Source organism: Melanotaenia boesemani, chromosome 21, assembly GCF_017639745.1.
Source record: "Melanotaenia boesemani isolate fMelBoe1 chromosome 21, fMelBoe1.pri, whole genome shotgun sequence".
Taxonomy (NCBI): Eukaryota; Metazoa; Chordata; class Actinopteri; order Atheriniformes; family Melanotaeniidae; genus Melanotaenia; species Melanotaenia boesemani.
In genome coordinates, this window is record NC_055702.1 from 15,248,030 (window position 1) to 15,353,914 (window position 105,885).

General features: G+C 38.5%; 9 protein-coding genes across 19 annotated transcripts; 3 read left to right on the forward strand and 6 right to left on the reverse strand.

Annotated features, from left to right (window-relative positions):
- Positions 1–8,702: 8,702 nt before the first annotated feature.
- Positions 8,703–31,371, reverse strand: erbb2 (erb-b2 receptor tyrosine kinase 2). Of its 3 annotated transcripts, XM_041973252.1 has the most exons (28): positions 31,101–31,371; positions 21,930–22,081; positions 21,588–21,768; positions 21,245–21,385; positions 20,793–20,858; positions 20,580–20,695; positions 20,363–20,504; positions 20,050–20,178; positions 19,609–19,750; positions 18,171–18,244; positions 17,952–18,042; positions 17,053–17,255; positions 16,793–16,922; positions 16,278–16,368; positions 15,505–15,659; positions 15,374–15,421; positions 15,106–15,244; positions 14,870–14,992; positions 14,691–14,789; positions 14,414–14,599; positions 14,066–14,221; positions 13,906–13,981; positions 13,563–13,709; positions 13,264–13,361; positions 12,971–13,159; positions 12,328–12,715; positions 11,598–12,007; positions 8,703–11,567 (listed from the first exon to the last, which is right to left on the reverse strand). In XM_041973252.1, exons 1-27 carry the CDS (start codon positions 31,171–31,173, stop codon positions 11,646–11,648), a joined length of 3,897 nt encoding a protein of 1,298 aa, XP_041829186.1. In that variant the 5' UTR covers positions 31,174–31,371; the 3' UTR covers positions 8,703–11,567; positions 11,598–11,645. The 3 variants fall into 3 exon arrangements, with proteins under 3 accessions (XP_041829186.1, XP_041829187.1, XP_041829185.1); XM_041973253.1 differs by having other exon boundaries at positions 8,703–12,007; positions 12,328–12,712; XM_041973251.1 differs by having other exon boundaries at positions 8,703–12,007.
- Positions 31,372–37,417: 6,046 nt separating this feature from the next.
- pgap3 (post-GPI attachment to proteins phospholipase 3) lies at positions 37,418–43,300 on the reverse strand. Its single transcript, XM_041974640.1, has 8 exons — positions 42,890–43,300; positions 42,041–42,138; positions 41,722–41,874; positions 41,550–41,612; positions 40,972–41,033; positions 40,527–40,663; positions 39,751–39,955; positions 37,418–39,643 (listed from the first exon to the last, which is right to left on the reverse strand). Exons 1-8 carry the CDS (start codon positions 43,176–43,178, stop codon positions 39,580–39,582), a joined length of 1,071 nt encoding a protein of 356 aa, XP_041830574.1. The 5' UTR covers positions 43,179–43,300; the 3' UTR covers positions 37,418–39,579.
- A 3,137-nt stretch (positions 43,301–46,437) lies between these two features.
- Positions 46,438–66,752, reverse strand: mylpfb (myosin light chain, phosphorylatable, fast skeletal muscle b). 3 transcript variants are annotated; one of them, XM_041973020.1, is made up of 6 exons: positions 66,660–66,752; positions 49,045–49,143; positions 47,910–48,090; positions 47,635–47,713; positions 47,499–47,547; positions 46,438–47,406 (listed from the first exon to the last, which is right to left on the reverse strand). In XM_041973020.1, the coding sequence occupies exons 1-6, from the start codon at positions 66,660–66,662 to the stop codon at positions 47,305–47,307; spliced, it is 513 nt and encodes a 170-aa protein (XP_041828954.1). In that variant the 5' UTR covers positions 66,663–66,752; the 3' UTR covers positions 46,438–47,304. The 3 variants fall into 3 exon arrangements, with proteins under 3 accessions (XP_041828954.1, XP_041828952.1, XP_041828953.1); XM_041973018.1 differs by lacking the exon at positions 66,660–66,752 and adding an exon at positions 49,701–50,539; XM_041973019.1 differs by lacking the exon at positions 66,660–66,752 and adding an exon at positions 49,409–49,691.
- Positions 51,259–55,111, reverse strand: LOC121631929 (sesquipedalian-1-like). Its single transcript, XM_041973017.1, has 4 exons — positions 54,616–55,111; positions 54,084–54,194; positions 53,456–53,759; positions 51,259–52,502 (listed from the first exon to the last, which is right to left on the reverse strand). The coding sequence occupies exons 2-4, from the start codon at positions 54,162–54,164 to the stop codon at positions 52,069–52,071; spliced, it is 819 nt and encodes a 272-aa protein (XP_041828951.1). The 5' UTR covers positions 54,165–54,194; positions 54,616–55,111; the 3' UTR covers positions 51,259–52,068.
- LOC121631927 (zinc finger and SCAN domain-containing protein 20-like) lies at positions 55,301–59,411 on the reverse strand. 3 transcript variants are annotated; one of them, XM_041973016.1, is made up of 3 exons: positions 59,244–59,411; positions 57,503–57,693; positions 55,301–57,407 (listed from the first exon to the last, which is right to left on the reverse strand). In XM_041973016.1, the coding sequence occupies exons 2-3, from the start codon at positions 57,690–57,692 to the stop codon at positions 56,503–56,505; spliced, it is 1,095 nt and encodes a 364-aa protein (XP_041828950.1). In that variant the 5' UTR covers position 57,693; positions 59,244–59,411; the 3' UTR covers positions 55,301–56,502. The 3 variants fall into 3 exon arrangements, with proteins under 3 accessions (XP_041828950.1, XP_041828948.1, XP_041828949.1); XM_041973014.1 differs by having other exon boundaries at positions 59,022–59,410; XM_041973015.1 differs by lacking the exon at positions 59,244–59,411 and adding an exon at positions 58,164–58,465.
- On the reverse strand, positions 62,083–67,302 carry pkmyt1 (protein kinase, membrane associated tyrosine/threonine 1). 3 transcript variants are annotated; one of them, XM_041973009.1, is made up of 8 exons: positions 67,205–67,302; positions 65,001–65,411; positions 64,164–64,401; positions 63,790–64,069; positions 63,584–63,690; positions 63,325–63,497; positions 62,970–63,187; positions 62,083–62,787 (listed from the first exon to the last, which is right to left on the reverse strand). In XM_041973009.1, exons 2-8 carry the CDS (start codon positions 65,373–65,375, stop codon positions 62,457–62,459), a joined length of 1,722 nt encoding a protein of 573 aa, XP_041828943.1. In that variant the 5' UTR covers positions 65,376–65,411; positions 67,205–67,302; the 3' UTR covers positions 62,083–62,456. The 3 variants fall into 3 exon arrangements, with proteins under 3 accessions (XP_041828943.1, XP_041828942.1, XP_041828944.1); XM_041973008.1 differs by lacking the exon at positions 67,205–67,302 and adding an exon at positions 66,656–66,673; XM_041973010.1 differs by lacking the exon at positions 67,205–67,302 and adding an exon at positions 65,638–66,124.
- LOC121631931 (elongin-B-like) lies at positions 66,807–73,408 on the forward strand. The gene is made up of 4 exons (XM_041973021.1): positions 66,807–66,898; positions 69,885–70,019; positions 70,222–70,330; positions 72,546–73,408. The coding sequence occupies exons 1-4, from the start codon at positions 66,896–66,898 to the stop codon at positions 72,656–72,658; spliced, it is 360 nt and encodes a 119-aa protein (XP_041828955.1). The 5' UTR covers positions 66,807–66,895; the 3' UTR covers positions 72,659–73,408.
- Positions 73,409–73,543: 135 nt separating this feature from the next.
- LOC121631926 (transforming growth factor beta-1-induced transcript 1 protein-like) lies at positions 73,544–89,132 on the forward strand. Of its 3 annotated transcripts, XM_041973011.1 has the most exons (12): positions 73,544–74,920; positions 80,157–80,207; positions 80,488–80,636; positions 80,756–80,811; positions 82,406–82,542; positions 82,625–82,706; positions 84,459–84,543; positions 85,374–85,574; positions 85,681–85,854; positions 85,951–86,032; positions 86,493–86,641; positions 88,338–89,132. In XM_041973011.1, the coding sequence occupies exons 1-12, from the start codon at positions 74,908–74,910 to the stop codon at positions 88,602–88,604; spliced, it is 1,446 nt and encodes a 481-aa protein (XP_041828945.1). In that variant the 5' UTR covers positions 73,544–74,907; the 3' UTR covers positions 88,605–89,132. The 3 variants fall into 3 exon arrangements, with proteins under 3 accessions (XP_041828945.1, XP_041828946.1, XP_041828947.1); XM_041973012.1 differs by lacking the exon at positions 80,157–80,207; XM_041973013.1 differs by lacking the exon at positions 73,544–74,920 and having other exon boundaries at positions 79,101–80,207.
- Positions 89,133–90,116: 984 nt separating this feature from the next.
- Positions 90,117–97,726, forward strand: patl2 (PAT1 homolog 2). The gene is made up of 19 exons (XM_041973096.1): positions 90,117–90,312; positions 90,559–90,712; positions 91,553–91,815; positions 91,910–91,972; positions 92,047–92,100; positions 92,187–92,348; positions 93,841–93,912; positions 93,995–94,143; positions 94,410–94,484; positions 94,566–94,689; positions 94,815–94,932; positions 95,198–95,304; positions 95,394–95,447; positions 95,526–95,668; positions 95,795–95,951; positions 96,346–96,492; positions 96,559–96,656; positions 96,725–96,865; positions 96,996–97,726. The coding sequence occupies exons 1-19, from the start codon at positions 90,289–90,291 to the stop codon at positions 97,027–97,029; spliced, it is 2,139 nt and encodes a 712-aa protein (XP_041829030.1). The 5' UTR covers positions 90,117–90,288; the 3' UTR covers positions 97,030–97,726.
- Positions 97,727–105,885: the final 8,159 nt, after the last annotated feature.

The window sequence follows — 105,885 nt, forward strand, 5'->3', positions numbered from 1 at the left end:
AGTATGTGTAATTAAATAATACACAGTTTTAACCTATTATAGGTAAATCTATACTGTGTATTCTATAGTGTATTATTTCAATGACAAAATGAATGAATGCAGCCATGAATAAAATCAGTGCTGAAGACAGAGAAATCTTAATAATTTTCAATTAATATTAGTAAATAATATTAAATTGCTACACAGACAAGCATTACAACAAAAATGTTTTTCATTTTTGTTTAAATAAAATATACAAATTAAAAATTGAACCAACATTCAGCCAACATTTACAACTAAACTGCACCAGAAAAATGAAAACTAGAAAATAAGTAGAAAAAGTGATGTATTTTTACGTCCATGTATTAAAACAAGTATGTAACCAATTAACTTATTTATCAACCTAATACCAGCTTGAAGGTTATTAATCTCAGTTTAATGTCTGCAGATGACAACAGATGTAATACTTTTGTGATTATTTATAACTCCGGATGCAACTGTTTTAGGTACTTAATACTTTTTCACTGCAGGAGACAGAATCTAGATTGAGAAAGTTCCTGCATGAGACATGTTACTTTCTAAAAGTTCAGGAACTTTGGGATTGGAGTTCCCAGTACTTCGAATGTCTGGTTGAAGTAGTTGCATTAGTTTACTTAGCACGTTCAAATTCAAGAAATGGTCATTCTTCAAAACAGTTCATAAAATCTGTTTGGTTAAGCCTGAAATGACCTTCAATAAAAGCACAACTGGAATCCCAACACAACACTGTCATCTACAGGACTGGGGAGGAGCAGTTTGTTGTACTGTTGTGCGATCAATAGCACACATCCCATATCTTTCTGGGCTTAAAGATTCACGTAGCTGTGGAAATGCAGACAACCCAATGGTCTGAAAGATTCTTAATTTTCAAGTTGTTTATTTGTCACATGCACATGCAAGAAAGCAGTAAAATGCAGTCGTACATGCATACGAGGCTGTGCACACCCATTTACCACTAGGAAAACACAACAACAACACTGTAATAAACTAAAAAGACAATAAATATAAATATAATAAGCCACAGTGCAATGATTGTGCAGTGATGTGCATGCTGTACAGACTAACAATATATATATATATATATTCATTCATCATTTTTTCACATATATTCACTCCCCCAGATGTGACAAGGGGGAGTGTGGTGACCAAGCAGTTCCATTGACACGGGCTTTGTGATTGTTGAGTTTGGCCACTGATGTACACACACATGTCCCTGCACCCACCCGCTCGACTGAAAGACATGTTATACACCTGAGAGCAGACAGTGAACAGCTTGGGTATTTTATATAAGAATTAATGTCTGTAAGTACCACATAATTAAACACAAGGATTGAGAACATTTACCTCTTTGTCATGAGAAATAAGTTACATCTTGACGTGACCAGAAACTACATTTACCCGGCCCAGCACCTGTCCTGTCGGCCATTGCCACCATTTAAGCCAAACGCACCATCCAGTTTGTGAACCAGTGTCCCACTGGTTTTAAGGTTGGCATAAACTACCAGCCACCCAGTGTAGTATCTGGTGGGGACCTGGCCAAGGTCCAGAGGGCTGTGTGCATACTGAGCAACACCACAGCTTTTGCAGAGGCATGGACTGTTTGTGTATTCAAACAAGTTTGATCTGATGTATGCCAAGCATGCCAAGGTGAGCGTCTGGACGAGGGAGAGGCCTGGGAAGATGGAGGCTCTAGAGAAATATTATGAAGAGATTGGCACTGATAGCATGAGGGATGGAGATGAAGGAGAGGAGTATTAAATAGGCAGTTTCATATAAACAATATGCGTTTTAAGTTGATTGTTCAGTTGAAAGTTATTTCATGTAAACACTCTATTCCTTATGTTTTTTTTTTTATAACCAAGGCAGTTATTTCATGTTCACAACCTGTTCCTTATTAAACAGGCGGTTATTTGTGCCTTGTTAGTAAATTAAATTAAGTGTTCTTTGTCTGCACTACTGTGTCTTATCTTCTTAATGTAGATGTAGCTTGCAAAGTTGAAGAGATCAGTGCGTTTTGGTAGACACCATAGGATGGTCACAAGGATTTAAAAAAAATGTAATGAGCTTGTCAGATGCTCGCATTGAAATCAATGGGAAATTTCATGTCTTGGCTGCTTCATGTGACCATTGTTGGAGCCTGAACAGGTATAGTAGATTACACATTGCTTCTTTCCAATGCCACCAGCAGACACACAAAAACAAAAATGACTTAGCTCCATGATGCAATTGTAAAGTGTTATGTAAGAATGCACACATGTATACATGTGCATGTTTTATTTTTCAGTTTTTCGGGTCAATGCCTTTCTGTAGTCCAATCAGCTTTTTTGCATTTGAATCTAAATAATGATCCTTGACTGCTTACTTCAGAATTTATGCAGCGGATTCAGTAAATGCTGATGATGATGATGATCTGTCCAAATAAGGTTGTTTTTTCAATTTTATTCAACTTTGCAACTTGTGGCAGACTTGTAACTTCTGAAGTTCTTCTGAATTGTAGAGGGAGAGAACATACCTGTACTAGAGCTCTATGAAATGCACAATAAAGAGCTGCTTTTGTCTTTAAAGAAATGTTGAATCTTACACAGTAGGAAACGTAAAGCTATAGGCTTGTAAATAATGACCAAACCATCCATATTTTGAATATACATTGGTAAAGGGTGATGTGCAGGCAAAGCACATTGCTTTGCATGTGACCACTCATTTAAAACAGACCTCTGAGGAATCTCAGCAATCCTTATTTTTCAGCAATGACAATCCATTTGTATTCCACCAGCTGTTACCTAAAACATTTCTTTGTCAAATCATCACACTAGGTTTTATTAAAGTCTCCTGTGACACAGTAAGAATTAAAAGTTTGCATAAAAAAAGAAAAAAAAGAAAGAAATTTCAGTATCATTTTTTATATATAAGACTTTATGGGAGATTTATAGAAGACCTGCAGTCTTGATTTTGGCTCTCATGCTGCAGTTATTGCTGAATATGACACATTTGCTTTTGGAGACCACTGACTCTGGTGTGTCCATGTATAAAATATGTAGAACATTAATATGTGTCTCATAATGTACACAATCTTTTAATTCAGCATACTGTTCATGGTTACCAGACTATTTTTTCATAGACTAGATAAATGTCTTGTGGTTAAAAGCTCAAAGACCCAAAGAAATGAAAAGACATGTGCAGAATACCCAAATGTTACAAAATCACTATTAAAGAGACAAATAGCCTCAAAGAGTTGGAAAAATATTCAAAGCAAGACATAAAATATCACAAACGGGATTGAAAAGTAATGCAAAACATCCAAAATGAAGTGCAAAACTAGCTAAATATGAATATTTTCTAAAAGATACAAACAAAGCTACAAAGCAACCAAAATGTGACAATAAAAAAGATGAAAAACAAGCTGGACTAAATGAGACAAAACACAAGGAAAAGCACAAGGAAATGAGCAATGGCCACAACTAAATGTAAAATTATACTAATCATTAATAACTAAAATAATCACAAGAGACACAAAACAATGGCTAAAAAAATAGGCTACTGTGGGACATAAAACAAAAGTTTCTCTAAGTAAAGGGTACCTTTTTGGTAGGTGGGTTTCTATGATAATGTGTCTTTCTTAGGAAAGACCTGTAGCATGCATTCAGAAAAATATAATGGAACAGTCCTACAAGTAGGCATGACAACGGTCCATCTGTCAACAACATCCTATACAAACCGGTCAAATTTGGGAACATTTTCCCATTGGATTTAATGGGAAAGTGTTCCCAAACAGCTGAGAAACTGACATGGCTGTTAAATAACTGATGGCTGACCAACAGTTGTTCATACTTTGATGGAACGTATTACAATTCTAACAAATTCATGGAAACAACATATATGTTGAAACTAACCAGGCATTTAAATACAAATTGCACCAATCTCGATCCATCTTCTGCATACATGGTCAATGTTTGATTGTGAGGATTGTGAGAACTTTGAGAACGTGGAAGATACAGAACGCTCTTCAAAGCTGATATTGGGAAAGTCCTTATAGTCCAGGCGAGACAAAAAGGGACTTAAATAAACAACAAAGCAAACAAAATTAGCCACAAAATGAATGTTTAACAAAGCAGCCATAATAAGATGTGAATAGCCTACAAAACTGGATTTCCATTTATTTTGGCACTTACAATGATTGGCCCTGTTTTTATGTGGAGCCATGAGCAATGCAGCTTTTTTTAATTAGTCTGTTACTTTAAAAGCCTATAGATATACCTTGTATTTAGTGCTCATTAGCAAATGGATTAGCACATGGATTAAAAAGTTTGTAGACTCAAAGAGAGCAGGGAAAAAGCCATTACACCTTCAACATTATTCCATATATGACTTGTGGCTTTTCATTTAATTGTTCTTTCGTTATAAAAAAAAAAGCTTGTCTGCGATCTGGTTACACCACTGATCAGCTGACCTGTTGGCTATAAGCTGCTGATCTCATGTGCTTTGTGGGTTTACTCTTTTCCGTAAATAATGTGATTTGCAAAGCTGACTTTGATAGATGTATGAACACAAATACCTGCAGCAACTCGCTTAGATGCTTGGCACTTATGTTAAGTAAATATATACAGAGGGATCTCCGGACAGGCACTTCCACAAACAGGTACCTTATGTTAATGTTTTAATCTATGAGTGAATTTCCAATTGACGGATGAAATAAGAACACAAAATTTTGTGCACATTGCACAGAAATCTCTTGATGTCTTTTCTAACCTGCTGTTTTTGTATGAGAGTTTCTGTTTTATGATTCACAGCATTAACTTTTGTCTGTGTCTTTCAGGTCTTTTTTTTACTGCCCTGTTCAACACCTTTGCTTGAAATGCATCCTCATTATAAACGTCTGGCCAATGACTCAATCTCTGGACTTAACTGGGAAGAATTTGATTTCGATGTTTGCAAAAACTACGAAGTAGGCAGATATATCTGGGCTTTTTTTTTACTCCTGTGCTTTGTTTTTGGTTTTCCTGCCTCTGTTGCCATCCTCTGGGAGATGTTTCAGAAACACAAGAGAGGCACTCCGCTCACACCAAATGATTTTTTTATCCTGAACCTCTCCATCATGGATGTTATATTCTTGGCCTTCCTTCCACCCGGATTATTAAATCTTTTTTTCTTGAAGAATTGGACATTTGAAGCATTTTGGAGCTCTGTTTATTCTTTGAACACATGTGGAAGACCTCTAATGATGGCTTATGCTTGTCTCGACTGCTACCTGGCTGTGGTTCATCCAATCATTTATCTTAAGAGGAAAAGTCTGGCTCCCAGGGTTTGGCTTGCTGGCATTGTTTGGACTGTCACAGCTGCCAATGGCATTGTCTACTTTATTTTCACCAGGTTATACTTCAGCTTCCTCCCTGTTGGTACACTTGTGATTGCTATTATAATAATTGTCACCAGTGATAGTTTAGTTGTCTGGACACTAGTAAAGTCAGACCCTGGCAGAAAAAACATCCACCCCCATAAGCAAAGAGCTATTCAGACCCTCTTCTACAGCCTTGCCATGACCATCTTCTCTTACCTCCCTCCAGTAATTCTCTTTTTAATTGGGAAAGCGCTAATTAGCAGTTTTAGTGAGTTTGTATGCACAATTGGTCTTCCAATTACTATTACTTCCCATGTTGGATCTGCCCTTATGCCTTTACTTTACCTATATAATTCTGGGAAATTAAATTATTTCAGGCCTGGATGCTGCAAGTTCTAATGTCTATCTCCCTTTTCCCAAAATCAGTCCTGAAGATGTGATAAAAAATCTTTCAGCACTGATATGTTGGAGACATTGTAGAAACTGAGTTAAGAAAGTAGCAATTGTCTTATAGAGCAAAACGTATGCATAATTGTTGCAATTTCCTTCAGGGATTAATAAAGTATTTTTCATTTTTTTTATTTAATTTTGTGTATGCTTTGAGAAAGTTAAAGTTGAAATCTACAGCAGCAAAACATATAGTAACTGTTTTGCAAACATAATGTTCACAATAAAGTTGTTAAACTCAGTTGTTTTTATGTCTCGTCACTGATCACAGATTCAGGAAGTTCCTAACTGGCCAGAAAAATAGCAAAGCCAAAAGAAATTAACTTTGTAGTTCTAATGGTAAACTTTGTTTGTGTTGCACTTTTAAAAAATAAATGTACAAAGAAAAGAAAGCACAATTTTAGAAAATCTGCAAGGCGGCTTGTCTGGTTTTTAGTGGAAGGTTGTTCTATAGTTGTGCAGCCTTTATAACAAAAACTGATTTAGCCACTACTTTAACTTCTTACGATGCAGACGTACTGGTCCCGGTACATGACTACTAATCAACAACATTGCAGCCATGTGCGCAAGCCCCTCCGTCATGAATGCCCACAATAAACACATCAAATGAAAGCTCAAAGTCTCGTCCTTCCAATGATATAAGTCATTTTGACACACAACCACCACAGTGCTAACACTAAAGCCTTTTTTACAGAAAAGCAGAAGTTTAAATGTTGACTTTCTTTACCTTTGAGGGCTCTCTATAGGTCAAACATCAATATTTCCCATCAAGATTGGTCTCAAAATTTTAGGTGTGGACAAAAAAAAATATTTATTTCTGTGTGTTCTAAAGTGTATAACTTTTTATCAGTAATACTTACAGTAATTCTGATTGCTGTGGGTGAAACTAGAGAGAGTTACCTTTACAAAGAGCCCAAGCCTGTACTTACAATCCAGAGGGTTCAATAACTGCAGTAATTCTAATTTGGAGAGGTCATAATACAGGCGTTTTTGCCAAAATGACCCCGCTTGATAAGGGGTTAATGGCTCATTCATTCATATTAATAAAATTCTTAGACCATTTTAAATCTAAAATCACATCCAGATTTCTATTCTAAGGCTGTACTACGGGCTTTGAGAGACTAAAGTCTTTTTTCAGAATATCTGTGTATTTTGGGTCCAAACAATTTTATTCCTCATTAGTGATTATTTAGCATTTTGAAGTTACAATACCGCCACGATCCAATGTCAGCTCAACAGACTTGAGGATAAATTGATTTCTGCATCCTTATCAGAAACATGGAAAGAAATATCCAAGTCAACTGATGGCAACATATGGAGTAAAAAGACAAGGATTCTAAATAAATAAATGCATTATATTGACTCAATGTTCTGTCACTTAAGTAAGGCTTAATCCAGCCCAAGGCAGCCCTAGTCACATCGACTCATTTTAAAGTTGGTCCACTAAAATGCATCAACTTCATCAAATGCAGAATGATGATGTAACGTTTTTGAAAACCAAACAACATAACATAAGAGTTAAAGGTGAAATGTTTTTGTTTTGTTTTTTATCTGAAGTTCTATGATAAAACCACCCTGATAGATTAACACGATGTCCCACACGTATGACGGTCAAGTTACAAATGTAAATGTTTCATGACATCTTTCCTGACAGTGGCTTTCACACAGGTGTGCATAAATAAACATGGTATCAAATATGGTTGAACAAACAAGGTTGTCCATCCATCCATCTTCTGAACCCACTTAACCAAATTTAATGTCATGAGGGAGCTGAAGTCTAACCCAGCTGCTATCAGATGGGTGGAGAGATGCAGCTTGGACAGGTCACCAGTCACAGGGCCAACAAAGAAAAACTCAGGGTCAATTTAAACTAACCAGTTAACGTCTCATTGACACAATGTTTAGCCATTTAAGTAAGACTTGATCTAGGTCAAGGCAGTCCTAGATACATCTACTTAGTTTGGTTGTTTTTGAATTGTGGGAGGAAGAGTACCCGAACAGAATCTGGGCAAACATGGATAGAACATGCTAACTCCACTCAGAAAGGTCCCAGCTGTAGCAAACAAGGCTGTGAGGTGGAAAATCATGGTTTCTCAACATGACTTAATCAGTTCTAACAAAACAGAAAATGGTGTTTTTTTCTAGTCCGTGCTTGTTCGTGTTTGATTTATAAGATAGTGAAGGCATCTAGGACCTGAACACTTTCAGTTATGCTTTTCAGCCTCATCTTTTGTGTGAAGAAATTTCTGCTGAAAATCTTATGAAATTTGGCAAAAATGGTCATCTTCCTCTTTAAAGTGACTTCTCTCAATACATGCTCAATATTAAGGATTAATAACATAATATTGCATGTGCAAATAATTAATCAGAGATGACAACTTAGAATAACTATCATATAACATCATCTTGCATTGCATTAAAGAGTTTTTTAGCCATGCTCAGATAATAGCAAAGTAATGCCACTTGATCAACACTATGCAAAGATAAAATGTTTACAAGTTTCTCTAACTTTTATATTTCTTTCACATGAAGTTTTCCCTATTTTTGTTTGTCTAAGAGTAAATATAAACACAGTTCAACTGTCACTGCATGACTCTATGGCAGGATCATTCTTTTGGAGGTCAAACACACACACATTTACAAAGTTTATCCAATCAGTGGAAAGCTAAATGAATAGTGGAAGGCAGAATTGTATCCTTTACGAAGGAAAGACAGTAATCAAAGGCTAAAGCATGTGTGATTCCAAGGCTGTAAACACATGCAGTTCCTGTTCACTATCACTGGGGGGCAGGAACAGCTTATGGCTTCTATGCATTTAAAAAAAAAAACAAGAGTTTATCACACTGTATATACCTACAAATTAATGTACACAATGTGTCCAAACAGACACATACTAACTATGTCATTATTAAGCATTTATTTACTCTCCCCTCCCTCAACCCCAACAGTAGAGCAACTAGTCACAATGTATTCAATGAAATTAGCTACCACATTGATTGCATTTACATGATGGGACTTACTGACCAACAAAGAAGAAAAACATGAAAGTACAAATTCCCAAGAGCCTGGCAGTTATTTATACCCTGTCACAATCACAAAACTGTCAAAGGTTAAACATATATATAAACATGAAAAGTACAAAAGGATATAATTTCTTCAAAATGTAAATGACAAATATTTAGTGTTATGAAACCTTCAGCACGGGCTTGTTAGCTGCTTTTACTTTTCTCTCTGGTTAGCTTACAGGTGACAATATACTTCCTTGTTTTAACCACGTTCGAGACGTATCCACACTTTTAAGGAGCACATACATAAAAACTTGACTTTTTTTTTTTTACTTGTTTTATGTTTCCTCTACTGAGCTGGATCAGAGGTTCACAAGTACATCAAATGAGTTGCTTTGTCACAATTTCAGCTCCTGACTGGTTTTAGTGAAATTAATTAGTTTTATATTAAAGCTAAAGGTATGGAACATGAGCATCTACAAAAAGGGGGGGAAACAGACCATTTTGGGGGTGAAGTTCAAAGTCATTCCTCAGTATAGCAGATGTTACACCTTGGGCAAATACAAATTTCACAAAATCAAACAGCAGTGTAAACACAAGTCCATGATTTATGATTGCATATCAGATTTATAAAGTGATTTAAAAATGAGGAGAAAATGTCATTCAAATGCAACATCTGTGAGTTGTGCTTGAACAATGTCACAGTCTGGTCTTAAAAGAAAAAAGTCTCTGCAACAGATGTTCACATTTTCTTTTTCCCTTTATATGTGGAATGACCAAAAACATCCCAAATGCACTCCGAACATCTGAAAGCAGATATATAGGAAAGCAAAATCCGAAAACTAAAGGTGTTCATTGGTGCTTTAGGTGGATGTAGAGAGCATTTTAAAACATTAAAAACACATTATCAATGCAAAATTAGGTTTTTTTTTCTTTTTCTTTTTTCTTTCTTTTGGTCAGTCTGACCATTGTGGAGATGTAATGTCTTCAGCTGACTGCAGCTATTTTCATGAAGGATTTTACTCCAAAACAGTATATTCACATTATAATACAAAATATTACATATGAATCTGAACACTAACAACTTCATAATAATGTTAGCATTTAATAGCTGAATGTATTAAATAAAGTCCTCACATTGTTATTCAAAAAACAGGTTTGGATAAGAAATTTGACATTTTTTGTAAAGATCTCATTTTAAAACAAAACCCGTATAAAAAGATCAAGACACTTGCAGGGGAAAACTCGTGAATGAGGCGGTTGTACACATTCACCAAACATCTCAGCCCTCCCAGTGATGACACCAGTCATCGTGTGGACAATCTAAACATCTCAGAGGTTTAAATATGCTAACTGTTGAAGCAGTGTGATGTAAGAGGTGGTTTGTTTACTACAAATGATCCCCTCCAGGACTACAAGCCTCAGAAGGGCACACTGCCACAGAGCCTCGGACTTTTGCAGACAGCTTTCTTATCAAACCTCTGAAACGATCGTCGTTCGGGATGTGCAACTTAGGACAGCACTGACGGGGGCATTGGGGTTAGACAATGGCTCCATTGAATGGGTTTTGACCTCCCCCAGCCTAACAACATTTAACATGAAGAAAGAAAAAAAAATCCTTCAAAAAAATGCTGTTGATTATTAACTGAGATGCCAGTAAGTCCTCGCAGAGTGGAATTTGAGCCATGCATTGATTATCCAAATGGAGCAGAGCCATGTTTTTGTCTGCTCTGAATCACATTCAGCAGCAGTCTGCAGCGGACTACTGCTTTTTGCCTTATAAAGGGCAATGCACATATACAAGCAAATTCTTCAAGTCTTGTGGAATATTTACTGCTAGCTGGAAGAGCGTTGTTGCTCTGTGAAACGCCACCAAACCCAAACAACTCATTGTCTGACACGGGCTCGGGAGGCATACACAGTATCCTAGTGTGTAGTGCATTTTGCATACTTTTAATGCAAGATAATCTCCCTACGTTTGTCAAAAACTGACCTTCTTTGAAAGGTTAGCTTTAACCTCCTTTTTCACTATGTCTTAATGACAAAAACATAATTCATGCAGCTTAAAAGGTCTACTAGTACCTCACAACTGATTTCTTGTACTAGGAAGTGGCTGCAGCCATATCCACTAACAAGCAAATACATCAGCGAGCACAATGCCGCTGTCTTCTCCATACAGGATGCCTTTCTTTCAGGGAGAATGTGTAAAGGCCAGATGGGTTGCAGGGCTTTCTCCGTCCAAAACAAAATGGCTTTGAGTGGTGGAGACCCCAATCAGGTCTGGGAGAAAGTGACCAGAATACTAAACATTATCTTCAATGCTTATCATGGTTGGCTTTGTCAAAGTGTGCATGTTGTGATCTGGAGGAGCAGAGGAAAATACAACTAATTCACATGTAATCCACATGTGGCAGAAACAACCACAGAAACCAGACATTAAAAGAATATCATTATTAGAAAAATAATAAATCTGCATTCTTTATATCTTTCAACTGATTCTGTGATCACATCCTCAATGTACCATCAAGTGTTTTTCACAAAAGTGTTTTTATATTTACAACTTTTTGGCACTGAACTGTCACAGATTGTTGAGGGAGTGACAACGAAGCCACATACATCATTAATGCTACATTGTTGTAAGTCAGTGGTGACTTTTGATGGAAAGCTTCCAATGTTTTCAACTCTGGTGCTTCTGTTTGACACTGATGTGTCCATATTGGGCCCTGTTTCAAACACACTCCCCACTCATACCTATGACACAAATATTCATCTTCCCTTTCTCTCCTTTCCAAAACAGAACCAAGTCTGTGATTCCTCTTCACTTCCCAGTCTCTTTCTCCTCATGTATGCCCACTCCAGGTGTCTGCTAGTCCAAGATACTCTGGATTTTCTGCAGTGGGCGTCACAAACCCATTCACAAGCCTGACGCCTCCTCCGTCACTCTCCAGAGCTGCAGGGCCGTCTACCTCTACAACCCCAGGAGCACTGGCTATGGCTTTGGCCACAAGGTCCAGGTAGTATGGGTTGTCGAAGGCAGGTGAGGTGGAGCTACCAGGGACCAGGTAACCTGGGTTTTCCACACTGTGACCTGAGCCCAGACCGTTGGGGAGATGTCTGTCTATTTTGGATCCTTTACGGGGAAGAGTGGTGGGGCGTTCTGGGATCACTGGCCTGAGATCCTGAACCTCCTGGTTGACGTACTCTAAGAGGGTGGACAAAAGTATCATAATCAGTTCACAAGTTCATTAACATAGCCATACACCGTTCTTATTCATCAGCCTGCTAATTATAATCTGAAAATTACAACTGTGTATTTGCAATCCCATAAAGATGAATGTTTGGTTCTACCACCATATAAGTGTTAAAACCTATAAAATACAAATTAAGTTGTTAATTCTCTAAAACACTTGGGTGTACCTTTATGATTTTAAAGAAACCTACTCCATAAGGAGCATGCAGGAACAACAAAAGGGAGCAGAAAGGGACCTGCAGACACTTTTGTCAAATAAATCAGTCACTCACCTGGCAAGACATGATTATGATTGTAGCCATGACTCCGTCTGGGCAGTGAGTGATGAAGATGGTGACTCTGATGAAAGCCATTAGGCCCATCAGTCTCCAGGCCATCCTGGCTCCCATTGGGATAGGTGGGATCTTTGCAGTAGCGTCCAGGGCTGGCTGGGGGCAACGACTGGCCATCTGGCACATCCAGGAAGACCGAGTCAGACTGCCCTCCTGCTGACGGGCTACGAACCAGTACTGGGTACTGTGCCCATGCGCCGTTAGCAGTGCTGGCTCCTCTCGGTAATGTGGGGTACTGGCTGTGGCCAAGAGTGCTCAGGGAGGAGTACATGCTCCGAGAGCCACCGGCTGCAGAGGGCTCAACATCTAAGCCTTGATCTCTACTCTGCTGGAGGGAAAATGCACAAAGAAACTATTTTCAGAGACTGAAAATGAAAGTGAGGATTTTTATTTTCATTCATGTCCTGCCCAATTCAATAGACAGTCTCACACAGAAAACAACTTGTAGAAACATGTAGAAACACATGAGAGGAAAAAAAACAAAAAAAAAACTACAGGCATAGTCTAGACCTGATTCACACAGACTGTAAGTCAGAGTAAATAAAATTCATCAAAGACAAAAGCTATATCCTTCAGCACTGACCCTGTATGACTGGTGCCTGGATGGACCGTTGGCCTGAGGCTCGTCTCCTTTAATCCTGGGGAAGAGGTTTGGTTGGGGAACCAGATACTCCTCAGCATCCATCATTTCTCCCATGTTGTCCCCCTCTTCCAGAAGCATCCGATAAAACTGACTGTCCACTGGGCTGTTCATGCTCATCTGCTCATCATTCTGCAGGTCAGTAAAAGAATAACAGATTAACAATTACAGTAAGAATAAAAATATTTTTTATCAAGCCTCTACAGTGTTAATAACATAGCAAGAATCAGACATACCTTGATGACTAAATAGCGAGATGGATCTCTGGCCATGGCACTAAAGTCACTAACAAGGTCTTTAAACTTCGGCCTGCTGTCTGGGTCAATCATCCAACCTGCCATGCAAACCAAAATATGAACAATAAAAACTCTTACTATCATAATCCAAATAACAAAAGGACAATAAAATGTGAAATCTGGCCTTACAGACTGAAGTTGTTCCTGTTCAGTTTACATATTTAAAAACCAGTATATCAATGACTTGATTCATATTGAACATGAGAGACCAAAGGCAAAATTAATGCTGCAGTACTGACATTTCACCATGATCATGTAGACGTCGATGGTGCAGATGGGGGGCTGGGGAAGCCGCTCTCCCCCCTCTAATACATCTGGGATTTCTCTCGCTGGGATTGTGTCGTAGGGCTTAGAGCCAAATGTCATCAACTCCCAAACCGTCACCCCTGAGAGGAGAGCAACAGTATGGTTAACGATCTACTAATTCAGCACCTTGAAAACGAATCTCGTTAGGCACATTAGGATTAGACATAAATCTAAGCTATTTTTGTTTAGAATCAGCGACTCAGTATGAAAGAATTAAATTAAGTCCACATTTTCTTATCATTAGTCCATGGTAAAAACTTGCTAACGAACACTAACCGTAACTCCAGACATCACTCTGATGAGTGAACTTTCTGTGCATAATAGACTCCAAAGCCATCCATTTTATCGGCACCTAAAAACACAGAAGCATACGCTTTAAGAATAAATAAATTAATAAGTAGAGAAGACACTCTTAACAGCAACAACCCCATCTTACCTTCCCTCCATCAGCGTGATACTCGGTCTCATCTATATCAAGCAAACGCGCCAAACCGAAGTCCGTGATCTTCACGTGGTTTGGGTTCTTCACCAGGACATTGCGGGCTGCCAGATCTCTGTGGACCAACCGGATGTCCTCCAGATAACTCATCCCCTACACCAACATACACACAAATCCATCACCCACAAATCCATGTGTCCACAACTATACAAACTGGTGCCACATCAAATGTGAAAGGACAAAAAGACAGAACAACATTAAGATAGTGCTGTAACACAGCAATACAGCTGTAGTTTGATTTGTGTATAGAATCCTGCATAATTATGGTGTATGGTGTTTTAGTACCTTGGCAATCTGGACACACCAGTTGAGGAGGACCTGCGAACCAATACGGTCCTTGTTCTCCCTGACATAGTCGAGGAGGCAGCCAAATGGCATCAGCTGAGTAACCAGCTGCACAGTGGAGGTCAAACAAATCCCGAGGAGACGACAGACATAAGGGCTGGTGACCCCCGCCATCACATAGGCCTCCTGGGAAGGGGCAGAGGAAAGATTTTAAGGGACTATAAAATGTATTTCAGTGCTGGAATTGTGTAGGTTTGTGTAAATGGGTTGTACTAACATCAAGGATTTCTTTATTAGCCTTTGGTGAGGTGTTCTCCCGCAACACCTTAATGGCCACAGGAATCTTCACACTTTCCCCTTCAGGAGCCCACATCCCCTGAAATAGTGACCGAAACCATCATCATCAACACAGCAGTCAAAACACAAACATTCTTGTTATGCGTCTTCTTCACATACCTTGTAAACAGTACCAAAGGCCCCTGCGCCCAGAATCCTGAGTTTTTTCAACTCAGTCTCTTTCAGGATACGCATCTGAGCTTGATTTGGAGATGCACCACTTGGTGTTAAAGGCTCCACCAGCTGTGCACATGGAGGAGATAAATGGCAGATTGAGGAGGCAGGTACACCCCAGAACAACACATATTCCTAGCTGCAAACTGCATCCACTGTGATTCATAATTCCCAGTGCTCACCTCCTGCTCTTGCAGGTACCTTCTAACTGTCTCCTTCCTCTTTAACTTGTTCTGTCTCCTCAGATAAAAGACCAGGAGGGCCAGCAGGATGAAGAAGAGTACCACTCCACCCACTGCAGCAGCAACGGTTGTACCTGACCTAAACAGAGAAGAACACTTTTAGTGCAACTACCATGTCTTAAATATTGATTTTTTTTTAAAAAAAAGAAAGACTCCAGAAACCTGGAAGTACAAAAGTATTCTCCCACAAACAACAGAAGTTGCTCACCCAGTCCTGGTATCGATGGGGCAGCCTTTCTCATCCATCACGGTACACCTGAAATGTAGAAGCACTTAAAGTGAATTCATATCAATGTGTGCGCTGTGCCTGCTTGTGCTTGTGAGTTTGTGTTCACTCACAATAACGTGCAGTTAGTGTTGCAGGGCAGACAGTGTCCGGTAGAGTTGCTGTACTTCCATACAGTTAGCTGATCTTCCTTCACACCACTGGGACAGTGTTCCACACAGTGCTCTCCATCTTGAAAGTTTCGACACTCAGTGCAATGCTCTGGACCCTGGAAATACACAGAGAAACATAAAAAAATTGATGTTATGTTTGTTTAGTTCATTATTTTATCTGTGAGGGATCTAATAAATATATTTTTTGGTGTAATGAAATTACTCTGTCTACCAGCAAGATATTTTGCATGGTTCAGTTGCAGATTCTGCTTGAGAAAATAAGTCATTCAATTGAGGACATTAGGCTTAGTAACTCTTAAGCCCTTTTACATGCAAAGAAAACATAACTCAACTGGAGACTTTAGATTCATGCACTTTTGAACCGAAGCATTTGATGTAGATCTGAGTGACAGTAGTCCTCTAGCCTGAACATTTCAAACCTTCTCCATATTAGTTTAATAGTTGAAAATGGTCTGACTTGTGAAAGAAAAAAAATTATTTAAAAAAAGGAGTTAGGACAGACAAATAAAAAAAAAACTGTCAGATTCCTCTGCTGGCTAAGGGATAGCATGCAACTATGTACATCCAGGGTGTACCATTTGTCATATTTTATTTGATTTATAGAGTTAGTAAATACCTACTTCAGGTTTGAAAATTAAGCAATCCATTTTTCCCCATTACTTGAAACAAAGTCCTGATGCTCAGACACAATTTGATCTGCCTGCATGTCTTACCGGGCCGTGGCAGGAGGCAGAGCCATTGAGAGGTCGACACTCTGCATCACAGGGAAGGCACAAAGATCCATCAGTGTATTCACGCACAGACCTGCAACACAAGGACGCGCTGCATTTATCACAACATCTCGTAACTCAGTCAGGCATTTGTTGGATGCTTTCATCTCAAGCACCTGACATGTGATACAAGACACATTTATAGAAAAGAGGCCTCAGCTTCAAATAACCCAATGGCCAGTGCAGGACGACTTATTGTCTAAACAATGCAGGGCGGGAATACAATGTTATCAAAAACAAGAGAAGATAGTGTAGATATGATGTCACCATGACATGATTTTGTTAAGCTTCTGCTTTAAATTACTGCAGTAAGACCAATTTGATAGTAGCAGCCAATCTAATGTCACCCTCCCACTGCACACCCACCTGCTGATTTTTCACAGAATATTCCATGATAAAGAAGGCAGTAAGTTAGTGTTTTATTGATGTAGTGCAGACATATCCAAACATGTTCTTACCCTTGATAGATGTCACACTGTTCTACACACTCAGTGCCACGCTGGAAAGATTTGCAGGACACACATTGGCTGGGCCCTGGACCCCAACAGCCCCCCTCACACAGTGAGTGACACACATGCCCCTCACTCTCTGAAAACACACAAAATGACAGAGCATGATGACACCTGAATATACTCAGCAAGTACAACTCAGTCATTTTAGTGGACCTTGGAACAGCTCTGTTCCACTTTCTACATGCATCATGTATGTGTTCACCTACCACAAACTTGGGGGTTTTGGTTGTGGGGGACAATAAGGTGGGGTCCCTGGGTGGGATGGAGGAGATTCCCCCAATGCAGTGAACTGGTGTAGCACAACTGCGAATTGTTGTATACCAAGACCAATCCTCCACTGACGCTACGCAGAGAACGCAAGCCAAGAGACTGAATGTGGAGATTCTGGATGGCCAGTGAGAACACACCCCTAAAAAAAGGAGAGTCTCTGTGTTATTAGGTATTAATTGAGAAGCCATTATTCTAAAGGTTTTACATTTCTTACAGTGTTAATCAAGAACGTGTAAAAGAAGAAATTAGCTTTATAAAGACAAAAAATTGCACATGAAGGCAAATGAGCATAAATGAAAGCAAAACAGCAAGAGAGAATAAGTGGAGTCCATTGACCCTACAGACTCTGGCTGGCATGTGCTGCACACCAAAGCATCTGAAAGCTGGCTAATAATTACCATTTATTACCATGAAAGTGAGCAGAATGCTGCAACAATAGAAAAAAAGGAGCACAAACAAAGACACAGTGTGAGCAGATGGACATCAACACTGTGGCATGCAGTGACGCACAACACACAACATGACCCCATATATGGAATATTTTTTGGTGTTTTTCTACAGCTCTATATCATTTTCTCTGAGTAAAACTGTGCATACTTGCTCTATAAATTTCCCTGAGGACTCTCCAAAAGATTAATAAAGTATTTCTATTCTATTTTTCTTTAAACTTCCAGCTAGTTTGCAGGCTAACTGATGAGACTGATGATAAAGTATTAAAGCATGTAACAAAGACATTACAGATCAGCGTAGCGAGTCTGGTTCAGTTTAAAACTGCTGTTACAGAACAGGAGGTTCGGTGCGCAAACAGTACAAAGAGACAGTTTAAAAAACTTACATGTAGAGCATCCTGCCTCTGATCACTTTCAAATTCTCAAAAATGCTGAGGTCAGTCCACTCCTCTGGCCAGGCATCAATGTACAAATAACCTGCAGGTCAAAAATCAGACTTAGATACTACAACTTCTGTGTGGTCTCTTATACCGAAGTTTAGATGGAAGTGAGTAAATTACTCTGCTTTCTTGGTAAAAGCTTACAGAAGTTTTAACAGCTGATACCTGTTATCTCCTCTAGTTTCTTGAAGGCGCTCAGCTGCTCCAAAGTCAGGCCAGATGTGTTGGTCACAGGATCTCTGAACAATGACGCACGAGCACCAAGAATCAGTTTGATATTTTAGATGCCGAGTAGCTTCCAATAAATTATACACTTCTTCTAATAATAATAATTTATACTGTGATCTATAAACTTTTTTTTTTAAACAAGCCTGTCTGAACAAGTCGGATCTGTAAACAAAACAGATTTAAGTGTGTGGTAGCCTTACACCATTATCTTTACAAACTATTAACTGATAAAATCTCCAGCAATGAGGATTAGCCCACATTTATTTTTGGACATTTCACAGTACAGAGGAAATTGTACTTTACAGTAAGCAAAACTGTAGAAGGTAGTTTGTCAAGTATTTGACCCTTGGATTCACAAGATATCGCATAGCGAGCATCACCAACTTTATATCAGAAGTCCACAGACAACATTGTACAGTAATTTTACCCAAACTCTCGATCATTACTTTGTATGGAAACAGTATCTGTAAACATTTCTCTACACAATCTTATATTTATTTTACTAAAATGGCATTTTAGTAAGAAGACAAATGAAAACAGTTTCTGTCTGTTAAAAAAAAGAAAAAGAAGTTTTGGTTTTAAAGCATATTTGAGTCCATATACAGGGTTTGACTTGGGTGGCAGGTTTTTACTGGACTTCACTCACACAAAGGATCACAAACTTAAATATTTGAAGTACTATATGGGAGGGATGTGACTGCATAAGATTGAAATCCTGCCATCAAGCTGCTCCTTGTCATTTACTAAAGTGAATGTGATTGTTGGGTATAAATTGAGTTAGAATTTTTTTTTATTTATTTATTTTTTTTGCTATGGCTATAGAAAACAGAAGCTTCTTTGGGAGTAAAATAAGTAAAATAAGTGAGTAAAAAAAAACATTTTATCCTGAATATTTACGAAGATTGTTAAAATTAAGTTAACAGGAAAATAATAACCTGGTTGATACAGGGTGTGTGCCCTCCCCTGACATGCATCTTTCAACTTCTTCTGGAGCTGTACTGCAGACTAGACTGGTTCTTCCACAGCTGATGTTGTATTTTCAGAGGGTTTGGCCATTGTAGTGCACACATGGATGTATTTAAAGGGGTTTAATGCGGACTTATGAACAGTCAAGGCTTAATATCGTTTGTTGCAAGATATCCTCAACCAGAGACATTTCATGATCAGGCCCTTCAGTAGAACCACAGTTTGCACCTTTTATAACTTATTTAAAATGTGACTTTTACATTTGACTTAATGAAGAGTCAGCTGACTCTCTGTTGCATATCAGTGAAGAATAATAGAAGAAATAACCACTGAGGTTTCCTAACATTTCTTTCAGATGGCAAAAACCCAAGCATAAAAAAATAATAAAAAGACTATATTTGTGTCTTACCTTGTAAAGCTCTGACGGCGGAAAGCAAGACTTCCAAAAATCTTCTTACACTTGTTAAACTGCTCCACATTAGATGATGTGACCATGGTGACACCGTGGTTGTCCATGACACCTTGGCTGTCCATACCCAGACCGTAACACACTATGACAAAGGAAATCCGAGATTTGAATCATTTCTTTCTTAAATCTAGATACCGAGATGTGGTATTGATCGACGATTGATGTCATGAGCTAAAATGTGACATGAAATTAGGTGTAGTACATCTATTTCAATGATAAACTTTCTCATTGTGGGTGGGACACTTTTATTAACTTACCAGTGATCAGAAAACTGAACTAAATAAAGACCATGTGTTAAAATATCAGTCATGAACAGCCTTTCACCATTTTCTCTTCAACCTAAGACAGTCAGCCAAATTCAATACAATGCATGACCCCCACCTTTGGGACAGTCTCCTTCACACTTTTCACATTTCTGCGTCTCATTTCCGTCAGGTTGGGTGATGATAACTTCCTGGTTGGCTCGGGGGCAAACCAAAGTACAGGCCACTTCCATTGCCAGATAGTTATCTACGAAGTGGGAAACAGTGTTCAAAGGGCATCCAAGTGTCAGGAAAGAAAAAAAAAATGCTGAAATCTCTGTCCATTCACAGCAAAAAAAGAAACTTAACTAGTGAAACAGCACAATGGCCACCAGCAAAACACAACGTGGTAACTTTTTAAATGTGCTGGGTCTTTTTAGCTAAATTCTTACAAGGACAGGTCTTGACGCAGGTGGCTCCAAAGTTAAACTTTTTGTCTGGGTTGGGTTTGGTCTGAAAGGTGACAGGATCATAGATGGTCGGAGGGGGACAGTTCTCCTTACACACTCCACTGTCGTTGAAGTGACGGCACGCCTGGAGAGAAGAAAAAGGAGGAAAATGTAATGACAAAAGTCGATAACTGCATAGATAAAAGTGTGCGTTGTTTACCAGGCAGTCTGAGTCTTTGGGTCCTGTGCAACCAGCAGCACACTGCCTGTGACAGCAGTCATTGGATAGAGGACCTTTACATCGCTGACAGCCAGACGCACAGTTAATTCCGGTCACTTTGAAATAAAAATATGTCAAAAGTTGAGCTTTAGGAACACTATCTGATTCAGAATTCCCCCTATAAGATAAATACACTTCCTAATGAACACTCACATGTTTGACAGTCCTGTGCTGTTTCTCCCCAGCAGCGTCCCTTACATGTAGAGAAACAGTTTGGACCTGAGCAGAAAATACAAGCTTTTTTGACATGAAGTACTGAAGTACTGAATCAAACATTTCTAATTTTTAGTAGATATTAAGCATCTAAGACATGCATGTTTTTGGGAGGGTGTAACTGACTTCATATTTCTCAACTCACTGGTGAACTCAGACCTGGATACACGATTACAAGGTGGTGAATTCCCTCAAGTAAAACGTTGCTTGTTGGTATACATGCCTCAAAAATGTTTATAAAATTCCCCCGGGGGTGTCCCACATTTGCATGTATACAAGTCAGATGTATTTTAATACACATGGTGCAGTGCTTTCTCCATCTGTCTGACATTTCTTTTTTTGGACTACCCAGAGGGAGGTTTGGTGTCTCAATCACTCAGTCAGCTGCTCACATTCAGGGGCCCGAGCCTGCAGTTTCCGGATTTCCCTGAAGTGGTTGTCTTTGTCCAATGTGTCTTTCCAATCGATGCTCTCCTGGTTCGGGAAGCACAGCTGAGGATTCCCCCAAATATACACTCCACCTAACAGGATCTCTGCAGGAGAGACAATTCATAATAAAATATTTAAAAAATATTAACTTGCAATGTCAAATCTTCCAGTGAATGTAAACATATCAGACTATTAGCAGGTAACACTAAAGTGGACTGAAAACTAAAATATTCAGTTACAAGTCTGGGCCTGTACAGTCAGGTGGTACTGGGCTTGAACAAAGGCTCTGATAATCTATTAACCAACCTGAGAGGCTACGAAGCCTGAGGGTCCTCAGCCCCTGATTGCCCAGAGTGTTATTCACCACAACCAGTGAATAGTTGGAGTTGTACAGCTGACTGCCTCTTATGATCCGAAGGTTGTCCAAAGGCATGAGGCTCACCGAAACATGTGCAACAAGTACATAACCCTGCACCTCTACGATTCCCTGGTAAGGAAAGGGTGAAGAGACAGGAGGAGGGACTAAAAAAGCTGGAATATTCAAGCTAATATACTTAAAAAAAAAATTCAAAATAAACTTTAAAAATTGATTCCTATTTCATAATTATTATGCTCCTTTTGTACGAAGACCTCCAGTCAAAACTATACCTGTAGGAAGGAGAGGTCGGGGTTTCCGTGAAGGTGTGTAATCTCCAGGTTGCCATGGACAACCTGGCAGCCTGTGTAAAGCAGTCTCAGGGTCTCATAGTGATTTTCCAGGCTGGAGGGCAGGGCCAGCCTCATGTCCGTCCCCAGGCATACTGCAACACAGATGACATGACCCCGACTTCATCTAATGAGAATTTTTAATACATTTTTTCATTACATCTAATAAAAGGACACATAATAACTGACAGACCCACATGGACTTGATATATACAGCAAGTTTATATAAACATTACAAATAAAGAATCTTAAAAGCTGAAAGGCATCACAAGCTGAGAATGTGTATGACTGCTTAAGAGTGACATATCCACATGCGTGGCTCTCTCTCTATGTATCTTAACATATGCATTTTGCACCAGCTAGCACAGATTCCCTACAGTGCGTCACACACAGCATTACATTCAGGGTCGTGCAGCATTACAATTCACAAGGGCTTTTGCAGATACATAGCTCCCATGCCTTAGCAGGCAGTCACACAGTGGGCAGTCCCTCCTCTTTGGAGGTTATAAATGACTTCCTTTGGCTTTCTTCCAACAGCCCATCAATAGTCAACCCACTTTCCTTGATTGAGCCCCTCACCCAGCACTGCTCTGCTATCACTGTCTGTCCTTATGGAGAAGGCGGCCGGACGGACTCATATCTCTGTAGGAACAGGAAGTCCTGGCAGGCAATAGGAGGGGAATTGTCAGATGTACTTATCTAGTATAAACATCTGCAATGTGAAAAGTTTTACTGTGATGGCAGAATAATGAGAACATATTAAAGCTACGACAAATTAGCCAAGATGTAATGGGTATTAAGGCATAAATAAGACCTGCATTAAAATCTGGCAGCAAGCTACTGCAGCAAATGGTCTATGATTAACAGGGTGGCTGCCAAAAATACACACCCAGTAGTTGCAGCCTGTGTCAAATAACAAATTAAATAACTATTCACTGCCTCCTTCAGTGATGTCATCATGGAAAATAGTTTTTACATGTCCAGCCAAGAGGCGAGCTCTGCTTTATTCAATAGCCTTTTATCATTTCTAATAAAAAACTGACAAACAGAAGTGGATTACTGAGTGAACTACTGAGCACTGCCAAACATACACACAAATACGCACAAAGACAATAGCAGTTCCTGAGATTAGGTGAATGTGCCCTAACAGCACAACAGAGCAGATTTTCCATTTCCAAATAAAGCTCTTCCAATTTCAATTCTCTGCTTTCCCTCCTTTTATCCCTCATTGTTTGCACTCGAAAACTATCTCTGTAATGCCTGCATGTATGCATGGCCTTGTGAGGAGCTGCCCACCCCTCCATCCCTGCAGCCGAAAATACTCGTTCTTTTATCACTCACTCGGCCCCCATCCACCCGCTGTCATCACACAATCCCAGCCCTTCATCGGCGTTACTAAATATTTTGGGGTTGAAACTGAAGTTATTTAAAGTTTCCCCTGTCTTGTCCTCAGTTCGTTTCAGTCTATGAATCGCTGCCCAACTCTCATGTCATCTCATAGAAATGTGTGTCATTGCATATCTAAAAGATGACAGTTGTATTCACACTACTGGAGGGCTACTAACTGGGCTATGTGGGTCAGTATCCTGTACAAAGATATGTCTCTGATCTTTGACCTTCTAGTTTATGACACAACTGCCATGTCGGACAGATCAACCACAAAACATTAGGATCACCCGAGTGCATGCACACACACGGATACGTGTGTTAAGGTTTCTGCAGAAATGACAGCTTAGCTTGGAATCTTCCATTGCTCAGGTGCTTAACAAGAGCCTGTTCTTCATATTTTAAATCTTCTAAAGTTTGAGGTTTAAAATTTCTGATTATTTGTAATCAGTGTGAGCTTGATTGGTATGTTTTCATGCGCAGTTATACTGTAGCTAGACCAGAACCACTCTCTTTGTCCTAAAAGAACAAGAAGGGCATCAATTTACTAATATGCCTGCCTCCACTATGATAGCTGGTAATGTGGCCCCTTTCAGCTTGTTAGAACTGAGCATTTACCAGTTGATCCATTATGTCGCAGACCAAAAAAAAAAAAAAAAAGAATGACAGCAAAACAGTACATTAGGGCATTACACTTAAACAAATTATGCAACACTAACTGGTTTGGCCATTTTCTGTTGTTATCAGTTTTTTCTTTGTTAGTGTAATGGCTTTTCCTAAGAATTCCAGGTCAAAGGCTGCAGTGAGAACTGTGGCGCATGTGCAAACCACCAAGGCCAGTTTGAGTTGGACTGAATGTATACATGTAGGAGACATTGGACTTCCAACATATTATCTAGTATGTTAATCTGATTTCAGTCACACTAACAAGTTCATGTTCATTTTTCAGGCTTGTCTTAGTCAGACTAGCACAACAATTGGTGGTCACAGTGGATCGAACTATTGTTAAATAAATATAGAGGTAAAATAAACTGATCAAAGTCATGTTTGAGTAGGGCTGGGCAATATCAACCAAATCTTGTATCTTGATATTTTTTACCTGAATCACGATATACGATATATATCTCGATATATTTTTTTGGGGTCAAGTAACCAAAGAGACGGCTCTAATTTACAGCCAGTGCTAAATACACTTTTATTAAGGATTGGCAGCACATGTGCATTAAAACAGTTGACTGAAATTAAAGTAGCTTTATATTAAATTAAATGCTCCTAAAACAAAATGAAAAATACTTTTCAATGACTGTAACAAAAATACAGCTGTGCAAAATGCAAAAGAAAAGATGCTTTTAACTCAAAATAAGCTATTTCGATATAAACGATATTCCCTTCTTCTATATTGCGTCTGATAAAGTTTTGATATATTTGAAAACCTTGATATATTGCCCAGCCCTATGTTTGAATCGCAGCTGAAAAAAGTGCTTAACTGAACAGTGACATGGGCTTTGCTTTTTGGAAGTAATGAAGCTCTGATTTGTATCTTAAATTGTGTGTAACAGCAATACTGAACAAGAGAATAAGTCTTAAGCATCCATAATGCATCAGTATAGTCCAATCAAAGTACTCAAAACTGTCAGTAGACAGTGATGCATGCATGCAAAGTGTGCACAGGGTACATTGAAGACGTATGTCTGTACTACGCTAATGTATACAGCAAAAACTGATGAAAACAAGCATGCAAGAGAGAGCATTATTCAAATCCTGCTCACTTTGTCACCTTTGCACACCACAACGTAATGTGGGTGTGAGCCCTAGATTCTGCTGAAGCCACAAAACTGTCAAGCAAAGCACAAATAATTTGTCACAGACACTTTAATTAGAAAGGTGTGAGGATATCCAGCAAGACATAATCTGGTATTTGTTTCTACTTAAAAGGTGTTCAATGCTGGAAGGTGTTATAATTAGCTGAGCCTAAATATCTCTCACTCTTTTGGTGTGGGTATCAGAGGACCACTCTATCAATATCTCAGATGAAAGTTTATTTATTAATTTTAGCTGTTCTCTCATATAATTAAAGTTTTTTCCCCATCACTATTCAGCCTTACAAACTGACTGCATCTAGCCATTTGAGACTGTTTTACCTTTTGATTTAATATGAACAAGATAAGTTTTAACTTTAACAGATTAATTTAGTATAGCTCACATTTATTTATTTCTGTTGATTTACACTTAAATAAAACCCATTAAAATAGTTTGTATTATCAAATATACTCCAAACAATGCTAAAGAAATACTTATTTAACATTTCTGTCATTACAAAATACATAACACTTCCAAGTACCTGTTTTCATGGCACATTAAGTTTGCTCTATGCTTCCAATCAGCTGACATAAAGTAACAAAGAAGAGTCGACTGTCAGGTCTGGACTGGCATTAAAAAATGTAGCAAGATAATGTAAGAAGTAAGCAAATACCTTCCACATGAGCAGTTTAATGCCTCAAGCACCTTAAACTTGAACTGCAACTTATTTTTATTATAAATTAGTCTGTCATATCCAACTTCTTGAGCTCAGGAATCCTCTTAAAATTGTGTCTTTTACCAGACCAAGAGTCCAAAGATCAAAGATGTGGAAATACAAAACATAAGCAGGAGCAAATGAAGATTAATAAGTGGGGTTGTTCCAACAGGTAATCTGTTAATATATAATGCAAAGTACACTTCATGGTGTACTGCTTTTGCGTATCCCAGTTGCTTTTTTTTGTCAAAACATTGTGCTAAAGATGGGAGACTCTGTATAAATTCTTATCCTGGACAATAAAAAGATCCTCAATGGGGTTAAGATCTGGACTATGCTGGCCAATCCATGAGAGGGAAATTATGTCGTCTTTCAACCTCTTTGTTATCATTTAAGCCTGTTGTATTCTGACACTGTCATCTTGTCACCATGAAAGAAAAAAAATCGACTAATTGAAGAACCTGGTTATTCATTGTATTCAGTAGTCAGCTGATCTCAGTTTTTGGACTTATAACATTAGTACAACTCTTCATTGCCTGTCTTTCCTTTGCTGCTGCAGCCATCACATCAGAGCACTTCAATCACTCCAAACTGTAAGCTGTAAAATTTGCTGAGGGAGTTTTTAAATTAAGTTTTCCTAGTTATCTTCATGTTATGTATGCCGAGGGCTCTGTTGTTGATTTTCTTTCGTTTAATTTTACCAAACATTTACCTGATCTACAATCAAAGTAGTTCAAGATTTTCTTCTGACAACATTTATTCTTCTATGATGATGGTTCACCACTATATTTTCCAGGTTTTATCCTATTTTTAGTCATTTCATTCTTGATGCTAACCAATAATCTAACCCTTCTGAAACAGAGTAACATCTGACGTAGTTGTTTAATGACCAAGAAGCTCCTCACAGCACCGCTCAGGGTTAAATAACTTGCTGCCATCTAAAACATATTAATCCCAGCAGTACTTTTCCACTGACAGGCTCTTACCTATTTGCCAGACAGCATAAGTTACCAATTGATTCACAGAGTGAAAAAAAAAGTTTAATCTTAGTTGGACACAATCTAATCCTCTAATCATGTTTCTCATTATTTATTATTATTGTAAATAAGTCACTATTTTTTATAAAAGTGACTTGATTTGATGGGAAACTCGTTTCAAAAGGAGGATGTGACATCTGACTGTGCTAGCTGTGCTCAACTAATGAACCACCTGAGACTTAAGATTTAAAACTGAAAGCCAGCTTGAAGCCACACCTGTGCGTGGCAGACTTCCAGTTAGCACAGGGAGTGTGCGTTTATGTTTACCAGTGTGCACACGATAAGTGACACAAACACAATGCTACTGCAGGAGTTAGCATGGTGGCAAGATCGCTTTGCAACACACCAGAACAATCGAGCTGATTCTCTGGCTTCCACTCTCCTCTGGATGAGATCCCTTCAAAGCTCAACACAAACAGAACAACTGATCCAACAGCGATTTCTCTGTGAGTTTATAACCCCCCTAGTTTAACATCGCAGTCCTCATTCTGCTGTGGTCAGGATCCATGCAACGTGCCTTGCATAAACTACTCATTTCTCCTAAACTTCCCTGAACACATTCTTTCTTCCTCTTCACTCTACGGACGTGGAAGAAAAAACAGGTATTGCTCAACAGACAAGCAGAACAGGATCTGCACTGTACCTTCAAGTGAAACACAGATATGAGCTCCTCACTTGTTTACGATGTCATGCACAGACTACAATCACAACAAATTCAGACATCTACAACAATGAGAAAACCTCCTGCATTGTTTAATACACATTACCAGAGTTTGATGAATCTGCTGGATTCTCATGAGGACAAAAGGTGTCTTTTAGGTGGGAAAGCACAGTAAGAAAGAGAAAAAAAAAGCTTAGGATCAAACACAGATTGATCTATTCTATAATGGAAAGGTTTTCCACAAGACAAAGGATAGTCTGTTAAGCAGTGATGTTTCGTGATTCAGATAAAGAAACATAAGAGACAAATCAAAGGAAATATAACGTAAAATACTTCACTATAACTTCGGTGTTGTCTTGGTGTTGATTGTACAACTCTCTGAAAAGCCGTTTCACCAAACAACAGTACCTCACGAGGTGGTTTGGTGCTTTTCATAGCATAAACATAGTATTCATATTCAGCTGTAGTCTGAAGAAATTAGATAGGTGGCAAGTTTCGAAGTAGCATCCATGTGAATTACTAGATGCAGGCTTTCCCAGCAGAACATTAGATTTTAACACGATGAGCAGTGCGCTGACTTTACCAGGGAGTGGTATTATGACTGATATGATATGTGTTATGACTGAGTTTGCCTTGTATACTATGGATGTGAGCATTCTGACAACCTGGAAGAGACTGCTTTAACCAGGATAGAAGTGTTTCACAGGATAAAGGTAATCACTCATAAACTTTGTGCTGATTTTCATGTTTTAAATCTTCCACGAAGGATGAGAGGACTCAAATCATGTCAATAAAGAACCTCATCTACACAACAGTGTCACAAAAAATCCCAAAAGTACAGGAAACTTCACGTTATCATCTAATAATATTTAACAATCATCAAAATAGCGCATTTCTTATTATGAGAAAATAGCATTTCAGTTAAAAGTGTCACAGCTCTCATCTATGAATCACTTTAACTGTTTTCCAACTGCACCTTGCATGCTGCGATGCTGTAACATTAGTCTGCCGACAGTAGCTACTGGTACTTCTTATGTAACTTTATGTGCACCCAAGTCTGCTTTAACCCGTCAATAACTGCATTCAGAACAATCCTACAGATGTTAGTCACTGTTTTTATTGAAATATTAGTGAGCTGTGCAGTCAGAGTGACTGAAGCTGCTTCAGCCCACAAGTCAACAATGAATCCACCTTCAGAGACACATATCAAGACTTATAATTTACCTTAATGGGAGAATCTGCAATTATTTTGTTTTTCCAATCATTTTAATCTGTTTTTGCCACTGGTTGGCATTTAAATACTGGCCTTATTGCTTTGTCTGTGCCAGTGGTCTAAATGCCTTCTTGGTTTTAGACAGCTGCATGGACAAAACAAGACGTTTATCAACTGGGGATTTGTGAGAGGCACCATAATCATTTCACTTTATGACATCCTTCTCAGCTGAAACAGAATAATACTGAACTTTGGCTTCATTTTTTGTAATGATATTAAGGAGAGGGGTGGCAGAATATGAGGTTTGAAAAGACACGCAACAAAGATGAGACATTAGCATTACTTTGTCAGAACTTTAAAACCCATAAAAAACAGAATGGAGCTGAAATAATAATTTTATTTCAACTTAAGAATTATATGTAAATAAAATCACTATGTCCTTCCACTCAAGCACCGATCCTTAGTAGAGATTTAATTTCCTTGAAAGTAGATCAAGACCATGAACAAGATTTTTTTTTTTTTTAAATGCAGAAATAGTTTATTATTTGCAATCCATGTCTAGTTAATCATTTGCATTTCAGCACTGGAGAGATTTGTCCCAACACACTGTACATGCAGGCTGAACGTGTGCAGGTCAAGTCAAAGAAAAGCAAAGAGGAAAGTATTGAAAGTTTTCACTGAGGGTGTTAATCAGGTCTGCTGGTGGTCCCCCTCCTCAGCTCAGTGTGAGTTAGATCACTAACATGCAGTCTAGCCTGGTGAGTCAAGTCTGGAACTGGGGCCAGTTCAGTGGGACTTTAATCGGTGCTCAATGGGAGCGCTGAAGCATGGCAAGGACATGACCTCTGTGAAGACCATTAGCAGACACAGTTCATGTTGAGTGACTTAATCATATTTGAGGATTGAAACTAAAACTGTTCAGGTTCACTCACTTGATCGTGATGCACAGCTTAACTCTAGGAAACCAGTCAGAGCACTCGCACTGGTCTGATGCTTCACAGATTGACACTCTGGGCTAAAGTGCACCAACCTGTTCCCACCAACAATGCAGTCGTATTTAAAAATTAGTTCACCTTTGACTATTGCCTTTGTTTGTTTGTTTGTAGTAATGGCGGTGGTTGGAGCAGCTAATAAAACACGGACAACTGTTTGTGCTCTTATAAGTTGCACAAGTAGAGTTTTGCTATGAAAAGATTTAGTCAAAAGCTAAAACAATGTGCCGTTTTAATGTTATTCCTTCTTTTACAAAGCTGCATGCAGAACTACTTTTCCAGCTGGCTTTTAATGTTTTACCATGCACATCAATAAAAATTGACAACTACATGTCAATAAAGTTTAGATTGCAAAAGAAATTTTCGCTTATTGATATTAGTATTTTTGCTATAACCTTGTGTTCATACAAAGGCTTTTAAAAAAATCATTGGCATGAATTACAGTACACAATGGTTTGCTCTATCAATTCACTGAATATCTGACCTGTTTGACAAAACTAAAGATATACTTATAATGGTTCATCAAGCTTGTTTTTATTAAAATCAGCTAACCTGCCCTAAATTAAATGAACAGGGTGGAAGTATTGGTATCTTTTCTCATTTATAATTCTAACAAACATGCAGTGAAGACCTGTAAAAACGGGGGGAAAATGTTATTTGAATTTTGCAAATCTGTACTAGTTGGCACTGTTAGATAGCTCTTGTTTTGCTGGCATGCGCTCAAGCTCCAAGTGTGACAAGTGGCCCTCTATCAGACAATGTCCCCTTTAGAGGAAGAAGTGAATAATTGACATCGTCATGATCCTTTCCAAACAATGCACTGGCTGTTTGTGTTGTTTATTTGCTTTTTGTTTACGACGAAGATACAAACAAATAAAAAAAAAAGCTAGTGGAAAGTCCACCTCTGTTACACAACTTAGTTAACAGTCCTGAAAGTTTTTTTTTTTTTTTTTTTTTTTTTAACGTTGCTACAGTTTTTAGCAGAGCTTATTTGTGCAACTCAACGTGCTTCAGGTTTCTGGCTTGGGCTTTTCTTTCCAAACGGAAAGTCTCGTGCGAGGCTACAGTGTGACAGGTGTGATTTTTTTTTCTTTTTTTTCTATTCCTCATCAGCGTTTCATAAATCCCACGAGCCTCGGCAGCAGAGAGGACGCGGCTGCGGAGTCACGGAGGAATGTAGTCCCTGCCCAGAGAGAAACTCGAACATTTGCGAAACAGGACCGCCGGAATTTAATTTGGCATCATTTTAATAAGTGGTTTATATGCTCAGCCGAACCGTGAAGTCACTCAAGACGAGAAAAGTTACCCACCTTCTCTGCCCAAAGCGCCCGTAACGCCGAGCAGAACGGCCCCGACAAACAACAAACTTCTCGCCGCCTCCATCTGGTCAAACCCGGCGCCTTTAGTCCATATTCCAAACTAAATTGTTTTACTATTCCCAATGAGGAAAAGCGACGTATTGACTTATTCTCTTTCCCAGTTTGTTTTCTTCTTCTTCTTTTTCCCGGCACCGTGTGGAGTTGTCCGTTTCCCAATCTCAGTGACTTCCTCCCATGGACTCCCAGACTGTTGGTAGTAAACCGTGACAGCGCAGGAGTAGATGCGCGCTCCCGCGAAGGCCTGGCCGGGGAGTGGCAGGTTGACTCAGTCCGCCCTCACTTTTGGCCATCTGCAAGCAATGCTGCCTTAAAACATGAATGAAGTACCCCAACAATAAGCCTGGTTTTACCTGCATCTTAAAATCTCGCACCATCACAACGGGCAGCTCAATTAACAGTTATAAATCAAGACCCGTCCCTAAATGACAAATCTATAGAACCAGCTACCAGGATTGAAGAAGACATTACTTCACAATCCCTCTTTCAATTAATATGCATGGATGTCACAGAACTTTACATGATATTATGCATTCCCTACTTATAGTGTCAAATATTTGAGTCACCATCTGATTAAAAATGAAGAAGAGCTTATATCAACTTAAGTATTAGAACATGGTTTTATTTTATTTAATGCAAAAGCCATATTAAACACATATTAGAGTTATTGCAAAATACTTTCTGAAAATTCCACTATCTGTATAAGTGCATTCAAGGCTTCTTATTTCCACATCAGGTATGTGTACAAGCCTGATGTGGAAATATAAAACATGCAGAGAATTCCTGCATATGACTCATCCTAGGTAGTGAAGCTCACACCTCCATCAAAAGTAACAATGAGTGTGTTTTTATAACAATGACAAAAGCCTAATATTGGTTCTCCATACATGATCCAAAGTTACAGTTTTGTGTATGTATACTGTGACATGGATGGTGGTCCTGTTAAGGTTGAGCTACACTCAGTAGTCAATTTAGGGTACACCTTGCTGGTCCTGCGTTGGAACCCCTTTAACCATCAGAATTGCCTTAATTCTTCATGGTATAGATTCAACAAAGGGTTGGAAATACCCCTCAGAAATTTTGGTTTATATTGACATGAAAGTACAGCTGCTGCAGATTTGTTGTGTGTAGATCTATAATGCAAATCTCCCTTTACATCGCATCCCCAACATGTTCGGCTTGAGATCTGGTGACTGTGGAGACCATTGGAGTACAGTACTCATTGTCATTGTCATGTTAAAGAAACCAGTTTGAGATGACTTGAGCTTTGTGACGTGGTGCATTATCATGCTGGAAGTAGCCATCAGAATATGGGTATACTGGGTCATAAGGTGATGGTATGGTCAGCAACAATACTCAGGTACTAAGGGGCATAAAGGACAAAAGATCTCACCCACACTATTACACCACTAACAGCCTGATGCACTGATGTAAGGCAGAATCCATACTCTCATGTTGTTTATGCCAAATTCTGACCCTACTATCTGAATGTCACAGCTGAAACTGAAACTCATAAGCAGGCACTATTTTTTCCAATAATGAAAGTTATAGTCAGTCATCAGTTTCTAAATTACTTGAGGCTGCCCATCAAGCATGCATTTTTCAAAGTCATTTGAATCCCCGTCCATTCCCATGCTCGGTTTGAACTTCAGTAAGTTATCTTGACCATGTTTACATGACTTTATACATTGAATTGCTGCCTTGCGTTTGGCTGATCAACTATTTTTGTTAACAAGCAACCTAACAGTTGTATCTAATAAACTGGCTGGTAAGTATGGCTATAAACATTACTCTACTCAGCATATAACTGTGTATAACTCCATTTTACCAAATGGAAGAGGACTTCAAAAATGAGAAAACGTCAAAAGTTTGGTTTGGAAATTGGTAAAATTACAACATTATATAAAAAATGTATGGATTTTTGTAAGGCAATGAGTTTGAGGCATAGGGGAGCATGTGTCACCCCTAACATCTGACTAGTCCCCCTCACGTACCATACCAAGACATTCAAATTATAAGAAATATACAATCTAAAATGACCTATACCTGGGTAAACCTCAAGTGAATGCAGCATGTAATACACTTTTATTATATTTACACAAACACTACTATGTTCTTGGTCATAATGCAACATTCATACATCATCCTCTTTCCATCTGCATATGTGGATGATAGCTATTATCAGGCGAGAGGCGGGGTACACCCTGGACAGGTCACCAGTCTATCGTAGGGCTAATACATAGACAAACAACCACTCACACTCACTCCTAGGGAGAATTTCAAGTGAGCAGTTAACCTAACATGCATGTCTTTGGACTGTAGGAGGAAGCTGGAGATGATAACATTTTTATGTCCTGACAGTTTTTTAATGAAGATTGGGAACTCATAAAATCCCCAGATGTGATAAAGTGTAAAGTTTAATGATTGTTTTTTCCTATTATGAAAATCAAGTCTTTGTGCAACAGAGAAACAATGCCGTAAAATTCAAAGTAAGCAAACGTTAATGGAAAAATACCATTGACAATCTGCTATTACAGTTTTGCTTTGCTTTTTACATAAATGATCACTATTGTGGTAATAATTAGTTAATTATGCTCCTAGAATCTAGAGCTTTCTCTAAGATTTTACATACATATGCCATCCTTTTCCCAGTCTGTATCCCTGCCTGGCTCCTCATCAAAAAACTTTAAACCCATCCCTGAATATACCCCTAAAACTACCCTGCAAATCTTTGTGAAACTTGTTGGTAGGATGGAGCGTGACACATGAAGAACATCTTTTAGTTGTGGTGCAGACCAAGATAACCATACCTTAAAAAGGCATCCACTGATTTTGGTCAGTCAGTTTCCCTCTTGCAAAGTCAAGCTGCCTAAATATTCTTTAATTAAATGTTTTCACTTTCACATATCTCATTTAAATTTAATCACATTTAATTTAAGGTGAAGTGATGAAAATATAAAACATATTGACCCATATTCTCATTACTAAAGTTCATGTTTATTCAACTATAATTGAACAATATGTGCAAATCAACTTTTAGACCTTTGTTTGTCTTTCTGTGCCATTTAGATTATAATGGAGGAATTATTTGCAATATACTATCTTGGCACATCTTCCTATTTCCTTCACTTTTCTCATGCTCTTCAGTCAGTCAGAGATCAGGAGTTGAAGGAAGAAGAATAAGCTCTATTCATCCCAGTCTATCCACTCTCCCCACCCACAGCAGCCAGGGTCAGAGTCCAACCTCCTGCACAGAGCTTCCACAAAACAACAAAAAAGTCACTCACCCAGCCACAGAGATCACAAGTCACAGACTCAAGACAGGGTTAAGTGGTGCTGGTCGAGCTGAAATGTTCGGTTCCCACAAAAACTTTTAGCCACTTGCTGTTAACACAAGTAATATTTTCAGTTGTGAAATTTATAAATAAAGATTTCTTAGAAGTTCTCAAGCATCAAGTTTTGGGTAAAGTTAGCTTTCTGTGAATTTAGAAGCCAGCTGGGTCATTAGATTTTTCATTAAATTATGAAAAAAATTACACGAAAGCAGATAAAAACATCACAAATTTCATTCTTGATATGACTAAGCATTAAAGCAGAGCCACATGGATAATTGCCTTAGGTTAAAAAAAAAACAGGAAACAAGCAAAAGTAAAAAAATCAGTTGACCAGCAAATTAGGGAGAGATACTACGTACAAGAAAGAATGTTTAAAGACAACGATGCAGCAAAAAGAGCCTCATTCCTGTCAACAAAAATAGCTTTTGCAGATCATTTATATCCTCTAACAGAAGACCTGCTTACTTTGAGATTCAAGTATGAGAAGTTCTTTCCAAAAAAAGATCACAAACTCACTGAAGCTCATCTCACAGTTCCCTGTGTACCGGTTCACTACTCCCAGTGATTGGTGCTTACATGTGGTTTCGCCAGAGATTCGCAAGGACAAAGGACTAATGCTCCCTTTTTCATACATCCAAACACATGCCTAAAAGAATCTGTTTTGATTATATCAGAGACACAACGACAACCTGCAAGAATTTGTATTCATAGTGGCGATATAAACGGTGCAAGGTCAGCAGGGCCCTCATACTGCAGATGAAGAACGGAGGAATCAGCCACAAACATACATTTGGTTTTTGGTCAGGTTTTCTGACCTTGAATCAGATGCTTTAACTCTTGGTTCTGTAAAATACAAAATACTGAACCCAAAATCTTTTTTCTGAAATTAAGCAACTTTCAGCTCAAACATTTCTTCATAAGAAACACATGTATATGTATGTTTCTTCTTGTATAAGCCTTTGCAGTTTAATGTTGTCTATTTCAACTTTATAATCTCATTAGTTTGATTTAAGATTCCTTTTTTTCCTTCTCCTTGCTTCATATTTAATTTATTTTCTTCAGAAACAGTGCTCATGAATCAACACTGATGTAAAGGAAGCTGTTATCTTTCCAACTGTTGTCTCTTTGCCATTATGTAAAATCAGCCTTGTGCAAAACTCATTTCTATGCAGCTTTATGCTTTCAAGCATTTCAGAGAAGGTAATCAAAAGTTTTTTTTATCTCTGCATTTATTTGACTACAATGCTTATGAGTTAACCTAACATACATGTCTTTATGAGTTCTTTCACATTTTTGAGTCATTAGCAGTTTCATTAAAGACATTGGTCAGCTGATCTGAGATGATTTTAGTGTGAGATTTAGCCAAGCCAAGGGAGCTAAGATAACCAAGGAGAAGTACAGAGCGAAGCTGGACGGCTTCTACTCCACTGCTGATGGTGATAGGATGCATCACTGGTGGGGACGAAGCAGCCCACAGGAGGAAGGTGGCCTCTCTACTGACATGTTGTGAGGACATCAACCTCACCCTCAACACCAAGGAGATGATAGTGGACTTGAGGAAGGAGAGGAACCCTCACCAGCCACTGCTTATCTGCAGGCTGGAAGTGGTGAGGGTAAGCAGCTTTAAATATCTGGGGGTCCACATCAGCGAGGACCTCACCTGGACACTCAACACCACACAGCTGGTGAAGAGAGCTCAGCAGCAGCTGTACTTCCTGAGGAGGCTGACGAAGTTCAGCATGTCACCAAATATCCTCAGAAACCTCTACAGCTGCATCATTGAGTCCATCCTGACCAGCTGCATCACTGTGCGGTACGGCAGCTCTACTGTCACCCACTGCAAACGCCTGCAAAGAGCGGTGAGGACTGCATCCAAGATCACCAGGACTCTGCTGCCCTCTCTGCAGAGCATCTACCAGCTCAGAGTCCACAGGAGAACTGCCTCCATCATCAAAGACCCCTCCCACCCCCAGCATGGACTGTTCCCTCAGGCAGGAGATACAGGAGTCTGAAATGCAGGAAAACCAGACAGACTCACTTCTCCTCGGCCATCAGACTCCTTCACATCTGATAGGAGTCTGTAACAACGGCCTTTACCCTGCACACTGATTTTTTATATTGTCAACACCACAGTGACTGTAATATTGTTTACTGTTTTTATGTGTCTTATTTATAATAGATATTGCACATACATCTCACCGTCTCCCTCTTGAGTTTTTTGCAGTTAAATCATTCACTGTTGAATGTGGCACATTTTATGTAGCACATTTATGTACATAAATTACTTTACTTACTCAAAGTTTTTTTTATCTTATCTTTATCTTCTATCTAGATTTTTTTTTTTAAGCTTTTATGGCGTTCAGTGTGGGTGGCAAAGTAAGAATTTCATTGTTCAGGGAAACATGTTTCAATACTGAGCAAATGACACAAAAAGTGACACAACCAGCACCACCAACCACAATAGCATGCATAAGTACAGCTGAAGTAAAGAGGAAGAAGTGGGACTGAATTAATTAAATCAGTTTAGCAAAGAAGAATCTGACTTGATGGCAATTACCGCAACATTGTACAATCAAAGTTTAATCCTGAGGTTATTTCTACAGTAGGAACCTTGATGATTGTGAAATTAGGTGGATGTTTAAGATAGAAAATACAGGAATGCCAATCATTAGCTAAAACATTTGTTAGCAGGATTCCTGGAAGTAATAAAAACTGACATCTTATTTTCTTCTCCCTGGATAGAAGTAATCTATATACACGAGATGCATTTGGCCCCCTGGTGATTGACGGTTTGGTCAGGATTCATCTTGTCTTATTTCAATAGACAAATAAGAGAACCACACTCCCAAAAATAAATAAATAAAAATTGATAAGTTCAATTCCTTATAATCAAAGACAATTTTATTTTATTCAATTTCATAAGTTTTTTTTTCTTGTTCAAATATTAGATATGAGGTGGAGGGATGGGTTAGTGTGAGAAGTGATGGTGCATGGGGCAGCAGGCAGAGGGCAGCAGAGGAGGGATGTGTTGACTGTCATGGAAGAATGAAATGAATTAAAGAACAAACTGGAGTTTCTTAGTTCTAGAGGAAATCGTTAACTTATTACAGCATGTATGGATACCATTGGTTAATCTGTTGACAAAGGGTTGTTTCTAGTTGTCATGGTGATGTTCTTCTCTGTTATTGTTATACCCATTTTTTTTATTTGATCATTAAAATGCATTTATAGTCAAATTGTGACCTGGTACAACATTTCATGAACATCAGTGCTTTTACAACATTCCTAAAAGTGAGAATACAAGCATTTCTGGCTGATGACATTTCATACATCTAATATATATTGTTTATTGTTTTAAATCACAACATTGCAATATCTTCCATGATTAGTCTTTTATGCCACCCACACCCAGAAACCTCTCCATGGCTTTCATTGTCTCTGCTCCCCACCCCCATCCTAAGCTATGAGCAAAGCTAAATTTACCCATCATTTCACACATGGCTAGAAAACCTCATACATATATATATATATACAGTATATATATATGTATACATCCACACACACACCATCCCTCACACTACAGTACTTTTACAAAGGGATTTGGCACAGTCTAGATCTCTCTCACACGCACAGTGATTCAGTTTGTGATGACAAAAAAAAAAAAAGACAAAAAAAACACACAAAACAATGTCCAGAGAAGGCAACGTGTACACACATACTGGTCATTGTTCAGATTCCCAAATGGATGTACAAAAACCTGGGCAGAACTTTGAACAACAACGCATGTAAATATACACACACACACTCGTAAAGTGCACATGTGGAGGGAAAGCTAAAAAGTGGATGAAAATATATGTGGAATGAATTTAAAACTTTGGTGTCATTTCCAAGAAAAAATAAAAGATTTGAAAGGAGAAGAATCATGCTCATGGACAGGCAAGTTATAATACAGAGTGTAAGGCAGACATGGATGGAAGTGGATTTTTTTTTAAATTATACAGTAGATATCTGTGCAACAGCTGGTCTGTTATGTGTGTACCATTTTGAGAATACTGCAGCAAAAAAAGCAACAAAATAAAAATGATATGTATAAAACAAATGCCTGAGAACTCCAAAATATATAAGAAACTCTTGATGTGGAAAAAAAAATATTCCTGTAGAACTGCTTTTTCTCCCCTCACCCCTTACCTCAATTATTCCTCACACTAAAAGGCAATACAGGTGAATAAAAATATCTTCATGTTATGGTTGTCCCACCCAAAATTCAAACTCAAGTAACTAAAGTAAAGCAAAATAAAGCACAAAGTAATAAACAACAAATTTAACAATCAACTAAGGCAAATGGTTAAAGTAAAAATAAAACTGAGTGATGGTAAAGAATAAAGAACGACAAACAACAGCAGCAATGGAAACAAGAGGCACAAAAATAAAGGTGATAGTGAGAAAAGAAAAAGAAAAACACAGTCAGCTCAAACGGCCTCCAACATAAAGCCTCTTCTCCCTCTCTCTAGAACAATCAGCTGGCAGCCTCTTCATCACAAGGGGCACCTCTCTGGGTCTGCCTGTCCCACTTTTGGCACAAATGACACGTGTTGCAGAGCACAGGCGTGTCTGACCGCTCAGCTGGTGCCATCTATTGTCAGCTGCAGCAAACTGCTATTTGTGCACAGTGGAGCATGTGGTAGCTGGAGTCAGGTTCTTAACTCAGAGGATGAGTTTCACAAGTCCACACAAGCCACTATGAAACTGGATTCAAACTCAGCTGGAAGTTGAGTAGACTTTTCCTTCAACCTGTGTTACAGTTGTCATAAATAATGAAAGAAAAACAGCACACATGGCAGTACAAGGCAAAGTAGAGCAAGCTTCAATCATGACAACTGTTTTAAAGAGAGAACCAAAGAAATGCAATAGAAATAAAACATAAAAAAAGTAGAAAATGTAAACAAAGTCTACTTTGATGATAGTTAATAATGCCATGCACGTCATCTGGGAGGATGAGCTACATCAGTGTTCAGGTGTCTGGTTGCAATGACTGGAGAGTAGTGGAGGTGGAGATGTGATGAAGACGCGATGAACTCCTACTCGACTTTTACACCCATCTTCTCTGTGTTTAGTAAGTAGAGGCTGTCATCTATCAGGAAACTGGTAGGGGAAAAAAATGTTATTCATGGCATAACTAACAGTAACATATCTTAAATTTGAGTTTTGTTGGCCTTTTATTAAAGTTACAAAACAAAAGTGGGACAAACCTGTAGAAGAGGAAGTGCACTGGGATGGTGCTGAGGTGCCAAACAGCATGAGCATCTAAGACCCAGAGCAGTGGGGGGAAGTCCAGCAGCTCCAGCAGGGCCAGACCATGAAGCAGCACCACCACCAGGCCACACTTCCACCAGTATGGAAGAGTCCGACGGTTCTGCCAGCACCAACACAGCCACCACAGCAGGTTCACCATGCCTTCAAAGAAACAAAGGGGTGAGTAAACAAAGATATCAGAGGGAAGCTGTGTGCTGTCAAGGTGCAACATCAGAGTAATCCCAATGCTGTTATTAACTTACTAAACAAAGAAATGACGCAGCAACAATTGCAAGTTAATCATTAAAGATTTTTTAGTACATATAAACTGTGTTAAAATGTGCAGCGGTATCCTGGTTTTGTTTGTTATGTGTTTAAATGAAAATACAGGATATGAAGGTATAGAGGCAACACACTATCCAGGTTTCTAAATATTCTCTGCTAGTGAAGAACACAGCAGCTGAAATAATATAAAAAAAAATCAAACTGACTGTTGACATAAATTCAGACAGCATGACTATTTAATGTGTAATACTATATAAAATGCAGTTTTTAATGTAAATACGACTCTACTGACCAAAATCTAAATCAGACTGAATAATGCTATACTAGTGTGAACATAAACACAATACTTATGACTGCACTCAGTACAGTCACAAACTAAATGTCTCCTTTAAAACCCAACATTACTCCAAGTATCAAGCATCTGTGGGACTTCCAGTATTTACTGTACCGATGGTGGCATTGGCAGCCATGTTGTAGCCGTAGTCAAAGCTGACAAAGGTCAGGTAGGACACATGCGACGTAAAGGCCAAGATGAGCAGGACACCCACCATGCTGGACACCCCAGGTCGCCTCAGACCTAAAGTTCTGGGAAAAGAGAGAAAAGGACACTGGTATACGGTAAAGTGTTAACACAAAGAGTTTTATACTGACCAAAGGCTCAAACCCCGTGGATTTTTTCCACAGTATTTTCAGCCTGATAAACAGCGTTTCTGGCTTTTCTTATATATGCTATCATTTAGTTGTAAATATGCAAACTACCCAGGAAACTAAGCAGAATTTAGAGTCAAAATCAGTAATTGCCAAAACTGTTTTTGGTGAATTTAGATCCCTAGCTGCAGTGCCTCCAACTTAACTACAAATGAGAACAGCAGGAAACATGGAATCGAGCTTACCTGACACAACACAGGTAGATTGAATAAAGAATGACTGCTGTAGCACAGAAATAGTCCATTTTCTAGAAAAGAAAACCACAAAACTCATTTATTGTCTAAACAAACCAACATCAAGATAACAAAAAACAATCATCCCTGATGTAAGTTAAAGACAGCAAACACCAAAAAGCTTGAAGCTTTGTCGATAATGGCATTAGGATGCTACTGATTTGCTAAGCTCATTAGACAACAAAAGAACAGGTGGTGCAGGCTGTTGGAGTTGTTGCCACTCAGATTCTAATAACACTGCATTTTTATGCAAATATTTTCTCAAACACTTAATAACCTGAAAGACTGTAACCTAAAAAGGCTGAGTTTATCTATATTTAATTTGTTTTGGATTACTGCTTGTCTATTGCATTAAAACAAATCTCACCAATTCCACATACAAGTTATTCAAAACGAGTCTGTAAAGTTAGCAATTATTACGCTTTTGATAGAGCTAGCAATAAAAACTTAATAAGCCAGTAATTTTTGCTGTTATAGTCTAGATGTGGACAAAAATACCTTTTATCACATGCATCTAGAAACTTAATTACCTCAGTGAGATAGGTGTCCCTGGTGTGAAACACTGTAGACCAGAACCACGCATTCAGAGATACCTAAACAAACACACACAGACTGATGTATCTAGGTGATTTTTTTAAACATTTCAAAACTTTTTAAAGTCTTGTTATGAAAAAACTAAGCAGACAAGGCAGAACAACTTACCAGAGAGAAGGCGTTGATGGTGTGATACATGGGGCTCTGGCGTGGCACCGTGCTTCGATAGCGCAGCAGCATCAGAAGGCAAGCCAAGCCGTTGAGCAGAGACGCCAGCGCAGATGCCGGTTCCTCAAAACACAGGAAGCGTGCGAATGGCCACTGGGTGAGGTCAAATTTCAGATGAAACTCAGATCATGTGACATGCTATTTGATACTTTATACACAAACAACGCATTATTATTTTAGGTGGACAGAATCCTGTGCCTGCAATGATAGATAAATATAGGCCCAATTTAGGGTCAAAAACATTCTGTGAGGGTCAAACCTTGCCATGGAACTGTGGTACTGTGTACCCCTCAGCCTGGTAAAGGCCCACAGTGGTCCACATGCACTGATAGCGACAGTCATCACGACACGTCCAACCTGAGACATAAAGACAAACAGAAAGTAGCTGAAAGATAGCATACACACAAATCAGAGGGTCAAACTCGATTTGCAAGGCAAACCTCCATAAATAATAATCACATAACTGTTTAATAACCTGATTAACCAGGAAAAGTTAATCTCAGGTTCTTTTGACCACATTAAGGAAATATCCGTTATAAATCAATGTTAACGCAATCCTTTGAAGTCAAACAAACTACATCTTTAAGAAGCTACAGTCGGGATATAATTAAAATAATCATTAATGACAGTAGTGGTTAGTTGAAGGCAGCATTAGATTTTCTTTCTATTGACAGCTGAAGCAAAATGGGTTTCTACTGGCTTTTGTGAGGGAACGTGTGGTTGAATTATAAAGACACATATGACAAATGTTAATGGAGAACATAGGTGGTTGTGTTGTAGGACTATTGTGACACATTTCTCGGCAAGAAAATGGGCTTTTAATTGTATCATGTTGTGAAAAAGTTGCATATTTTGACAACCGTTTAAAAAGAGTAAGTAAACTGAATTAAAGTTCAAAATAGTCACAGAGGACATGAGAGAAATGAGAAAAAGAGAAATGAGCCGAAAATCGCTTCACAGATGAAAATCCGGTAAGTGTTGCCTGGCAGTTAAGTAATAGCTAATGTAAAATCATAGTTATAATACAGCTAAATGCAAAGAATTACTGCTGAGAAATCCACAGCTAGCACGCTAAGTTAGCTTAACTCACCTGCCAGCAACGACTCACCTGTCAGCACCATGTACTGCGGCTGGGTGGACTGAAAGCCTCGCAGCCTCGCGCCTGTGCAGTTCGTCCGGACGCAAAGCTTCACACAATCTCGGTAAACCGGCTCTTTGTCGCCTTGAGAGGACTGAACCGTGGTCAGAAACATCAGGAGCAAGATGACAGTTACCAAAGCCGAGAGTCTGACAGATGTGCAGAGGGGAAACATTGAGGCCATGGCGGCGGGTCTCGGCCGGTCAAGACTCGCAAAGGCACTGCGGGACGACAGCGGCACTGAGCCAGTGGTCCACATCACCACAGGATCATACCGGGTTTGTGGTGACAAGCCAGACTTGGTACGCCGCACGGTAACAGTAGAAGGTACCCACTGGTTCCCAGTTCTCTGACCAGAGCCAAGTTTCCTACCCACGCAGCGTTTCCTGCCGCCATTTCCAAAATAAAAAAACGATTGTGATGATTATTTCAAGTGACAAACCATGGATTCACAAACATAGCATTATATGTGCCCATAGTTCAATATAAATCTCCAGCGTCACGCTAGTAATCAAACCGGTTCAGTTGCTTGCTTTTTTTTTGGTAGTTTCAGTTGAGCAACTCAGTTTGCTTTTATTTTGAAGGAAAACATTTTTGTTGAACGTCATTTTACATCCTGCTAACAATTGACCCTATATACGTCACTAAACGCGTGAGAAAAAAAAGGTAATAATAATAATTTTATATATATATATATATATATATATATATATATATATATATATATATATATATATATATATATATATATATATATATATATACATATACATATATACACATATATATATATATATATATATATATATATATATATATATATATATATATATATATATATATATATATATATATATATATATATATATATATATATAGCAAATATTGAATTTAGATTTCTGGTAGTGTTGCTAATGAAATACACGTTGGCAGGCCTCCCAGAGGCCCTTGGAAGACAAGCGTTTGTTTCTTATTGCACTTATAATGTGTGTTTATTAATTTTGTGTAAGTTAGAGGTGACAGAAAATCTACACTTATCACATAATATTTATTCAGGAATTGACATACAGGATTGTTGTGATTAATCATTTCTGTTGTATTACAAGCTAAAGTCAGCTGCTGGCATTTTTGTTTCATATCCATATTGTCCAAAAACAGTTTGGCTTAGCCATATATTAGATCAGAGTAACCTCACTGTGACATACAAATCAAAAAGAAACCTTTACTCTCAAGATAAGGTATCACCTGTGACCGAACCTCCTCTCTGTGTTTGCAGCTTTGCTTTTATTATTTGATAAAATAACATTAATGCCACACAAGACAACATTTTTTTATTTTCATTAAATTTTTTCTTTGGAAACAGTGATGAACCATTGTCTCATTTTGCATTTCTTACAGTCCCAAAAATAATCATTTAAGAACATACTGTACAACTGCTTTAAAAATGTATATTAGATACTCAAAACCATCCAAAATCCTAAAACCAAACCAAAGATCTTGAGATCATTTATGTTAAAATGGTCTCAGATCATATTAGATGCAACACCAATAGAATAAGGTAGGACACAGTGCAATTTACAATATAGCACAAAAACATATAAAATGCTTTCAAATAAAACAGCTGCATTATCATTAATATAATCTTATCTTCAGTTAGTTGGAACTAACACATCTTAAAAAATCTGTTGACTTGGTCTAGGTTCTCAGACATCCAGGTCATAGTATAAGAGCTTAAATAAAGGCAACTCTATGCCACTCATCTTGTAAAGTGCGTGTATTCAGTGCAATACAAGGAGTGCTCAAACCTTAATATAGGAGAGACCAAACAACTACTTAATAAATGCTTGGCACGACACAGGAGAGCCACCTCTACAGGTCAAGACTAATCAGTCTGTCTCCAGCTCAAAGGTAAAGGATTGTCTTTTGAGGATAGTATGTACACATTTTGGACTCAGAGGACAGATGGTTTGAGAGAAGTGTCAAGGTCGCCTGAACTGCTAAGGGAAACAACTTACAAGAGAAGATGACTTGAATGACCAAAAGAATTGACAGATGAGTCACTCACACCATGTGACCTTATCACACAATGAGTGAATGTTCCTTTAACACTCATAAACTGAAAGTTCCCAACTATGTTAGAGCTAAAGAAGTCTTTCAGATGACAGGTGAAATGTCTTCAAGAACCAGGAAATAGAAGACCAGTGGCATTTATTCAAGCTCATAAGAACAGGCTTAAGAAGTTGGGACATGGACAATAAAAAGCTTGAAATGTAAGTATAACTATAAGAAAACAGCTTGGCAATAATGTTGAAATTAAGGACGTTAATTGGCAACAGGTCAGTTACATATTTGGCGATAAAAGAGCACTTTAGAGAGGCAGAGTCTCTCAAAAGTAAAATGGCAGAGGTTCAGCAACCACAAAACTGCCTCCACAAAATGTGGAGTCATTTCAAAATGATGTCCCTCAGTATAAGATTGCAAGCACTTTTAACATTTTTACATCTACAGTACATAATACTGATAAAAGATTCTGAGGCATGGACATGGCCAAGAAATGCTACCATCATTTCTGGGCCAAAACTCATTTAAAATGGACTGAGGCAAACTGTTATGTGGTTGGGCAAATCAAAACTTGAAATTCTCTTTGGAAGTGACGGATGCCATGTCTCCTGACTAAAAAAGGAAAGGGACCATCCGGCTTGTTATCAGCTCTCAACACTTCAATAGCTCACATCTTTGATGGTTGAAACTATGTTTTTGTTTGTGCCTTTCTTTGTGCGAACAAACTGTAAAGTCTTAGATCTTAGTGATAATTCATTTTATATGCTATTCATATTTCTTTCACACTAAATAATCTTGCTTAAGATGCTAAAAACAATGTTTTACCTCTTGCTTACCTGTATATATAACAAAATTTCGAGGTGCTCAAACCTTTGCATGTTGCTATATATTTGAAGGTTATCTATGAGGATGAGCAAACAAACACCATACAAAACAGCCTTGAATAAAGAGCTTCAAACCTTGAGTGCTTCTGTATCATGTCCACTATGTCATGAATCTTAATCCTCCGAGCAAGGACATTACTAAACCTTTGATTTGACTGATTTGCATGTTGTCACATTTATTTATGGTTCACTTGTAGAGACTTATAGGGCAATAACACAAGAACTAAATTTGATCTGAAGGCAGTGTCACGCTGCTCCTGATTAGGTATGTCTTATTGCAATGTTAAGTGTTCTCTTTTTTCTTCCTGTCCCTCTGTCATGTGCATTTGGGGTCACGGGTTGTTTAAAGAAGTGGTCTGAGAGCTTCCTTTACTCTGACATTATGGATTGAAGGTTCAGTAGTTTTGACCTGGACTTATCCAAAGTTTAATCACAGCATAAAAATATCCTATCAGAATCTTTATAATGCATGACCAGTTTGTGTTCTGCAGGGCTGTCCACAGTCATTGAGAAATGCTTTCACCCATGCCACCACTTAAATCAGCAGACACATTGTCGTACGAAAGATAGTGGTGTTTATTTGAACTTCTTTATTAGTTACAGTTGAGACAGACACAGTCACAACAACAGGAGAGAAACAGGGGTGAGAGAGACAAAGAAGAGTCAAAAACAAAGATTTTTTTTACTTTTGTTTGTTCCTTTTCTTTCTCCCACTCACCATCTTTCACCATCTCTTTCTCTATGTACAAGATTAAAATAAAAAAATCATGCTTTCCTCTTTTCACTTCAACTTTTCCTTTCATACCAACATATAAGAGAGTCAGAGACTGATTAAAAGAGAGGGGTAGGCAAACTATTGTAGTGCAGTACTCCTACTCTTTTACTGTGCACTCCTCTCCAATACAGTCAATGGAAGAAGCCATTAAACACTCTGTAAGGTTGAGACTAACAGACCTTTTGGGTCAGATGGCTCACTTGTTTCAAGCAAGTGTCTGTGCATGCACCACAGCACCCAAGAGACGTTTTGATCAACCGCTGTATACATTGGACTGTATATGCATACACACTATGCGTAGGTATGATACATGCACTGCTGGCCTCAACACAGAAGGACAGAATGATTGATAGGGGGAAAAGGAGGAGGAACAAGAGGCAGGGACAGAGATAGAGAGAGTGTTTCAGTGTCACAAGATTATTTTATTGAAAATAATCCCATGTTCCCCTGTTGGCACTTACACACAAACCCCCAAACCCCCCTCGTCCTCTCGCTGAGTATCTCGACAAAGGAGAGAAGTCTTTTCATGGTGAACTGGTGAGTGGAAAGAGTAGGCCTGGGTGCGAGTGTGTGCAAGGAAGTCATGGCGTTGGAGAAGGGGGAGTGAGTGGATGGTGGCACGAGTACAGGTTTGAACGGAGAAAAGGATCTTGAGAGAGGGCAGTTTACTCCTCCTTCTCCTCTCCGTGTGTGATGACGTAGCAGATGTTCTTGTAGTCCACATTGCCAGCCACATCAGGGGGGAATGCAGCCCACAGGTTGGTCATCTGTAAAGCAGCAGTTATAAAGACCTCTTACAAAGTCTGAACAAGTGAAGTTTTTCATAGAATATGACTGAGACAAAGACTGATCAGCTCACCTCCTCAGCACTGAACCTGTCGCACTGGGTGGTCAGGAGCTCCTCAAGGCTGGAGAGGGAAAAAGCAGGAAATGAGTGTGAGAGATGCCAAAGACAGCTCAGATTTGTGATAGAAGTTAAATGTAAAAGCTCTTACAATTCTTTCTTGATGGCGCCAGTACCCTCGGGGTCCAGGACCTTGAAAGCGCTCACAATAACGTCCTCGGGATCAGCACCTAAGAGTAAACGAAAGTAATGTTGGTCTCAATTAAATATAAATTAAATAAATTTAATTAAAAAAAAGAAGTATTTATGATGATAATTACTTAGAGGATCTTTATCAGTAAAATAAGAGAAGAAATCACCCCTTACAGCGATTAATATTTCCTAGTATCAAACAAAGGAACAAGCAAGAGAGGACTGAATACACACCCTTCAGCTTCTCGCCGAACATGGTCAGGAAGACAGTGAAGTTGATGGGGCCGCTGGCCTCCTTCACCATGGCTTCCAGCTCCTCATTCTTCACATTCAGTTGGCCCATGGTGGCCAGCACGTCCCTGAGGTCGTCCTTGCTGATGATGCCATCTCTGTTCTGGTCGATGATTGTGAAAGCCTTCCGGAGAAAGTGTTGGAAGAAGAGAGTGATTAGTCAAACATTATCAAAAATTTTGTGTGTGTGTTGCTTCCGCAAACATCCAGGTTATTAAAACAGCAAAATCAGAGATTTTCACATTTCTCTCAACCTCTTGTAATAAGACTTGTTAATCGTGATGATAAGTGGGAGACAGTCTGCCAACATAAACGCGTAAATGTGTAGCTGTTATCCACTTCTCTTGCCACATAACCATGCATACTACCCAGTGAAACCAAAGAGGGCATTGCAATCCTTTTAGGACTTGGCAGCTGGTTGGCCACTTGTCTCTCTAAGGTGTTAAAATGGTTTTGGAATGTGAGACAAGCCCCTTGCGACATTTAAGGAGAAGGTATTGATTACAGCTGTCATCCTTTTGCCTTGTGACTGAATCTTCTGACCATGTTACCAATGTTCTTTCACCTTTTGAGACCTCCAAAGGGGATGGCTAAGCTACTGTTGCCTCAGTATGCGCTTTCATCTTTACTAGCATACTACAGGAATATTTGGAGCAAATCAACAATGTTAGACTTTGTAATCCCAAAGTGTAGACTCGTCTTTAGATCTAGAGACAAATGTTTTCTTACTATTTTTGCTTTAAGCCTCTCTTTTCTGCTTTGATTAATTTGACTTTCCACCAGCTGTTGGGCTGCATTCCAGTGGAGTCACAGTGCTAGTATCTCCAAGGAGAATTACCGAGCAAGCACAGGGGAGACGTTGCGGCTGTCATCGGAATAGCTTAGATTTACTGTTCTGTCATACTGATGAGGACATTTTTGCCAACATGCAGCCACGCTTATTGGATCAACATCAGTCAGAAGCCCTCTTCATGGTCAAATAATACACAGAGATGCAAGAATTACAAAGAACATCAAATTTGGCTACCAAAAATCTTCATCTCTGCAAGTGTGTGAGATGTGATGGAGAAAATGTTACCTCCTTGTACTCCTGAATCTGGCTCTGCTCAAACATGGAGAACACGTTGGAGGATCCACCCTCACCCTGCTGCTGCCTCCTCTTGGCCTTCTTGGGTGCCTGGGAGACAATAAAAGGTAAAAGACATTTCAAGGATACAAATAATAAACTGCACAGAACCTGGCTAAATCTGCTTAAAATCATCAAAAACAAACAAACAAAAAGACAAGAACAAATAGACCCAAATGTGTCCTAACCGTGGAATTTGCTCTTAGATAACTAAATCCCACTTCAGGCTTTTTTTCCCATTTGAAATATCTTTTAAAACTATAAATCAATTAAAAGTAATTTATGAAAATTTAATATAGTTTATGGAATCAATTACCATGTATTTGATTTAGAGGATGCAAACAATAAGGCAAAGATGCCCAAATAAACCTTGTTTCAATATTTCATTATGATTCGGGTTTGTAGCCAAACATTAGCTCAAGCCAGCAGATAAACATTCATACTGGGTCCAAATCCAAAAGTGGGAGACTCGATTTAAGAGACAATTTCACTTCATGTGATGCTGGTAATCCACATGGCAATTGTATCAGTGATGCGCATCTCATCAGCTTTTAAAGTTGAGAAGAGATCCTAGAGACTGTTCTCCCAAGGCATCTGGCCACACTCACCATCTCTCAAGTTTGTGGAGTTGTTGGTGGTCAAGAAGAGAAGCCTACGCCAAGCCGATGTGACTGACATGTATGTATTGGCCCCTTGGGGCCTTATATACTAGCCCACGAGGGCTAACTTTAGCCACACCATCAGGTTTGGCAGGAAAGCAGAGCTGAGGGAGAGTAAGAGAAACAGGGAGGAATGAGGAGGTGGCTTTGCAGATCAGCTTACTGACACTCCAAAATAGGTTGCAGGAGTCTTGGAATGAGGTGAATTCAATGCCAACAGACAGGTCTGACTTTGGTGTCAACTGTGGACAAATAAGGCCAAACAGACGCACAGAACATACTGAGGGACAACTGAATTGCCCCCCATACCTAATTTTTTCTTTGTCTTTATTGTGACTATTTCTGTTAACTTTACATCCACTGTGAAAGAAAAAAAGTCCAGTGGTATGATGAAAGGATATGACAGATTTACTCCCTTATTACAAATACAGATGGGACACTTACCCTGCAGCCAACTTGATGACTGCTTTCTAATAATTAACACTCTTGAGCTGCTCAGTGCCCAACATGTGTTTCTTGTTAACATATCCTAAAATCAGCAGCTGTATAAGTGATAGGTCTGATCTGATGTTGGTGCTCACTACCACATCAGAGTATATAAACAGTCATGAAACTTGAAATCAGTTGGCGGATGGACACTGGTTCAGCTCCTGTGATGACACTTGACAACTAAGTGGCTACTGACCGTGCACTAATGAGGAATGCAAACAGCTCTATAATACAGACACACGATGCAAGGAAATCGCTAAATGCAGATCATATTTTACTGAAAACATAAATAAAGCTTGTATAGTTGCATAATGTAATATATTAAAAAAGGTAGGCTATTGCCTTTAATGCTGATCATATAATAGATGCTTCACCATTGTATTGACTGCAAGGCCTTTTAACGCCTTCTCCTATGGTGCTTAATCACATCTGTGATGAGAAACGAAAAAGTCTGATTAGTCTAAATGAGCTACTTTCGTACCATGGATGCACTAATTTTGGTTGCTCCTGGAGGTTCCCAGCTTTAGAACAGGACAGTGACCCACCCACGTAACTCCATATATGAGCTCCATAGGCTGCCATCAATCAGGCCACTGTACAGCTAAGGCATGTATTGGGATTTAGCAATAGCATTAACTGGCACTGTCTCCGTTGCAGGGCAAATATTTCAGGTGGTAAAATGTGACCTAATACTTCTAATATGAGAGATTTTTTAATGATTAAATATTTTACCGATTTAATATCAGCCACAACTAGGTTACTGATATGAGCTTGAAGGTGAAGAGACACAGAGAGAAAGACCGAGCAAAGTCAAACACCATAAAATCAAGACAGCTGTACAGACTGAAATAGCTCCGCTAACCCCCACCATTCTCTTTCTCAGTCATTCTGAGTCTCAACTAAAATTTAACAGACTTCAACCTTATTGGTCTGCTTTGCACCCCTAAACAACTGCCAGTCCCTTTCTTTTTAACCCAATCATTGCGCTAAATTGGATGATGTGTGGCAAAACTGGACACATTAACAATAGCATTTAATCAATAAGTTATTGGGCTTTGTACACAACATCAGTACATTTCTTTAAACTTTATAAAGGACATTACAGCTGTCTTAAAATGTCTAGTGAAGTCTTGCAATCCTGTTGACTTTTTCTGTGAATGATAAATCCAGTTTCAAGGCAGTCATTATGGCTAACTGTGCTAGTTGGGAACAACACCATCAGTTGGTGTTTTTTCACTGAACTGACAATGAAGTCTCAGTAAAACATGTAATAAATATGTTTATTCACAGTGGAAAATGACTATTTCTTTTGCAAAATAGTTACATTTCAAATTGTTGATTTATAAGAAACTGTTAAAAAAAACTAGATTTTCAAAGTATAAAAAAAGTGTCATTGGCTGTAGCATGAGAAAACCAATTTCATTTCTATCTAACCAGCTATTTAAAACTTAACACTTTTGCATGTAGCTGTCAGTTATTGGATATGGTAAAACAAAAAAAAATATGATATATATAAAAACATGGTTTAAGGAAAAAAAGACATTGTTGCAGTTTCATACCACAGTGTCTGAACATCAACCGCACAGTAATAGTAACATATCATTAGACATTTCCTTGTGAGAATCAGCTGATAATAAACATGGTTGGATGCTCTGGAGATAACGAATCATTTATTAATTAAGACATAAGTTTTAAAAAGAATGCTGCTGAACAATAAAAATATTATATTTATTTAAAAAAAAAGGTCCAGCTTATATTAACATTGTTCCTTTGTAATAATGCAGCTTCTTTTTCAAACTGAAGATAGGAAATTACTAACTTTTTATTATTATCCAAAATCTATCAAGTTTTCTTCCTGAACAATTTCACCAATATGTCCTCGTTTTGACCAATCAGTAATCAGTTCCTTTACTTCCTTTCCAAAATCCTCATGCAATTTTCTAAAATCATCTTGTGGGCCTAAACAGGACCCTGAGCATTCCAACATAGGCGGAAGAGGCGTGCTACCAGCCACCGCATTTATGCTCCTCTTGGGCCACAGTTTGGGTGATCTTTTGCTAGCTGATCCAGACCAGGAAATGGTCTGAGCATGAAGCCGCTGACTGGAGCTCAGGCTGGGTCTTGCTCCTGCAGCTTGCCCAAGATTCGAAGATAACGTGGAAGCATGGGGGTTCAGAATTGCTGCTGAATGGTTTGCTTCTGCTGTGAAATTAGGCACTGTAAAAGTTCCGTGTGGTTCACCAGGAAAGGCTCCTAACGCATCTGAGAAGAGAATACAGAAAAATGGATGAACAAAACAACACAAAGGCTGCAGCTGCTTACACTGCATGCATTTGGCAGATGATTATTGACTGAATGACAAGACAACTAAAACATAAACAACAAAAAACACACTGACTGCAAAAGTATTAAAAAGATCTTACACCGGCGTATTCAAATGCAGCTATTTTAGGAAAAGTTTTAATACCAATGAAAAGCAAATAAAATCTATTACAATATGACTAAAAATAATCTCCACCTGAAACTGTTTCTCTCCACATATTTGGTCAGGTTCAGTAAGACTCCTATGAGCTCTTGATATGTTGACTGATTTAATTATAGATGAACTTTTAAAGTAAAGTTATTGCACAAAAATGTAAAGCAAAACAGAAATAAAAGGCCTGAATTAAATAAATAAATAAAATAAAACTGACATTTGCACACATAACAAAGCTTTCTCGTTTTAGCAACTCAAAGGTTTGATGTAACGTTTTCAGCTAATTATTATAATATATTATTAAACAGCAGAGCTGATAACCTATTAACTCATAACAGTTGTTGGTTGATGACTAACTGACTGTTACCTCTTAACTGTTCCCCTTTTATCTTTCACATGACAGAAAATAGTCTCTGTGGGTTTTGAATTGATGATCAGAGGAAACATAATGCTGCACTGTGCCTTACTGCTGTTATTCACCATTTCTTTCTACAAAAGCTAAAACAATGTTAGTGGCACCCTTCCTTCCAGACTATTTGCTTGTATAAAGGTTAGCTGATTTCCCTTTAAGTTTCAAAACCAAATTGACAGATATGAGATCACATCTGTGTGCTCTGTACCGCAGCGTACTGGGTATGTGATGCAGAGGCTGTAAACAATGATGAAATGCCTCTAACAGAACAAAGGTCACTCTCTTTCTCCCCACAGAGATAAAAAGCACTCATCCTCTTGGCCTCACCTGTATACTTCCTCTCCATGTCCATCACCAGCAGGGCCAGGTAGCAGTGGCTGGCTGACGTCAGGGCTTTGATCCAGCTTTCCTGACTGACCTGGTCCTCCGCAGAAAACTTGTACGTCCGCAGCCCAGGGTCGCTCCAAACCAGAGAGAAAGCAAATTTTTCTTCAGACTCACACAGCTGGACGGTGCAGCCCTCCAGAACAATGACCCCAATCAGGTCCCGGTCTGTTGGCCGATCCTTGTAGAAGAGGAGGTTCCCCTTCAGCACGAACCAGCGCTTCTGATAGGAAGTCTTTATCTCACCCTGTCGGACAATCTCAGGTTATACTGAGCCACTTATAAATTCCACAGGTTCTATGTTTTTATGCAACTGCTTTGAGGCAATAAGCACTTCATTCAGAGGTTAAATGTCACCCTGATCCTTTTATTTTGTTGTTGTTGTTGTGTCAGTGTGTTTTAAATGTCTAAACATGTCACATTATGTGTAATGACAGCTCTCATTATAAGGCACGTATGTATAGCCTTTATTCTGTTGTGCACATTTGTTTCCCTGATTTGATTTTATGTATTTCATTTCTAAAACCTAAATGTACAAAACTGAAAGTGTTTTTTTTTTTTTTTTTTTTACCTTTTTGGAGAGGTAACCCTCTTTGTCCACAGGTGAGTTACACGATTCAAAATAGCAGACAACTTTTTCATCAATCTTCATTTCAACATTGCAGGGGGTTCAAACCAGAATCTGGAACAAACAAATAAGAATGACTAAACAAAAATTATTAAACTACTTCCGCATTTATTTGCCGCTTTGAATATGTTTTGTTTGTGGTGCATTAGAATTAGTGGAGATTTTTTCTAACACAGTGTAACCCGCGTTTAGTGGGTAAAGTTGTTTTTTTCCGCTTTGTTCAAGAATTTCCCTTCACATCTTAGAATGACAATACTTTTACCATTAGCATTAAGTTCCTTTCCAACAATTAGTTTAATACATGTTGGAAACATGCCAAACAGACCGCCATTAATAGCTCACCAGCTATTTTACGACGGGTAAAGTCTCTACGTCAAATGTTACTCCATGTCAGTTTCTGATTGTAAAATAATGCTAGAACTTGAGAAATTAAACGAGAAAGTTTTGCACATCCACATGGCTCTTGTTTACTCACCTTTCCGAAGTGTGTGTTGCAGTGTCCTCCAAGGGAGTGTGTCAGTTGCTTCCTGGTCCGGTAGGTAAGGGCAGCCCCACGTCAACGGCACAAAGCCCGTACATGTTCATCTTTCAGCTAGTCACAAACTCTCATTGTAGCTAGTCGTTGCTAGCGTGTGGTTTTCTGTGGCGCTGCGCGTTTTCTGTCAGTTTAAACACATTTTTATGTTTGGTTTGGCACTCCCATTTCATTATTATGCAATCTACTAGTCTGGCAGAAGCGCGTGCATAGGTTTAAAGTCACGCCATCCCTGAAAAAATACAATCGGCTCTGTTTTCTCCTACACAGAGCATCTGTGTTGGGAATTCATTCCAGTCTGTCACCCAGTTTGAAACTGTAGGTTTGAACCAACTCCACACAGCCGCTGTTTATGGTTCGATGGCTCCAGGTGAGACCCGGACCTCCTAAAATCCACCATCCTTGGTCTTGGTGGTGTTGAGGTGCAGGTAGATGGAGTCTCACCATGTGACAAAGTCCATGACCAGTTGCTAGTTTAGCAACATATCACATACAGTAAAATAACATTTGTGTTGCAAATACATGTAGTACAATCAACTCTAATCTGAGATAATAAGCTATTTCCACACATCTATTTGAGCTTAAAATGACTTCATGAAGCCTAAACGCACACAAACACTTCTGATGGTTGTTTTTAATTTATTATTTATTCGATCAGATATGAACAGAAAACAGCCGTGTGTGTTGTTTTGACAGAATCAGTTTTGAGGAGAAGACATGGTTTTGAGTGCTGTGTTTCCATTTGAAAGATATTAAGTTAACTCTGGGGATTTTGTTTATGCTACATCAGATTCTCAAAACTAAAGTTAATTTTGTCAACATGTAAATATACAGTACATGTGGATTTCAGGTTTTTAAACAAACTTTTCCAGCATCTGTGCATGCGACAGCCATTATTGTAGAAAGATCTAACAGCACATGATACAGTATATAACTTGTACAGGATCTGTTTCTTAAATGCAACCATGTGAACCCATGTCTAATACCAATAGTTTACAGTTTTTGGTTTATTTGTGTAAAATCATAAAATCTAGTGTGTAAAGGAGTGTCTGTGCCAACTCCTCATACATGCAACCCATATAATATTACTCACCCAAAATAAACCATGGAGTAAATATTAAACCTATTTATAGGTTGTAAGGTGATACAACAGATTAAGTCATATGCCAAAACGTGTACTCAAACATTTGAGGGATATGCTTGGAAAGTCATTGGCTGAGCCTCTGGAGGTTGTAATGAGGTTATTTATTGCTTCTGGTGTGCAAACTTTTTTTTAAAATGTGAAATAAATAAATCCAACAATTTGCAAGCAGTTAATCAGTCTGCAACCAATCATGCAGATCAGATTTTTAAGTTCATTATGTTTGACATGTATATAATTAACATGGGAACACAATCTGTGTGTAACAAAGAGATCAATCCAAGATTACTCATTTTCTAAATAAATAATAAATCTTGGTCTTCTGAAAGTTGCTTCTCGAGCAAAACACAGCCCTTTTTTTTTTTAAGTTCTCATTTGTGTACCACTTCTGATTGAAAACCACAGGATCCAACCTATACTTTTAACTTCAGCCTTACACTTAATTCAAGAAGGTCTGGTCTTCTTAAGTGAATTTCTGAGATTAATAGGCCAGTTTTCTTCCATTTCTTCAGTTATACCATGTCCTGGAGCGCTCATTAAAATGATATTTTTATTCTTCTGAGTGCACTTTTACCCTGTTGCTATGCATTTTTTTTGGGGGGGGGGGTGAAGCAATGTCAGCACTACATCAAAAAACATCTTTATGCTGATTTGACTGTTTTCCAATCCATTAGATCCAGGAAGCACTACCGCTGCTCCCCCCATGCTTGCTGTAACTGCAGAGTCTCTCCAATGTGGATCCTCTGATGTCGTTTGAGATTCTCCCCTCGACTGAAGCTCTTTCCACACTGGCTGCAATAATACGGTTTCTCCCCCGTGTGGACTCTCTTGTGTTTCTTCAGGTCTCCAGCCTGACTGAAACGCCTTCCACACTGTACGCAGCCATACGGCTTTTCTCCTGTGTGACAGCGCTGGTGAATTCTTAAGTTCCCAACCCTGCTGAATGTTTTTCCACACACAACACACAAGTGTACATCTTTCCCCCTGAGGTGCTCCATCCTTATTTGTCTTCCATCAAATGCAACCCTGTTTGTTTTTGTACAACCCTGTCTTCTATGGGTGGTGTGATTTGAATTGACAACGAGAAGTCCATAAGGTTCTGTGACTTGCGACCTGTGGGTCTCAGCAGAGGTGTGACGTGACGAGTTGCTGCTTAAATCCACACAACCAGCATATTGCGCTCGAGTAGAAGGTTGCTCTGAGGATGTGCACTCGGTTTTCTCCGTTTCTCTTTTAATGGAAGCCAGGTGTAAGCCAGGCATGGATCCTGAGGAAGAGTTGCATGCACTGTTAAACGCGACAGTAGTGGTACCCATGTTAGCTTTGGGCGAGGTGTGGGAAGTCACAACATCCTTATTTATGTTGCTCTCCACTTCTGGCTGTTCTCTGCATTGTTCAGGTTGTGACTGAATATCGCCGTCCTCCTCTTTGGATTCCTGCTTTATCCCATGTTGATCTTCGTGGTTATTTGTCAGTTTTTCTTCAGTAAGAGTAACAGCAGGTTTATGGCTCTGATTTAGGCTTGAATCCTGCTTATAATGCGGTGTATCATCTCTTTCTTCAGCCAAAGGCTCACTTGTAGGCAAACCAACTGTAGAATATTTTAAAAAGAGTCTTTACAATTATTCAAGTGATAATTGTGAAACTTGAAAGGAAATACCCTACAATAATAACACTTAAGCCTACCTGTGCTTTCTTTGGGTATCCTATCCTGAAGTTCCTGTAATCTTCTCTTGAGACTCTCGTTTTCTCTTTGTGTCCTGACAGTTTTTTGCTGGTACTCTGACACGGTTTCCTTCACCACCTCCAGGACCTCCTGCACAGCCTCATTAAGCAGTTTGGCCACACGGGCATTCAGACGTTCCAGTTTTGACATTCTGAAATTAAAACCAGGGATAAGAAACTGGATTGATAACCATGTCCTAACAAAATTAACTGAAAATCTCAAATACAGCTGTTGATAACTACTGTATGGCTATATAACAACAACAACATGGGTTCTTTGGCAGCAATGGTTACACATTATGCATTCAAATGAGGTATACCATTTCATAAATTGCTCCTATAAACAAACTAGTAAGAGTAAAAGAATTGACAAAGTCAGTAAATATCTCATTTTTGTCCAACTTAAAAAAAAAAAAAAATCTGGTATAACTTTCTCTCCACAGCAATCTGGAAAAAACTGCACTCTGATCAAATCTTGGTTTGAGCTTTAAATCAGCAAACATGGATAATACAGTCAAAATTTGTCTAAAAAAAATCCATACATTAAAAACCTTTAAAAATTGAGGAACACAGAATTAGACTTAAGCTCCCAATATACATCATCACCTCAATGAAATCTCACCTGTATCAAATGTGTGTCGAGGCAAGCCAACTGAACTGGGTTTAGTTTCATGAAGACATTTTACTCTCATCCAGAGCAGCTTTTTCAGTTCCGATGGGAGATAGTGGGAGATTTCACTTAAGAAGCCCCTAAAGTCACTGAAGTTTTAGAGTCTACAACAATTACTGACAGACTTTTTACACTGTAATCCTCAAAACATGTGTGCCTTTTGTCACACTGTTTTGTTTCTCTCTCTCTTCTTCTTCAAACAAACATCAAATACCTCCTCTGCATCAGACTGGTTCATCTCAAGGATCAGACTCTACACCCTCAAAAAAGCAACATCGTGCAGTTTAGTGCAATGAGGTTTGCAATTAACTATACAATGAGGAAACCAAACAACCACTCAACAGTTAGATGACTGAACACAGGAAACCAACTCATTAGGCCATGACTCATCTCAAAATATAAAATGGCACAACTCTGAGTGCAAATGTTAAAATCTTGCACAGAGAATCCAGGGGGTTTGAGTGGGGGATGAATGGGGTGGAGAACTGAGACATCTTTCCCCCACCTATAATGTGCATCCTTTCAACCAATTTAAAGCTACTGATAACACATAATCACACTTAGCATCAAGTAAAACTATGACCGTTGCCATTCTGAGACCGCGTTATGACTCAATGATGGTAGTCGGCCGTGTAGGTTCAGAAGCTATTTAGGTGAAAACTCCCACTTCCTAAATCAGAACTGAAAAAGTTCTTCTGGATGAGATGGATGAAACGTCTTAAATAAACTAGACCCAGTCCAGGTGGCTTGACTCAGCCTACGTTGGGTACCATGAGCTCGATAAATGAATTTATTTCCGAAAAATCTTACCTGTAATAGTTTCACAAATAATTCGATGCCAGTTTAAAACCAATTAGACTTCAAACACAGTCAAATTTGTAACAGTACCCTGGTTAAACATGTTTTAAAACGCGGTTAAATCTGCAAGGTGCTTCTGGAGTCCTCTTCTTTAGTGTTAGTAACGTGGACAGTTAACGTTAGCTATTAGCTAACTCCATGCGGTACTCTGTCCTTTTAGCATATGAAACGTACAAGAAATTAGCCACGTCGTCTGTGCTTTAAATAATTATTAGAAAATTTAACTGGCAAAGGTATATTTAAAAAGATTAATATCACGAGAGCCCAGCTTTACTGTCAACAAGCAAGCGCAACTCTACACGCAACAAAACAATTCGCAACTTCCGGAAGTACGAGACTCACATCCGGTTTGATGGTTTTATAGATAAAACTGCACTGTACGAATTTTTTCCATACATTTACACTCTCTTCAGTTCTTCTGTTGCATTAAAACATTTAAAACAATTAATCTGTTTGCAGCTGCAACATGAATTATATTTAGCTTTTTTAATTGAATTTTTTTGTTTTACAACAATAAAAATAAAAAGAGGAATGTTTTACATATAAATACCAACATCTATAATAATACATTGTAAAGAAAGAGAAATTAAATTACTGATTATACAACAGAATGCATAAATCGAGTGAGATGAAAAAAAGAAAAATCAAATTCTGGTAAGAAGGGAATTTTATGAATATTAAGCATCATAGATTTCCGCAGCTGTTGTTCCTCATTATAAAGTTTAGCTAAATGGGGTGCAGGTCTTTCCATACAAAGAATTTCTAAAAGTGTCTTAAGCCACAGTTCATCTTTCAATTCATCCGCATCTTTCCAGTTAATTTTTATGTGTTTTTTAGCTGACATATATCCACTTTAGATTAGTTTGTAAACAAAACTGACATAAAACTGGATCATAGTGAAGAGAACGGACAACTATTTTACTCAAAGACTGTATAACATTTTCCCTGAAGGCTTATATTTTACTGAATGTCTAAACAATAAAAAAGGTACCTGGTTCTTGCTGGCAGTGCCAACAAATATCTGAATCACTTATACCCATCTTGTGCAGTCAAACAGGAGTAAAGTATATTCTATGAATAAAGTTTTGTTAAGTTACCTATCCTTTTCTTAGTTTTGGTAAGGATTTTTCTGAATCAGTTTCCCAGTTCTCTGAACTGCATTCCAGTTATTTATTGGTGTATTGTTTAATAATTTATATAGTTTTTATGCTATTTTGAATTTTAACTGGCAATTGCCAGTCAGAACGAGAGAACCAAACATTTCTGCTGTAATTTCTATCACTATTACTTTAACCTTAGAAGACTCAGTTCTTGTGCCTGTCTGTGTGGCGTTTGCATGCTCTCCTCAAGCATGCATGGACGCTCTAGAGTTGTCCTCCTACAGTTCAAGCATACATTCGGGCAGGGGTTGTCCTACTCTGGGCCTCTAAGGTCACTGTCCTGCAGGTAGGAGATGTTTCTCTTCTCCAACACGCCTGATTTAAATGAATTTATTTTTAATGGTGCAGAACTCAACAAGCTGTTGGGGAGATCCATTTGATTTGAATCAGCTGTGTTAAAACAATGAATTTGGCCTCCTTCCTCCTGCATGAAATAAGTATGGCAACAGTAAGGCAGGCGCCATAATAGTTTCACAACTCCTTTAGAATATGCTTAAAAAATTTCCTGATAAAAGGTGCAATAACCCCCCCAAGGTATTTTCATTCTGAGGGTCCCCAAATTGAGATTATTTCAGCTGTCCTTTGATCAGGTATTCATCTTTTACATATCAGCAGCATACGACCCCTTCTCACATGCACTGTGTTGTGCCAGAAAGTCTGACCACAGTGAGAGCAGCAGTCTTACTTGCCTTTTTTTTCTTTAACCTGTCATGTCCAGCGTCATGATGGTCTTACAGCCGTGCTGTACTGGACAAATTTGCTTTACCAAGAGGAGCCATTTGGATACTTGGCTCCCCTTGAATCTTAAATGTAAATTTATGTTCTGTTAAATGTTCTTTTCTTTTTTTTTCAAAATTTGTTTATTTGAAAAAAAAAAAAAAAATTATACATACCTTGATCGGACCGGAGGAAGGGAGAGGATGAACAGAGGAGAAAAGAGAGAGGAAAAAGAAGAGAGAAACAATAGATAGAAAACAACCACAACTGTGAAATCAAGCCCAAACAGAAAAACCAGACAACCCACCGGCCACACACCCACCCAGAAGGAGGCAGAGAAAGGCCGCAATCAGAGCCCCCACAGCCATGGAACATGGGCCCTAGGGACAGCAACTTGGCAGGCACTAGTCCCCCAAGCATGAGTCTGGGGACATTTTTCTAAAATGCTTTTAATCCTGAGCAGCCCATTATTTTTCTACTTTAACACCATTTATAATTTTACATTTTTGAGACCTTGACCTTTCTGTGCCATTTTGGTCCAGATGAAATAAAACCACTGACTCACTGTGCAATCATGAAGCAACATGAGGAGGTTCTAGGTTTAATGTTTAAAGACGTACTGCTTGTTAGCACATTAAAAAAAATAACTGACAATGTGCAAGCCATCTTCATCAAACCGAGTCTCTGCTTTCGCTTTCTCATCATTTTCAATGCAATAGTGGAATTGGGATAGTTTAAAACTGGTGTTAGTTCCATATCAGTCTCAGATTTAAGATTTGTAATAAGTCATCTCTTGTGTAGTTTAGCTGCACCTTGAAATATTGTTATTATAAAAGACGTGTCCTTCTGGCACTTTTATGTTTGGGTTGTCTCAGTAAATAGTCTGCTGTTGAATATAAAAAAAACAAAAGAAAAGCCCACAGTAAGAGTAACGCATCACCATCGTTTTGCTGGGCTTTAGTTTCCTGGTGTCCAGCATGCAATGTGTGACTGCCATCTAGTGGTAATAACACAGAACAAAATCTACTTTCATTCTAATGATTTAAGTCTCTTAGATTTAAATGCATTGGGGTTAAAAACATAACACAACAAAACAACTCCTATATGAACCAAGAAAACAAAATACAGCCATCATCCTTTGTGTTTTGAGCTGCTTTATGAACATAAGTATCACAAATTTTTATTCTGTTTAGCTCCTTTTGTAACTCACGAGCTACGTTACTCAAGAGTTCGACAGGTTTCTTATAACTTACTCAAATATAAATCAAGCCATGTCAGTTCTGCAACAGATTGCATTTACACAAACATAAAAAGTGCAAGCATTTTCCCTAAATCTGCCCTTCTCAAATACTCATTTAAAGAAGCAGATGGAGAACAAATATTACTGACAATTGTTCATGCAAAGTAAATAAAACATCATGCATTGGGTCCTCTTTGTCTCACACTTCAAAGAGAAGAAAAACTTTGTCCATGAGTGTAAAATGAAAGTTTTGCACTCATGGTTGTCCCTCTACAGTTCAAGAGTTGTTTCTTCAAACAGACTGAGCAGATTTTTTGGTTCAAAGTTGGGTCGGATTAAACCCTTTTCTGTTTGAACCCAGTTGTGAAGACATCGTTTTGAGGAGCCTGAATACCGCTCGGTACGTACAGGACTCGTGCTGGGTGTGATGGTGTGGCAGGAACCATTTGAATGGATGCTGGAGGGGGTCAGAGCCAAGTTACAGGAGGGCCAGTCACCTAGAACTGAGCAAGTGGAGGTATGGGCAGGACTTTGATGGGTGCCTGTTGGTGAACCTGGGAGAGGAGTGGATGTGCTTTCCACAGAGAGTCTAGATTTGATCCTGTGGACAAGTAGGTTGACAACACAATTAGGGAGGAACCAACAAGAATGAACAAATTTAACTTTAAGATGAAGCAAAGACAGTGGCTAAATGTTTATATGTAAGTCATTCCAGAAGATAAAATATCTATAATATCTTCAGACTAAAATAAAAACGCCATCCTATGAAAGCAAAGACTCTACCTGTGCAAGAAAGAAGGTGAATGTTCTGGGTCTGAGTGATGCAGAAAAATGGCATCATCCTCTGGACTCCCTTGGTCTCTATGTACATTACTGAGGGGCAGTGTTAGATCCCCATCCCAGCTGTCCTTGGGAGGTGTGCAGGGCACTGGCTTGTTCCACTGGGGGAGGAAGGGCAGGTGAATGGAGGACAAGAGTCTGCACCCAGAACAGACCACCAACTGTGAGGGAAAATGAAACAGAAAAATATTACAAGGCTGGTTAGTGTGGGCTGCTTGGCAATGCAAAGTGACTCTTTACAAATCTCTGTTTCATACGTTTATTTAAAATATGAGTAAAGGCTTACAGGAACCATTACCTGGCACAGGGAGGCCAGTGTCAATATGGTTTCAGCAGCCATAAGATAAATGCGCCTTTTCCATCTGTGTTTTCTAATAGAGGGAAGGGCAAGAAGCTCAGAGACAGTGGGTCTCTCAGATGGTTCTGGGGCCAGCATCATCTGTAGGATTGACTGTAGCTCAACAGACAGGCCTTCAAACACAGATCAAAATATTAAAACATAAATATATATTTTTTTCAAATACATATATATATCCAGGTAAAAAAAAAGATCTTACCATTTGTCACCTCTGAAGGAAGATGACCCTGTCTGAGCTGCTGCCATCCTTCGCCACCATTTGGAACCTCAATATTACAGGCGAGCTCCAGCATAGAAACACCCAAACTAAATGAAAAATAATAATTATTATTACTTTTAGACTTCAGTTTAAAATCACTTATATTTCAGAATATCATTTCTTCCTTTCATTTTTTCTTTGGGTACCTGAAAACATCTGCAGCAGGCCCATATTCTCCGCGGAGAAGCTCAGGGGCCATGTATCTAGGATCACCCTCCTGGACATCGTCCTTGACTTTCCTCTCATGGGGCTCTGTATTTGTCGGCTTCAGTTCCAGCAGCAACCCAAAGTCAGCCAGCTTGAGACGGCCAGAGTTAGTGATGAGAACATTGGCAGGTTTGAGGTCCAAATGCACAAAACCATGACAATGCAAGTGTTGTAGTGCAGAGAGGAGGTCGCACAGGTAGGACCATACAGCAGGCTCGTCTGGAGAGGCATGTTTCAAACAAAAGTGCAAGTATGTAAATTACATGTATGGAAACTTATAAAAAGATTTCATTGTCTTTTTTCTTTGACAAACCTGGACCAGGAGGCTTGTTCTCAGCATGGAGCAGCAAACTGGTGCTACACAGCTCTGTCTGAATGTACAGTCTACCAGCTTCCTCCCATGCTGCCACAAAATTCAGGATGTGGGGATGAGGACAAATGCGTTCATGGTTCTGGGCTTCCCTCACACTTCGTTTCCTCTCACTGTCACCCCTGAAGCGCTGAGCAGAGCGCTTGATTGCATACATGCAGCCATCCTCATTGCTTTGTACCTACAAGAATACAAAAAAAAAACAAAAAAAAAAAAAAAACACAAGACTTGTCTTTTATTTAGAAGTCAACACCTGATATTCATGGGCACATTAAGGAAAGAAGGATTTCAGAGATGTCTTAAATCAGACTGTAAGCTTTTACCATTGATGAACTATAGTAAGGTTGCCCAAACATTGAGGATCTTTTGGGTAAATATTGTTACGCCACTTAGATCCTTTCAACCGTAGCCAATGTCTAACAATGTTTTTTTTAACAGAAACAAAAGAAAATCTTTTTATTTCAGGCTCTCAGCTTCTTATATACATTAGGTTGCCTTAAACTTGTCTTATGCAACATTACCACATTACCACAAAATTCTGGTGCTTTAAAAGCAGAATTTCCCATTTTCTTAATGTAAAGAAGCACTCGATGGACTGGCGACCTGTCCAGGGGGTACCCTGCCTCATGCCTGCTAATTCCTGGGATAAGCTCCAGCTTTACCATGACCCTTAAATGGACTAAGTGGTATAGTGAATGAATGAATAATGTAAAGAAACCCCAGAGACAATGTATAAAACACTTTCACAAACAAAAACACTCAAGTCTATATCGTACTAACCTTATAGACTTCTCCAAAGGATCCTCTTCCCAGGAGGCCCAAATTAGTAAAGCACTGACTGAAATAGGACTTATGTTTACTAGGATCATATACAGAATTTGGAGGGGGGGATTCACTAAGGGAATGGGACAAGGGTGTCCAAGGGGATAGATGGTGGTGGAACATCCTGCTCAGAGGAGGACATCCCTTAGACGGTGGCAGTGGGGGGAGAGAATGCGAGAGTCGAGCAGGGGAAGAGCACGGAGAGTTGGATCCAGATGATGACGAAAACGGGAGCCGACGCTTTTTAAGGGAGAAGGACTGCTCTGCATGGGAGAAGTGGGCTGGGAGAGGGAGAGGCACTCTGGACGATGTGGTTTCCACCGCAACTGACATTGTATGGGGATTTCTTCAGGTATTTTGTACAGCAAGCTGCAACATTCAAAAGAAAACCTTTAAACATCGGGAATATAGGCTACTAGTTAATATATCACTACCAAATCTTGGAAACCTTTCTGCTGATGCACAAAAACTTCTTTATCTGAAATTAATATTCTGTGAAGAAATGACAAATTAGTCATAACTTGTCATTTAATATTTATGTGTCAACCAAGTACATAGTTAACACTCAACATAAAAATTCCAATTTATTTATTACAAAGGTAAGCAAAATGAGCCAGAAACTCCTTCAGCAACATGGTCACACTCAACTGTCAATGGATCTGTCAGCTTGAATTTCTTGTTTTATTGGTTTAGGAATTTTTGTCTGATTTGTGCCTTTACAATTTCCTTGATGTTTTGAGGAGAACCCGTTTCACTGAACAACAGGCCTAACTAGCATTGACAAATTAGTGAACAGATCTGTTGAGAACAGGTCCAGCGCCCCAAGGCTCTCTGGTCTTTCTCCAGAAACTGAATAAGTATCCCACAGAGACTCAAAATAAAATGTGACAGAAAGCAAGATACAAATAGACCAAAAGGTTGCCATGCAAAGACCATAAAGAGATGCAGAATCACAAGGAAGACACAAAATATCCATGACATACAAAATGACCAGAATGAGCCAAAAAGTGATTAAAGACCCAAAACCAAACATAACTTGTCACAAAAAAAAACACTTAACAACATTAACAAGATATTAAATGGTCATAAATAAAAGTTAGATATTTTTTAAAAACTGTGATGCACAATTATGTATAAAGACAAAAGATCTGAAAGACACATGAATAGGGATACATAACTCACGCAAACCACATCTGTATGGTTTGTTGTCGTTTTGCAAAAACTTCAACGTTGTTGTTTAGGTCCTGTCTACAAAAAGAGGGGTTCCTTTTATATACCTCTGCCCGTGGGTACGTTGTTTTATGGTCGTCTTTGACTGGGTAACTAGAACAATCAATTGCAAAAAGTAAACATTGTCAATGTCAGTCTAAGGCAATAATTTCAATCACGGTTACTTTTTTTGGTTTTGCTCTGGACGATATTAACAGTATTCCAAGCAGAAATATTACTCAAGTTTTTGCTAGCACTGACAGCTGTCATCTCAGAAATATACATTTTGGCTAACATTAAACAAGGGCGAACCGACAATACAGAACGTCGCTACCTGTTAGCTGCAAATAACGAAATGTAACTGACACTTCAGCCTTGAGTAATGTAGAGTAACTTTATCTCACCGACCATAATCCAGTTATAACGACAGTTCCCAAAACAAAGTGGCTCAGAAACACTCTGTATCCAACTATTCCTGGCTTGTAATCGGCTCGCGCCAAATTCTAACAAAATTACTACGTAGCGCTGCGTAGTTACCTTTTCGAGTGACTACGTGAATTGCGTAAAATCAGGCAGTGCAGTCTGGGGTTCTACTGCACAACTCTAAGGGCTGGCGTAACTGGCTAGCTAGCTGATCACTTGAAATGGTAACTTATTTATTTATTTTTCGATTATTTTGTGACATTAGTGTCTATATACAAACCCTAAATTCGCGCTCATTAAGGTATTTTAAGGCGTTAATGCTACAAAAATGTCCATTTCACTTTGTTTTTGTTAGCTTGCTAAAGCTAAGCTTGCTGTATTAGCTTTGCTTTCCAATCTGTAACCGGAGGTGTTGCTATCGAGGTAGCTTAGCATGGCTAATCTTTAAAACGATATAATGTTAGCCATCTACTAACCCAACAAGCTTATCTGTTCAGTTTAGGATATTCTACTATTACTCTTTAACTTACAAAGTTTGTTATCGGAGCTGTTTGGCCTTGTTTAGATTGGGTATTCGAAGCTTATTTCGTGCTAGCTCATCATAGCTACTTCTGCTTTGGATCTGCTCGGTATCTTATACTACCTCATCAATGAATTACCCGTATCTGCATTGTTTATTTTGACACGCAGAGTAATAGTCCGGGAAGTCTCCCTTTTGAGATGTTCAACAACGTTTAGATTTTCTTTGGTTTGGTTTTCGTTTTGACCATTTTTACCGGCTATCAATTAGTGCATTTTCAGTATAACTTCGTGGTGAAACTGCCTGCATGTCAGTGAAAAAACGGAAAAGTCACGTTATAAGAGACCATTTATAATATCATGGAATTTACATTTTCCATTAAATTTTCGTCGCAGAGTCAACAAATTTCCTGACATGTTTAACACTTCTGTACCATTTTGCATGTTTTTGTTTTATTTTCATTTTAGGCGACTGAGAAAGTAACCTAACACTACTGCGACAGCTGATAATAATGATAAACAACAAATTTAACTCATTCATTCAGTCTTTGATACTTAGTGTCATGTAGAATTAATTAGTAGTTTCATATAAAAACCCATGATTCTTCAGCTCTGGATCTTGAAGGCCACTGCCAGGTTTAAAGGGTAGTACACCCAAAAATGTGTTTTTTGAGCTGTAAACAACACAGTCTTACTTAATTGTGATGAAAACCACTTATACTGTTGATAAAATTATTTTTTTTTATTATTTATAAAAAAAACAAAAAAAACAGGATTTTGTGGGTTAAAAAGGCTCATAATGCCCCATATAGGGTAAAAACAGGTTTTGTTTTTCGTGATTTAGAGTCGTACTGGTGCTTCTGTACATCACGAGAAAATTTTAAAAACCTCACATCCATCCCTCCAGATGCAGATAGGTGGGTCCCAGACTTGCAGGCATAGAAAACTGCGCCTACCAGCACAAATGAACGGATGGGAACTTATATGGTGTAGATTTGATAGTTTCAGACTTCTATTCTTTCACAGAGTTTCTGATTAAATATTTCTGCAGTGGGACGGATTTGTGCTTTTGAGAAGTGTAAAAGTAGCATAAAGACTTTATTCTTTACCTGCTGATCCTCATCTGGTGACAGACAGCAGCTCAAATCCAAGTAGCGGCAACTTACAGCGGCATTTCCTGCAGCTGCCACAACCTGCCGCTACAGCTTTCCAGAGTTGCTGGAGCTGCTGACAGGCCAGCGCAACAATGCTAACGGCTCAGACTGATACGGTTTAGGACCACCTTGTTCTTGTGTAGCTGAGGGGATTCTGCAGGTAAAAATTCTTCCACTTTAAAGACCGCTCTGTGGCGTCGCTTTCCATCCATCTAGTGGCCACTGAGCTGCCTGTGTATCCCAACCCGCTCAATGATCACCACACACCTCCCACCCCAATCTTTTCAGTTTCAGGCATTTTTTAAATCTGGCAGAGGGTGGAGTTACGCAAAAAGTAGGGGGTGTAGTTACACTTTAAGCTATTTACCTGCTTGCACTCACCTGGCCAAAATTAATGCCTCATTGACAGGCTTCTGCAGAACCTGAAAACAGGATTTAAGCATCCAGGAACCTAAAGGGCAGTCGCCTCAAGGACCGGAGTTCAAGACCCCTGAAGTAACATAATACAATTAGCACCTGTCACACTTTCTTTGGGCATGCAGCATTTGTCCACACCTTTGTGCACATTCAGAAGATATTACACATCTTGTGCATAAATAGAATTAGATAAACTTGAAGGCTCAACTTAAAGGTTAAAACTTAAAGATCAGTGATTGTTACATAGTGATTTACAATTTAAAACAAATTTCTAGTAAATATTTTCTCTTGTGGACAAGGATTGTGTGATGTAAATTGTATCATCAGTGAAGAGTCCACTAGGTCAATCTGTGGTTGAGAATTTGCAGGCTAAAAGAATTTAATGAAGTCCAATCATCTTCACAGTGTTGACCATGCAGCTCCTGAACCTCTCATCCTTTCAAGAGAGTGAGGAAAAAAAAAACAGACAGCAGCAGCACCCTGTAGAACATGACTGGATAGGATAGGATAGGATTTAGGAATCAGGGTTAAAGATAGGCTTAAAAAAGGATAAACTCTGCAGGAAAATTGCGATTACACACAACTCCATAGAAAGTGTACAGTTTATACATAAAGTTTATCTTATGATATTAAGGCTGCAAGGTAATTTGTATCTGTGGTCCCTTGTTAGGTTATAACTCACATTACTGTTGAACAAGCAAACACAACTCTAAAAACAATAGTAATAAAAAGAAGGAGAAGACACACACACAGCAATATTATATGTCAACATATCCAAGACATAATGTCAAACATAACCATGAAGACAAAATGTCAGTGAGTTCAGAGCTGAGCATCCTTCAGCAAACTATCTTGGTTTTCAATATGTTAATATACAACCTTTATCTTTATTCAGATTAGGTGAATTTAACAGTTTTTATGTTGTCGTTTGGTGTTGATAATTCACATACCTTATAAAAAAAGTTCTACCAGAGTAGTTTTACTGCCAAATTACTTTATAATTATATCCCCACAGAACAATATATCTTGCTTGATCACATTATTAATTTTCTGTAGTTCTTATCTGAAACAGGAACCCCTGTCACCATTGAAAAATAGTTGTGTAACCATTATCTTCCAGGATGTGTTCTTAATGATCCGGCGTCACAAGACCACCATCTTCACAGATGCCAAGGAGTCCACCACTGTCTATGAGCTGAAGCGTATTGTTGAAGGAATACTTAAAAGATCACCTGAAGACCAGCGGCTCTACAAAGTGAGTTTCGGAGGTATTAAAGGATCAGAGAACTTGTATTGTTTAGTTAAAATTTATGTTGTGGGTCATACCAGTCTGAAACATCTTTCTTAAGGGTAATAGAATTTTTTTAAAAATAAATATTAAACATGAAATTTATTGAAGCAGATTCCTAAACGTAAGTCTTTTGAAGTTTTTCTGACATCTACGACTGTCTCTACAGGATGATCAGTTGCTAGAGGACAGCAAAACACTGGGGGACTGTGGATTTACCAACCAGACCGCCAGACCCCAAGCACCAGCTACAGTTGGTCTGGCCTTCCGTATAAATGGTGTGTTTTTCTAAAGTTGTTTGTGTGTTCAGGAAGATCAGTGATACGTTTTAGCAATCTTTTTCTGTCTTTTTCCAGTTTTTCAAACTGGTGAAGTAGTCCACATGTCTCAGAGTTTAGTGAAGAAATTATTGTGGCAATTTATGGAAGATGTTTTTTTTTTTTCAGTTAATCTGCATTGATCTCATTATCTCCTCCACAAGAGATTAGTATCTACTGCAGATAATGATGAGTAACAACTACTTTAATTCAGACAGTCTGTGATCCTTAGTGTCATGTAGAATTATGACATCATGACATTTAATTTTTGTGGTGCTGCAACAATTGAACCTCAATGTGCCACGTTTTCTTAATACAGACCTTTTTTTTTTTATTCATTTCACAAACTCTTCTTTAACCATATTTGTAAGACAACAACAAGGCCAGTTGTGTGACAGAAATGTGTGCATCATATTTAATATAATGACAGCTGGACAAATGGATTTTGTCCAGCTGTTTGTAGTTTCTTTTTTCTTTCTATAGCCTCTTGCCTCTTGGCTTTACTCGACTGGATTTGGCTCTAATTGACTTAACTCCAGAATCAAGGGCTTTATTGTCACTCTGCTACACACAAGAGTATTTCGTTGAACTAAATGTTGTTCCATGAAGCTCCTAGTGCAATACATAAAATAAAAAACAATTAGTGCAAAACTCAAGTGATCTACTATACAGACAAAATATTCTACAGACAATATTTACAAGACAGTGCAGACAGTAGCAGTCTAGGACTATGAATGAGCCTGAAAACATGTGGATTGGCAAGCAGCAGCACAAGAACGAGGTAGAATGGGTACATTCAGATTGTCCAGTCATTCAGTTTGTCCAGTCAGATGGTCGAGTCAGTCATTACAATCCATAGTAGTTGAGTTCCAATGTGGGTGGGGCCTTCATAGCAAGGCAGCCCAAAAGTCCCATGTGTGCAGCACAACATTGGAGGACATTAAGGCGATGCTATACCTGGTGTTCAGTCTATGGGCTTTTGTCAGTCTTGAGGTAAAAGCAGGAAGCCAGAGAAGGCTGCAGGAGGCTAAATGAAATACTCTGTAGGTGTCATATTTCCAGTTCACTTGGGATCCCTGCTGAGAATAGGCTAAACAGAAGTAACTGATATCAGGTGCTACAACCTAATGAAAAACCCCTAAAACAGTCTGTTTGAGTCAAGTTGGATAGCTTCTAATAGAAAAAGGGCCATATATGGCCTACATACTTTAATAGTTTTGATTTTATTAATTGTTCATGTCTCAGGGCATAATCATCTGTTCCTTATCTGGTTGTTACCAGGTTGTTGAAGTTAAATGTTAAAACTACACACGGCACGTTACACCTTCTCGTTTGTTGAACAAGAATCATCAGTAAGTGTGAGCTGAGGTTTTGCCTGTTTGCTGGTGTGGGACGATCAGGTGTGGGTTAACACAATGTCCAAGAGGAAAGAGATCAGTATTGATTTAAGAGAAACAACTGTTGCTGCCCATCAGTCTGGGAAAGGCTATAAGGTCATTTCCAAATAGTTTGGAGTCCATCATTTCTTCTCACTGTAGAATGATGGATTTCTTACCCTCTTCAGTCTTCCTAGGAGTGGACATCCCAGCAAGTTCACCCCAAAATCAGACTTGTGCAATTATCAGAGAAAGTGGAAAAATGCTGAAATGATCTCATACAACAAGACCATTATCCTAGTCAGACCAATAAATGTATAACAAAAAAGCTTTAAAACAAAAGAAAGAATAAAAATGTTGTAATGGTCCAGTCAAAGTCCAGACTTCATCCTATCTGAAATATTTAAGAAATATGTGCATTAATAAATGCCTGCAAGCCTGAATAAACTAGAGCCATTGAGTAAAGAATAAAAATTCCTCCACAATTATGTGAGAGATTGGTATCATAGAAGACAGTTACTTCAAGTTACTTACATCTGAAGGTGGTTCTTCAAGTTATTTAATCACAGGATGGACTTAGTTTTTCACATGTTACTCCTGCATCTTTAGAAGGCTGTATTTAGCTCACACATAAAGCTTTAGATGGTGTACTTTAATTTTTCACTGTTGTATGTGATTTAAAGTGTTACGGTAGCATACATGTTCTTAATTGACTTGAACAACTAACAGACTTTGCTTTTTTGACATTGCGTACGTAGCCACGATGGAGCTCATGTTTTCCTTCGTCCTCTGTCCTCCAGATGAGATGTTTGAGCAGCTGCACGTCGAGGCCTTCTCCAGCCCCCCAGAACTCCCTGATGTGATGAAGCCTCAGGACTCCGGTAGCACTGCCAATGAGCAGGCAGTGCAGTGATGGCTGCGGGGGGAGATGAGCAGTGGAAGGAAGGATGGGAGTGGGCGTGTGTGGATTAACTGCAGTGACGAAGTAGTGGGATGGTGGATATGTAATATAATTTAATTTAATAGATGGTAACATTATAGGTGATTAAGCCTCTTCATGTTACCTTCATGCCATCATATCAGCACTCCCCCTCCCCAGTTTACTTCACATATCATTTTTCGTTAAACTCTGGTTACCACATGACTTGCTGTCCTGCTTTTTGAATTTGCTCTGAAGCACCAACTGGCTCAGACTTCTGAGTGAAAAGTTGGTTTGGAAAGTATGAGTGTGTGTGTGTGTGTATAAGTGTGTCTTTGAGTTATTATAATATCATTAACATTTTGGAAACGGAGGCATAATTGTGTCGGTACTCTAGAAATAACATGCATGGGTAAAGACTTTAGTATTTGAATTAGCAAACTGCATGAACAATTTAAAAACAAAAGGCTTTATTTTCACACAAACTGATCAACCACGGATTTGTTTACTCGGTCTGATCTCCACAGTTTTTGTTGTACGTTTCTGATTTGACTTCCTACTTGGAAAGCATATGTTCTAGTTTTTTTTTTTTTTTTTTCCTGTCTATTTAGTATGTTTTACTTGTCGGTCCGCTGGTTATCATGCACTGAAACCAAATGCAGGCACCTCTTGGACAGCAGAGGGATGTCATCAACATTATGCCCTCCCCCCTTTAAAAAAAAAAAAAAAAAAAAAACCTCCCCCTGTCACACAAACATAGCTTGTAACTGTGAGCCTACCTTATTAAAAAGTTTTTCCTGTTTTTTTTTTTATTTCGTTGGCAAATTTTTGTTTGGAATGAGTTTGTGTCAATATGCAGTGTGGATAAAAGAGGGCTTGTCACAGCATTTCTCAAAGGAAAAACAGATGTTTGTCAAAAATGATATCAAATAGTCCCTCTGGATCATTATTATTATTATTATTATTATTATTATTATTATTTTATCTTATCAGAATGTTAGAAGAGATTGGAATCTACAACTTCAACATTACTCATTACATCCCACACTGTTTGGGATTTTTATAGCCGGAAAAGACGTGTGGAAGTAATTAACATTAACATCACTAATTTCCATTTACTATCCCAGTAAGGTGTGGTAGTAACCTAGCATGCACAGTGGTTGCTTTTCATGCAATCACATTCAAATTTGAATTATTACTTCTATTGTGTGTTAATGTGTTTGGGGAAATTGTCTCCACACTAACGTCAAAGTAGTTTTGTTCAGGATGTGGATTTTCATAAATGTGTTTCATCAAACTATCAACAAAAATAATGTGTATAAGTATGTTCCTGGACTGGATTTGTCAGTGATCAGGTTTATATAGTGGCCTAAATGTCTGTATGATGTAGGCTATCTGAGGCGAACTTGAGAGGCATAACCTATTCTTTTTTCTTTTTTTAAATTTGAAGAAATCACTGGAAATCAGGGGATGAATAAATATAAATTACCGAAGCTAACGTTACAGATATATCAATTGCATTGTTTTATACCTTATTGTAATTTTTAAAAAACTTTGTCGTTTATTATTTAGGATATGTATTCAAACAAATTAAAGAGTAACAATTGAGTATGGAGAAAAAATTTCATTTATAGCAATGTAATTTATAAATTTGCTATTTATTTTTTTCGTAATTCCTATTTAATTTTTTAAAGAAAGTTGCTTCATGAAGAGTGGAAACCCAGCTGCTCTTCACGCGCCCACTTTTTAAACGAGAAGTCGGCCCGCCCGTGAAGGACACTCCAGTAAAAACCAACACTTCACTAAGTTCACAAATACCTTCTTCCATCAACTAAACACATGGTCGCGGATGCTCGGTTCATAACACTTCAAAATCCTTAATTTTCTATCCCAAATATGGATCAGGAATGTTCAGGCTGACGTGTTGCGTCGGGGGAATTCTGCGAGCTTGTAACCACATTTCATTTAACTACGCCTTCTCCGGTCTACAGTCCTGGTAGGCATTAAACAGGAAGAGAGTAGGAGAAAGAAACGGGACGCCCTCCCTCTCCTCTTCCTCCTCCTCCTCCTCCTCTTTCCCCTCCTGTTCTCTTGGTGGATAACGGTGTCCAAGAAGTTATTCTGGACCGACGCAGACAATAGCGCCGAGACCGTCTATCCAGCTTTGGTCCACGGCTATCAACACTTATTAATGCTGCCCGTGTTGAGTTATAAAGAGGAAAACAAACGGCCGAGACCATATCATGGAGGATCTGGGTAAGTAACAGAGCTGTTCTTCGTTTTATGCTTACTAACTACATGTTGGGATATCTTGGAAATCTGTGGGAAGGGGTGGTGTGCCCGAACAGAGGAAATAAGGTCGCTGTTAATTCTGGCAGTCAGAATTCAGTTCCTTTCTCATGTGAAACAGGGCTTTGAACCCATTTTAAAACAAAGATTAAGCAATGAATTGAACCCAGTGTAACAACTTCTTTGTCAGAAAAATGACTCCTGATGACATCCTGTAATATCTGCTGTACTGATCCATCTATTCGCTTGAATTCTAGAAATTTTTACAAGCAGTTTTTTCTCCCTCTCACCAAGGCCACACATGTGCACACACAGCACATGAACCACGACATTACTCTACATCTGCCTGGCAGTCTGAGCTTTTCCAAGCATGTCCTGCAAATTCAATAAATTCTTTGCAAATTAGATTTAAAAGGATCCACAGCTGGCTTCTTCATCCATTTACATTAACAAGTTGAGGTTGGAGAGAAAAGCCACATCATGTTCAAAAGAGTCCCTCATTGAAACATCAAGGAAGACTGTCCAGCATCTGGGAGTATCTCTTTTCTAATGACTGATGATTTTTTTTTTATTTTCACTCTAAAAACAACATTATGAGAAGCTGCCTCTTTGTCTGTGTCTTAGGGTAGTTGTGTCAGAAAGGCCCTGAAATAGCCCAGAGCAACGCTGCTATTTGAAAAAGCCACAGAGTTCAGGGAAAATAAAAAAAGGCTTTTGCCTCGGCTGCCCATTTGCTCCCTCTGGAACTTTATTTTTCTTTTTTTTTATTTATTTTTTCCCCGAGAGGTCCACCTCAGATATAAGGTATTTATGCCTCTCGAGCAATATGAGGAAGAATGGCATCATGTAGCCAAGCACATCTGGGCACATCTGGATTGGATTGCATGCAATGAAATGGAGTTACTTGGGGGACTGGGTGAGTGTTAGTCAGGCTGCGGTGCTGCTTGAGACTCAGTTTATGCTGTTGTTTCGTAATGTTGTAAGTTTATGTGTTGGGTCTGGTGAGGCTTTCAGGGAGTTAGACCACTTGTTAGAGAGGCCATTGGCCAAGACAAACAAGTTGGCGGGCAGAGCTAAATATGGTCATAATTCCCATTGAGAGAAGTTCAGCTCCTTATATGTGCAGTCTCTTAGACTCTGTGTCTAAGCGACTGAGAGACACAGCAGGCGGGAGGAGAGCAAGAAGTTTATGCACAAGTTTCTCAACACATGGCCGTACCAGACGTGTGAATCATCTGAGGTAGAGATGACCGCAGTGCTGAACTGAGGCTGCTTGCGTTAAGATCTGTCACTTCTCATAAGTGATTAATGCAAGAAAAGGAGCTTCCCAAGAGCTCAAATGTGGTGCAAATTTATGATAGCAGTGTAGTACATCAATCAATCAATCAATCAAACTTTATTTATAAAGCACTTTTCATGCTGGGGCAACACAAAGTGCTTTACATGAAAAATCAATTTATGCATATTAAAACAAGGAACTACATAACAGGAAAAAAAAAATGTTATTATATTACACACAAGCAGATACAACCCCCTCCCTCCCATTTGGCACATGACTCCTTGATTTCTTTCTCTGTACAAACACTTTCAGTATAAAACACTAAAAGTGATAACCATCTGGCTTGATGTTGCTGCGAGGAAACAATATCATGGGGATCCATCCACACCAGGAGCCAGTCCACCCATGTCCTACAGAGGCCGTCATCACGACAACCACCCTGATCAGGGCAGACCGGGGCCCACACCACAGCCATAAGGCTGCAGTATAGGGCCCCAGCCACCCAGACAAGGGCAATCACCGCATCAACAACCCCCAAACAACACCCCACGAGGAAAACACTGGAGTTAAAACAAATATTAAATAACCTTAAGAAACAGTAAGCTAAGAGTAAGTAAATAAATAAATAAACAAATAAATAAAATAAATACAGTTGAGTAAAATGAAATGAAAATAAAATAACAAGATATAAAATTGGAAAAAAAATGCTTAAGATCAAATAAAATTTAGCTAAAAGCTAAGCTAAAATGGTAGGTGTTGGTCTTGTAATGTGTTTGCGTCCTCTGGCCCTCGTCAGAACTCGTGCTGCCGAGTTCTGAAGTAGCTGTAGGTTCGAAAGAGACTTTTTGGGAAGACCAGAGAGCAGGGTGTTACAGTAATCTAATCTACTAAAAATAAAAGCATGCATCAGCACCTCCGTGCTGGCAAGAGAGATAAATGGGCAGACTCTGGCAATGTTTTTTAGATGATAAAATCCTATCTTTTTTGACATTTCTGATGTCCAGATTTCTCACACACTGAGAGGGATTAAAATGATGTAGTTTTGGTAAAATGATCTCTCTCTTGTCTTCAGGACTGATAATTAAAACTTCAGTTTTGTCCTGATTGAGCTGTAAGAAGGTCTCTGCCATCCATGACTTTATATCTAAAAGACAGTTTAAAAGGACATTGACTGGCTCCAAGTCATCAGGAGACACGGCGATGTAAAGCTGTGTGTCATCAGCATAGCTGTGAAAATCAATGCCGTATCTCCTGATGACATCCCCAAGAGGTAACATATAAATTAAAAAGTATTGGGCCTAAAATTAATCCCTGGGGAACCCCACACTTGACTTCATGGATTTTTGAGAAGCATGTATCCATACGTACAAAGAATTTTCCATCTGTGAGATAGGAGTAAAACCATGTAAGAACAGTACCTGAGAGGCCCACCAGACTTCTGAGTCTGTCGAGTAAAATCTGGTGATCAACTGTATCAAAGGCGGCACTGAGATCCAGTAGAACCAGGACAGAAAGTTTCTGTGAGTCTAAGTTAGATCCAAGATCATTAACAATTTTTAAAAGGGCCGTCTCGGTACTGTGGTTTGTCCTAAAACCAGATTGATATTTTTGTAAGATATTATGTTTATGCAAAAACTCATGTAATTGCATAAAGACAAGTTGGGGCTTCAAAATAAAAGTCAAAGATGAATAAAAAAAATTCATTCCTGCAAGAGAAAAAGTAATAAAATTAAATAATAATAAAGTAAAACTTTCAGCTGGGACTATGGAGCCAGTTCAAGCTTTTAATGGGAACCATTTTCTTCATCATGATCATTAATGAGCTGATCTGTAAAAAGCATTCACATCTGTTTCCATGTCATATTTAAAACTGGGATTTATATGACTGCAGTTTATATTGCAGAAGTGCTAGAAAGCTAAACAAATACAGATGCCTGACATCAGCTGAAGACTTTGTTCAGCGTTATTAAACACAAATGTGAGTATTTTACCCACTCAAGCTCTGGCTTGAGTGGGTAAAAGACGTACAGTTGTCTTGCTCCGAGGTTATAGACATGCCAATTTTTACTGCTGAATAATGTTTCATACAGGAAAGGCTGCATTAATAATTGGACTTCTCTGGGAGGCTTATACTGTATCTTAATACTGTTTTTTCTAAGTTGTGTTATCAGAAATTGTAGGATCTAATATTTCAAGGGCTCAAAGGTCAAACTTGGTCTGTGACATTGACCATTTTTGTTTTGATAGGCCTTTTGCCCTCTTGTAGTGTAAAAGAGTTAAAATAATGGCCTAAGTAATCTTTTAAAAGTTTTTCTAAAAACACAAAAAACTATCCATTCAGTTCAGCTCAGTTCATTTATTGTTCCTCAAGGGGAAATTTGGTTTCCAGTTTAGTACAACATACAAGGGACAATCAAAACAACCAAGACAATAAATCCAACCACCATGATAAATAGTAAAAAAATAAATAAATAAATAAATAAAAATAATAATAATGGGGAATATCTGTGATATTATTTCTGGAAAAACTATACTTCAGTGAGTTAGTCAAGTAAGACCAGAAACACAACAAGCTGAGCACTTGAGCAATGGTCAGAGAAAGTGATGACAAGACAAAGATGTTTCAATTTGTATCAAATCTTTTTCAAAATAAATTATCTAAAATTTTATGTTCTATTATCAAAATATAAATCAAGCACTACATGACAGCACCTGGGTCCACTGGACTCAAAGCAGTCTGCCTGTCACTTAATGATGACGTCCCATCTTGTTTGAATTCATGCTTGTGTTGTTCTTACTCTCAAATGTAAGTTGCTTTGGATAGAGCGTCTGCTAAATGACTGTAGAATAGAATAGAATAGAATAGAATAGAATAGAAAACTCAGCTATTCACTGGTAGTTCAGAAATATTTGGTATGCCTTCTTCAGCAAATGAAAAATAATAAAAACTAACTATAATAATAAATGAATAAATAGACATGATAATCTGTGATGGGATAAGGTTCTCATGCTGGAGGACAGTGCTCCTCTGTCCAGAAATAGCACTTCTTGTTTGAAACAAACAGAGTAGTATCTTGTCTCCTCCATCTTGCTTGTTCATATGAGTAGTAAACACCAGACAGGCAGAAATATTTTTTTTGAAGAGCAGTTGGTTTCTTTCCAGCCATTCACTCCGTTGTTAAGTGTTCTCCGGATGGAGTGCAGGTGGACGTTAGCTAACACAAGAGAAGCCTCTGGTTGCCTTAAACTTATTCTGGGTTTGGATTTTTCAGAGTCTGGGAAACGGACTCTCCTCAAAGATCAAGTAAAAAAACAACAAAAACAGCTTATTGGAAAACAGTGTTTACAGAGATGAAGAACTAATCCATCTGTTAGGTTCATCTCATCTAGAATCTCATGACCTGAAACTGTAGCACTGAAGTATAACACAAGTCATTCTTCCCTGTGGTAAATCTAGGGAAGTGATGCAAAACAGCAGCCTCTCTGTTCCAACTTGGAGTTTGTAATTACTCATATTAAGCTCTCTTTTAGTGCACTTTGACTTTAGTGTCACGTACAAGAAGTGTAAGCACTGCTCTGAATGACGTCAAACAGCTGCTGAGACTAGCGTCTGAGTAACTTAAGTTTCTGGAAAGCTTCCACTTCAGTATAAATGTGGGAGTAAGGAGGGGGTGGCTTGCTGGATGGAGTGGATTTAGATATCAGCTCCCAAACACTCTTCCTCCTCTGCTTCCTTTTTATGCTGGCATGCCATTGATATGAATGTAGAAAAGAATGCATCTTTTGTTTTTTATATTACGGTAGTTATAACTGTTCTGATGCTGATTATGTCTGAGGATGCCTGTTTTCCTTCGTGTTGTGTGCAGTGTGTGGGCTGACTTACTGCTGCTGAACTGATCACACAGGCTGTCTGTCTCTCTTTAGGAGTGCCTGAATCACCTAGCTACCCTCTCAGTCCTCGTATTGTTGTGTTTGGTACGTAGCTGTCTGTGCATGTGTGTGTTACAGCTTTTATGTCAATCATGACACGTGTTACTCATCCAACGTTGCATGTTTATTTTAAACAATTTTCTAAACGTTTTATTTCTAAACCTCATCAGGGACGAGTTACATCATAAAATAGTGAACTGCCTTTAATTCGCATCTCATCTCATCTCATCTCATCTCATCTCATCTCATCTCATCTCATCACAAACTTAATAATATCGTGTATTTGGCCAAAATTCCATCACTTGAAAGTGTTTTTTCTCTCCAGATGCCCTCCTTGCTGATCTGGAGAACACCAGTTCTCCTCTTCCTCGATGTCCTGTCCTGCTCACCTCTGACCCTCCACAAAATGCTGAACCTGCCACTCAGGAAACGACCCAAGCCCGGCCGCCACCACCAGCTTACACACCACAGCAGGTACATGTGCAGAGATGCTTTCATTCATTACATTTGTCATGATGCTGGCTCTGCTGGTGCTCCGTTGTTGCTAAACTTAGATTTAGGTAAGCATTTAAATTGTCTGTTTTGTTTCTTAGACTGTTTCTGCTGCAATGAAGTCCTCACAGAACTCCAATCCAGACAAACTATACAGGTAAATCCTAATTCCAGTGTCAGGTGCTTCAACACCATACATCTTTTTCTAGGTGACCCAGTTAAAAATCTTTATGTTGAACTGTGCTCATGCTGGCTTTGTACTCCACGGAGTTCACATCTTCCTATTGTAGCTATTTTCTGCCACTTTGGACAGTATAAAAAATATGTGAAAGACCTGGAAATGCCAGCTGCTCTTTTGTTTGTCTGTACTTTTGATTGTCCTTTAGTTTCATCCATGCTTCAGGAAGGACTGAAGTCATAATGGACAACAAACAACTTGCTATTAGAAATAACTGATCGCCATGATAATAATTTAATTGGCAAGCCTATTTGAATATAATCTCAAGCAGTGCGTATGAATCCCATAATGAATGCAGGTGTACCCTTTCTTTTCAAGCTAACTTTCCATCCAGTCAGGACTGGATCTGCACATGCTATTACTACCTAAAGACTTTGTTGACTTTGTGGAGGACTGCATGCAAGTATGTCTCCATAGCCTTGGCACTGGTTGAATTCCTGTAATCCTTCACTTTATATGGTGTGAGAATGACAGAAATTGAAATGAACATGTAACAATAAACTGGCCTTTAAATCTCACTTTAGGTCCAGACAATCTGTTTGTATATATGTCTCAGAGTTTCCTTGTGGTCTGTTATGACCAAGACCAAAATTCCATGTTACCTGCACCCATTTTATCTATAGTACTGTGCAATATTTTTTATCTGTGAAAGGCGCTTTATAAATAAACTTTTACTTACTTTACTTATTTACCTGGACTTTTAAATGTTTGAATCATGGTTCCCTTCTCTTTATCCAAACTCATCTAAAAATCTCTGATCCTCTCCTCCTTTATGTGTCCTATGATTCTTTCATCTGCTGAAGGCTCTGTCCAATGATTGTGACCAAATCCCCTGATTTCAGTCTAAAGTAGAAATCTCCTTAACTCTGTTTACTCTTTTTTTCCTGGGAAGTTTTTTCATCCAAGAAAGCTTCTGAGGGAGATGTTTGCTCCTGGCACAAGACCTGACTGGGGGATTTGAATTTGAGGTTCATATCCAGCCTCAGCATGTTGACTGAGGTGCTGAGGGAACTGTTTGTCCAAATCCACCAACAGCTGCAGTAACTGCAGGTCTTAGATGTATTCCATCCCAGAGAATAACGATAGCTCCGTCTTTAAGGGCCACAACTGCTGATGTTGCTCTACTGGATTACTCAGGTTTTCTGCAGTGACCTTCGTGACTTCGCTGTAATGCTAACAGTTCTGCCCCTTCCTAATTCATTGGTCCAGAAACTGAGAATGCTTTTCAGGATTCTATATTTGGAGCACATCTGGGATGATGGTGTTTGACCAATGTGTGAAGCTATGACTAAATATATGACTTTACATAAAAAAAGATGAGTCTTTTAGTTATTTTTCCTTGTATCACATTTTGCTAATGAGTGTGTTTGACTCTGAAACCGCAGCCATGTAGCCTCATGACTCATTTTTAACTGAACAAATTTCAATAGAAACCATGATGAATGCAAGCACATTAGTGGGAGGATGTTTTGAAATTAAGTTACTATCAGCCTCTGTCTCATTTCTCCCACAGCACGGTGTGTAAACCGCGCTCTCCCCGCTCTGCAGATCCTCCTCCCGCCTTCTCCTCCTCCTCTCTGCTAGGTGGAGGTCTAAGTGAACTGGACCATCTGTTACAGGAGCTCAATGCCACACAGTTTAACATCACAGGTTTGTAAGAGAGCACGGGTGTATGTGTTTAACTCTGAAGTAAGTCTTTTCTTCAACCTGACCCTGATTTTTTTGTTATCAGATGAGATCTTGGCCCAGTTCCCTTCCTCTAAGAAAGATGAGAGAGACAAGTTCAAGGATAAAGCCACAACCTCCTCCCCCAGGTACTGTAACCAAACAGTTTAGTCATATCTAAAGATCCACCTATAATATTAAGGCACTGCATTCCTACTGAATTTATCACACTGCACAATACTCAGAGGTCACATGAGCTGTTTGTACAGTGGTTGTACAAGTTCAAAAGTTCATGCAAATCAATGTTTACATGAAAAAGAAGAAAGTTTGAAAAATGTATTAATCAGAAAGCTGGAGCTATAACTTTGACTAAATGAAATAAATAGCTTTGTAAAATTATAGGGGAATACTGCTCCACTACAGTGCAATGAAGACTTGGAACATATGTTGGTCTGTTCATACACCCATTCCATGTTTAACTAAATCCAACATGATAAAGTGACTTAAGGTACATCTGGTAGTAGAAAGCATCGTTTTCAGTGTGAAATATGTTTACAGGTTCAGAAATTCTTTTCTTTTTTTATGCTGGGCATCACAGCAGCACCTCTTAGTCTGTCTGAGCTTCTCCATCTTTTATTCCCCGCCCACCCCTCTGAGAACGCCAAGTGTTGATTGACATATATCTATTTTTTAGTTGTGGTGTGCAGTATGAAACATGAAGATTATTGTAATATTTACAGTATGCAAAAATTACACGACGGTTTATTGATTTGGAAAAAAAAACTCTATTATGCATCTGATCAGTAGAGTGTATCCCATAATGCAGTTCACATTTACTGAGTTTAATGATTGATTTCTTCTTATTATTCTTCTGATTGTATTACAGTTGAATTAAACTTAACATCTGGCAAATTCTTAGTTTAGTTTTCTTCTGGCTGCCGGTTACTCTTCTGCTTTTACATGTTCAGATAAGTAGGTACAACAAATGACAATTTTTTCTACAAGCATCAATCAACATAAACATCAATGCCAATGTTTACTCATGCTTTTCTAAACTGAAAACTGACTCGAAATGACGTAGTGTGCATTAAAATGAACCACTTACAGGTTCAGACACTACATGCTAGCAATGAACATAGTATGTAGAATTACTGCATAGTGTGTGTGTCTAAGTGTAGTGTGTGGTTACAGTCAAAGCTGCTCCTTACTGTTTTTTTTAAGCATACCAAAGTAGCCTTTAGGTATGCATCATGCAAACGTATGGGGATGTAGATGGAATGGAAATGAGGTATTTCAGGCATTTCAAGAGTGTCCTCAGAGATTTTAAACCTGTAAAATGTTCCGTAAGGAAGAAATAGAAATATATTATTTTTATAATGCAAGTGTATTATTTGAAAAGGTGCGCACACACACACACACACACACATATATATATATATTCTGATTTCGAAGTAAAATAAATTTCCTTGGCCAACCGCTGACAGTAATCCTACAAAATCCCTGACATTATGCAAGTGTACCTATAAGAACTGATGCTGGTTCAAAGGCAAAGGGAAGTAACATTAAAAAAAGTGATGTGATTTAGGTTTTTCTTTTGTTGGCTCACTTTGCTTTTTGTAAATTGATAACAATAAGTAATCATTATATTTATAAAAGCATTCTTAGTTTAAAGATTTTTTTTCACGCCTGCCTGAAACTTTTGCACAGTGCTGTATATCAGATATCCAGGTTAGACACATGGTGCATCTTTGTTAGTAATGCTAAACGTAAGAAAATGCTCAACAGCAGCATTTGTGCAGAAACCAGCAGCAACAAAACTGTGTTGGACCAGTTTCAAGTAACATTTTATGGCTTAAGGTGAGATTTAAATTTTTATTTAGTAGATTTGTTATGTGTTGTAGCTCTGCAAAGCCCTCTGCAACATCAGCCACATTGGAGTTGGACAAACTGATGGCGTCGCTGTCTGACTTCAGAGTCCAAAGCACAGTAAGTAACTGAAGTTCTAGAAACCAAGGGAAGACTCGGTTCTTTTTAAGCTCCTAAAGTTTGAGAACACCTTTTCTTACACTAAATCTCTTCATCTACAAGACACTTGTTGCAGAAGGTCCCTGAATGCAGACCCTGACTTCTTTAAATAAGTGCCAGTACAAATATTTCAAGTTTTTCTCTTTGGCACTGTGCCATAATGCTAAAGCCTGCATGTTCTGTTAATGGTGAGGCGTATGATGCTGTTGTCGTTGATTAGAACCAGAGAAATAGGATGATAATTTCAGTCCTCACAACAGCATGAAGCCTCAACTTATAAGCCTTTACTATAAACCCACAACTAGTGTTCGAAAGGCAGTGCTCACTGATGCCTGGTGGACTCATGACAACACTGACTCATGATGTCTCATAAATTTCATAATGGCTGCGCTGTTACAGAGCATGCCTTTTAGTACAAATCAGTCACCAGATATGGCCTACGGATGAGAATTAGTCTTGGTGGAGTATTTTCCAGCTTCAAAAATAGCTTCAGATAGTTAGTCAAACTGTAAATCTTTATTTAGCACAGTATATATTCTAGTTGTTCTTGAGGCAGTGGCTTGCATGTGAGCAGAGGAAGCTCTTCTGTCATTATAAGGTTGTTTTTGTGCCAGTGTGAAGTCCTACCGTGGGTTATAAACAAGACTGCAAGGGTTTTAAAGAGGATCAAATAACTCCACCTGTTCATTTTGGTAATGCTGTTTTATTAAGACAACCATGTTTTCTGGAGGAAAAGGCATGAATACAGCTATAAAACATAAGCTTCTTCTCTATTTTTTGTCTTCTTCCAGCCAGCAGCACCTGTCACTCCAGTGGTTGCAACATCTCAGCAGCCCGCAGCCCCACTGCAGCCCGCTGCCCCACCGCAGCCCTCATCTGGAGGCTCATTGGACAGCATGCTGGGGCTCCTCCAATCAGACCTCAGTCGACAAGGGGTTCAGACATCCTCCAAGGGAAACTGCTCAGCTTGCCAAAAACCGGTTGTAGGACAGGTGAGGATGCTCTGTTTGAGTTAATCAGTATTTCTGACATCTTTATAATGTTGTAGGGGCTCATTCTTAGTGAAGATATCTCGCTGTGATTGGCTTGTTTATGCAGGTGGTGACTGCTCTTGGGAAGGTGTGGCACCCGGAGCACTTTGTGTGCACCGAGTGTGAGACAGAGTTGGGCAGCCGGAACTTCTTTGAAAAGGATGGACGGCCATACTGCGAGTCGGACTACTTCACCCTCTTCTCCCCACACTGTGCACACTGCAGTAAACCCATTCTAAATGTGAGGCACAGACGTGACCGTGTCACTTGTGTTACTATGATACAAATATCTTAATTCATAGCTTCAACCTTTCTTTTTGTTCCTCCTTTTGCACAGAAAATGGTCACTGCTCTGGATAAGAACTGGCACCCAGAGTGTTTCTGCTGCGTCAAATGCAGCCGCAGCTTTGGAGACGAAGGTATTTTGATCGTACTGAGTTTGTAATAGAGATCTGTTAACAGTGATTTTGACTGTCTGCAGTATTTTTATGCCACATGACCCCATAAAACATAAATTTATTATGGTGTCCCAAGAAGAATCAAACATCTGTTGTAAAAGCAGATCTGTTTTTGCCAAGAATTTACAGAAAAACACAGAATCTTTGTTTTGTTTTGTTTTTTTTACGTGAAAATGGCCAAATTTGAAACCCTGAGAGGATAAAAAACAACTTCTAAGCTAGTAAAGGTTACATCAGATTAAAGTTTAGGTTTCTGCAAACCACAGTCACACTGAAAAGGCTCAGACCAATTCTTTTACTGGTTGCCATTAAGAAGTTAATTTTAAGAAGTTCTTTTTTTTATTTACTCATCTATATTTATTTTTATTAAAAAAAACTGAACTCTTGAACTGTTGTGATGCTGTGGCGTTACCTCCTGCAGGTTTCCATGACCGTGAGGGCCAGCAGTACTGCCAGCAGTGCTTCTTGACTCTGTTTGCCTCCCGCTGTCAAGGCTGCAGCCAACCTATCCTGGAAAACTACATCTCGGCTCTAAACTCTCTCTGGCACCCACAGTGCTTCGTATGCAGGGTGAGTGTGCCATTTGGCCAATGAAATAAAAAAAAAAAAGGTTTGATTTTTGATGTGTTGGGTGCTCTTCTTATAGGTCTATATTTTGAGAAGAGAGCAGGTAGATTTGAGCACTTTTTTTTTGTGGATTTCTTTGTTTAATTGGGGCATTTTAACTTCTGTGACATGGCCAAGTAGACAAACAGATGGAGAAGAATGAATTCTACAGCTCAAATTTAATTTCTCAGTTTGTGTTTTCCTGAAAGAATAAACTGGTTGGCACAAAGGTAATTCTCAGTTCTACCCAGGGTGGTTTGTGTACAAGTTTCTGTGTCCGGAAAAAACCATTATAAACCCTTTTCTTAGGCTAATGTTAGTCCAGTGAGTAGTAGTGTATTATATAAAGTTGTAAATTTATGTTGCTTGTCATAGAGAAAATATTGTTGCAGTTATTTGTCCGGAAGTCGGGAGAAATTCAGTTCAGTTTCCCATTTGCTTTTGGTAATGCTATGGTGCTGTCTGTTTAATAACATTTTATTATGTTTGGATACTGTTTTTCTGATATGTTAACCATGTTTTCAGAGAGCATTGAAGGACATAGTGGATTTTTGTGACTGTTTTTAGTTTGATTATGGAATTAAGTGATTGATATTCTAAGAATTGTCAATTCTGATGTTCTGGATTAGTATGTTGCCTGATTTAATCTGCTTATTTTCAAACAAGTGATGGAGGTGAGAGATTAATTTGTGTTGCCATAATAAGAAGTAAAAGAATCTTTCTGTGTTGCTGAAAATCAGGGTTGTGCCAGACTGATGCATATCTACACAGTGTTGGGAGTGATTAAGTAGTTTTATTTACTTTCCACCCAGCTGTCAGAGTTTATATGATTGTTATGTTTTCACATAAGTTCATTTTCCTGATCAAAATTGGAAAGAAGATATTTCATAAAATATCATAAAAAAAAACCTCAGTAACGACACTAAATCTTAAAGCTCAATTAGTTCTTTAGTTTTTGCCCCATCATTCTTTTACTTTTTTTGGATTTGGTTAAAGTTTCCATGATATTCTATAGAAATTAGACGAAATTAAAATAATGTTTTAAGAAAATCCATACAGTCGTGAAACAAACAAATGGCATTTTTTTAGTTTTAGACGTCCAGCAAGATCTGTGACAGTGACTTTTTAATGCACAACAAATAACTTTAAGATGTGATAAATTTCACTAATACTCTACACAATCATGAAGTGGTTGGAATTAAATTAGGAGATTTGCATTATTAGTTTTAAACTTTTCAAGCTACTTCATGCAGGTAGAAAGTAAGTAAGAAAGTGGCATGTTTAGAAAGAATTGCAAAAGTTTTAGGATGTTTCTCAAAGGGCCAAACTTTAAACACTGATGAATTGTGAAATATTTTGAGTTGAGAATTAGGTTTTTAATCTTTTCTTAATTAAATTAACAGAATTTTGCATGTGGAAATTCACAAAATGATCTGGGTGGATTAACTGGTGCATGACCAGCACATTGTTTGTGGTTGTATGAGGAAACGTCAGTGAGGAAGTTCATGTAAGCGTGTGAAAGAAGAACTAAAAATGAGTCAGGATTATGTCATGGGAAAATTGTCTATTTGCTGAAAAACTAAATACCGCCTCATGAGTCAGGGCTGTCCTTTGCTTCACAATCATACTGCATCTTCTGTCTTTTTCCCTCTTGCCTCAGGAGTGCTACAGCCCCTTCGTGAACGGCAGCTTCTTTGAACACGAGGGTAAACCACTGTGTGAGGCCCATTACCACCAGTCCCGAGGCAGCATGTGCCAGGCATGCCAGCAGCCCATCCTTGGCCGCTGCGTCACCGCCATGGGAGCCAAATTTCACCCCCACCACCTTGTGTGCCACTTCTGCCTGAAGCCCCTGAGCAAAGGCTGCTTCAAGGAGCAGGAGAACAAACCTTACTGCCACCCCTGCTTTATCAAACTCTTTGGTTGAGAACACCAATCATGGGTTTGGACCCCCCCCCCCATGTTATTTTCTGCAGGAGCGAAGGTGGAGCTGGTCTCTTTGCTGGTTTTGAGGAGATATGTGTCAGCAGAGGAAGGGAAATCATCCAACAGAACACGTTGTTGCTTATTTGACAAATGGACAGATGCCCCCATATGTAGCAACGCAGTTGCAAGTAATGCCAAATTATCTTTTTCATGTATGTAAATATTTTACATACTATAATGATTCAAGTTGAATGTTGATAATTGAGTTCTTTTGCCAAAGGAAAAAAAGAAAAAGAGCAAATTTATCATTTCAGAGACGGATTAAAAAAATTCCCTTTAATATATTTGCTTTCTATTGCCACAAGTAAACATATCTGCAATTGCATTTATATACTGTATGCTGACTGCCTTCTTTGTTTATGTAAACTACCATGTATTTAAAGTCAGATTTATTTTGCATTATTCATTCACCATAGCTCTCTGCAAATTGTCAAAAAACAATTCCAAAGAATAAAAATGTAAAGGTGAACACAAACCATTTTGCTCTTTTGTGGTTTAATTTAAATGTCTATCACAAAACCAAGCAACGAGCACTGCTTGGTTCATGTACATTTTATGGAAATATATGTATACTTCCTATCTTTATAATTATTTTATTATAATAATTATTATAATACAATCTTTTGTAGGATGAAATCTTAGTCATATTGTCCAACCAGTCTCTCATATATATATATATATATATATATATATATATATATATATATATATATATATATATATATATATATGTCCTTTAGTTTTCCAGTGTCATAACACTATTCTGCATCTGCTGTGCTGCGCTGTGCAATGTGGTGAACATTTACCCCACTTCTCTTTGGAAGCATGTCCAATAGACAGAGCAACAGTTGTTGCACCAGTGCAGAAGCCATTGTATTGTTAATAAAAGAGATCATCTTGGACCATAAAAAATCTATCATGGGGCGTGGATACAACATATGTAAGAGAGTGCCACATGCAGCATTGCATCACCAGCAAAGATCTGAGTTTCTTAGTCCAACCTGTGCCATTTTATGTGGAGTCAAATAGATGCTATTAGTGATTTTAGAGCTTATCAAACATGTCTGCATTAATTATTTTCTTTGATACTTTGAATTCTTCCCCATGATCCAGATATCTCTTTTTGTGTCTCTATCCAAACAGTTTCCTCAAATGGTTAAAAAGCATGATGTCTTCCATTTGAAGTGTCCATGTGATTTTATCTGCGAAAATAAAAATAAAAATAAATTATTTAGATATAATTAGAAATAAATTTCCTTCCACTGAGTGGGCGAAGGTGTGGGGTAATGCTGTCTTTGGCCACTTGAGGGCACTAGTTGCACACAGCTGTAGCTGGAAAACTTAGTATTAAAATTCATATCATGAACTTTTAGTCATAGTTCGACGAACAGCAAAACCCTTTAAGAAGAGCTTTAAATTAATAATTTCGCATACAACAGACATCAGATAACAGCTGCTCGAAGCAGCGTGATGACGTGTCCACACCTTTAATTTTCACACGTGAGGTTATTTAGAAGTTAATGAGCGTCTCGCGCTGTCTGACGGGGTGAAAGCAGGTAAACCTTTCATGGAAAATCATCGTAAGCCGTCGGCTTTACGTGTTGTAAAAAATCCAAAAGGACACAATGAGTGATACAGAACAGCAAAAAGTAAGTCAGCATCATTTAGCTGCTTTTTAATGTTTAAGTTCTACTGAATTAAGCATACAATGTTACTTTACGCACGTGTACAGGGTTGAGAAGCATCCACTACATCCTAAAATAAGTAGGTGGAAGAGCCATTCCACCAGCTTTTAAAAAAGTGAAATCATGCTATTTCTTTCGGGGCGTGCTCATTTTGCCAGCAGTCCTGCAAACTGAATGTTCATCCCCACATTTTTGTCTCCATCCACTCAGGAAGCAGAAAAGGTTTGTGAGCCTGAGTGGCCGGAGAATGGAGATGCGTGGAGTGACGCAGAGAATGAGACGAGCATGGACTGTGAGCTTCTGCAGGCCATGGCCGAGGATGATGAAGAGATAAACGTCTACAATGAGGAGACGTTTGGGATGGGTGTGTGCATGCACATAACTTATTCTTCATAAAGCTTGTGCAGTTTCTGCAGAAGTTACACTGTTTGTCTTTTTAATAGACTCAACCTTAGAAGTGAACTTTATTTGTTTTATATATCACGTGTTTGTTTTTTTTTTTTTTGGTCAATTTTCTTATGAGTAAATCTGTGTCCTCATCAGCCACAGCTACTTAAGGGCATGACAAGGTGTTTTCAGTCAATTTTTTTTTTTTATCATAACCACTACTGCATGTGTCAAACTTGCAAAGGATTGTGCCGAAAAGCTGCCACCAGCAGGATGCAATGATATTACCATTGTCAAAATTGGGACCACCAACATAGACGACAATGTCAGGGCAAGAAATTGGCGACTATTTTGAGAGAATATGAGTAACAGGTTGCAGCAGAAATTGGCTTATGGTGTAAAATTGAGTTTAGCTTCCATTACTGGCTCATCAGTACTGATGTGGGTGATGTTCCATCAGGGTGGTGCATAGCCAGTTTTACTTTGAGGCTATTTGAAAGCTGGCCGCATTTTAACAAATTGGAGAACAGAACACTGAGTGTTTCTATTTGATGTTTGGCTTGATTTTTATTGATGAGCCACAGAACCATGTGAGATACTTGGCACTGGAACCAGTCTTGGAGATACATGGAACTGGTTCTAAATTAGATATGAGTGGCACATTAGTGGAAAAAGGCTTTGTGGCTGAAAAAAATACTACTAAATTGGAAAATAATTGGGTAGGATAATTATTTCATGTGGTTTTATTAAAAAAAAAAAAAAAACCAAAAACAAAAACTTGGCATTTTTAGTCTCTCTGCCGTTGTCTGCATTATAGATCTTGATCCACATGGGACAACAGACAACCTAGGTAGCAGCAGTATTCCGTTTGGAGAACCACTGCCTCAGACGCCACAACCGGCACCTCCGTCTCCCCTCAGAGCCCACTTTTCCCCTCTCAGACAGAATCCACAATGTCTGCCTCAGGCTTCCCCTTGGCTTCGCAGCAGAGGCAGGGGACGAAGGGGAGGACCAGGCCGGCAGCAGATGTTTGAAGACCCAGCTGTGATGAGGATAGTGGAGGGAAGACGGAGCCTCATGGTGAGAAAGATTAATTGGTTTCAAACTTTGAATTGGATGGGTCAGCTTGCTGTGGCAGGGTTTGATTTTCAGCTTTTTTTTGTTGCGTTTTAAGAGCCTTGACAGCTCCATAGTGGACTGTGGGCATGCCTTATGCCGGAACACCTTTGAGGACAATGTAAGCATCAACTTTATAAACCGTTTTTCTCTATATTGTAGGTTTCTTAAGTTTCTTTAATTTATTACCCCCAGAGGATGATGCCCTCGTTTGGAAAAACCAGGAGAGTTTCAGGATCGATCCTTCAGGTGAAGAGAACATGCTACTTGCAGTACAATGAAAATTTTAAACAATGGCGTCTTAATCTTGAGTCCTATGTTAATGTCACTTGTAGGACAACGCTATAGTGTGTGTGATTGGTCACAGAGGCAGAGGTCAGCACGTAAACTCCGGCTTCCTGGATATGCCATATCCAATCTCCTCCTTCCGAGGTGCGAGAGGGGAACCCAGAGGATCCTACACCAGAAGACATTTTGGCCAAAGAGGGCCTTCTCAGGTGGAATAGCTTTTTCTTAAACCAGAATTTATTTAATTTTAATAAGTATAAAGACTTATGGAATATTAAAATTGTCGCTTAATGGTGGATGCTGTTGATTTTTCTTGTCAACACAGGAGATGCTTTGCATGGTTCACATAATGGGCAGAGACTGAGCGGTTTTCTTTGGATGATTGCACAGATGGTTGCCTATCACTGATGTAGTTTTAAATAGGTTTCTACTTTCTAGTTTGCTTAGTCCACGAAGTACCATGTAGGCCAGTAGAAGAGAATTAACTGAAATGCAACTTCTATTAGCACATGCTTGTTGTAAATACTTTGTAAAATTGAGTTTTCATTTTGTCCTCTTGTTGTTCACACTTCTTACTAGTTGGCTGACAGGGTAATTTCTGCAAGTGATCTACAGCAAACATTGCAATTATGCCTCCAGAAAATCTCAAATTTCAGTGTAACATATGTTTAAAACAAAGTGTTGAAAAGCAGCTTGTCATCTGAAAAACAGCTGAAATGTTCAGAACACCACATGTAACCAGGCATGTCCATTTTAAATTGGCTATGAAATTTAGCAGATGGCCACAATCTGGCAGCTTCTGTTAAATTGAGGTGTTTTCATACTTTCCACATCAAACATTTGACTAAGCTTTTAAAATGACATTTTGCCATTTAAAACATAGTCCAGTTTTAAGCTGTTTATAATGGCATCAATGAGACAAGTTCACAACAGTGACAGTTTCATATTATTTGCTATTTGTCTTAGAAAACAAGTGAGACAAAATGCTTAATCCTTTTATACATGCTATTTTGGTATGTGAAGCGATCAATATAGGGAGGACACTGCCATGAAAATATTGCAACTTACTGGTCTGTTAAGAGATTTCAGATTTAAAATGCATGTTCTTTGGTTCTAAGAGTAAAACATGACCCCTTGCACATTAATGATGCCTCAAGCAAGTTGGGGTCAATATGTCATCACAGAAGTGTTGCAGCCAGAGGAAAGTTAATGCAACTTCCTTACTTCCACAATGTTTCACTGCAATGAGCCATGAGCATGCTCTGAGGTGCTTAGAAAAGTTAAAATAAGTAACCACTGTACATTAGTTGAAAACATATACACCAAATCAGTATCAAATAGAATATTTAATGTGCATGAAACTTTATTCTCAGCTTGTTTTATGTATGTGGGTTACATGTGGATATGTAATGGATGAGAGGGCTGAAGCATTTCTAGCAACTGTTTTTTGTGTGGCAAGAATCCTGTATTTGCAATGTTGTCGATTTAGACCTTTTTAACACACAAGGATGGAATATAGTGTAGGCCAGGGATGACCAACTTCGGCTCTCTTGAGCCAGTGTCCTGCAGGTTTTCGCTGTCCCTGCTGCAACTCACCTGGTTCAAATGAAATAGTTCAATTGCCCCCCAACAATGAAGAACTTTTAAATATAAAGGATGTTGCCTGGTTTGCTTCGCCTAAATTTTAGGTTTATCTTACAGATATATGCACCCATTGTACCAGGATCCCCCATCTTCTCACGTCAACCACTGACCCCTCGACATTTCAATCAGGTTTATAACATAATTGGCCACTTTGATTAATACAAATGTATCTGCAGATGTGTGCTTGACTTTACACGTTATACTGAATTAGACAGGGGGCTTGATGTTTCCTCCAACCCGCCCTTGCCCCTCCACGCCTCAACCACTTACTCCAAAGATGATGCAGCTTCGATTTGGTGCCAACTCGCCAAGACCATCCCCATTTTACAGCCCTTCTTCTAATCCAGTGCAGTCCTTCCGGTAGGTTATGATCTTGTGCATCTCACAGGAGTTTCAAATGTTTGGTTTGACAGCAAAGATTGAGTATGAAGTGTATTTATCACTTGTGTCATTTGAGTATGTAGAACTCATGCCTTACAGCCAGTATCAGAACCATCTGTGGAGTTCAAAGCTTTTCATAGTCTGTGTGTACATCAAGGTGAAACTGTCTTGTTAGTACATGCAGTAAACCATCAAAATGATTTAAAGCAGTTGGTTAAAAATAAAAATCTCCCTCTTACCAACAGGTATCCCGGTCCAGTCACACAACTCCATCCTCAACATAAACGACTACTCAGTCAAAAACGGCATTTATTCCAAAGGTCAGCCATGCATCAAAGTTTTGCTTCCCCCCCTCGTTCTTTGTTTTTGAAATACGACTTAAGAATCTGTACTGCTCATAGAAAGTCAGAAGGCTGTGACCCTTACTGTGATCTCATGACGGCTAAAGAGAAGGAGTGGATCACGCGTTTGCAAATGATCCAGCTGCAAAGTGAGAATCCATACCTCGAGGACTACTATTACCAGGTGGGGAAAGAAGATTTTAAAATCTTATCCATTGTAGCTGCAAAACTCCCTTTGTGGTTCCTATTTAACCAAAAGGAATATATTTAATTTTATTTTATGGATTATGTGCTTAAACTCTTTAACAGGAGTATTATCGTCGAATAGAAGCGAAAATGGCCGAGGAAGAGCTGGGCATCAGGAGCAAAAGAGAACCACCTAAACTCACCACACCTTACATCACAAAGACCGACGCCTACACACCAGGTTTTTCCTCCAGTTGACTTTTCGTGCTTCACTACAAGATTTGTCAGGCTTTTTTTTTTTCTTTTCTTTTAGTCCAGTCACTGTTGAGACGATAACTATCTTAAAGGAGTAATCTCTGTGCTTAGAACAATCAACTTAACAAGATGCAGCAGGTGCTTTGCTAACGTTCTAAACTCAGATTTGTCTCAAGGGTGGCAGACCTGCATTAATGCTGATGAGCCTATACAGCCTCAAGGGAACACCTGTCCACCCCTTTCTCTTTCAGTGGTGCACATTGAAGGCTCTTTGGGTCAAGTTGCTGTGTCCACATGTTACTCTCCTCGCCGGGCAATCGGTGCAGTTCATGCAGTCCAAGCTCATGGTCCATTCGAGGTCTTTTGTTTTTGCTCCCAGTAGTGTAATATTATCTTAATTTGCTTTTTTATTCCCTTGACACAGATGCTTATTTCCACCTTTTACAGGAACAAAAAGACACCAGACAAGACCGGCTAGAGGTCCTCAACAAAATAGAAAAGGTACATTCATTTTACTTTATTTTATGCAGTGATTATTTTAAACCACCTACAACACTGTCCCTCTATTCCATCCCACAGTTTTTCATAGCTCTGCTGGAGGTGGAGGAAATGGAGAGGATGAAAACCGCTATACTGTCTGAGGCCGAAGAGAGGAAGTTGATAGAGAGAACCCAGAGGAAAGCAGAGCTTATCTACTCCCAGCTGCAAAACCACAAATCTACGTGAGTCTTTGTCTATATTTTGCAAGAAGTGGTGTGAAATGTTGAAACATAATGCTGAGTGTTTCCAGCTTTTTTTTTTTCTTTCTTTTAAATGTGAGCAATAAGCTCTCTCAATTCTTGATGTAGAGATTCAGGAGAGGAGTTTCTTCCTTTCCTGCTCATCTCAAAAGGTAAAAAGCTCCTCACCCGCCTGCTCCCGTTCCTGAAACATGATTCGGCACGAAAAATCTTGGACGTTGTGACCTGCAACCTTCCGACTTTAATGAGCAGAGACGCAGAGGAGGTGGGTCAGTTTTAAATGTCACTGTTGTTTCTCAGCTCCGGTCAAGCAAACTTGTGTAACAAGACTATATAAAGCGACATCTGAGGTCAGCAGGCATGTTTCTGCAGCTTTATTTTAATATTTTTGTATTATGTTCCTAAGATGTTAAAACTCTAGAATACAACAGGTGAAACAAAATTCATGGACAGTTGTGCGAGTAAATAATCTACACAAATTCAGTTATCTAAATAGTTGCCTGTTATCAAATTATGTAGCTGCGCTCCAGCTGTAAATTAAACTTTGCTGATGGTTGGCAGTTTTGTAATTTATGTGGGTTCAATTTAACCTAAAAGTTTAAAGTCAACATTTTTATTAATGCAATTAGGTTGAAAATAACCTTCTTGCCTCATTTTAGGCCCTTCCAGTGCTCTACCCACCACTTCGGGATGTGATTGGTAGCCTGACGTTCAGTCAGCTTATCGGTGTCCTCAAAAGTCTGTTATCATCATCATCAGAGTCTCTGGCAACATACGAGTGTCTGTCACTGGCATGCCAGAACAAGGTAAGTGTCTTGTGTTGCTGTGCTGCTTTTATTTGGACTTTCCTCACATGCATGTTCTCCTTTCAGTTTGGCTTGTCCTTGCTGTATGCTCTTCTGTCACATGGAGAGAAGCTGCTATCCTCGAGCGTTCCTCTTGAGCCCAGCCTTGGTGACTTTGAGACTTGGTGAGAGTCTGGATTGTGTAATTCAGCTACTTGAGAAAAATATTTTTTGACATTTTGACATTTTTTAGGACCGACATAATATTCCAGGTGGCAGGAGAGCTGTCCCAATGTTCTCTTGTGGAGCCACTTGTTATGCCTTCAAACCTGCTCACACTCTTCTGCCGCTACCTGGACAAGCGAACTGTACACCAGCTGAAAAGCAACATGGAGTAGGCTGTCTAATTGATGACTTGACTCTTCGCATCTTGAACATGTGTTTGTCAGGCCTCAATATGACCATCAAATGTTTTGCTTTTTCTTTTGTTTTTGTTTTTTTGTCTTGTTTTTTTTTTTTTTAAGGTCTGCAACTGGATTCCTGGCTCTTCCATCCTAAGGAAGATGATGTCTAATCACATGTACAGTTGACCAGGTTGTGGTGAGCACTAGACGGAAAGAAGCAGAAGCACAAAAACATCAGCCATTTGTAACAGAAGCTATCATGACCTGACCTTTTCCGTTCTGAGTCTTTACTATTCCCCAATCCCTCACATTTTTGCACCTCAAACTGTTTCCCTTTTTATTTCCTTTATGTGATTGTTTTACTTTCCTCCCTTTGGTCTCCACTTGACTCAGTGTTATTCTGAACCTTTTTTTTTTTTTTTTTTCTTTTTACTTTTTATAACTTCCATAAAAGCCTTATTCATGTCCTCACATTTATAGTAATTACCATTTAATTTCTACTGAAATTCCAGGCTGATCAATTTAAGTGTGGTTTGTCAGATATGGTGACCAGGTTAAGGATTGTGTTGTAATTTATGATTGTACAGCTGAATTCATATGTTTGTTATAATAACCATTGAAGGAAGTTGTCATGGTTCAATGCATGCCATGCAATTTTGGGTTATTTTGTAAAAAGGCATGCATTGTGTATACATATGTAGTAATGTTATATAAGATGTATTTGATGTAATTTGTCCATCTTAAAAGTTTTGAGTTAAGATTTTTATTTATTGTATTAATTTGGAAACAGGTATAATTTAAATTACACCCTTGTAGAGCACTTGCAACATGAATAAAAAAAGTTAAATTACTCAACAGTTTGATCTGTCTGTAGAAAATGTATATGCATTGTTCTGGTTTGTCCTGCACCTTCCACACTCCTGGATGATGTTTGCACAGTGCAGAAGGGAAGAACCTACAGATGTATTTTAAGAATGAAAGGAAAAATGTTTAGCTGATTGTAGGCTTCTTGAAGTCTCATACAAATGGGGTTAGAAAAGGGTGGATGGAGGAAAAGATTCATTCAAATTAACTGCAGAAATTTGTCAATAGTGCCTTGAGAAGAAATGGCAGCACATGCGCCTACATACTTGCAAAGGTCAGAAAACTTAACAAAAATCCACAGTGTAACACATTACTAAACTCTATAAAATGTAAGTAAAGGGAAGATATACAATGGAGAAAATGGTAAAATAATTTACTGATACCAATGCTCAAACATGAACTGATATATCTAGTTTGATTGCACCCTAAAGTCATGAAACCTCGTTAATAACCATTGCCTGGAATGCATTCTGTGGGGGTTCAAATGGACAGTGCTCACCTTACGTGTATTACTGGTAAAAACAACCAAGTTTGTTTTGATTTATGTATTTAGTGAATTGTGTAGAGGTCTTAGGTCAGGGAAAAGAAAATTGGTTAACAACTTGAAGCTTTTTGTAGCTATGGAGGTTGATCAATTCTTGAAAGTTGGTGTCAATTTCTACAGATGTCCAAACTTGATAACTTAAAACCCCTTTGTCTGCATGAAAGCAGATCTGGATCACTGTGGTTACCAGACCCCGAGGAGCATTATTTGAATTGTAGGTCAAAAAGTAGTGTTGCTAAAAGAAAAATAATGGCAAGAAAAATGCTATTAATACTGGAAGAGAGCATCTTGACAAAAGCGTAGGACTTTCCTACAGAGAAATTGCGAAGACAGTTTAGGTGTCAGCCAGTACAATCTTCACCAATAAAGGACACTCAGAAACTGGACTAAACTGAAAGAAAGCAGTCTGGCAGACCCAAAGCAACATCAGGATCTAAAGACAAATTTCTGAGAGTCAAGGGCTTGCATGATAGGCAGCTTGCAGGACCATTTGTTTCCTTTGTAAAAAAAAAAATAAAGCCACAAGCGTCTTCACTTCATATCTGCCAAAGATGGCTACTTTGATGAGTGAAAAGTTTTGAATACATTTTGTTTATAAATGGACTGAAATATTTCTTTAACTTAAGTTATTTGTTCTATGTTGTAATTTCAGACCACAATAAGACTTTGAATTGTTTGATTTTTAATTAAAAAAATAAAAAAATTGGCATGTTCCAAAACATTTGACTGGTAGTGTATGTTTAAAATGTATGCAGTGTAATGTAATACAGTAATAGGACTATGTTTATATGTAGGTTACTACAGATGACTGAAGATGGAGTCTTTAAAGTCTATAAATTGACCACACTGTTTTGCATGTCTGTGTCAAATAGTCTTTGTTTATGGATTCTTGAGTCTTTTCCCAAAACTTTGCTCCAGAATATGTAGTTTAGAAAAAGGGTTGTTTGTGATTCTTTGCAGCTACGTTCATTTCACCAGAGCTACTTATAAAAGATACAGAAATTAACGTTTAATCTTAGTGACATATAGTTAATAGACCACAGACTTCTCACTTTGCTCTCAGGTGTCTGCAGTGTTGTCAGGTAAGGCTTTTGTAATTTAATTATTTTTTAAAGCAGTCATGTTGAACACTGCGCAACTGGCAGATTCAACTGGCTGTTAATCAAACTGACTCAGAGCCTTGTTGGGCAGCCTGCCTTCAACAGCTGCACACATACAGTAGAGGCAGAGATACTCACTGCAGACATGGCTGCATGCTGTTGGAGAATTCCTCGAACAGTGGTGTGATTCTTTAACACATCTTTGAACGGCCACATCCTTACATCCTGGCTGCCACTTCAAAGCTAAACTCACCACACAAGTGCAGGAAAGACGGTTTCCACATAAACTTTTCAATTTGGAAATGAATCAGTTGCCATTTATCCTACTGAGGCTGGAGGTTTTTACTCTCCAGGTTTGGGGAAACGTCCCTATGTACACCAATTTCCATTCAGTGCTGATATTATTAACTTATCATTATTAAAAGAGTTCATTTTAATCTTTGATTTAAATGAATGCAATACCAAAGGTGCCAGCATTACCAACTTTTAAGGGTGTTTATCATTACCAATGAGGGACCTCTGAGTGAAATAAGATACATGTTGGCCTATTGGGCTAAAGGGCAACTTATTCCATGTCATTCCTCACTCTCTTGACATTGTTGTTGTTGATGAAAAGGTGGCCCTGTAGAAAAAGTTTGGGAACCACTGCTCTAAACTAACATTTCCTCACTGTGAAACAAAAAAGAAAAAAAAAAAAGAAGTGAACAAAAAATGTATGCATGCTCCAACTGCACTTTCTTTCCCCCCTTTTTTATTTAACAGAAATATGTTTAGAACATCCTGCATGCTGTTAATGATTCAAACCATAATCATGTAAACTTCCCTGGATGAAAAGCAAATGGATCAGCCCTGAACTGAAACACATTCGTCACCAGGTGGTGAAAAGCTGGACAGGCACTTGTGAGTTTGTTTAGAAGCCAAGTATGTGAGAGGTCTGGGTAGGCTGGGAAGTGAGACATTAACCTCTCCTTGACCTCATAAGAGGAGGATTTCGGCTGTAAGTGAGGAATCTATGTGACAGGTGAGATATTTTTTCTCCTTTTTTATTCTTTCTTTTTTTCCTCAAAGAATTTCTTTTTTCTTTAAATATACAAGGGTCACTTAATGGTATTTGTGTGTAGATTGGCACCATGGAAACGTTGGCTCACAGAGGCTCACTCACCATTTCCATCTTATTGCTTTCTCATGTTGTTTTTTTTAAGTGATGTCATTATATCCAACATCCATTCAGAAATAAGGCAACATAGAGCTGAAACAGGTTTCATGTTTAGGTCTAAGAGAATTTCTTTATAGTTATTGTACTGCTATTAGTCTATGGAAATGTTTACCAGACAAGCTGCTGCTTACCTTTATAAATGCATGTACAGTTGTTATGGTGGTCTGTCTCTGTGGTTGAATAATTTATTATGCTGGTATTTAGCTTATATTTACATTAACAGGACTTTTCCAGGGTTAATTTTGGTATGTGAGAGTAATTATGGGTGTCCTGTTATGGGTGAAAATCTTAAAAACCTTTCTAGACTATGAACAGTATGAAATAGTTCCAGAGTATATGAATTCAAGAGATTATCAGTATATGTACATTGTGATCAAGCCTCCATGATGCAATGTCTACAGTTCTATCAGTCAATGTCTAAACAAATTAACTCCCTCTTGTTGCCTCTCTATCTCTCCCTTAAGTGTTAATGTACTTAAAGTAGCCAATTATTCAGTTCCTGTGTACACCTCAGTGCATCTCCCAACAAGCTGGGGAGGATCTGGACGCAGAGAACATCTAAAAGCAGCAGAAGGGGTGAGAGGTGGGGCGCCTCAGACCAGAGTGTATATTAAACCCTCCCAATCAGGGCAAGCGTCCCACTTCAGAATATCGATTCCATCCTTTTGGTTCTCCTGCAAAGTCTAAAACCCTTTTTCTTCCAGGTCCACCATGGTGGGACGGCTCTTCCTTCAGAGTGCAGTGATTCTCTGGCTGGTGCAGGCAGCACACACAGGGGGTGAGTGGCAGATGAACAGGGGTGAAAGACATGGTTTCATTATATCTTCATTCAGTTAAAAGGGATATGTTGTAAATAAACTGTGGCAAATGACGTGTGACAAATTGAACCACCTAAACAATGAACTTTGATGTGCAGAAGTTTGGGCACCCTGGTCAAAAGTTTTTTTTTTTTTTTTTACTGTGAATAGCTGAGTAGGAAAATGATTATCATATTTCCAAAAGGAATACATTTAAAGGTCAAACATTTCTTTAATAGTTTGAACATGATTATTTCTTTTTTTATGCATTTTTCAAAGTCTAAAGGAAAAAGGAATGAAAAAGAAGATGAGTGCTGCATATTCACAGCCTACTAAAGGCTGCTTCGGCAACAATGGCTACTTGTACATGCATTTTATAGCAAATAACATGCTTTGACATTTGGAGGATTGTTTTTCAATCTGTCTGCAAAAGGCTTCTTGTTCTGTAAGATTTAGAACAGGGATCACCAAATCTGGACCTCTTGGGACAGGGTCCTGCAGGTTTTCAAAGTGTCCCTGCTTAAACACACCTGACTCAAATTGATGAGTCAATGTGCAGAGCGTCATAGGCTGTTGGATCCTTTTTATTGGAGTCTCTGCTCTTTTGAATTGTAGCCACTGATTTGTGGTGATGTTTAGGGAAAATCGTTACAAAATATAGACTGTGTGATGTTTCCATGTTGATCTACTTATGCTCAACAGTTTAGGGGTTTTCTTATTAACTTTTGGCTCATTACTTTCATAAAGTTCTACTCTAACTTCACTGGACTTATTTGCATTTTTTTTTTTTTTGCAAACTTCTAACAATAAATTTTATTAAGATGCTTGTTTTTTTTCTCCCCAATATTATTCCCATGAAGATCATATCTGTACAGGTGCTGCTACACAGCAGAACAGCTCATAGCCTGTCTAAAGTTAACTAAAATTTTCTTTTTGTTCTCTAAGATGTTTTTTTTTTTGCTCTTCAAGTCTTTAGCTTCACCTCTGCTGTTCCTGTTAATGACTGTTTCTGAATTACATTACAAACTTTGACCACCAGAAAGCTCTTTACTAGTCCTGATAGCATTCTTTTGCTTTGTTTTTCTTTTCCTAACTGTGACTGTGAACAGACAGGAGACTGAACAAGTTGATCATGTATTTGGTAAAAGCCACATAAGTCTAATCTCTTGGGATGCCCAAACTCTTTCTTTGTTAGTCTTTCTTTTATTTCTCTCTAAAACTGTAAAATACACAAATGATACAGTGACAGAAAAGTTTAACATATGCACAGTATTAGTATTATCAATTCAGAATACACAGTTGTGTCTTCTCCAAATGATTGCAAACATGCACTTGTTTAAAGACATTTATACCATCCCATCAGTCACAGGAACATTTATAGCTGAACAGATTTCAGTCTCGGGGTGAAATGTGTTTTGCAGTGTGTTTCTGTCTGCGGTCTTCTACCCAGAGGGTAAAACTTGAGTTATGAGTTGAATTGCAGCCAAGGATGGAGATGATGTGGTTGGCACTGCTGACAGGATTTGATTTAAAGTCTCTCATTTGGACTTCAAGAGCAATACAATAAATTTTATTGTGCTACAGTGTTGAACATCTTGTAAATCTGTCCCAGATTAGGTGAAAAAGAGGACACTCTCTTTTAACAAACTAATCATACTGAAACCAGATTTAGAATCCAGTTGAGTGATTTGAGAAGAAATTACAAAAAGAAACAGAGTGCACACTCAGTGGCATAAGGGAGTCCTTACGACTGCAGGGAGGAATGAAACAAACGTCTTTCAGGTGGTCGGGTTTGCCTGTCGAATTTCAAACAATCATGTTAAACTGAAATCTCAGCGACACAAGCTGTAAAGCTCAGTGTAGTCGGCCCTCTGCTAAGTTTTCTTGTGATGATGCGAAGCAGCCATATATATATATATATTCTGCTTTCCCTCTACCCGCCGGCTCGATTTGTGAAATCAAAGGCAGCTCAGCTTTGGTGGCAGCAGGCATCTAAATTTAACATCCCCCTGTGAGAAAAGAAGAGAATGGTTTTACTGCTTTTTCACAGTCGCTCCATTGACTTCGGCTGATGCTCCCCGAAAATGTTTGTCAATGCAATGACTCGCCACAAAGCTTTTCTTTATAAAGTGAATATTTAAAGGGTTTACCACATTTTTAAAAAGCTTTATTCATAATAAAAGGGAGCAGAGCAGAAAGAGTGAAACAATATAACCCAAGGATAACTTCTAACTAAAGAAACCCGTCCACATGCACTTAAATTTGCACTGGCTGTTATAACAAAGAATCTAATCTCTATCATTAATTTTTTCACTGATTAAAAGAAAGAAAAAGGAACATTTTAACGCCATGCAGAGATGGTAAACTAAAACAAGATATGAATGAGTGATAATGCAAAGAAAGACCCTCTTCTTATCTCAGACATTTTTTAAAGCCACTGCAGGCATCTTAAATAAAATCGTGTTTAATGGCATTCAAAAGGATTTAATGGGTAAACATTTGCATCAAGATTAAATCTTTCTGCCCGAACGGGGTGGAAAAAGTCTTATTATCATTATATTTATAGTTCTATTATGATATAGTTCTTAGAACTTGTAACTTTTAGGTTATTTTGTTAGAGTAACATAAAAAGGTAGAGAAAAGGTCTGATGTACATTTTCACACTGAAAGAAAAGAAGCAATATTTTCTGTCTGTTTAATATCTGTAAAAATCAGCAGGTCCCTCTCTGGATTAAAAATAAAAAAAAGAGTAAAATTATGCATTTTTTGTTAGTTGTGCCAAATTCCACTGTAGTGTATTAAATACCATTAATAATAGTGATATTATTTGTCCTTAAGATATCCAGTCTTTAACATTTTTCATATAAACTTGGCACAAAGGGTAAGGAAATTTGGGGTTTGGTTGATTATTTCTCCCCTTTAATCAGAGTTGAGTTGTACTATACGTTGTTGGAAAGCCTGATTAAAAATTGTGGGAGGACTGGTTGATACTTTCATCCATGAATAGCATTTATCTTTGTTGTGTTCCAGGTTATAGTGCTGGACCTGGAATACACAATGGACAAGGGCAACACCTTAACGGTGAATCTGTCATACTTTGTGCTGCTCAGTCTATAAATGAATTATTATGACATTTGTTGATTTGTTCAAAACATGTTTAACTAACCTTCAGTTTTCATGACATCGTTGTAGGAAATAAACCCCAGAATGCTGGTGGTGTGGGAACATTGCTGATGCCATCAAAGGGTAATGTCAAAGTTAATTTTTATAATAATTTATTTTTAAAAAAAGTAAGAGTAGTTTATTTATTTACATGTGGGACAGAAAATGAGGCCAATAAATAAATTTCCTGAGTGTCCTACAAAAGGATTTGGTCAGGGATTATATAGATAGTCTGTTTGCCCAGTTAAACTCTGAAAGTCTAACCTAAATCTGATCTTTAACCATTTTTATATCAGTTTACAAAAATATCACATAACTGAAAGCATGTAAATGCTTGTTTAAAGGTTACGGAGCAGCTGCAGGGATGAATAAAGGAGTAGGAACTAAAGGTAACTTCATCATTTACCCTTTCTCAGTAAAATCAGTACAAGAAGTGTTCCTGTTCTTTTGGTTTATTTCCCAATATCTGTGTTTTGAAGGCTATGGAGCAGCAGCTGGAGTAACGAATGGACAAGGTGGAAAACAACAAGGTGGGTATTCCAAGATGCACCAGACTTCCTTGATGTGAACGTTTGTGATGATCTAATTAAGATGCCATGTACGTTTGAAGTATGACAACAACTCATGAGCTGATGCAGCTCACATGAGTTGAGCAAAACCTACATTTAGAGCAAATTTACCTTGAATCTTAATTGTGTTAAAATGATGTTATCAATGTCTGGATCTCCCAAACATTTGCCATCAAATGTAACACGTAGACTAAAGCTTCAAGAGAGCAATATTCCTGTCCAAATACTGTATATTTACTCATATTGTGTGTTTGGAACCAAATGACTAAAACAAACAGCAGTAAAGTGGAGAATGTTTTAAGCTGGTTTAAAAGGCTTTTTTTTTTTTTTTAATTTTAATTTTAATGGCTGTTAATGGAGGATAAGTCAGCACACAGAGAGTCAGCTTTGCTTTCTTAACTTTGTGAATTATTCTGAGGGGGAAAAGAACCACTGATTTCTCTGACACTACTAAAGCAAATTTTTGCTTTTCACTTTATTTTTTTAATTATTTATTTAATTAATTAATTAATTAATTAATTAATTTATTTATTAATTTTGCTTTTTCACTGCTTATCATTAATGTTTGCTCTGTTGCTGATGTAGGAGGAAATCCAGCAGTGTTACCCAGCGGAAATGGAGCTAATGGTAGATGGATTATACTAAATACTTATTTAGTCTTGCACAATAGAAAGTATTCAACAGTCTTATGAACTCATTGAATCTAATTAATGGCTTATTCTTGCAGGATATGGTCTTAAAGCTGGCCCAACACATGG

What these genes read in the sequence shown, in the direction of transcription:
- patl2 (XM_041973096.1), top strand. Translation starts at nt 90,289, where the DNA reads ATGAGTGATACAGAACAGCAAAAA. An exon ending in AGGGAAGACGGAGCCTCATG is followed by an intron (nt 91,816 to 91,909) that starts GTGAGAAAGATT and finishes TTGCGTTTTAAG; the next exon opens with AGCCTTGACAGCTCCATAGT. An exon ending in CACTGGCATGCCAGAACAAG is followed by an intron (nt 96,493 to 96,558) that starts GTAAGTGTCTTG and finishes TTCTCCTTTCAG; the next exon opens with TTTGGCTTGTCCTTGCTGTA.
- mylpfb (XM_041973020.1), bottom strand. An exon ending in AGATTCAGGAGTACAAGGAG is followed by an intron (nt 48,091 to 49,044) that starts GTAACATTTTCT and finishes TTTCTCCGGAAG; the next exon opens with GCTTTCACAATCATCGACCA. An exon ending in GTTCGGCGAGAAGCTGAAGG is followed by an intron (nt 47,714 to 47,909) that starts GTGTGTATTCAG and finishes GTTTACTCTTAG; the next exon opens with GTGCTGATCCCGAGGACGTT.
- LOC121631927 (XM_041973016.1), bottom strand. Translation starts at nt 57,692, where the DNA reads ATGTCAAAACTGGAACGTCTGAATGCCCGTGTGGCCAAACTGCTTAAT. An exon ending in GATACCCAAAGAAAGCACAG is followed by an intron (nt 57,408 to 57,502) that starts GTAGGCTTAAGT and finishes AATATTCTACAG; the next exon opens with TTGGTTTGCCTACAAGTGAG.
- erbb2 (XM_041973252.1), bottom strand. Translation starts at nt 31,173, where the DNA reads ATGGAGGCGGCGAGAAGTTTGTTGTTTGTCGGGGCCGTTCTGCTCGGC. An exon ending in CCGACCTCTCCTTCCTACAG is followed by an intron (nt 21,769 to 21,929) that starts GTATAGTTTTGA and finishes TTTCCTTACCAG; the next exon opens with GGAATCGTAGAGGTGCAGGG. An exon ending in CCAAAGACTCAGACTGCCTG is followed by an intron (nt 20,505 to 20,579) that starts GTAAACAACGCA and finishes TCTTCTCTCCAG; the next exon opens with GCGTGCCGTCACTTCAACGA.
- LOC121631929 (XM_041973017.1), bottom strand. Translation starts at nt 54,164, where the DNA reads ATGAAGATTGATGAAAAAGTTGTCTGCTATTTTGAATCGTGTAACTCA. An exon ending in AGGGTTACCTCTCCAAAAAG is followed by an intron (nt 53,760 to 54,083) that starts GTAAAAAAAAAA and finishes ATTGTCCGACAG; the next exon opens with GGTGAGATAAAGACTTCCTA. An exon ending in CATGGAGAGGAAGTATACAG is followed by an intron (nt 52,503 to 53,455) that starts GTGAGGCCAAGA and finishes TTCTCTTCTCAG; the next exon opens with ATGCGTTAGGAGCCTTTCCT.
- LOC121631926 (XM_041973011.1), top strand. An exon ending in TCCTCGTATTGTTGTGTTTG is followed by an intron (nt 80,208 to 80,487) that starts GTACGTAGCTGT and finishes TTTTCTCTCCAG; the next exon opens with ATGCCCTCCTTGCTGATCTG. An exon ending in ACTTCAGAGTCCAAAGCACA is followed by an intron (nt 84,544 to 85,373) that starts GTAAGTAACTGA and finishes GTCTTCTTCCAG; the next exon opens with CCAGCAGCACCTGTCACTCC.
- LOC121631931 (XM_041973021.1), top strand. An exon ending in AAGACCAGCGGCTCTACAAA is followed by an intron (nt 70,020 to 70,221) that starts GTGAGTTTCGGA and finishes CTGTCTCTACAG; the next exon opens with GATGATCAGTTGCTAGAGGA. An exon ending in TCTGGCCTTCCGTATAAATG is followed by an intron (nt 70,331 to 72,545) that starts GTGTGTTTTTCT and finishes TCTGTCCTCCAG; the next exon opens with ATGAGATGTTTGAGCAGCTG.
- pgap3 (XM_041974640.1), bottom strand. Translation starts at nt 43,178, where the DNA reads ATGTGGACCACTGGCTCAGTGCCGCTGTCGTCCCGCAGTGCCTTTGCG. An exon ending in ATCTACCTGTGTTGTGTCAG is followed by an intron (nt 40,664 to 40,971) that starts GTAAGCTCGATT and finishes CTCTTTTCCCAG; the next exon opens with AACTTTAGGTCTGAGGCGAC. An exon ending in GTGCACTTCCTCTTCTACAG is followed by an intron (nt 39,644 to 39,750) that starts GTTTGTCCCACT and finishes TTCCCCTACCAG; the next exon opens with TTTCCTGATAGATGACAGCC.
- pkmyt1 (XM_041973009.1), bottom strand. Translation starts at nt 65,375, where the DNA reads ATGTCAGTTGCGGTGGAAACCACATCGTCCAGAGTGCCTCTCCCTCTC. An exon ending in CCTGCTGCAGATGTTTTCAG is followed by an intron (nt 63,691 to 63,789) that starts GTACCCAAAGAA and finishes TTTTTCATTTAG; the next exon opens with TTTGGGTGTTTCTATGCTGG. An exon ending in CACTGGCCTCCCTGTGCCAG is followed by an intron (nt 63,188 to 63,324) that starts GTAATGGTTCCT and finishes TTTCCCTCACAG; the next exon opens with TTGGTGGTCTGTTCTGGGTG.